Below are 144179 nucleotides of genomic sequence, written 5' to 3' on the forward strand. Positions count from 1 at the left end.
GCAGCTTGAACTTGTTTGGATGTTAATCGAGGTTCTTTATCCACCATCAGCACAATCTTGCGTTGAAATCTCTCATCCATTTTTCTTTTCCTTCCACATCTAGGGAGGTTAGCCACAGTGCCATGGGCTTTAAACTTCTTGATGACACTTCGCACCGTAAACAGGAACTTTCAGGTCTTTGGAGATGGACTTGTAGCCTTGAGATTGCTCATGTTTCCTCACAATTTGGATTCTCAAGTCCTCAGACAGTTCTTTGGTCTTCTTTCTTTTCTCCATGCTCAATGTGGTACACACAAGGACACAGGACAGAGGTTGAGTCAACTTTAATCCATGTCAACTGGCTGCAAGTGTGATTTAGTTATTGCCAACACCTGTTAGGTGCCACAGGTAAGTTACAGGTGCTGTTAATTACACAAATTAGAGAAGCACCACATGATTTTTCAAACAGTGCCAATACTTTTGTCCACCCCTTTTTTTATGTTTGGTGGGGAATTATATCCAATTTGGCTTTATGACAATTTTTTTTATTTTTTTGCATTGACAAATTAAATGAAGATAATAATACCAAATAGTTTGTGATTGCAATCATTTTCAGGAAGAAACTGAGTATTATCTGACAGAATTGCAGGGGTGCCAATACTTTTGGCCAGCACTGTGTGCGTGTGTGTGTGTGTGTGTGTGTGTATGTGTATATATATATATATATATATAATATATATATATATATATATAAAAAATTATATTATATAATGGACCAGAGACGTGAGCAGTAAGGTGAGAATAAGCATATATCATATGTATTTATTTCATATTTTATTTTATTTTTTTTTACATCTTGTGTATTATGATCTGGGTGCAGAGAGACCCCCAAAGCAACATAAGGGACATTAAGTTTGTGGAAAATAACCAGGAAAGTAAAAAATCCACACAGACGGATACATTTTATTTTTGCCTGATTTGCTCATCTCTAATTCCAAATCAAAACGTTGCAGGCCATGACTGAAACATTGTAGACCGGTATCGCATACGGCATATGAGATTACCCACTTTTCAGTCTTCTGCGCAGCGAATTTAGGCCTTATTGAGACAATGGTTATCTGGTTGTACTTTAGCATCTGTCTTACCCGCTCTAACGGTATTGTAGGATCCTATCAGGTTAGTCTGGATCAGACTCTCAATCTGGCCAAATAACACCTTCTCATTTTTAGATCCAATGTTAGGTGCTAATATAAATAATATATGTTATTTAGACTTTCAACGATAAGTTTTCTGTTACAACTTCTTCACCTTCATGCACTTTTCTGCCTGTATCTAATAGAAAATGTATATTTAGACAGGTATACCTTATGAACATGTTTAATAATAGTATGGTCCACAACATTGAGGTGTTTTCTGCTATCATTTATGAGAGGGTCATAATTAGTGTTGAGCGGATCCGAACTGTAAAAATCCGGATCCGCGCGGTTTCAGCGTCCGATCCGGGTCCGACCTAGATCCAGGAATCCGGCTGCACGATCCGGGTTCGGATTTTCTCTCTCTGTCTCTCTGTCTATGTCTCTCTCCCTCCTCCCCCATTGACTTACATTGAGCCGCTCAACTCTAGTCATAATAGTTTGGGGTAATGAGAAGTGGATCCATGCTGGGGACCAATTTAGTTGTGTTGGACCCTTCTTGTTTTAGTCTGCTCGGTAAGTAAATGGCCCAACTGTAACACCATATTCACACACACACACACACACACACACACACACACACACACACACACACACACACACACACACACACACACACACACCCAAAAAAAAAAAAAAAAAATTCCTAAAATTTTTTCATTTTCAGCCCTGGAGAACACCTTTCAGGTGGATGTGGAAATCTGGAAGCATCAAAGAGGTCGCCGCATGTTGGGCTTCAGTAGTCGGGTGTTGGTAGTGTGATCTTCCTTACAAAGTCTTCATACCGCACCATTCCATCAGGCCCAACATTAGCATCTCGAAAGAGGTCATCCACTGAAGTGGGAGAAAAAAACAAATGTTTTGTAATGTGTGAGCTCCATTCAGGTGAATACTACACTGCCTTCTTTTAGGCTGTGTGGAAATATTTTGGTGTGGATATGATAATGGTTTTGCACTCCAGAAATGCTGTGGTACAAGAGGTTCATGCTGATATTCACTCAGAGATGCAGTGTTTCAGAGAAGACCTACTTTGAAAGCCGTCCGGGGACTAGGATGACAAGTTCAAAGCGGCTTTTCTCCCACTACCCTGAATTGACAGATGTCTCCATATGTCTATGTATAAAGAGAGACCTGTCAGTCTATGGGTGTGTGGCAGTGACCTGACTCTTGGACTAGTCATTCAAAACACATCATCCCCGAAAAGCATTTCAAAGCGTTTTTTTTCTATAAAACGCAGCGGTGTTTGGGCTCATGCAGATATCTGTGTAAATTGGACCAATCTCAGACTGCAATGGCTCTCCCAACCCAAGCATCACAGCCTTAGGGCTCATGCGCATGTTGCGTACTTGTATGCATTTACGCTGCATATTGCACTGCAGCGTAAATGCATGCGTCCTGCGTCACCAGCACAATCTATGTAGATACGTGATATGTGCGCACGTTGCTTTTATAAATGCAGCCATTTGGGTGCTAAAATTTTGACCCAAATCCGTGCGTTCAGAAAAGCAGCATGTCAATTATTCCGTGTGCTTTGGCTGCAGGTCCCGCTCTGTCTATGGGAGAGGCAGCAGCCAGAGCGCTTGAAATCAGCTTTTTTTCTACAAAAAAAACTGCATCCATTATGCAGTGTTTCTGCAGTGATTTGAAGCGCACATGTGCTGTCAAATTGCTGCAGAATATTCAGCAGTTACGTGCGTATGAGCCCTTAGGCCCCCTTCACACGTCCATGATTCCGGTACATATGACGTCCATTTTCATATGTAACTGAGACACGGGCATATGCAGACCCATTAAAATCAATGGGTCTGTGCAGTCATCCTTGCTTTGTCACCCATGTGTGACTCACACGCATGTCTTTGTGTTCCCCATGGAGACAAGTCTGTTTTTCTCCGACCGCACTGATATCACACGGACCACACACATGTACCGGAGGAAACGTGTCTTTGAAATAAAATTATTTTCTATGCTCACCTGTCTCCAGTACTGCTGTCACTTGCTTCCAGGCTCGCTCATTGTGCTCATGAATATTCACTGCACCACGGATCCGGAAGCAGCAGAGCCGTGGACAGTTGAGTAAAAAGTATCTGCTCTCCGTGTGCTATCACGGACAGCACACTGTGAACACACGTATGTCAAAATCACAGCACACGGATGGGCCATAGGCACCTTCAACATGGACGTGTGAAGGCGGCTTTATAGTAATACTTGAAGCTGTCATACTCCATTTGCCAGACCCGTAACCAGTCTTCTATTGCAGGCTGATTTGCACGGGTATCTACATCTGCCCTTTCAGAGTGAAATCTGCAATAATGTAGTCAATGTAGATTCATGCTGCATGTGTTTCAGATAGCAGCATTCATATGACCGGTTCCCTTTAAAATAAAAAAAAATTAAAAAAAAAAAAGAAATGGCAATTTTACATGTCTTACTTTCCAAGCCCCCTATAGAAGTTAGCAAAAAAGTAAAAGGCAGCGTGGATGAGAGTTTCCATGAAATCACATCCACTTTCACCAAATTTTTCATATTGAGCTGGGGAGAGACTAATAGTGGTTGCAGTGCAGAAGTACACGTTGTTGGTTTGTTTGTTTTTTTTATTTTGCCTGTTGCAGAGATAAAGTATTTGGTAGCTAATGAGTTAATTTTTGCTAAGTCTAAGTGAGTGTTATCAGTGATTGTTATTGGGGGCATGTCCTTTTTTTCCCACTTCTATTATGTTGACCACTTGGGCACAAACTCAAAGGAAAGAAGAACATGCCCCCACCATAACTCAGAACAGGCTGTGCCTGCATGAGGCATATAATGACAGACAGTATGATGTACACAAATTGTAATCGCTCTGTAGTGATAACAGACATGTAGTTTCCGACACCTTTGTCTAATCTGATAGCATGGGGGAGGGGAAATGCAGTACAGCAGAGCTAACAGTGCTATGAGGGGAAGAGACCTGATAATAGGATTTGTAATGTGTGGCACAGCTCAACTCAGAGGTGTTGCTCCTGATCCCACATTTGCTACCAGGAGATGAAAGCGCAAAGTTGTCAGTAATCACTTATGTTTGTTGTGCTAACAGCCACTGGTAATCCCTCTGCAGTCAGATCAGGCTGTCTGTCATTATACTGTGTGTCTCGCACAGGAGTAGCCTGTTCTAAGCAATGGTTGGGGTGTGTTCTTCTTTCCCTTGTTGCTGCCTGCTTATGATTGGTCAACATCATACAAGGGCGATCTTTGCTAATATCTTGGCAAATGGGGTTAAAAAAAACCCAAAAAAACCCGTTTTTTCTGCTCTGCATTCACTTACATTGTGTATCGCGTTCAACAGTGAAAAATTTGGTGAAAGGTCTGCCTGTGTACGTTTACAATTAAACAAAGGCTGATCGCTGTAAATATCGTTTAGTGCCGCCGGTCGGTCCGTGTAAATGGACCATTACTCGTACCTTCCTCAGGTGTTAACTTTTCTCCCATTCTGGTTAGTTTAGCCTTCAGCTCATCCAGAGGGATCATTCCCTTCTTCTGTCTGTCTGTCATCAGCATGGCTACAAGGATCTCATTCTCAGGGTCTTCCTGCTTCTGTTGACGATACATAATGGTCAAGAAGGTTGAGAAATCCACTTCTCCATCCGTTCCTGAAGAATAGAGACAAATGTCATTAATAATGGATAGATACAACATGTATCAAATTTATTTTGCATGTAGCTGCGTCTATTTTTATTTGTAACTGTTAGAAATCCCTGTTTAGGGGGAATACAAATATGGGAAGGATAGGAATCCATTGCTCATTTGCATACATGAGGACGCTGCCCAGTGCTCCCGAGGTCTAGCTCATGCCCAGTGGCACTATCATGGCACAGCACTGTGTAAAGCGTGACCGCTGGTGAGGTGATTGCGCAGGCGCGAGATTATGGGCAGCGCTGTGATTATCATCAACAAAGTCATCCAAATACCCGCCCATAATCTCTTGCCCGCGCTTTTCCCTCTGCCTCCACCTTTATGCGCAAGCGCTGGCCATATGAACCCACGTCACCTATTACCGCAGGCGCGAGATTATGGGCGGGTACTTGGATGACGCTGCTAATGACAATCACAGCGCCGCCCATAATCTCGCGCCTGCACAATCACCTCACTAGCGGTCACGCTTTACACAGTGCTGTCCCGCGATAGTGCCACTGGGCATGCGCAAGACCTCGGGAGCACTGGGCGGCGTCCTCATGTATGGAAATGAGCAATGGGGGACAGCGTAAAGCGGCCGGTTGCGAATAACGTATGCAAGAAAGCCCGCCCCCGTGACCATAAAAAAACATTTGCATACAAAAAGGTAAGACTTTATAAAGTATTTATTTAGGTCTCAAAGGGCGCACAATAACAACAGGAACCTTGCTAGAATGCAGCCCAGGAGATGCAGAGGGGGAATCTTTTAGGTTTATTGCGAAATTTCTGCTGACAGGTTCCCTTTAACTTTAAGGCTGGAAACACATCTATGCGAGTAAAATCGGTCCGACTGGGCTGAAAAAAACTCGGCTGATTTTAGTTCACGTTAGGTCCGAGTGCAACTCAAGTGCGATGCTTTTTCTAAATAAATTAATGATTTTACTAGCGTGTGTAATGCGTGTGTAATGCGTATTTTTTACTATGTCATCTGCCATTCAGCTCTGCTACATGGCCGCTGACAGCAGACACAGACAGCCATGTAACAGAGCTGAATGGCAGATGACAGCAGACACAGACAGAGCCGCACGATCAGAATGAACTCGGGTGAACTTCACCCGACTTCATTGTCATGCTGCGGCTCTATCTGTGCCGCGTCCTGATTAGCGGTCACCTGTGAAGGGCTCACCGGTGACCGCTAATCTCCTGAGTGACTGAAGTTAGCAGCCCTCTCTCATACTCACCGATCCCCGGCGCAGCGCTGCACGGCGTTCACACTGCTCCGGCGGCTTTTACTATTTTGAAAAAGCCGGACGCTCATTAAACAATCTCGTATCCCCTGCTTTCCCTGCCCACAGGCACCTATGATTGGTTGCAGTGAGACACGCCCCCACGCTGAGTGACACTGCACCCAATCACAGCAGCCGGTGGGCGTGTCTATACTGTGCAATGAAATAAATAATTAAATAATTAAAAAAATCGGCGTGCGGTCCCCCCCAATTTTAATACCAGCCAGATAAAGCCATACGGCTGAAGGCTGGTATTCTCAGGATGGGGAGCTCCACATTATGGGGAGCCCCCCAGCCTAACAATATCAGTCAGCAGCCGCCCAGAATTGCCGCATACATTAGATGCGACAGTTCTGGGACTGTACCCAGCTCTTCCCGATTTGCCCTGGTGCGTTGGCAAATCGGGGTAATAAGGAGTTAATGGCAGCCCATAGCTGCCACTAAATCCTAGATTAACCATGTCAGGCGTCTCCCTGAGATACCTTCCATGATTAATCTGTAAGTTACAGTAAACAAACACACACACACCTGAAAAAATCATTTATTAGAAATAAAAAACACTAACAAATTCCCTGGTTCACCAATTTAATAAGCCCCAAAAAGCCCTACATGTCCGGCGTAACCCAGGATGGTCCAGCGTCGCTTCCAGCTCTGCTGCATGAAGGTGACAGGAGCTGCAGAAGACACCGCCGCTCCTGTCAACTCCACGCAGCAACTGAGGTGAGTAGCGCGATCAGCTGAGCTGTCACTGAGGTTACCCGCTGTCACTGTTGGAGGATCCAGTGGTGGCCGCGGGTAACCTCAGTGACAGCTCAGCTGATCGCGATACTCACCTCAGTTGCTGCGTGAAGCTGACAGGAGCGGCGGTGTCTTCTGCAGCTCCTGTCACCTTCATGCAGCAGAGCTGGAAGCGACGCTGGACCATCCTGGATTACGCCGGATATGGAGGGCTTATTGGGGCTTATTAAATTGGTAAACCAGGGAATTTGTTAGTGTTTTTTATTTCTAATAAATGATTTTTTCAGGTGTGTGTGTGTTTATTTACTGTAACTTACAGATTAATCATGGAAGGTATCTCAGGGAGACGCCTGACATGATTAATCTAGGATTTAGTGGCAGCTATGGGCTGCCATTAACTCTTTATTACCCCGATTTGCCAACGCACCAGGGCAAATCGGGAAGAGCCGGGTACAGTCCCAGAACTGTCGCATCTAATGGATGCGGCAATTCTGGGCGGCTGCTGACTGATATTGTTAGGCTGGGGGGCTCCCCATAATGTGGAGCTCCCCATCCTGAGAATACCAGCCTTCAGCCGTATGGCTTTATCTGGCTGGTATTAAAATTGGGGGGGACCGCACGCCGATTTTTTTAATTATTTATTTATTTCATTGCACAGTATAGACACGCCCACCGGCTGCTGTGATTGGGTGCAGTAAGACACCTGTCACTCAGCGTCGGGGCGTGTCTCACTGCAACCAATCATAGGCGCCTGTGGGCGGGGAAAGCAGGGAATACGAGATTGTTTAATGAGCGGCCGGCTTTTTCAAAATAGTAAAAGCCGCCGGAGCAGTGTGAATGCCGTGCAGCACTGCGCCGGGGAGCGGGGAACGGTGAGTATGAGAGAGGAGGGGAAAATGACCGACAGACTGTGAGAGAGGGACAGAGATAGTGACGGACCAACAGAGAGAGAATAGAGACCGAGAGGGAAAGACCGACTGACAGAGAATAGTGATTGACAGACATTGTGAGACATCGCTCGTTTCCAGTGTTTTAGGAAACATGCGAGAAATGTATTTAGAAAATCGGATGTCACTAGGATGGTGTGAGTGCCGTCCCGTGACATCCGATTATTTACACGCTCCCATAGACTTGCATTGGAGAGACTCGCAGTAGAAACTCGCAAAAAAGCAGCATGCTGCGATTTTTTTCTCAGTCCGATTTGGACTGAGAAAAAAATCGCAAATGCGAGTTGAATCATTCACTAACATGTGTCCGATTCCAATGCGAGTTTTTCTCGCATTGCTCTACTGCGAGAAACTCGCAAGTGAGAAGCAGCCCTAACAATTAATGTTGCGCAGACCTTAGTGGTTTGGCTAATTTGCTATTTTGCAATATTGGAGACCTATATTACAAACTATTCAAATTATAAAAAATATGTTGCATACATAGATCTAAATTAAATTATTTTACACGATTCGAAAATTACAGCTGATTGTGGTGAAAAATCCAGTGAGTGGAATAAGTTTTGAATACATCACCAATTTTCTAAGTAAATATATTTATAAAGGTGCTACTGGCATGAATTTCTCACCAGATGTCAGAAACAACCCATCCAATCTACACAGATAAAGAAATCAAACAATAGATATCCATATAATTAGTGATGTGTAATAATAAGAAATGACACAAGGAAAAAGTATTCAACACGCTTACTGAAATTTATTTAATACTTGTACAAAAGCGTTTGTTGGTGATGACCGCATCAAGCCACCTCCTGTTTGGAGAAACTAGTCACATGCATTGCTCAGGTGTGATTTTGGGCCATTCTACACAAATACTCTTCAAATCCTGAAGGTCCCATGTGCACCTTCTATGAACTCAGTTTCTCTGAAACTTATTGAGAGTTTTCTTGGCTGTGTGTTTGGGATCATTTTCTTGCTGAAATGTTCATCATCATTTCATCTTCATTATTCTGATAGATGGCAGCACATTTTTATCAAGAATGTCTTCATACATTTGCTTATTCATCCTTTCTGCAGTTATATGAAGTTTGCCAGTTCGGTACGCTGAAAAACAGCCCCACACTATTATGTATGTCCCCCCTTCCAAACGTCACTGTTGGTATGGTGTATTTTGGTGCAGTGCCTTTTGGCCTCAAAACATGGTGCGTATTATGGCATCTAAAGAGTTAAATTTTGATCTCATCTGAGCAGAGTATATTCTCCCAGTATTTCACAGACTTGTCTAAATGTTGTTTCACAAACTTTAAACCTCCTTGAATATGCTTTTCGTTCAGCAATGGAGTCTTATATGGTGAGCCATACAGGCCATGGAGGTCACGTGAGTGCATTACTTATGGTTTTCTTTGAAATAATTGTTCATTTCTTATTACTTTTTCCCTGTATCATTTCTCATTATTACACAAATTAAATTTATGGGCATCTATGGTTTGATTTCTTTGCCTGTGTAGATTGGATGGGTTGTTGGTGAGAAAATAATCTCAATAGCACCTTTAAAAATATATTTACTTAGAAAATTAATGACGTGTTCAATACTTTTTTTTCCACCTACTGTATGTCAATAGCTTGTTTTTGGTATATATTAGCTTAGTTTATTCACATAAATGGTTATTACCAAAAACCAAGTTCATTGTCTATGGGACTAGCCAAGCTCTGCACTCAACAGTTCCATAGGCAATAAATAGCGTGAAGGCCGAGTGTGTGCAACTCCACTTGATTTAGGATTTGGCTCTAATGGCCAATCTCAGACTCACTGGGTGTCCCGGCAGTTAAGGGGGCTTTACACGGTAGCGATATCGCTAGTAATTTGTAGCGATAGCGAGCGTGTAAGTACCCGCCCCCGTCGCGCATGTGATTGTTTGTGATCGCTGCCGTAGCGAACATTATCGCTACGGCAGCGTCACACATACTTACCTGGTCGGCTGCGTCGCTGTGACTGCCGAACAATCCCTCCTTCAAGGGGGAGGGACGTTCGGCATCACAGCGACGTCACTAAGCGGCAGGCCAATCAAAGCGGAGGGGCGGAGATGAGCAGGACGTAACATCCTGCCCACCTCCTTCCTTCCGCATTGCGGCCAGCGGCAGGTAAGGAGACGTTCCTCGCTCCTGCGGTGTCACACATAGCGATGTGTGCTGCCGCATGAGCGATGAACCACCTGGATAAACAACCCTTACCGATTTTTGAGTTTGGGACGACCTCTCCATGGTGAACGATTTTCACGATTTTTGAGGTCGCTTAGGGTCGCTGGTCAGTGTCACACGCTGCGATATCGTTAATGACGCCGGATGTGCGTCACTAACAACTTGACACCGACGACAAAACATTAACGATATCGTAGCGTGTAAAGCCCCCTTTAGACCTCCAGTGATCAGGAAGTTTAATCCTACCACAAGGATAATGAACAACTATTTTTTTTTTTAATAACCTTTTAACTGTTTCATGACTGGGCAATTTTCCGTAATTACACCTTCATCTCTCCCACCCTCCTCATCCCAGGAGCCATAACTTTTTATTGTTCCATACACATAGTTATATGAGGACTTGTTTCTTTGTGGTATGAGTTGTACTTTTAATCACACCATGGCAGTATGAATCTCCAGGTCAGTATGATTACGCAGATATTAAACATAAAGCCTGCTTAACACCTTAGAATTTCGCATACGATATTGTATGCGATGTGACCCGCCCCCATCGTATGTGCGGCACGTTCAATTTGTTGACCGTGTCGCACAAATGATTATTTCCCGTCACACGTACTTACCTGCCATACGACCTCGATGTGGGCGGTGAACGTCCACTTCCTGGAGTGGGAGGGACATTCGGCGTCACAGTGACGTCACGCGGCAGCCGGCCAATAGAAGCGGAGGGGCGGAGATGAGCGGGACGTAAACATCCCGCCCACCTCCTTCCTTCCGCATTGCCGGCGGGAGCCGCAGGATGCAGGTAAGATCTGTTCATCATTCCTGGGGTGTCACACACTGCGATGTGTGCTGCCTCAGGAACATTGAACAACCCAACGTGCAATTTTTAGTAATTGAACGACGTGCATGCGATCAACGTTTTAACGTTCAATCGCAATCACACGGAGGTTTCCCGTGCTACAATGTAACTAACGATGGTGGATGTGCGTCACTTACGACGTGACCCCGCCGACACATCGTTAGATAAATTGTAGGGTGTAAAGCGGGATTAAGTCTTTTTCTTATCTAAATGATGACTTTTTTTTTTTTTGAAATTCCTAAAAAAGAAAAAAAAATCACTTGTGTCACCATTTTCCATGACCCGTGACCTTTGCAACTTTTGCATCGTTAGCTCATGGTTTTATTGATACCATTTTGAGGTGCATATCTGATTGGTGCATTTTATTGGCGTATTGTGGCAGCCAAAAACCCATAGTTCTGGCATTGCGATTTTTCTCTCATTACACCATTTACCGTTGATTTATTTGATATTTTTATAGATCTGACTTTGATGAACACAGCCATACTAGATGTGTAGTTTTGTTTTAATTTCTTTATTTTTAATGGGGAAAAAGGTGGGTGATTTGAAATTGTTCCAGAAAATGAAGTATTTATCCTAGAAAACTATTGCAACTACACGTTTTGTTATAGATGTTTATTTCCTTTTTTTTTTGTATATTCAAACAACACAAAAAAAAACTGAGAAAAAAGGCAATTTGGACATAATTTAACGCAAAATCCCAAAAATGGTCCAGAAAAAATTGTTGGCACCCTCCATTTAATATGTGGTTGCACACCCCTTTGGAATGAATAACTGCAATCAATCACTTCCTATAACCATCAACAAGCTTATTCCACTTCTCAACTGGAATTTTCGTCTCTTCTTTTGCATTCTGCTCCAGGTCTCATAATTGAAGGCGCCTTCTCCCAACAGAAATTTTAAGATCTCTCTACAGATGTTCAATGTGATTTAGTTTTGGACTCACTGCTGCCACTTCAGAACTTTTCAGAGGTTTGTTTTCATCCAATTTTCGGGGCATCTTGAAGTATATTTGGGACATTGTCCTGCTAGAAATCCCATGACCTAGGACACTTACCCAGCTTTCTGACACTGGGAATTACATTGCGATCCAATATCCTTTGGTAAGCTTCAGATTTCATGGTGTTTTGCACTCAGTCAAGGCACCCAGTGCCAGAGGCAGCAAAACAACCCCAAAACATGGAACCTTCACTATATTTGTAGGTACTGTGTTCTTTTCTTTGTAGACCTCATTCCATTTTCGGTCTTATCTATCTACAAGATGCTTTCACATAAGGATTTTGGCTTACTAACATACATTTTGGCAAACTACAATCTAGCTTTTTTATGTTTGTGTTCTGGTGCTGGGCCCAGCTCTTCCCATTGCCCTGGTATGGTGGCAATCGGAGTAATAAGGACATAAATACATCCCACAGCTGCTACTAAGCCCTAGCTTAGTGATGGCAGGCGTCTGAGAGACCCTCCATCACTAATTTGTAAGTGAAAGTAAATAAACACAAACACCCAAAAAATCCTGTATTTGAAATAAAAGACAAAAAGAACCCTCTTTCACCACTTTATTAACCCCCAAACACCCCTGCAGGTCAGACGTAATCCACACGAGTTCCCAGTGATGCTTCCAACACTGCTAAATATCTGAAGCTCACAGCGAGCGCCATAGAACAAGACTGCCCGCTCTGAGCTCCATGCAGAAACTGAAGTGAACCGCACGGTAACGTCAGTCAGTTTACTTGCGGCCACAGCTGGGAGACCTCCACCTGTGACTGAAAATCACCCAAGTGACTGAAGTGAGCCGCACGATCAGCAGAACGTCACTCAGGTGATTCGATGTCACAGATGGAGGCCGTGGCTGCGGCTAACCTGAGTGACGTCACTGCTGAGCGCGTGGCTCACTTCAATTGCGGCCTGAACTTCACAGCGGGCAATCTTGTTTTATGGCGCTCACTGTCCGCTTCAGCTACGTAGCAGAGCTGGAAGCATCGTGGGACCTCATGTAGATTACGTTGGACCTGGAGGGTTGTGTTGGGGTTAATAAAGTGGTGAAAGAGGGTACTTTTTGCCTTTTATTCGAAGTAAAGCATTATTTTGATGCTTGTGTTTATTTCATTTCACTTACAGATTAGTGATGGCGGGTGTCTCGGGTAGATGCCTACCATTACTAATCTAGGACTTAGTGCCAGCTATGGGCTGCCATCAACTCTTTGTTACCCCAATTGCCACAGCAATAAAAGTCCCGGGACTGGCGCATCTAATGGATGTGGCAATTCCGGGTGGCTGCTGGCTGATATTTTTGGTCTGGGGTGCTCCCAATAATGTGGGTCTCCCCAGCCTGAGATTACCAGCCCTCAGCTGTGAGACATTATCTTGGCTGGGTATCAAAATTGGGGGGAAACCATACACCTTTTTTTTTTTAGATTGATTTATTTATTGTACTGTACGATTTAGACCCGCCCACTGGCTGCTGTGATTGGTTGCAGTCAGACAGCTGTCACTCAACATGGGGATGCATCTGACTGCAACAAATCACAGCCACCGGTGGGTGGGGGAAGTAGTGCATATTCAATTCAGGTAATGAGCGGCCTGGGAAGTGAATGACCGGCTATGAATGCAATGCGACAGCCGCGCCGGTGATTCGGTAAGTGTGAAGCGCCTGCTCCTACCCCTTTGCGCCAAATTTTTGTCCCCATTGATTTTATGGGAATTGGCATCTAGCCAGATACCAGGGATCAATTCCCCGCAGATCCTGAGTCAGCAGGGGATTGATCTGCCAGTCCTCTGAAACGTAGGGACAAGACACAAAAAGAATTGACATGCTGCATCTTGTCTGCGTCTTCAAAAATGCAGCCAAGATGCAGCCAAAAAAACTGTATGGACAGCAAAACAGAAATCTCAGACTTTGCTGAGAGAAGGAAATGCATGCATTTACGTGCATCTTTGTGAAGTAAAAAATGCACCAAAAACGCAGTGAAATATGCAGCGTGTGAACATAGCCATAGCGTTTTATTTTATTAACAGATAGATTATGCAGACACTGATGAACCCTGATCCCGCACGACAGCTTGAATTATTTTGGAACTTGATTGGGGCTGGTTATCCACCATCCAGACTATCCTGTGCTGCAACCTTTCATCAATTTTTCTCTGCCGTACTCATCCAGGGAGATTAGCTACAGTGGCACGGGTTGTAAACATCATGTTGTGCATCGTGGACAAAGAAACATCAAGATCTCTGGAAATGGATTTGTCACCTTGAGATTGTTGATACTTTTCAGCAATTTTTGGTTCTCAAGTCCTTAGACAGTTTTCTTCTCCTCTTTCTGTTCTCCATGCTTAGTGTGGCACATACAGACAGAAAATGTAATAATTAAGTCAACTTCTCCCCTTTTTGGTTTCAGTTGTGATGTTCATATTGCCCATACTTGTTACTTGACCAAGGTGAGTTTGAACCAGCATCACATGCTTGAAACCAAATTGTTTACCCACAATCTTCAAAAAGTGCCAGCAATTTTGTCCAGACCATTTTGGGGGTTTTGTGTGAAATTATGTTCAATATGCCTTTTTTTCCCTCTGTTGATTTTTATGTTGTTCCAATACACACAAAGGAAATAATCATATGTATCTGATCTGATCCATGAGTTAAACAATGAGGTTATGTTTCTCGCTAATACATACCGATTTTCTGCACCTGCAGGTGACGGTTGACTTCAACAGGAGTAGGACAAGTCCCCAAGCAACGCATTACAGTCAGGAGGTCTTGAGCGGGAATCTTGCCCTTTCCCTTTTTATCATACAGGTTAAAGCATTCCTTGAACTCTGCGAGATAGTGACATATGAAAATACAATACAACATGAGAACAAACATGGACAGCGCATAACTTATCATGCAAGGTCATATGAGAAGAAAACACCGCACAGCAAAGGAAATACAGGGCCCTGCTTAGTGCTTATTTTACCTCTATCCTATGATCTTTTAGGTTTTTTCAATCTAACCTTGTGCCGCTTTACCACACCAATGTAGAAGCTGAATGTGATCATTATGAGCTGGGGTCTCTCTTTTACAGGCCCCCATGGTAGATGTATGGCTTCACTCCAGGGAAGATATGCTCTTAAAGGGAACCAGCCACCAGGCTTTTGCCCTATAAACAAAAGTCAGTGCCATAATGGTGCTAGGATGCTGATTAAAATTATATTTTTATTTGAGAATTCCGAAGCTTTATTGCAGAGCAATCTTTGTCCAAACTTTCCAAAATGGTAAAATTTGTGCACAGGCTTGAACATCGTGGTGGGACTTTGTGGGATGTGTCCTTTGGTACCATTCCTCCTCCTGCCTCACCTCCTTTTCTTTATTTAAATTTCTCGGCACCGCCATAGTCATCTCCACATTGTCCTCAGTAAAATGGCGCCAGAGATTGTGGTATGTGTATGCGCTGATTCCGACGCCATTTTATTGAAGACAAGGTATAATTTTAATCAGCATCCTTGCTCCATTTTCTCACTGCCTCTAGTTTATAGGGCTACAACCTGGTGGTGGTTCCCTTTAAGCCACTTTCAGACAAGCATAAAAGCAAACGTATTATGGACACAACACCCAGACCACCCACAGTCCATCAGAAGCAGCGGGAAGTCTAGGTGTTACTTGCTTCTGGGTCACTTGCTTCTGGGTCCTGTTCATTATACTCATTGCATATTCACTGCACTGCAAACCCGGAAGTAGCAGCAGCGCCGGAGACAGGGGAGCATAGAAGTTCCTGCTGTCCGTGTGCTATCACAGATAGCACACGGAGAGCACACTGACAGCAGACACAGGCACACACATACGCACCCACACCATGGACTGCGAAAAATGTGCATTTTTATTACGCTGTTTGGAAGGTCCCCACCATTCCTTGACTATTTTTGACATTTGTTATTTTAGATCATGACTCCATTAAAATTAATGTGTCTTTTTACATCTCCTTTGTTGTTGTTGTTTTGTTTTTTTGCATACGAATTGTCCACAGAGTAGAAATGGGGACATGTCATACTTAAACATAAATTCTAGTTTGGTGTTTTAAATCTAAGTCACCTGCCCCTGTGTCATGCTTACCTTCTGACAGCTTCACCTTCTATCACCACCACTGCGGTCAGTCTCTGGCGATTTGTGACCTGCCGGCAGCTCCAGTGTTTCATGGAGCCGGAGGTCACAACTCAATACAACTGTATGAGAGCCTTGTTCTGGCTCTCATAGACTTGTATTGGGAGCTTGGGACGTAACTTCTGACTTTCCGACAGTCATGAGTTACTGGCACAAGATGCCACTGTGGGACCAGAGTGTTGTCAAAAAAGGTGAAGTGGTGAAGATGCTGGAGGATGAGTATAAGAATGGCAGCAGGAGACGTAGATTTAATGCACCACTCCAGCTCTAAAAAAAACCCAAACAAACAAAAAACCACTGGAGTGGTGCCTAAAGTAGTCTTATGTGCAGTACATCAACCAGGTGTTGCATCCACACATCATTGCTGTAGTAGTAACAAGTAGATACAACAACTGAGTCCAGTATTTGTCGGGAGCAATCAAGTGCATGTACCACATATAATCACTGCACTTAAGTAAACAACCATCAACGGGGACCATCATGGTATTGACAGTGACCACTGAATCATTTATGGGGACCACCGTGGTATTGACAGTGACCACTGAATCATTTATGGGGACCACCGTGGTATTGACAGTGACCACTGAATCATTTATGGGGACCACCGTATCATTGATAGTGACTACTGGAGCATTTGTGGGGATTGATAGTGACCACTGGAGCATTTGTGGGGACCACCACAGCATTAGCGGGGATCAATGGAGCATTTGCGGAGACCATCGGAGCATTGGTACTGGTGTCACAGGGGATCTAACACATAGGCACATGGTTTGCCGATGGCAAGCAAGTTCTCGCAAGCGACCAGGAGATATCCCACTAACAATATCCAATCAGTTAAATAAAAAAAAGAAAACGCTAGTGAAATTTGTCACAGAACAATAACTAAGCTAAATTTACGTTGGTGAGATAACCTGACAGGGTCGTATCATTGCGTAGTCTTTTCTTTAACTTCATGAATGTCTCTACAAAACTAAGAACCCTGGAGATGGACGCTGTGATCAACCAGAACAGCGCCAAATAAGAGAGATAAAAGAGTGGCCATATTAGTTACTTTCTGTGCCAATCACTGTCCAAACTTATACAAAAATAAACAACACAAATAGGAGAAACAGAAAAGCAGGCCTGATAGAAATGATGGCAAAGTCACAAAATACACTTTGTCAATCGCTGCCCAATCTTATACCATAATGGACAGTGTTTAATAACAAAGCATGAAATACTTTTTCCAGAATTGTCCTTCATCTCCCCAAAACTTACTCTGTATTTCATCCTGAGACAGAAACTTGGTCTGCAGAAAACAGAAAGTCAGTTACCTAAACATCAGATCACCAATGTATGAGAACACGAAGAGTCTGAAAATGATGAAGAGGAGAACAACACAGAGATGTCATCATCTGACGCACACCAGGGCTCGTGGAGACCTATGCGCCATGGGGAAGGTTGGGCACAGGTATAGTCGGATCATAACCTACCATCTCTCGTCTCTGCTGTTCCTGCTTCCTGCTCTATGAAATGTTAAAGTCCACACAGGAAGAAGATCATCCCGCCACACTCCTATCATGGAGACCAGGGGTCAGATTCCACCATTATCCAGCAGGTAACCGCTCCTATTACCCTCATAAAGCAGCTGTCGCACAGGACTCCTGTTCCAATAAAGTATTTATGAAGTGTACACAGAATACAACCTATTAGATAATTCCCATACCGTACTTACAGACAATAAAATAAAAAAAACCCTCAAGTACATTAACCCTTTATTTTCAGCATGTGCATATATAAATGCAACACTGCATATCCTCATATTAATTATGCTGGATTGGTCTCACAAAAACTGTTGGATGGAGAATTTAATAATCTAACAAAAGAAAAATCCACCCTAATAAAATATAAATACTTTATTAATTATACGTAAAAAAAGACATAAAAAGACATGTATATATATATATAAAAAATTAATGATTAAAAACCACAACATATAAAAGGTGTCCAATCGCATAGCTAAATAACCACTAAGCCCAAGAGGAGACTTTACCTGACCACGGAGGTTGGATCCATTGTACGGTATGACTTTTCAGCATCAAAAGTTGGAAATCTGATATATGAACAAAATGTCTTTTGTTCATATATCAGGTCCAGTCCAGGTTTAATATAGCTAGGTTTCACTTCTTTAGATATTTGCAGCTGAAAACGGTGGTCCAGCATCACATGAGACAAACTCACGGGACTGCTCTAATAAATGCTTTTCTTTATTAGGGATATTTCGCTCTCAGGGCCCGATCTCCTCTTTGTATACATACAGTATCTGTTGTTCATGGGGAACGAGTCCCAACCTTTGGCAGCTAAAAAAAGTGGGGGCTGCTGATTCCGAATCTGCAGAAGGACTGGGAGAAGGTTTTGGAATCACCTACCTAGGTACCCCTGTAATAAAATAATCCAAATCTATATAATACACCAGTTGTATCTTACCTCACTGAGATTATTCAATATGCGACACTGGGAGATATCAGAGTACGTGCAGTGTTATGGGGAAGACGCGGACTTTGTTCACATGATTTGGAGCTGCTCGGTAATCGCAGCCTTTTGGCATGAGGTTGTTGCGCTCCTATCCTCCCTGGCCTCCTTGCCTATACCTCTCAATCCACTACTCTGTTTATTTGGAGTCTTGGATGAGGGAACTTGGTCTCATCACCACCAAATATTTCTGCAGGAGTCCCTCTTCATGACCAGGAAGCTTATTGCCCTGCGGTGGATGGGCAGCTCCCCCCCAACCATACGGGCATTGATTGAATTAGTCAACGCAATACTTCCCTATGAGCGGATGGTGTATCAGAATAGAGGTTGCCCTGAGAAATATAACAAAGTTTGGAAAGTGTGGAATCCTTCTCCCTTGACATTATCAACGTCCGGATGATCGCTATATGAGCTATTTACTCTTGGTTGTATTATGTTAAATATATTAAGAACTGGTGCTTTACTGAGTTAATATCTTGGAGGTTGGTGCCTAAATTAGAAATGGTCACAGTGATACGTATGTTATGTTTGTTCCTCTAGTTCAGGTGTCTTGACACCCCAGGTATCTGGATTATGCGCTTCATTAGCATTGAACTCTGCTACAACTCTGTAAATATATTTTATATTCACCTTTTATTCTATACCTGGTGTATTTCTGATATTCAATACGCAAATTTAAAAACAAAAAAAGTTGGAAATCTGCTGAAAAGTTGCAAAAATGCACCAGGTGCTAACTGAAGTGAGATGTGCGAAAAATCAAATGCGACATTTGGTAAAAGTTGCATTTTATAAATCTGTCGAAAACATTCGGGAAAGCAAACTTGTGGAAGAGAAAGCAAAAAAAAAAAAAAAAAGATTTAAAAATGAAAAACAACTTAAAAAGGTAACAAAATGTAAAGACGTGAGGCACAAATACCGAAAGTCACTGAAAAAGATGAAAATTACTCTAGAAAAGTAGGCTAACAGCAATGATGAACTGGGGCTGAGGTGTTTTATGCCTGCCACCACAATGGCTGGTTCAGGGATTTGGGTCCATTTGTAGAACTAGGAAAAAGACTGATGGCACATCCTATCTTTCTAATGTGAACATGTGCAAACTGAATATGAAAAAATAGTAACAAAAAGGAGTCGGCTGCACTCTTCAGTGCTAAGATATGTGTAACAATGAGTATGGGAATATAAACATCCACTACTCTTATGATAAAAACAAACATAAAAATTGAGATACTTAGCACACAAAATTGGCCAGATTTTATGGGAGCCCAACAGTCAGCGGCAAGGCAACCTCATTTTATGTTTGGCCCCTATCAAACTAATGCCTCTCTTTAGGTTAAAAAACCTAACATTTTATGGGCGGACAGGAACCTGCAAATGGAGGATTAAAATTGCCTGAGACTGAAGAGCAAGAGTGCTCAATCCTTTTTTTTTTTTTTTACTATGTTTCATATTCAGTTTGCACCTGTTCACATTAGAAAGGTAGGATGCGCCATCAGTCTTTTTCTTATGCCTTCTCATTGAGTACTCCTGCTCCTCAGTCTCAGGCAATTTTAATTCTCCATATGCAGGTTCCTGTCCACGCATAAATTGTAGGGGTTTTTTTTAACCTAAAAAGAGGCATTAGTTTGGTAGATACCCAACAAAAATGAGGTCGCCTTGCCACTGGCTGTTGGGCTCACATTAAACTGGCCAAATTTGCATGCCAAGTATCTCAATCTTCACATGTTTTTTCATAGCAGTAATGCATCTCTATATTCCCATATTCATTGTTTCACATATCTTAGCACTATAGAGGGCAACTGTCTCCTTTTTGTTACATTTGTAGAACTAGAGCAGTCTACAGGCCATTTTCATTCTCTGTTACTGTGACGCCCTGGACTAGTCAGGTCGTCCCAGGTAGTCCCACACAAACACACCCTCCCCTAAAAAGGTGATAGCAGCCAAACTAACAAACTCTTGTCACCACCCTCCGGGTTTGATGTTCACACCAGGGGGCGGAGCCAGGCGGTTGGCTCCGCCCACCGAGGAGTTCACAGTCCCGGAGGCGGGAAACACAGTAGTCTAGTCAAGTTGGAGACGAGTTGGAGTCAAGTTCAAGAGCAGACCTGTGCCCAGGCCTGCCAACAAGTCTACAGCAGGTGTCTGGGTTGGAGCCCAGTCACCTCTGGCAAGGAGGCAGACGGTGTTGGCCGCCTGCAGGAGCTGGGATTACAGCCGGTGGAACCGTAAGGACCGGGGACGTGCGGTGACCCGCCGGTACCGAACCGGGGAACCGATTGGAAACCGGAGCACCAGGAGGGGTACTCAGACCCAGTACGAGGCCCAGAAACAACTAGGCTAAGTCAAATTAACTGATTGAGGACTGGACTTTAGGACCTTTCCCACACAAGACCCGAATGAAGACAACAGCCCAACCATTCGGGTAAAGCCACCGCCAAGGCATAGAGACCCAAGGGGCCAGCGTCTGCGGGCACACAGGGCTCTCCCGATACACAGCAAGCCGAGGAGTGGACTACCATTGCTTAGGCATAAGAGTCATAACTTTCACACAAGAGAGGTGCAGGAGAAAGGCGGAAACCACCAACCTGTTAAGGGGAAACTGCAGCCGGCTGCGGGCACCGTTCACCATCTTGTTTGGTTTACCAGAGACTCCAGCGTGTTTTCTCATAGTGAGTGCAACAGTGCCTTCGGGCCGCGCACCGCGCCGCACCGACACCCAGCACGCCGCACCGACACCCAGCACGCATCCGTCCCCTCGCCTCAGCACCTCCCTCGGGCCCCCGGGACCATCATCCCCCTACCCACGAAGGGGGTCAACACCAAGCTGCGCAACACCGTCCCCGGGAGCCTAGTCAATGGCAGCGGTGGTGTCCATCCATTCACCACAACCCGTGGGTGGCATTACGAACTTAAATCCCCTACAAACAGCCGCGGCTCCGGCCGTGGACCTCCCCACCGAAGTCCCTATGTGCAGCGCCAACCTCCCTTTCAGAGCGACGTGACCCCCGGGTCCGTGGAGAGCTCGAGCCACCCACCGACGAGCACGGATCTGAGCGGCTCGGCAGCCGGCCCCGGGGCGGTACACATCGACTCTTCTGGCGTGACGAACAGGATTGAACCCATCCACTTACCTGTGGAAGTGCGCCTTGAAGTTATTGTCAGCGGAGTCCCCGTTGAAAAATTGCAGAATCCGCCATCTTGTCACTATCCAGTGGCGCGAAGTTTCCCGCCCAAGCCGTCTTCTCCAAGCAAAAGGGCGCGAAAGTGAAGCCCCGCCCCCTGAGAGCGGAGCGGTGCAGAAGTCAAGCGGAGTGCCCCGAAAAGACCAAGGGGGGACGGAGAGAAGATGTCCGTACCTACCGGAGATGGTGACGGGGCGTCAGCTACGGGAGTGGCGGCACCCGAAGACGGGAACGTGGCGGCTCTCGCTCCGGTCGCAAGAGCGGCGGAGGCCGCGGGTCCAGTGGTCACTCAGGTAATGCCGATCTCCTTGCCCTACGTGCCCGGTGCTACCTGGCTACCCCAGTACGATGGGAAACCCGATGCCTTGCAGGTGTTCTGGAAAAAGATAAACACGATCCTTGACTTGTATGCCATGACTGGCAGACAGCGTGCGACGGTAGTGCTAGAGCAGCTGACCTGCGCGGCCGAGCAGGAGACGGAGACCTGGGAGGATGCGGACCGGGCCTCAGTGACCACCATCTTCGAGAAACTCCAGACCGCCTTTGAAACCCGCACCGAGGCTGAGTTGCTGATGCAGTTCTACCAATGTCGGCAACGGCCCGCGGACAGTATGGGACTATGCCTTGCGCCTGCAGACAGCCCTATGGACGCTGAGGCCTGTGGATACCATCAGTGAGGCCGACAGCAACAAGATGCTAGTGGAACAATTCTTGCAGGGACTGGGGTCTGCCGAAGATCGTAAACAGCTGCGGTTATGGACTTTGGAGCACGCCGATCTAGACTTTACAGTACTAAAGGAGCGGGCCATTAAGGCCCTGCAAGCAACAACCATTGGCACCCCTGATGCGACCCCTTGGCCGGTCTAAACCACTCCCGTCTCGGTAGCGCCCCCTCCCTTGGCTCTACCGGCCCCTGCCGCACCCGTCGGGACGATGGAAGCGCTGGCCTCGCAGGTCCAACGCATGAACGAAGACCTGATCCTCGCCGCACTCCAGCTACCGACGAGAGACAAGCCCCAGGAGAAGATCAAGCTCGCCGACAGTCCGGAGGATGTCCCTTGGATGCAGCGGAGGAAGAACAATGACCCGCGGTATGGGCCACCTGTTTGCTACAAGTGCAACAAGCATGGCCATTACTCTAGGCGATGCCTGTTAAACGAGCAACCCCTGAGGCCAAGGGCCAATCCTCAGGAGTAGACCCTCACGCCCCGACTGATTGGCGAGACCGGTACGTTGGAGGTCGCCCCATCATCTCCCTGGCAGTGGATGGCGTCCCGACCATGGCCCTGTTGGACACCGGATCGCAGGTAACGACTATGCCTTATTCATTGTACCAGCGATACTGGGCCGATAGTGAACTTTCCCCTCCCGATGATAGCATGACCAGTATTGTGGCCAATGGGCGCCCTATGACCCAGATGGGGTTCAAACAGGTGACCCTGACTGTGGGACGGACCCAGCTGAAGTGCCAAGGGATGATTGTGGTGCTGAGTGAGCCCAGTGACCGTAAGTGGTCCTAGGGACCAACGTGATTGAGCACTGTATGGGAGAAGTGTTGAGCCTGTTGCAGCAGCTGTCTGCCCCTGCAGGAGGAGGTCGGCAGAGGGCACTACAGCGTGAGATCCGGGCCCTCAGGCATCGGCAGCAAGTGAACCTGACGGGTGGAGAGATTGGTGGAGTGCGGGTGATGGACGCAGCCCCTTTAGTGGTCCCACCATGGAGTGAGATGATGATTTGGTGTAGGGCAGGGACGAGATTACCCAGCCTGGGTGGAACCCTCGCCTTCAGAGCACTGGCCAACAGTAATGGCAGCCAGGGTGATTGACGTCAAGAAGGGGAGAGTGCCAGTGAGAGTGCTGAATTGCGGGGAGGAAGAGGTTAGGCTCCCCCGCTACGCCACCATAGCTAAGCTGTTCACCATAGACGCCCACTCCATCCATGACACCACCCCCACTACCCTTGCACCCAACATGAGCAGTGACACCCCATCCATGCAGATAGAGGAGTGGTGCCGGGAGTTACATGTCGGCACGGAGTCTACCCCTTATCTGGCCACGACCGACCACGGTGAGGGAGGTGATGCAGTTCCTGGGCCTGGTGGGCTACTACCGCCGTTTCCTCAAGGGGTACACGAAGATGGCCGCGCCCATGCAAGACCTCCTCGTGGGACAGACCAAGAACAGGAGAGCCCCTAGGCCCCCGTTTGTCTGGGGCGAGAAGCACGAGGAGTCTTTTCACCAGATGAAGTCAGCCCTGACAGGGGAAGAGATCTTGGCCTACCCCGATTACGGCCTCCCGTTCGTCCTCTACACCGATGCCAGCAATGTGGGCCTGGGTGCGGTTCTGTCCCAGGTACAGGACGGGAAGGAGAAAGTGATCGCCTACGCTAGCAGAAACCTCCGGCCAACGGAAAGAAACCCCGAAAATTACAGCTCCTTCAAGCTTGAGTTCTTAGCCCTCGTGTGGGCAATAACCGAAAGGTTCAAGCACTACCCCGCGGTGGCGAAGTTTACTGCCTACACGGACAACAATCCGTTGACACATCTGGATACAGCTAAGCTGGGCGCCCTAGAGCAGCGGTGGATGGCTCGACTGTCCAACTACGATTTCACCATCAAGTACAGGGCTGGTCGCAAAAACACCAACGTGGATGCGCTGTCGCGGATGCCACACCTACCCGATGAAGGGGTGGAGGGCGACGACCTTGAGGAAATTGAGTTACCTGCGTTCCATCACCCACGGGATGAGAAGCCCTGTGTTAACCAACAGCAGGTGAACCTTGATCCGCTGCCCAGCCAAGGGTGGCAAGAAGCTCAGGACCAAGAACCTGCAGTCCAACTGGTCAAAACCATGATTGCGCAGGGCTCTTCAAGGATGGACCCCACAGCCCCCTCAGAAGCTCAGCGGTTGTGGAAGGAGAGAGACCGGCTGTACTTACATCAAGGGAAGCTGTATAGGGAGCTGATCAACCGAAAACCCATGAGAAGGTTCGCCAGCTGGTGGTCCCCCAAGCCAGTGTGCCCAGGGTCCTGCAGGCCTACCATGATGGCGCAGGGCACTTCGGTTGGAAAAAGCTGGAAATGTTGCTGAGGGAGCGGTTTTACTGGAGTGGAATGCGGGAGTCTGTGGAGGCCTGGTGTCGAGAATGTGGCCCCTGTACACTGAGAAGGCGGGCCTAGGCCAGCCAGAAGGCCCCTCTGCAGCAGATCATCACTCACCAGCCGCTGGAGTTGGTCGCCTTGGACCACGTCAAGCTCATGCCCAGCCGAAGCGGGTATACCTATGCCCTGACCATTGTGGACCACTACTCAAGGTTCATGGTGGTTGTCCCCATTAAAGACTTGATGGGCCGTACCGCACCTAGAGCCTTCCAGGCCTGCCAACCGCATGGCTATCCAGAGAAGGTGCTCACGGACCAGGGCCCAGCCTTTGAAGCGGAGGTGTTCTAGGAGTTTTGACACTTGTACTGGTGCAAGAAGATCCGGACCACGCTATACCATACCCAAACTAATGGGATGTGTGAGAAGATGAACCACCTGGTCCTGAACCTCCTCAAGACACTACCGTTGGAGGAAATGAACCTATGGCCGGAAAAGCTGCCTGACCTGGTGGACATGTACAATAACATACCCTGCAGTTCCATCAAGTGCACGCCTGCGTACCTGATGAGAGCCCGACCTGGACGGCTGCCAGTGGACCTAGAAATGGACAAAGAAACACCCGAAGCCCTTCCCTCCACTAACAACTGGGATGCCAAGCGACAGACGCAGTACCGACGGAGTATGTGGAGAGGAATCTGCACCAGAGCCGAGAAAAGCAAGAGCAGCGCTTCAACAAGCGGGCTCCGGCTACCCCCTTTGAATCCGGGGATGTGGTACTGAAACGTAAGAAAAGGACGCATAAGCTCGACGACCAGTGGGAAAGGACCCCATACGTCATACAGCCTACTGAATGGGAAAACGAGAAGACCTACTTGATCAGTCGTGACCAGGGGAAGACCACAACTACTGTTTCCAGGGACCACCTGAAGAGGTGCCCGGACCCCTTGAGACTGGTAGATGAGGCTCCGGTTCCCGTGCCGAGCGGGGAACAGAAGAAAGAGGTGATTCATACCGTGATGGGCGACTTCCCAGCAGACTGGCCTGTGCAGAATGGTGTGGTAATTGTTGCCGCGATAATGTTTCCACAACCCGTGGAAGAAATAGAAACGGAGACGCCCGCCAACGAGCCACCTGAACAAGCGCCCAGGGATGCACCAATACCACGCCCCCGCAGGTCTCTACCAGCTATACCTGATGTATGGGAAGAGGGACCGGTTGTCCCCTCTATCCCATTGCCTCCCCCTGACAGCACTGGCCCCAGGAGGTCCACACGAACCAACCTAGGTAGGCCCTCTAAAACACCCTCTTTCATCACTTTACTAACCCCCCAAAACACCCCTGCAGGTCCGATGTAATCCAGACGAGGTCCCATGACGATTCAGCTCTGCTACATCTGAACTTCACAACGCGTGATCATAAAACATGATTGCCCGCTGTGAGCTCCAGAGAATGAATGAGCTGCAACATCAGCGGTGGTATCCCTCGGTGTTTGCCGGGGGTCGGCACTGTCAGTATTAAATGGCTGGCAGGGTGCAGGGCACAGCGCAGCGCATTAACAGTGACCGTGCCGACTGGGGGCAAGGGGGTGCAGTGCTGCCTCGCATTCCCTAACCAGCACCATCAGTGTTAAAAGGCACGGGGTGTGGGGCACGCCTCGCAATTTAAGCCAGAGTGCTTCAGATCACCAGAGGTCATACTGTGGGAATTCGGGTATGACCTCCATTGAACTGAGTGACATCACTGCTGCCAGCCAGGTCCCCCTTGTTAGTGTTTCCTGGAGCCAGAAGAGATCAGACATGTTTTCGGTCTCTCCAGGACCCGATGTAGCAGAGCAGGACCGTTGTGGGATGTCGTGTGGATTACGGCGGAACCTCAAGGGTCTTTTTGGGGTTAATAAAGAGGGGAAAGATGGTGCTGTATTTTATTTCAAATAAAAGGATTTTTCTTTATGATTTTTCTTTTTACTTATAGGATTAGCAATGGTAGGAGTCTCATACCCTACCCATCACTAATTTTGAGCTTGATGACAGCTGTGCACTGTCATTAACCCCTATTACCCTGACTTCCCAATTGCTTTAGTGCGGTGGCAGAGCCGGGTAAACCCGGCATTGTTGCATCTAAAGGATGAGACAATTCCGGGGTGGTTGTAGGCTGCTATATGTAGCCTGGGGGGTCCCAATAGCTATGGATGGGACTCCCCAGGCTGAGAATAACAGTCCCTTGGGAGAGGGGGGGGGGGGAACTGCATGCCTTTTTTTTTTCCCCCAAATATCATTTCAGTAATTTAAAAGACAAACAAAAAAACCAACATGCTGTTCCTTTTATTTTAATACACAGCCAGGGTGGGGGCTGGAGCCTGTAGCCATAGGTTTTATCTGTGCTGGGTATCATAATATGGGCAGGCCCTACGCCAATTGGTTTTATTTCTTTTTATACCACGATACTGACCTGCAGACAGTTGCACTGCTTTCCTCAACAACTGGCTGCCTATGATTGATTACAGTCAGACACTGTCACACAGGCTTGGGGGAGCGTCTGACTGCAACCAATCATAGAGGCCATGATGGCTGGTTGGTGGGGAAAGCAGTGAATATGGATGAGCAGTGGAAAGCGGCCCAGGAAGTGAAGGAGAGGCTGCGGGAGCAGTATACAGGCGCGACAGAAACTCGGTAAGTATGCTCTCGCTTTATTCTTATTTTTTTTTTTAATTTCCTGAGTGCTGGGTCTGGATCATTATCTGAAATCTCATGCCCGACACTAGGGCACCTTTGAAACCGCACAGATCTGGACTTTTACAGTCCAGGTCTGCCCATCACTATTTACAAGCTTTTCATACTCTCAGTCACGTGATACTGGATTATTTTCCTCAATAAAAAATGCCAGTCTTAGGCTGCTTTCACACATCCGGTTTTTCCGGTGCGGCACAATCCTGCGCTTTGCAGAAAAAACGCAACTGTTTTTTTTTGCCGCCGGTTGCGGGGTTTTTTTTGCATAGACTTACATTAGTGCCGTATGGGCTTGCTTTCCGTCCGGTTTTTGACGCATGCGGCAGATTTAGCCGATGTGGCGGCCGGATGAAACGTTGCCTGGCACGTTTTTTTGTCCGGCAAAAAAAAAAAACGCATCGCGCCGCATCCTGCCGATGCGGCGCGATTTGCAATGCATGCCTATGGACGCCGCATGCAGCGTCCTGCGGCAAAAACCGCATTTGGCCGCCGCATGCGTGTTTTTTTTTCTACTGCGCATACTCAGTAGCCTGCCGCAAGCGGCAAAAACCGGACGGGCCGCATGTAAAAAACTTATGCAAAGGATGCGGTATTGTCGACGCATCCGTTGCATAGGTTTTAGAGTTGGATTGGCCGACTCTGCTAAAACCGGAGGTGTGAAAGCAGCCTAAGATTTGTGACTAATTTCTTTTTTGATTTACTTTTAAGTAAAAAACAGATGTGGTTTTATGTCAAATTTAGACACAAATATGTAAAATTCTTACATGTTCAAAAGTTCAAGCAGTTCTGTATTTATCAATCAAAATCATGTAGTGATACGCAAGGCTAACGCTTTATTACCAACTGTTTTTTGCAGTTCTTCTTGAGAGCTAGTTCCCAAAAAAACATAAAATAGCGCATACCCTTCAAGTATGAAATAGAATCTCCTGTTTTCATACAACAGGATCCTCTCCGATATTTGTCACTGAAAACCTGTAGGTAATATGTTGATAAAATAAAGACATAAAAAAGGGGGTTTCCATAAATTTGAAATTAATATATTTAAATGGGAAAACCAAACATTTCAGGCTATGGTCCCGCGATGAGCTTTGGATGTTGCCGAATTTCTGCACCTATTATGTCAATTAGGTTGCTTAGGTTTTTTCCTTTTTTTTTTTAAACATGCTATTTTGTCATGTTTTGAGGCAAAGCTTTGTGTTTTTTTTTTTTTTATAGGTCATGCTTTAAATAAAGCCGCTTTGTTTTTGATACTTCCTGGTATTTCTATTTGGCAAAACGTTTATTGATACACCTAGGTGCAGATTACATGCGTTTTTGATTATTCTCTGCTGTGTAAATGCACTAAAAACTTGTGTTTTTTTACTTTTGTATTTTCCGCATCGGATGAAAGTTTATAGGGAAAATCCACACCGAAAACTCACCAGACCCGCAAGAGAAATTTACATGCTGCTGATTTGAATCACGCATCGCAGGTCACATTACACGGAGTCACAAAGAAGCACAGAGGGCAGGAAATTTCTATAACTGCCCTTCACTGGAACTGTAAGATGTGTGTTTGATTCAGCAAAATTATTCAACGTAAAAAAAAAAAACCCAACAAACAAACAACAAAAAAACTCCGGTGGGGAACTTGGCTTAATGTGATTGCATGAAGTATAAAAATATGGCTGCTTTCTTCTACCAAACAGTGCCACTCTTTTCCATAGGTTTAGTCAGGTATTGCAGCTCTGTCCCATTTAAAATGATCACGGTCATTTTAAACACATTTTGCATAAATCACTAATACAAGAAAATATAAGTAGAAGTAAGGGTATGTGCGCACGTTGCTTTTTACCTGCTTTTTTGCTGCTTTTTCTTCTGCGCTGTTTAATGCCAAAATGGATGTGTTCTTCTATTCAAGCAAAGTCTATGGGAATTTGGGTTTCTTGTTCACACTATGTTGTTCAAAATGCTGCCTTTTTGTGGCAGAACTTTGGTCAAAAACTCAGCTTTGCAGTGCAAAACCCAAATGGCAAAAACAATTGACATGTTGCTTCTTTGAAAAGCTGAGTTTTTGACCAAAGTTCTGCCACAAAAAGGCAGCATTTTGAACAACATAGTGTGAACAAGAAACCCAAATTCCCATAGACTTTGCTTGAATAGAAGAACACATCCATTTTGGCATTAAACAGCGCAGAAGAAAAAGCAGCAAAAAAGCAGGTAAAAAGCAGGTAAAAAGCAACGTGCGCACATACCCTCACTGTTATACATCAGAGGAAAATGGCTCTTTCCCCATTTTTGAGTCACTTCTCCCTTTGCCTTCTGAACTCCTCATTCACTCTGAAAACAGTAGAAATCTGATTACAGCTGCCTATAAAAGTCTATGGTGATGTAATGAGGAGAAGGTAGAGTGATGATGGGTGCTAGATCAATTTAAGCTCATCAGAGATCTCTTCCACTTCCAGGATGCTCCTTTCTCACATATTGCAGACTGGCCCACAAGAAATTTCCTGGTGTAAAACATGTCTGTAGGACTGACCTGGACTTACAGGATGCAGCGCACAGGTCTAATGCCACCATTTATATTATTATGTTGCCAACTTACATTACTTACCAGTTGAAAATCTCAAAATTAATGAGTAGCCATGGTTTTCAGGTTTATTTTAGAAAACAATACTACACCTGAAAATAAGCAACTTTGTAATGTATCTTATCAGAAACATCTGCTTCATCCTCCTCCTTGATTGATCATTTTTTCTCAGAATTATCAGGGAAAATTTTTCTTCAGTGAAGACAGACTTTCCCCTTACTGAAATAGATGACAGTTGGTGCTTATAAAGTGCTCTGGAGAAATGTAACGGTCACTTCAGGAGCAGTTTAGCTCGTGCTTCATGTCCATAGATTTTTAAAACAACCAAGTGTTAACGCTTATCTTAGTAATGGTAAAATCTATATACATGGCTTATTTTACCCCTAAATTAAAAGGAATCTGCCAGTAGGTTTTTGCTACCTTATCTGAGAGCAGCATGATGTAAGCAAAGAGATCCTGAATCCAACAATGTATCACTTAGATTACTGGCTGCAGCCGTTCTGACACAAACAAATTTTTCTAGATTTAGCAACACAGCAGAGCTGAGAGAACAGTCTGCGCCCACACCAGGCTCTCAATAGAGAGGTGTCAATCACAGCAAGGGTGTGCCGGAAAAATGGCACCAGCCAGCAAGCCACAGCAATGATAATCACTAAGTGATAAAGCCTTTAGTTTAAGTAAACAACAGCACACAGCCTGATGAGAGGCATAGTTGACTTTTTTTTAACTCTTACACGATGCTGGCTTAACCCCTTAACGATCGTGGGCAGTAAAGTTACGTCCCAGCGGTCATAGTGTTAATCCCCCTCCTGCTGCTGTGGGCTCCATGTGGGTATCCGCGCACATTTATACAGCTGACATGTGCTAGGAGGTTCGACTCGAATCGCTATCCACCTGTACCTGTTAACCCCTTAAATGGCGCTGTCAAGATGTGACAGTGCCATAGGCAATCGCTGTAGATCTCTACTTACAGGCCGATACCGGAAGTCATGTGATGTAATCACATGGATCTGGTGGTTATTATGGTAGCACAGGGTCATGTGATGACTCCTGTAGCTCACATGACTAAGGCCTGTAAGAAACAGCAGAGTACTGCAGCTTACAAGAGATTATCGTTTCTCCCAGTCTGAGTGGTGCTGCTCTGATCGGGAGACATGAATGAGCAATCAGACTGCTGATCCATATAGTCTCCCAGAGGTACTAGTAAAATAAAAATTAAAAAAAAAGTTTTGAAAAAAAAAAAAAAAAAAAAAAGCCAAAACCCTAAAAAGTTCAGATCACCGTCCATTCGCCCCATTGAAAATTAAAGGGTTAAAAAAAAAAAAAAAAAAAAAACCACACACACACACACACACACACACACACACACACACACACACCATTTATCAAAATATAAAATCAATTAATCTGATCGGTAAACAGCGTAGCGGCAAAAAAAATTCAACCGCAAAAATTACGTTTTTTGGTTGACGCATATTTTGCGCAAAATGCAATAACAGGAGATCAAAACGTAGCATCTGCGCAAAAATGGTGTCGTTAAAACAGCCCGAAACAGAAAAAAAAATATAAGTTGTCACTGAGCCATAGATCCTGAAAAATGAGAACGCTACGGGTTGCGGAATATGGCGCAAAACATACACCACCTTTTTTTCGGACAAACTTCAGATTTTTTTTACGCCCTTAGATAAAAGTATACCTACACATGTTTGGAGTCTACGAACTCGCACCGACTTCAGGAATCCCAACAACACATCAGGTTTTACCATATAGTGAACGCAGTGATTAAAATATCTCAAAAACAATCGTGCAATCACACTTTTTTTGCATTTGGAATTTCTTTGCTGTTTTTCAGTAAACTATAAGGTAAAACTCATGGTTTCATTTAAAAGTACAGCTCGTTCCGCAAAAAACGAGCCCTCATATGGCAAGATTGACTGAAAAATAAACAAAGTTACGGCTCTGAGAAGAAAAATGGAAACCCCCCCCAAAAAAAAACCAAAAAACGGAACACGCAAAATCGGCCGGTCGTGAAGGGATTAAGCTTACTTAGCAAAAACCTGCTGACAGATTCCCTTTGAGAGTGAAAGATCAATCCAGGAGGAGAAAGAAGCAGATTTCTCTGATAAGATATTACAAAGTTGTTTATATCTGCTCCCATCTCCTCCTGGATTGATCTTTTACTCATTATTCTACAGATTTTACACATGAATTAACAAAGTAAAAAAAAAAAAAAACTTTACCAATGAGGGTCAATCAATCACAATCCAAGTCTGCAAAAACGAGAAGACTTCACAATAAATAGAAAATAGAGCTTTTATTCTGAAAGAACCATCCACAGGTAATTGCAGAGATTTCGGAGATGACTTATTGCCCAATCTGCCCTCATGTTTGACAGATAACAATTCTTTGAAGATGCATTTCCACAACTGATTGTCTGAACAGGTCCTTAGATCATAAATCCCCTGTGCCAGTGCCGCGGGCAGCCAGCAATCCGTAGTAGAGGCAGTACACTGCCCTGTAAAGCGTACCTTGCCCTTTCTGCCTTCCTTGTAAAAGTCTGGTAATGTAACAGAGAACACAGTGCTGGAATAAAGCAAGTGCCATATACTAAAATATAATTATTCTGCATTAAAAATGGCAAAAAATCTACTACAGTAAGAAGAAAATCAGGCTCTCTCCTCTTACTTCCCTCTACTCAGGTCATACAGGGAAAATAATGGAAGTCTATAGTAAGTCCCACTCCTACAAGTGACTACAAAAGGGAAGAACCGGTCCGGGCTTCGGCCATGCTCCATGCTCAGTGCAAGCTGTTGATGTGCAGAGTATAAAACGCCCAGGGCTCGGGGATATATATTACTCCAGGGTATTTCTTCCGCAGGATTTTGTCATTCCATAACCACACGATCCAGACCGCTATGAGGAGCAAAGTGACAGAAAATGAGAAAAGCAGGAAAAGGCCATTGCTGTCCAGGCGCAGGCCTTTACGCTTCTGGTGCAAGATGAGAGCAAGCATAGCAAAGAATGTGAAGATGAAGATGATGAATATTTGCCCCTCAGTCACCAGATACCTGGAAGAAATAGTACAGGAAAACTAAGACAAATGCACCATACTCAGATTTATTTCACTATTCAGTAGTAGAAAATATGGGCCCAATTTTATTATGTACAGTGAAGGAAATAATTATTTCATCCCTTGCTGATTTTGTAAGTTTGCCACTGACAAGACATGAACAGCCTATAATTTTAAGGGCAGGTTAATTTTAAATAGTGAGAGATAGAATATCCAAAATAAAATCCAGAAAATCACATTGTATAAATTATATAAAATTATTTGTATTTTGCAGAGAGAAATAAGTATTTAATCCCCTACCAACATTAAGAGTTCTTGCTCCTACAGACCACTTAGACGCTCCTAATCTACTCATTACCTCCATTAAAGACAGCTGTGTTACATGGTCACCTGTATAAAAGACTTGTCCACAGACTGAATAAATCCGTCAGACTCTAACCTCTATAACATGGGCAAGACCAAAGAGCTTTCTAAGGATGTTAGGGACAAGATCATAGACCCGCACAAGGCTGGAATGGGCTACAAAACCATAAGTAAGACGCTGGGTGAGAAGGAGACAACTGATGGTGCAATAGAAAGAAAATGGAAAAAATACAAAATGAGTGTCAAATCGACATCGATCTGGGGCTCCATGAAAAATCTCACCTTGTGGGGTATGTATGATCATGAGGAAGGGGAGAGATCAGCCTAAAACTACACGGGGGGAACTTGTTAATGATCTCAAAGCAGCTGGGACCACTGTCACCAAGAAAACCATTGGTAACACATTACGCCGAAATGGATTAAAATTCTGCAGTGCCCGCAAAGTTACACTGCTCAAGAAGGCATATATGCAGGCCCGTCTGAACTTTGCCAACGAGACCTGGATGATTCTGAGAGTGACTGGGAGAAGGTGCTGTGGTCAGATGAGACAAACGTTGAGCGCTTTCGCCTTAACTCAACTTGCCGTGTTTGGAGGAAAAGAAATGCTGCCTATGACACAAAGAACACAGTCTCCACTGTCAAGCATGGAGGTGGAAACATTGTTTTGGGGTGTTTCTCTGCTAAGGGCACAGGACTACTTCCCCACATCAATGGGACAATGGATGGAGCCATGTACCGTAAATCCTGAGTGACAAACTCCTTCCCTGCGCCAGGACATGATGATGCTGGATGACCCAGCCACAACATTTTCAATGACCCCAAACATACAGTCCAGGTAACAAAGGAGTGGCTCAAAAAGAAGCACATTAAAAGGTCAAGGAGTGGCCTAGCCAGTCTCCAGATCTTAATCAATCCCATAGAAAACTTATGGAGGGAGCTGAAGCTCGAAGTTGCCAAGCGACAGCCTCAAAATCTTAATGATTTAGAGATGATCTGCAAAGAGAAGTGGAGCAAAATTCCTCCTGACATGTGCGCAAACCTCATCAACTACAAAAAACATCTGACTGCTGGGCTTTCCAACAAGGGTTTTGCCATCAAGTATTAAGTCTTGATTGCCAGAGGGATCAAATAATTATTTCTCACTGCAAAATGCAAATAAATTTATACAGCGATTTTCTGGAATTTATTTTGGGTATTCTACCTCTCACTGTTAAAATTAACCTACCCTTAAAATTATAGACTGTTCATGTCTTTGTCAGTGGGCAAACTTACAAAATCAGCAAGGATTCAAATAATAATTTCCTTCACTGTATACTGGATCTGTTTGTCAAGTATCACTTGGTAGACAGACCCTTACATCAAGGCATAAATCTGGTACAACCATGTAGAATATTTATAGGATAACTGTTTTATTAGGAGGAGAGCTATAAAGATACTTGCCAGTAATACAGGCTGCTAGGGAGCAGCAATGACCAGGCGGATAAAGGCATCTCACTTTCCCGTTTCACAGTCGTAAAGCAGCCAGAGAAGTAAATGAATAGGATGAGAAAAAATGGAATATACCTAAGAAAAAACAAACAAAACTTAATGACATTTTATACAGGTTCACAATGTGAAGGTTCTGAGCACCACTGAATTCTAAAAGGCTAAAGCGGGCTTTACACGCTACAATATATCTAACGAGATGTCGGCGAGGTCACGTCGTAAGTGACGCACATTAGGCATAGTTAGTGACATCGTAGCGCGTGACAGCTATGAACGAGCAGAAATACTCACCTTCTCGTTCATTGTTGACATGTCGCTCATTTTCTAAAAATCGAACGTCCAGTTGCTCAATGTTCCCGAGGCAGCACACATCTCTCCGTGTGACACCCCGGGAACGATGAACTGCAGCTTACCTGCGGCCGCCGCCAATGCGGAAGGAAGGAGGTGGGCGGGATGTTACGTCCCGCTCATCTCCGCCCCTCCGCTTCTAGGGGCCACTGTGTGACGTCGCTGTGACACAGATTGTCCCTCCCCCTTCAGGAAGTTGATGTTCGCCGCTCACAGCGAGGTCATATGGAAGGCAAGTACGTGTGACGGGGATTACAGCATTGTGCGCCACAGGCAAGAAATTGCCCGTGCCGCACAAACGATGGGGGCGGGTGCGATCGCACATGCGATCGCACGATTAATTGTAATGTGTAAAGCAGGCTTATGTGCGCACTTGGTTTTTTTTCTGCGTTTTGGCTGCATTTAAAACTGCACTGTCATTGATAAAATGCATGCGTTGTGCTTCCCCAGCAAAGTCTATGAGAAGTCAGAAATTTCCACGCGCAAGTTCCTCTTTTCTTAGACAGCATTTTGTTTATCAAATATTTGTCAGAATCATTGCCAAAAAAAAAAAAAAAGCAGCATGTCACTTTCTGTGCGTTTTGGTTGTATTTTCCACCCATGAAATGAATGAGGTGTCAAAACATAACCAAAATGTTTAGCTGTGCATTTTGGTTGCATCTTGTATGCATTCTTGTCAATAAAAATGCAGGTCTCTCTCTCTGTGTCGGTCGGTCTCTCTCTCTCCCCCGCTCTCATACTCACCGATCACCGGCGCTGCACAGCTGTCAAACTGCTCCTGCGGCTTCTCCTGCTTCTGAAAGTGCCATCCGCTCACTAGGCAATCTCATATTCACTGCTTCCCCCGCCCACTGCTGCCTATGATTGGTTGCAGTCTGACAGGCGTCGCTCAGCGTGGGGGCTCGTCTGACTGCAACCAATCACAGCAGTCGGTGGGCAGGTCTATATCGCGCAGTAAAATAAAAAAAAAAAACAAACAAAAAAAAAAACCACGACGTGTGGTCCCCCCCCAATTGATACCCAGCCAAGATAAAGCCACACAGCTGGGGGCTGGTATTCTCAGACTGGGGAGGCCTATTTTTAGGCTGCCCCCCAGTCTCAAAATATCAGCCAAGGATGGTTGACCTTAGGGAGATCAACATCCAACACCGCGGTGACACCATCACGTGTTTCTCAACGCAGTGATTCTAGAGCAATGCCCCCTGGGAAATATTAAAAACAATATTTCCCAGGGGGCATTGCTCTAGAATCCCTGCGTTGAGAAACACGTGATGGTGTCTCCGCGGTGTTAGATGTTGATCTCCCTAAGGTCAACCATCCTTGCTTATGTAGTCTTCTACTAGGCATTGCTCCCACTAGCCAGTTTCCTACTCCACACTGATAAGGGGCAAATACCCCGAAACAGCTGACTTTGGATGGATACCATGTTTTGGCATAGGTGGTTTCCTTGACTGGAGACTGCCCTTCCCATGGTTGTTCCTTCCCGGTGAAAGACCTGGCTATTTTCCTGCCAGCGTTGAGAAACAGGTTATGGTGTCTCCGCAGGCTTTCTTGTTTCAAAATATCAGCCAGCAGCCGCCCGGAATTGCTGTATCCATTAGATGCGACAGCCCTGGGACTCAACCGGCTCTTACCGAATTGCCCTGGTGCGTTGGCAATCAGGGTAATAAGGAGTTAATGGCAGCCCATACCTGGCATGAAGTCCTAGGTTAATCATGGCAGGCATCTATGAGACACCCCCCCATGATTAATCTGTAAGTGAAAGTAAATAAACGCATGCACCCAAAAAATCCTTTATTTGGAAAAAAAAAAAAAAAAAAACAAAAAAAAAAAACAACACCCTCTTTCACCACTTTATTAATCCCCAAACATCCCTCCAAATCAGACGTAATCCACAAGAGGTCCCACGCCGCTTTCAGCTCTGCTACATCAGAAGCTGACAGTGAGCGGCCATAGAACACGACCGCTCCCTGTGAGCTCCACGGAGCAATTGAAGTGAGTCGTGCCATCAGTGGTGACGTCACTTAGGTTACCCGCGGCCACAGGTGGAGTCCTCCACCTGTGACAGCAAGTCGCCCGAGTGACTGAAGTGAGCTGTGAGATCAGCGGTGCCCTCACTCAGGAGATTTGCGGTCACAGGTGGAGGACTCCGGCTGTGGCTGCGGTTAACCTGAGTGACAGCACCGCTGATCGCGCTGCTCACTTCAGTCACTCAGGTGATCTGCGGTCACAGGCGAGTCCTTCACCTGTGACCGCAAATTGGGCCACGACACAGAGACAGAGCCAATGACAGTGAACTCAGGTGAAGCTTTGACATCACTGCTGCGGACCCCACACTACTGTGTCCTGGCACTGACCTCAGAGGTTCAATCGAGGTCAGTGTCAGTCAAAAATGCATCCAAAACGCATGCGTTTTGGATGCATTTTTTTGTCAAACGCAGTGTTTACAGTCTGCCAGAGGGTGCATTTATTTGTCAAATCAAGAACGCAGCGTGCAGACATAGCCTAAAGGGTACTTTACACGCTGCGACCTCGCTAGTGATCTCATTAGCGATGTGAAATTCTAGATCGCAAGTGCGATCTTTTGAGATCGCACATAGGTTATTTTATGCATGTGCGATCTCGAAAGATCGCACTTGCGATGTAGAATTTCACATCGCTAACAAGATCGCTAGCGATGTCGCAGCGTGTAAAGTACCCTTAAGGCTACGTTCCCACGATGAGTTTTTGATGTAATTGGAAGATTTTTTTTTCCCCCAGAAACAAAGTCACACTTAACCAGGAGTTGGGTATGCTATAACAGTTCTTCCCTACTGAGAGTGAAATGCAAAAAATATAAATGATGGCGCAGTGTGTAACATATATAGATCAAAAACCGAAGAAGATATCAAGGTAATTATATTAAACCATAAACCAAAAAGACTCAATTACCTAAAAAAACATTTTTTATTTACATATATGCCACAAACAAGGTACACATATTAAAATAAGTGATGAGAAGAAAGGTGGGAATCAATACACTCTACTCCTCACCCTTCCTGCCATACAGGGGTCGGCGTCCTAAAGTTTACGGACGCCCCCGTTCCTCGTCGGCTTGAGTCCTATAACAGCCCTCCACTCACACTAGGAGAATACCGTGTGTCCTAATTTAAAAGTGGGTAAGGTGAAACACCCAAAAACAGACCCGTAAGGACAGTGTGTGACATTAGTTTAGTCAAGATAATAAATTTCTGTCAATAGATGTCATAAATTATATATGGGGGAGGTTCTGACTCAGTCGACTATCAGTCAAGAGGAAATAAGGATCATAAAAAACTGTTGTTGCATTTGTCCAGTTTTCCCCATATATAATTTATGACATCCATCGACAGAAATTTATTATGTCACACACTGTCCTTATGGGTCTGTTTTTGGGTGTTTCACCTTACCCACTTTTAAATTAGGACACACGGTATTCTCCTAGTGTGAGTGGAGGGCTGTTATAGGACTCAAGCCGACGAGGAACGGGGGCGTCCGTAAACTTTAGGACGCCGACCCCTGTATGGCAGGAAGGGTGAGGAGTAGAGTGTTGATTCCCACCTTTCTTCTCATCACTTATTTTAATATGTGTACCTTGTTTGTGGCATATATGTAAATAACATATATAGATATCATTGAATTCCTTATGGTACAATATCTGGTCACATCAGTTATTCCTGAATCCATTATTGACCATCTGGGGCGACTAATCACATTGGGCATAATCGAGAGTCTGAGGATTGCAATGAGATCCTTGGAAGAGTCATACGGCCGTGTGACTGCGCCCTATAGTGATACTTGGTTGTCATTGTCTCGATACCCACTGAGGGGACAGAATGGTTGCAATACTTCTATACTTTGATATATGCTGTTCATGACTAGGTTATAAGACACTTGGCTATACACTATTTGCACATGCAATGTGCTCATCCTTTGTCAAACCAGGGGGACAAAAAGACCCACAGATGGGTGTCTGTCAATTTGATATTATTAACCCCTTTACGACATCTGTCGTATATGAACGGTGCATGTTGGAAGCAGGTGTATGGAGTGGCTTCACGAGGTGAGGTCATACTATACCAGACAGTTAATGGCTGTGGGTTACAGCCAGGACCTGCCACTATCAATCATAGGTGGATTGTAGCGCCTTTTGCGATAGTTAACCTGTTCAAGTTCGACAGTGATATTTAACACGTGCCGCCATAGGGGTACGCCCATCAGCGCACTCGTGACGTGATCGCGGGTCACCAATGGGCGGCTATGACAGAAGGGGGTCTGCTGAAGACCTCTGTGCTCTTCATAGCCGTGCTCCTTGGAAGCCTGGCTTCAACAGGAGACTGCAATATTTACTATATACAGCATTGCTGTGGCCTTGCAGTATATAGCACAAGCAGTTAGATGATCACAGGTTATAGATCCCTAAAAGGGACTCAAAGCAGTAAAGGAAAAAACAAAAACCAAAAAAAAAAGTCAATATGAAAAAAAAAACACAAAAACAAAAACTAAAGTTCAAATCACGCTGTTTTGTCCCATAAAAAAACAAAAACAAATGTGGTATCGCTTGCACTTAGAAAAGTTTGATATATCCCTTTCAAAATATAAAATAATGAACAAGATTGGTAAACACTCTGAACAAAAAAATAAAAAAAAATTCAAGAACGCCAAAATTAAGTTTTTTTTAATTTTAGCAATGCCATAAAAAATGCAACACACAATCAAAACGTCATATTTATCCCAATATGGGATCAATAAAAACAGTGTAAAAAAAAAAAAAAAAAAAAAAACACCCCCAAAAAACAACAACAACCCATCACAGAGCTCCATCGACAGAAAAATGTAAATGTTAGGGCCTTGGCGACCTTAACATTCTGTTTTGTTTTTTAATACCACTAAAATAATAAAACTGGTCATATTTGGCATCAATTGAATTGCACTGATGAGGAGAGTCATATTGCAAGGTCACTTTCACCACAAAAAGTTCAATGAAAAACAAATTCCCAAAAAGCCCAGTTGAAATTGTGTCTGTTTTTTCTTCACAAATTTCTTCAAGTTTGGATTTATTCTTTTCCCCCGTTTTACAGCATGTGAAGTGGTAAGATGAATAGTATAACTCAAAGGGTGCACATACACCGCACCCAGAACTGCTCGTGGTTCTGGGTGCACATTGGACCTGACAGGTTCTCTTTAATAATGATTTTATAGCAGATTCGGCAGCACTTTGGAGACAATATCAGACATTACAGTGTAACAATATTCAACAGATACCGTATTTTCCGGACCATAAGACGCACTCCCCCCCCCCCCCCAAATGTTGGGGGAAAGTGGGGGGTGCGTCTTATGGTCTGAATGTGGCTGCGGGGAATGAGGTGCTGCGGTAGAGCGGGTCATCGGGGGCACGAGCAAGCTGTAGCAGCTTGCCGTGACCACGTGAGCCCGCTCATTTAATATGCATGCCCATCCTCCTGCCCATCATCTCTCAGTGCTGAAGTCAGCGCTGACAGGTGGGTGGGGTGATGGGTGGTGAATGCGCGCATATTAAACAGCCTGCCCGCATGATCACCCCTGGCAACTACAGCCTGGAGTGATCATGTGCGGCTGTATTCACTGCCACCGTGCATCATTATCAGCGCGGGGTGCGGTGAATCAGTGTACTCATCAGTCACCGTGTGTGGAGCCGTCCCCCTGCAGCATCGCGATGTCTTCCTGTCTGTCCCGGTCAGCTGATCTGTGTAGAAAGCGGTGAGCACAGCGATGACGTCATCGCTGTGCTCACAGTTAGCGTCCACACAGATCAGCTGACCGGGACAGACAGGAAGACATCGCGATGCTGCAGGGGGACGGCTCCACACACGGTGATGGCTCCACTCAGCGGCGCTGCAGCTGAGACAGAAAAGAAGATGATCCATGCTGCATGGAGTGAGGAAAGGGGAGTATAAACGTTTATATTTTTTTTCTGTGCCACAGGATACAGGCCATATACCAGGATGGGGGTATTTTATGAGCAGGATGGGGGTATATTATGAGCAGGATGGGGGTATATTATGAGCAGGATGGAGTAGTCAAACTACGCAATTTCTCAAGGCCCCCATTCTGTTATGCATCCCAGAGTTTGTATTCTGAGGTTAAGATTGTTTAAGGTCCTCTGGTGACTTCACAGTCATGTGACCAAGATGTAACCAAATCTTAATTGCAGGAGTCTAAATGAACCAAACAGAAGACATGGTGGTATGCAGGACTGGCATTAGGGGGAAGGGAGAGCAAAACTGGGCAATTTCCCAGGGTCCCCATAATTTCCATCATAATATGGTAAGTCTTCTTAAAGGACCTTTGTGACTTCACAGTCATGTGGCCATGATGTTAGCAGCAAGGGTTACTTAATTGCAGAAGTCTAAAGCTGAAGAGGAGACACAGGCTGGTATGTATGTGTAAAGCATACATACATACATACATACACACATATACATGCTCTATAAACACACAAATATGTGTAATAGACATAAGAAACTCAAGGGCTAATTAACTTAACAAATTTTTTTTTTTAAATCTACTTTGCATATGTTTGCCTGCATTTTTTTATGTTTGCCATTGTGGGCAGAGTTGGGGATTCCAGATGCCTTCAGCTGACTCATTGACTGCAACTTTTTAAAGAGTGATAATTGTTTTTACGCAAATACCTGCACCCCGCCACGGAGTGATTTTATGAACTTCAGAAACTTGTGTAACATTTTAGCAGAACATATGAATTTTTACACTAAAAAAACCAAAAGAAAAATGCTGAAAAAGAAGGATAAATGACAAAAAAAAAAAAATAAAAGAATTTTTCATTTTGTCCAAAATTCACTAACTATGCGTGCCATAGTGAAGAATTTGGCGCAAAATAGTTGTCGAGTATCACAAGACAGAAAAGTGTCTAATACCACCCCCCCCCTCCGGAAATGACAAATCGCACACGACCCGGTACCCCTGTGACACATAGCAGTCGTCGATCAGATGATAGCAGTAATACAGGAGTGCTTAGTTGTGGAGTTACACAGCACAGATCAGTAAACTGCTTTGTGGCTGCGTCAGGTACTGCAAATCTCCCTCCTGTTCAAATCAAGGCACCCAAAACTTTCCAAACACTTCCAGCAAAAGAGGAAAAGAAAGTCACGTCAATAATTAGTTTTCAAAGTGAAAGAAAAAGTAACAGTTTGGGGAATAAGGAGAATCTAACACAGGAATACAAGCCCGCCACCAAGCTGCACACCCGTATGAAAAGGACATTAGCTCAAATATTGCAGGTGACACAAACACCGGGTAATACTTACCACATGGAGTGACCCAAGTACTCATCATAGTAGTACAACAACTCAAAAGAGTCCACCTGGAATGTAAAGAAGGATGAAAATAAGAGGTACGGAGCAGTACATGACAATGGAATAACGCACATACGGAATGAAAGCGATGATCTCCCTACAATATATAATACATATTGAACCTTTTGGGTTAATAGAGATCCTTCATCCTCCTACTGCAGACTCATACAGTGTGTAAATATATTATAATATATATATATATATATATATATATATATATATAATATTATAATAATATATATATATATAATATTATAATAATATATATATATATATAATATTATAATAATATATATATATATATAATATTATAATAATATATATATATAATATTATAATAATATATATATATAATATTATAATATTATAATAATATATATATATATATAATATTATAATAATATATATATATATATAATATTATAATAATATATATATATATATATAATATTATAATAATATATATATATATATATAATATTATAATAATATATATATATATATATAATATTATAATAATATATATATATAATATTATAATAATATATATATATAATATTATAATAATATATATATATATAATATTATAATAATATATATATATATAATATTATAATAATATATATATATATAATATTATAATAATATATATATATATATATATATATATATGTCAAAAGTGAAGTAGATCCAGGTAATTAGATGTAATTAGTATTTACTGGTGCTGTGGTGTTCATGCAACTGATAGCTTGGTGACACAAATGTTAGTCCTGTTTCTTAACCTATATACAGTACAGACCAAAGGTTTGGACACATCTTCTCATTCAAAGAATTTTCTTTATTTTCATGACTCTGAAAATTGTATATTCATATTGAAGGCATCAAAACTATAAATTAACACGTGTGGGATGAAATGCTTAACAAAAAAGTGTGAAACTAAAAATATGTCTTATATTCTAGGTTCTTCAAAGTAGCCACCTTTTGCTTTCATTACTGCCTTGCACAGCCTTGGAATTCTCTTGATGAGCTTCAAGAGGTAGTCACCGGAAATTGTCTTCCAACAGTCTTGAAGGAGTTCCCAGAGATGCTTAGCACTTGTTGGTCCTTTTGCCTTCACTCTGCGGTCCAGCTCACCCCAAACCATCTCGATTGGGTTCAGGTCTGATGACTGGAGGCCAGGTCATCTGGCGTAGCACCCCATCACTCTCCTTCTAGTCAAATAGCCCTTACACAGCCTGGAGGTGTGTTTGGGTCATTGTCCTGTTGAAAAATAAATGGTCCAACTAAACGCAAACCGGATGGAAGAGCATGCCACTGCAAGATGCTGTGGTAGGCATGCTGGTTCAGTATGCCTTCAATTTTGAATAAATCCCCAACAGTGTCACCAGCAAAGAACCCCCACAGCATCACACCTCCTCCTCCATGCTTCACGATGGGAACCAGGCATGTAGAGTCCATCCACTCACTTTTTCTGCGTCGCACAAAGACACGGTGGTTGGATCCAAAGATCTCAAATTTGGACTCATCAGACCAAAGAAGGGAATTTTGTTTACTTACCGTAAATTCCTTTTCTTCTAGCTCCTATTGGGAGACCCAGACAATTGGGTGTATAGCTTCTGCCTCCAGAGGCCACACAAAGTATTACACTTAAAAGTGTAAACCCCTCCCCTCTGCCTATACACCCCCCCGTGCATCACGGGCTCCTCAGTTTTGGTGCAAAAGCAGGAAGGAGGAAACTTATAAATTGGTCTAAGGTAAATTCAATCCGAAGGATGTTCGGAGAACTGAAAACCATGAACCAAGAACAATTCAACATGAACAACATGTGTACACAAAAGAACAACAGCCCGAAGGGAACAGGGGCGGGTGCTGGGTCTCCCAATAGGAGCTAGAAGAAAAGAAATTTACGGTAAGTAAACAAAATTCCCTTCTTCTTTGTCGCTCCATTGGGAGACCCAGACAATTGGGACGTCCAAAAGCAGTCCCTGGGTGGGTAAAAGAATACCTCGGTAAAAGAGCCGTAAAACGGCCCCTTCCTACAGGTGGGCAACCGCCGCCTGAAGGACTCACCTACCTAGGCTGGCATCTGCCGAAGCGTAGGTATGCACCTGATAGTGTTTCGTGAAAGTGTGCAGACTCGACCAGGTAGCCGCCTGACACACCTGCTGAGCCGTAGCCTGGTGCCGCAATGCCCAGGACGCACCCACGGCTCTGGTAGAATGGGCTTTCAGCCCTGAAGGAACCGGAAGCCCAGAAGAACGGTAGGCTTCAAGAATTGGTTCCTTGATCCACCGAGCCAAGGTTGACTTGGAAGCCTGCGACCCTTTACGCTGGCCAGCGACAAGGACAAAGAGCGCATCCGAGCGGCGCAGGGGCGCCGTACGAGAAATGTAGAGTCTGAGTGCTCTCACAAGATCTAACAAGTGCAAATCCTTTTCACATTGGTGAACTGGATGAGGGCAAAAAGAAGGTAAGGAGATATCCTGATTGAGATGAAAAGGGGATACCACCTTAGGGAGAAATTCCGGAACCGGACGCAGAACCACCTTGTCCTGGTGAAACACCAGGAAGGGGGCTTTGCATGACAGTGCAGCTAGCTCAGACACTCTCCGAAGTGATGTGACTGCCACTAGGAAGACCACCTTCTGCGAAAGGCGTGAAAGAGAAATATCCCTCATTGGCTCGAATGGTGGTTTCTGAAGAGCAGTTAGCACCCTGTTCAGATCCCAGGGTTCTAGCGGACGCTTGTAAGGAGGGACTATGTGGCAAACCCCCTGCAGGAACGTGCGTACCTGCGGAAGCCTGGCTAGACGCTTTTGAAAAAACACAGAGAGCGCCGAGACTTGTCCCTTAAGAGAGCCGAGAGACAAACCCTTTTCCATTCCGGATTGAAGGAAGGACAGAAAAGTGGGCAAGGCAAATGGCCAGGGAGTAAAACCCTGATCAGAGCACCAGGATAAGAAGATCCTCCACGTCCTGTGGTAGATCTTGGCGGACGTTGGTTTCCTGGCCTGTCTCATAGTGGCAATGACCTCTTGAGATAACCCTGAAGACACTAGGATCCAGGACTCAATGGCCACACAGTCAGGTTGAGGGCCGGAGAATTCAGATGGAAAAATGGCCCTTGAGACAGCAAGTCTGGGTCGGTCTGGTAGTGCCCACGGTTGACCCACCGTGAGATGCCACAGATCCGGGTACCACGACCTCCTCGGCCAGTCTGGGGCGATGAGGATGGCGCGGCGGCAGTCGGACCTGATCTTGCGTAACACTCTGGGCAGCAGTGCCAGAGGAGGAAATACATAAGGCAGTCGAAACTGCGACCAATCCTGAACTAATGCGTCTGCCGCCAGAGCTCTGTGATCTTGAGACCGTGCCATGAATGCCGGGACTTTGTTGTTGTGCCGGGACGCCATTAGGTCGACATCCGGCTTCCCCCAGCGGCAACAGATCTCTTGAAACACGTCCGGGTGAAGAGACCATTCCCCTGCGTCCATGCCCTGGCGACTGAGAAAGTCTGCTTCCCAGTTTTCTACGCCCGGGATGTGAACTGCGGAGATGGTGGAGGCTGTGGCTTCCACCCACAGCAGAATCCGCCGAACTTCCTGGAAGGCTTGCCGACTGCGTGTGCCGCCTTGGTGGTTGATGTATGCCACCGCCGTGGCGTTGTCAGACTGAATTCGGATCTGCCTGCCTTCCAGCCACGGCTGGAACGCCTTTAGGGCTAGATACACTGCCCTTATCTCCAGAACATTGATCTGAAGGGAGGACTCTGGCTGAGTCCAGGTACCCTGATCCCTGTGGTGGAGGAAGACCGCTCCCCACCCTGACAGACTCGCGTCCGTCGTGACCACAGCCCAGGATGGGGGCAGGAAGGATTTCCCCTTCGACAAAGAAGTGGGAAGAAGCCACCACTGAAGGGAGGCCTTGGCTGCCCGAGAAAGGGAGACGTTCCTGTCGAGGGACGTCGACTTCCTGTCCCATTTGCGGAGAATGTCCCATTGAAGTGGACGCAGATGAAACTGCGCAAATGGAACTGCCTCCATTGCTGCCACCATCTTCCCTAGGAAGTGCATGAGGCGCCTCAAGGGGTGCGACTGGGCTCGAAGGAGAGATTGCACCCCTGTCTGTAGTGAACGCTGTTTGTCCAGCGGAAGTTTCACTATCGCTGAGAGAGTATGAAACTCCATCCCGAGATATGTCAGCGACTGGGTCGGTGTCAATTTTGACTTTGGGAAATTGATGATCCACCCGAATCTCTGGAGAGTCTCCAGAGCAATGTTCAGGCTGTGTTGGCATGCCACCCGAGAGGGGGCCTTGACAAGAAGATCGTCTAAGTAAGGGATCACCGAGTGTCCCTGAGAGTGTAGGACTGCTACCACTGTTGCCATGACCTTGGTGAAGACCCGTGGGGCTGTCGCCAGGCCAAAAGGCAGTGCCACGAACTGAAGGTGTTCGTCCCCGATGGCGAAACGCAGGAAGCGCTGATGCTCTGGTGCAATCGGCACGTGGAGATAAGCATCCCTGATGTCGATTGATGCTAGGAAGTCTCCTTGGGACATCGAGGCGATGACGGAGCGGAGAGATTCCAGCCGGAACCGCCTGGTTTTCACGTGTCTGTTGAGCAGTTTGAGGTCCAGAACGGGATGGAAAGATCCGTCCTTTTTTGGCACCACAAACAAGTTGGAGTAAAAACCGTGACCCCATTCTTGAAGGGGAACAGGGATCACCACTCCTTCTGCCTTCAGAGTGCTCACCGCCTGAAGAAGAGCATCGGCTCGCTCGGGGGGCGGAGATATTCTGAAGAAACGAGTCGGAGGACGAGAGCTGAACTCTATCCTGTAACCGTGAGACACAATGTCTCTCACCCATCGGTCTTGGACATGTGGCAACCAGGCGTCGCAAAAGCGGGAGAGCCTGCCACCGACCGAGGATGCGGTTTGGGGAGGCCGAAAGACATGAGGAGGCCGCTTTGGGAGCGGTTCCTCCGGCGGTCTTTTTAGGACGTGACTTAGACCGCCATGAATCAGAGTTCCTCTGACCCTTCTGTGGCCTGTTGGACGAGGAGAATTGAGACCTGGCTGAGGGCCGAAAGGACCGAAACCTCGATTGTACCTTCCGTTGTTGAGGTCTGTTTGGTTTGGACTGGGGTAAGGACGAGTCCTTTCCCTTGGATTGTTTAATAATTTCATCCAATTGCTCGCCAAACAGGCGGTCGCCAGAAAATGGCAAACCGGTTAAGAACTTTTTGGAAGCAGAGTCTGCCTTCCATTCACGTAGCCACATGGCCCTGCGGACTGCCACTGAATTGGCGGATGCTACCGCCGTACGGCTCGCAGAGTCCAGGACAGCATTCATGGTGTAGGACGCAAAAGCAGACGCCTGAGAGGTTAAAGACACAACCTGCGGAGTAGAGGCACGTGTGACTGCATTAATCTCAGACTGACAAGCTGAGATAGCTTGGAGTGCCCATACGGCTGCGAATGCCGGAGCAAAAGACGCGCCTATAGCTTCATAGATGGATTTCATCAGGAGCTCTATCTGCCTGTCAGTGGCATCCTTGAGTGATGAACCATCTGCCACTGCAACTATGGATCTAGCCGCCAGTCTAGAGACTGGAGGATCCACCTTGGGACACTGAGCCCAACCCTTGACTACGTCAGGGGGGAAGGGATAACGTGTGTCATTAAGGCGCTTAGTAAAGCGCTTATCCGGAAAAGCTCGGTGTTTCTGGACTGTATCTCTGAAGTTGGAGTGATCAAGAAACGCACTCCGTGTACGTTTGGGAAACCTAAATTGGAATTTCTCCTGCTGAGAAGCTGACTCCTCAATCGGAGGAGTTGGAGGAGAAAGTTCTAATACCTGATTGATATATAAGGTCGTTTACTATGGCGTCCCCTTCAGGTGTATCAAGGTTGAGAGCGGCGTCAGGATCAGAGCCCTGATCTGCCACCTCCGCTTCATCCTCCAGAGAGTCCTCATGCTGAGACCCTGAGCAGTGTGATGAAGTCGAGGGAAGCTCCCAGCGAGCCCGCTTAGCCGGTCTGGGACTGCGGTCCGTGTCGGAGTCCTCACCGTGGGACCTATGAGTCGCCCCAGGAGCACTTTGCTGCGCCGACCGAGGGGGGTCTGAGAGCAATGATTCAACAGTGCCCGGGGCCTGTGTTACCGGTCTGGACTGCAAAGCTTCTAGTATCTTAGCAGACCATCTATCCATAGACTCAGAAAGTTTGTCAGCGAATACTGCAAACTCTGTCCCTGTCACCTGGACAGTGGCAGCAGGTGGTTCCACCTGGGCCGAGGGTCCCACCAGTGGCTGAGGCTCCGGCTGAGTGAGTGTCACAGGGGCCAAGCATTGCACACAATGAGGGTAGGTGGAACCTGCAGGTAGCATAGCCGCACATGAGGTACAGGTTGCAAAATAAGCCTGTGCCTTGGCACCCTTGCTTTTTGCGGACGACATGCTGTTGTCTCCCCTTAGAGCAATCAGTGAGGGTATATAGCCAAAAGCAAATAGTGCGGCCGTACAGAGTAAATGTATACAATATAAGCATATAAATATACACTTCGGCACCCAGGGGGGCCAGCACCTAGTAACAGGTGCGGCTTACCGACCGCCCTCAGCGGTTGTGTGACCACCAGATTCCCTGCCTGGGCCTCCCAGAGCTGTGGAGCTCGGTGTTGTCTCCCCTCTGAAGTTCTCCAGCGTCAGAAGTGCTGATAGGAATGGCTGCCAGCGTTCTGAGAGGAGGAGGGAGCCGTGGGCGTGCCTCAGAAAGTGCGGGAATCTGGTGCCCCGCAGTGCTCAGTGAGGGGGGGAGGAGGATACCTCAGTATGCTCCAGCCCTCACCGCTGACATGCAGTCTAGCGTCCCGCCCTCACCCCTGACTGGCAGGCCCGGGGGCGGGAGTTTGCGGTACTAGGCCGCAAAAGCCGGGGACTAAATTTATTAGCGCGGCCGGCAAACAAGCGCGGTCGGCGCGGTAGTCCCGGCGACGCAAAACACCCGGCAGGTGCTGCAGCGTCCGTTACACAGGCGCTCTATGCGCCGTCCCCAAGGGGACACAGAGTACCTCAGAGGAGCAGGGCCTGTCCCTGACGATACCGGGTCTCCTGTCCAGCAGATTCCCCCAGGGGCTGCGGAGGGAGCACGGTCCCAGTGCATGGTGACCGGTTAGGATCCCACTTCACCCAGAGCCCCTAAGGGATGGGGAAGGAAAACAGCATGTGGCTCCAGCCTTTGTACCCGCAATGGGTACCTCAACCTTAACAGCACCGCCGACCAGAGTGGGGTGAGAAGGGAGCATGCCGGGGGCCCTGTTATGGGCCCTCTTTTCTTCCATCCGATATAGTCAGCAGCTGCTGCTGACTAAATTGTGGAGCTTGCGTGCATGTGTGCCTCCTTCAACACAAAGCATAAAAACTGAGGAGCCCGTGATGCACAGGGGGGTGTATAGGCAGAGGGGAGGGGTTTACACTTTTAAGTGTAATACTTTGTGTGGCCTCCGGAGGCAGAAGCTATACACCCAATTGTCTGGGTCTCCCAATGGAGCGACAAAGAAGCACAGATTTCCACTGGTCTAATGTCCATTTTACCTTGAAGGCCTGCTGCACAAAGTCTCCTCTTAACAGTTGTTCTAGAGATGTGTCTGCTTGTAGAACTCTGTGTGGCATTGACCTGGTCTCTAATCTGAGCTGCTGTTAACCTGAGATTTCTGAGGCTAGTGACTCGGATAAACTTATACTCCGCCGCAGAGGTGAGTCTTGGTCTTCCTTTCCTGGGGCTGTCCTCATGTTTGCCAGTTTCTTTGTAGCGTTTGATGGTTTTTGCCACTGCACTTAGACACTTTCAAAGTTTTCCCAGTTTTTCGGACTGACTGACCTTCATTTCTTAAAGTAAAGATGGCCACTCATTTTTCTTGCCTTAATACAAATTCTAACAGTCTATTCAGTAGGACTATCAGCTGTGTGTTCACCAAACTTCTTCACAACACAACTAATGGTCCCAACCCCATTCATAAGGCAAGAAATCCCACTTATTAAACCTGACAGAGCACACTTGTGAAATGAAAACCATTTACGGTGACTACCTCTTGAAGCTCATCAAGACAATGCCAAGAGTGTGCAAAGCAGTAATCAAAGCAAACGGTGGCTAGTTTGAAGAACCTAGAATATAAGACATACTTTCAGTTGTTTCACACTTTTTTGTTAAGCATTTCATTCCACATGTGTTAATTCATAGCTTTGATGCCTTCAATGTGAATCTTCAATTTTCAGTCATGAAAATAAAGAAAAAAAGTCTTTGAATGAGAAGGTGTGTCCAAACTTTTGTTCTGTACTAAAATATATATATATATATATATATATATATATATATATATATATATATATATATATATATATATATATATATATATATATACACACATATATATACACAGTGCCTACAAGTAGTATTCAACCCCCTGCAGATTTAGCAGGTTTGATAAGATGCAAATAAGTTAGAGCCTGCAAACTTCAAACAAGAGCAGGATTTATTAACAGATGCACAAATCTTACAAAACAACCAAAAAGTTATGTTGCTCAGTTAAATTTTAATAAATTTTCAACATAAAAGTGTGGGTCAATTATTATTCAACCCCTAGGTTTAATATTTTGTGGAATAGCCCTTGTTTGCAATTACAGCTAATAATCGTCTTTTATAAGACCTGATCAGGCCGGCACAGGTCTCTGGAGTTATCTTGGCCCACTCCTCCATGCAGATCTTCTCCAAGTTATCTAGGTTCTTTGGGTGTCTCATGTGGACTTTAATCTTGAGCTCCTTCCACAAATTTTCAATTGGGTTAAGGTCAGGAGACTGACTAGGCCACTGCAACACCTTGATTTTTTCCCTCTTGAACCAGGCCTTGGTTTTCTTGGCTGTGTGCTTTGGGTCGTTGTCTTGTTGGAAGATGAAATAACGACCCATCTTAAGATCCTTGATGGAGGAGCGGAGGTTCTTGGCCAGAATCTCCAGGTAGGCCGTGCTATCCATCTTCCCATGGATGCGGAACAGATGGCCAGGCCCCTTGGCTGAGAAACAGCCCCACATCATGATGCTGCCACCACCATGCTTGACTGTAGGGATGGTATTCTTGGGGTCGTATGCAGTGCCATCCAGTCTCCAAACGTCACGTGTGTGGTTGGCACCAAAGATCTCGATCTTGGTCTCATCAGACCAGAGAACCTTGAACCAGTCTGTCTCAGAGTCCTACAAGTGATCATGAGCAAACTGTAGACGAGCCTTGACATAATGCTTTGAAAGTAAAGGTACCTTACGGGCTCGTCTGGAACGGAGACCATTGCGGTGGAGTACGTTACTTATGGTATTGACTGAAACCAATGTCCCCACTGCCATGAGATCTTCCCGGAGCGCCTTCCTTGTTGTTCCTTCCTTGGGTTAGCCTTGACTCTTCGGACAAGCCTGGCCTTGGCACGGGAGGAAACTTTCAAAGGCTGTCCAGGCCGTGGAAGGCTAACAGTAGTTCCATAAGCCTTCCACTTCCGGATGATGCTCCCAACAGTGGAGACAGGTAGGCCCAACTCCTTGGAAAGGGTTTTGTACCCCTTGCCAGCCTTGTGACCCTCCACGATCTTGTCTCTGATGGCCTTGGAATGCTCCTTTGTCTTTCCCATGTTGACCAAGTATGAGTGCTGTTCACAAGTTTGGGGAGGGTCTTAATTAGTCAGAAAAGGCTGGAAAAAGAGATAATTAATCCAAACATGTGAAGCTCATTGTTCTTTGTGACTGAAATACTTCTTAATACTTTAGGGGAAGCAAACAGAATTCTTGTGGTTTGAAGGGTTGAATAATAAATGACCCTCTGAATAAACTTTTCACAATTTAAAAAAAACAAAAAGAAAAAAACAACATTCTTTTTTGCTGCAGTGCATTTCACACTTCCAGGCTGATCTACAGTATATATATTGCAGAACCCTATTCCCAGTGTACCCCTTTGCTTTCTCACCAAGGTGGTGGGCTGTAGATTTTGCATTATTGGATTGTCCCGCACAGACAGATGAAGCTGGTATCCGCTGAAGATCAACCTATGATTGACTGAATCTCCCACCAGGTGAATACTGGCCCCCATTACAAAGGTCATAATGCTGATGTAGATCACAGAGTTAGGGAGGGTCTTTGGAGACCTTTCTATCAACTGCAAAAGACAGAAGAAAAGTTGATAGATTAGAATTTTTAGAAACACAAAAGTTAAATAGCATATATTTAATCTTATCTACAATTGAACACCCCAGAAATTTACACGGCCTCTCAAGCTGCATAAGAAGTCATACAAGACAAGGTATAAAACTCCTGATCTACTGAATACAAGTAATCATAAAATACTCCTATGATGGTGATTTGCTATTAAAGGCTTTAAGGGATTGTCCACCTAGAAATCATGTACAGTTTGCAAGCCAGCAACCAAAAGGTTATGTGATATTCTCTTGAGTAAAAAAAAAAAAAGTAGAATCTGGACAGAACGCATTGCACAGTGTCAGGATTCAGAAATCTGCAGTCATGTACAATAACTGCAGAAAATCATCTGTAGCCTGGAAAAACTTAACTCACATGCACATCAGACGTTACATTTTACAAATATTACCATGTAATGTACAAATTATTGTGAACAGTTTTTTGTTTAGCTGCTGTAAAAAAATTAATTACACAAAGAAGTGACCCTCTATAAAAAGGGGTGGGGAACCTCCGGCCCACCAGCCATGTTCAGTGTTTCTTATGTGATTTATGTACAGCAGAGTCTAAAGCGGGCTTTACACACAGCGACATCGCTAGCGATGTCGCTGGTGAAAGCACCCGCCCCCCTCGGTTGTGAGTCACGGGCAAATTGCTGCCTGTGGCGCACAACATCGCTTACACCAGTCACACATACTTACCTACCTAGCGACATCGCTGTGGCCGGCGAACCGCCTCCTTTCTAAGGGGGCAGTTCAAAGCGGCCGTCCAAAAGAAGCGGAAGGGCGGAGATAAGCGGGCCGAACATCCTGCCCACCTCCTTCATTTCAGATTGCCGGCGGCCGCAGGTACGGTGATGTTCCTCGTTCCTGTGGTGTCAAACATACCGATGTGTGCTGCCGCAGGAACGACGAACAGCCTGTGTCCTCCAACAGCAACGATATTCGGGAAAGGAACTACGTGTCAACGATCAACGATTAGGCAAGTAATTTTGATCGTTAACGGTCGTTCCTGCGTTTCACACGCAACGATGACGCTAACGAGGTCGGATGTGTGTCACGAATTCCGTGACCCCAATGACATCTCGTTAGCAAGGTCGTTGCGTGTAAAGCGGGCTTTAGTGTTTCCTATGCTATGTATGCAGTAGTCTGTATCCTATGTTATCTGTATGCAGCAGTCTCATTTTATCCTATGTCATGTGTACAGCAGTCTCAGTGTGTCTTATTTAATGTATATACAGCAGCCTCAGTGTCTCCTATGCAATGTATATACAGCAATCTCAATGTCGCCAATGTGATTTATGTACAGCAGTATTGGCATCTCCTATGTGATGTATACAGCAGCCTGAGGGTCCCACATGTGATGTATGGACATCAGTCAGTGTGAACAGCAGTCTCAGTGTATCTAATGTGATGTATGCAGCAGATTCAGCATCATCTATGTGCTGTATTTATAGCATTCTCGGTGTCTCCTATGTGAGTATATATATTATATATATATATATATATTAGTGATCCCATGGTCTAATGGTCTACTATTTGATGTATACAACAGTTTTGCTGTCTTCTGTGTAATGCATGTAAAGCAGTCTCAGTGTCTCCTGCATGACATACATACAGCAGTCTCATTACCTCATATATGATGTATATAGCAGAGTTCGTGTAGCCTATGTGATTTATATACAGCAGTCTAATAGCCTGTGATGTATACAGCAGACCACACACTGCTTTAGTTGTTTAAATGTGAGAAGTGATACATTTCCCACTTTGATAAGCTAGACATTGAAATATGCATTTGTGTTAGAGACAACATACTGCTGCAATGAGTAATTTTGTAAACATACTGCAAAAAGACCGACATAAACCTAGAAAAGCTGCTGCAATTAGCAATATCAATACCACACGCCTCACCAAAAAGAGAATAATGTAAAAACAATTGCCCCCCCAAATATATTAGAATTCTATTTGCTTTTTAGGGTACGTGCCCACGATCAGGACCCCCTGCATCCTGGACGTGGTGGGCCTTGACCTGCAGGGCCAAGTGTCTACTCCGCAGAGGACAGCAGCTGCCCATGCCCACGATTCAGGCTTGGGCAGCTGTTGTCTGTCTTAGGATTTCCCTGCTGAAACATGCTGCGTCCAAATCGCTGTGATCCACGATAGTGGGCACATACCCTTGTGGCTCTGGGAAGAAGGGGATTAAAAATTTAAAATTCAAGAACGGAAATTGGCCCCGTCATGAAGGGGATACATTTCTATATGGCCACTAAAGAAGAAAAAAAAATATGCTCCCCATCTCTGCTTTATAAGGATTATTTTAGGGACTTTCAGAAATTGCAACTTCCCAAAAACATTTTTTTTTTAAATATCATTGCAATGCAATAACAGAATGTCAGAATTAGACACTGCAAAAATAGACGCTTATAATCTAATCTGATGATCACCAAATTGCCAGCAGCTCTTTGCTTCATTTAGTATATACATAATATACAGATTTAGATCACAATTTCTATTTCAAGTATTTCTATGGCAGTAAGGATGAAGTATCTCTCGGACGGTCCCCAGTTCCCTCGAGCCCTGAGTACTATTAATCCCATTTCACCTTCAGCAGTAACAGCGGAGTTATAATGTTATAAGCCATATGGAAGTAGTCGCCGGCACTGGGTTTATTCAATGGGAACCAATCCAAGGGAAGGATAATCTGCAGAGAGAACAGAAAACATGACTTCACTAATAAATCACTTGAGCTCTGGTTGCAAAAAAAAAAAAAGGATACATCTGGAGCATAGTGAGGCATTGTACATTCAGTCTAATATGTGGAACTGCAGACATTTCCTATCATTTGTTAACACCAAGCTGAAAATGCATAAAAAAAAAAACAACAACAAAAACACAAAAAACGAACAAGTAACATGTTACCAAGTGTTAAAAAAAGCAACAAAAAGAGGAATAAATACCATTACTTACAGCAAAGATGGGGCTGCAGTTGTACAATGCCCAGGCCAAAAATGACTACTCTGGCAGGCTACAGCTAAACGCCACACACACACTTCCAACTTTTTATATTATATATGGTGTAGGGACCTACAAGCATGAGGTTCCCGTGATGAGGGTTGTAGGCTTCAGTTTTATGGCCATAATACCAACTAAAAACCTTTTTTTTTTGTACAGGATACAGCCAGATCCCTTTCTGCTAGGCCTTGCATATTAGAGTTCTGTCCCCGTATGGTGCACAGATGGGGTACAGTTTGGCAGTCCGCCTGATCTAATAGTATGGGCGTCACCTAATAGGCTGCAGGCTTGTGACTGTGCATCTCCATGTGTGAACAGCGCTCTATGCAAGCCATCAGTGTGCAGTTTTACCATCCAGTAATCGCCTCCTCCAATTTTTTTTTTTTTGGAAGTGTGTGTACTTTGCTCCTCCTGAACCTGTGATGCCTCCACTTAGTGGGGGCTTAGCTGTATCTTGCTAGTAGTAGTTTTTGGCCTGGACTTTGTACAACTGCAGCCCCAAGTCTTAAAAAAAGAGCAAATCAAGACATAAAATGTTACACTAAATTATAAGGAATATATCAATAGTAAATAAATATTGAGAGGATAAGGCCCTGTGCGCACTTGCCGGTTTTTGCCGCGGATTTCCTGCAGTTTTGCTGCATGTTATGTTCATAACATCTCTTCAGTGATTCACCAGCAAAACCTATGGGGAAAAAAAATGCTGTGCGCACTATGCAGATTTTGACAGCTGCATGTTTTGCTGCGGGATTCCCGCAGCAAAAACAATTGCATGTCACTTCTTTTCCGCACGTCGCTGCGAGATTTCACTCCATTGACTGCAATGTAATCGTGAAATCCCGCAGGGAATAACGAAGGCAGCGAATTCTGTGTGGTTCACTGCGTTTTCCTGCGTTATTCCCTCCGGTATTTCGCGGTTTACCTGCGGTAATGTTCATCGCTGCCTGCGGTTTGCAGGGAAGTGATGTCATTATGACAGGAAGAGGAAGCGGAGCAGAGAGTAAACACACACATCACAGACATAGATTACACACACAGATCACATACACACAGACATATAGAATACACATAGAAAGCAAACAGACATATAGAGGAAAAAGAAAAAAAAAAAAAACACGTGGGCTCCGCCGTATTTTTACCTTTCAGCCGAGGTAAGCACACAGCGGCGGCCCGGTATTCTCAGGCTGGGGAGGGCGAGGGCCAGGGTTAATGCCCCCCTCGCTCCCGCAGCCGAGAATATCAGCCCACAGCTGCCCCGGGACTGTCGCATCCATTATGCGACAGTACCGGAGTGTCCCAGGCTCTTCCAGATGCCGTGATGCGGTGGCAATCCAGGTAATAACGAGTTAAATGGCAGCGGATCGCTGCCATTTAAGTCCAGGCTTGGTCATGGCAGCGTCTATGAGACAGCTGACATGATCAACTCGTAAGTAAAGTGAATAAGCACACACCGAAAAATCCTTTATTTTAAATAAAACACAAAAAGCCCCTGGTTCACCCCTGTATTAACCCCCCCGAAACACACAGCTCTGGCGTAATCCACGTCCTCCGATGCTGGCATCCAGACGCGACTGACACTGCTGAATGCAGCCTCGCAACGAGCCTGCAGAGGTAACCACAGGGCATTTCCCACGGCCGGTAATGTGAACACACTACCGCCGGGACAAATGCAGCGTGTGCTCACAGGGACTCCATCTATCCTTCTATCTATTCTTCTGTCTATTTATCTGTCTGCTATCTATCTCAGAAGGAAATTACTTTTTTTTTTTTCTTCTTCAATGTGCTTTATTGCATTGAATGCATTAAAGCACATGTACCAACCCGCATGCGGCAAAACCGCAGAGAACTGCGGCAAACCGCATGTGGGTTTTGGGTGCGGTTTGCCACGGTTTTTTACCGCGGGTGCGGTAATCTTTCAGACCCTGCAGAATTTTCTTAAGAACATTCCGTTTTCCAGTGCGCACAGGGCCTAAAAGTGATCTTTAGATAGTAAGCGTTAAATTACAGATATTGTGCAAAGTCTGTATGAGGACAATATCTAAGGATAAGTCAGACCAACAGAAAAAGTGCACCAATACATAATTCGGTTGCCAACATAGTCTCTCTTTAGCATGGTGGACAGATATTTCTTCTAGGACAACAAATGGGGGTCCTTTATCGTGAAGTGATTGTCAGTACTGACCACAATGATCCCCAAAATCAACAGTGGAGCTCAAGGTGTCTTGAATCTCTAATTTTGAACAGAAGGTGCAGCATGAGGGACACAGGTAATGCTCCTAATCAGCCCTCTCAGTATTAATAAGGTTCAAAGGCAGAAAACAGGTAGGTAGCTGGCTGCCATCCATTGGAGGACTCTTTTAAAGGGAATGTGTCATCTGAAAATTACCTCAAGTTTATTCAGGCTGTTGGGTTAAATGTACTATACTTATATTTTCCCCATCACCCATGATAGCACCACGAGAGAGAAGATCTGCCCATCAAGGACAGGGGACAGGAAACCTACAGAAAAGGTCGGAACTTCTCCCTCACATCAGTTGGTTTTCTGTCCTTGATGGGAAACCTATACACTTCGTGCCTGGTGCGGAATAAAGATAGAAGATCCTTGCCCGATCGCCTGGGGGGAGCGTTGAGTACACGTGCTGTGCCAGTGTGCAGGTCCTGGAAGCACTGTGTTGGTCTAAAAGGCCTTAACTGTTGTGCGCGGTGGAAGTGTTTGTGTGTTGCCAGCCACCACGTTGCCCAGGGCCTGCGCATGAGTAGGGATGCCGGAAGTGGTGCGCCCCGATGATGCATGGGGACATTCTAATCCCAAAAGTGATGATACACCTGCGGGACAGATCTGGAGGGGAAGGCCAATTGCAGAGAGGCACTGTCCTTGTTGGTCCCGCATTTAAATGCAGTTTAAGGGAGCAGCAGGAGCTGCATTAGTGTTTGTCCTGGTATTGGAAGAAATATCAGGATGAAGAGCAAGACTAGCCAGCAGAATAGCAAAAAGGTTTACCAGCTCACCTGCAGCCCGGACTGCTGTTCCTTGCGGGTGCCTGGGATCCACCGGTAGGTCCAACCGGTAAAGGCAGAAATGTGAGGAAAGGAGGAAAGGATCCGGCACCAATTTCTTCTTAGAATAAAACCATTCAAAATTTTATTAGATCATTAAAAATTTCTGTGGAGACCGAGGGGAAAGGGGGTAGCATACATGGGAACTTTACGCGTTTCGGACTCACATTAAAAACACAAAAAGTCCTTATTCATAAGTGGACCATGCTCACCGCAAGGCTCCTAAAATAGACTGAAATGAAGCAGTTAGGTAGCCTAGGGGAAGGGGGGGGGGGGGGGAAGAGGGAGAGAAACCTAATTGCATCAAGAAACAGGTGAGGATCACCATTCAAGTCAGAAAGCATAACATTTAAGGGCAAACCCCAGCTAAAACATACAATAGCCTCCAGGATATGGGGATGCTTGAGCGCAGTAGTCAGGGGGTACAGATGGTCCTGGTGGAGGGTGGCAGAAAATGCTCAATCTACCATAAAAAATGGTAATAAACATCATGCATATATATTATTATTAATATTATATATATATATTATATATATATATATATATATATATATATATATATATATATATATATATATATATATATATATATATAACACTATATAAAAACAGCAACAATAAAGCTGGTGACGGCTCATAGCTGGATATGCCGCTGTAAATGAACAGTAAAGTCCAATAAAGACTTACTATCAGCTGGTTAGGACAAAAATCATCAGTTATTTATATTACTAGCTGCATGTAAAAGCATTGAAAAATGTATCGAAAAACATAAAAGGCAGAGTTGTTTCACGTGGAATGCATAGGAACCAAAAAAAAAAAGTAATTTTTTTTATGATATTGTTAATGAACAAAAATTCGGCCAAAAATAAAAACGTAGGTCAGAGCGATAATTGAAACTGCTGGGATATCTGGAATTTAATCTCAAAATCCATTTAGCCTCCGCCAAAAGTAAGGCCTGAAACCAGTCTCCCCCTCGAGGTGGTTTAGGGACAGATTCAATGCCTGTTATGACCAAGGAAGAGAAAAGTCTGCTGCGTGGCGTTCCATGTAATGCCTAGTAAGGCCAGAGAGGGATCGTTTTTTAACGCATGTGACATAACTCAACGAAGTTCTGTCATGTGCCCCTGAGGGTATACGGACATGTTCGGAGATGCTAGTTCTGAGTGCTCATGAAGTACAGCCGACATAGGCCTTGCAGCACACTGTACATATAGCTACATAAACCACATGGGTGGAGGAGCAATTAATGAATGATTGGATGTTGAATTTTTCGCCATTCTTATCCAGTAAAATTTTGATGTTTTGCATGTATCTGCAAAGGCCACATCGGCTGGATCCGCACTTATAGGAGCCAAGGACGCTAAGCCAGGATTTGTATGTTTTCTTGGAGACATACATACTAGGTGCTACAGTATTACCTATAGTGTGGGCTCTTTTTTTTACATTCAGACAAATCGGAGCGGTCTCTCAGAAGGTCTGTTCTAGTTCTCCGGCCACAATAGCTGTAGCCCTATTTAAGGTATGCGTGGTGTAACCTCTTCTTGAGTCTTGTTTTAATATGGGCAGCCTCCTGCTGATAGCTGGTCTCAGAAGAACATAGGCGTTTAGCCCGCAAAAATTCGCCCACTGGGAGATTCTGAAGAGTGTGGGGCATGTGGCAGCTGTCCGCATGGAGGGATGTGTTTCCGCTAATCGGTTTTCTATAAAGAGCCGAGTGAATGGATCCAGAAGGAAGGTCTCCACACAACCAAACATCCAGAAAGGGGGCCAAGCTATCATGCAGACTCATTGTAAATTTCAAATTCAAAGGGTTATTATTGAAATACATGTTGATAGCTTCCATGGCCTCCTGGGGGGTAACAAACCGGCCTTTGTTGCATATTAATACCTTATCATTCACATATTTAATATGCAACAAAGGCCGGTTTTTCGATACATTTTGTCAATGCAGCTAGTAATATAAATAACTGATGATTTTTGTCCTAACCAGCTGATATTAAGTCTTTATTGGACTTTACTGTTCATTTACAGAGGCATATCCAGCTATGAGCCATCAGCAGCTTTATTGTTGCTGTTATACAGTTAGGTCCAGAAATATTTGGACAGTGACACAATTTTCGCGAGTTGGGCTCTGCATGCCACCACATTGGATTTGAAATGAAACCTCTACAACAGAATTCAAGTGCAGATTGTTACGTTTAATTTGAAGGTTTGAACAAAAATATCTGATAGAAATTGTAGGAATTGTACACATTTCTTTACAAACACTCCACATTTTAGGAGGTCAAAAGTAATTGGACAAATAAACCTAACCCAAACAAAATATTTTTATTTTCAATATTTTGTTGCAAATCCTTTGGAGGCAATCACTGCCTTAAGTCTGGAACCCATGGACATCACCAAACGCTGGGTTTCCTCCTTCTTAATGCTTTGCCAGGCCTTTACAGCCGCAGCCTTCAGGTCTTGCTTGTTTGTGGGTCTTTCCGTCTTAAGACTGGATTTGAGCAAGTGAAATGCATGCTCAATTGAGTTAAGATCTGGTGATTGACTTGGCCATTGCAGAATGTTCCACTTTTTTGCACTCATGAACTCCTGGGTAGCTTTGGCTGTATGCTTGGAGTCATTGTCCATCTGTACTATGAAGCGCCGTCCAATCAACTTTGCGGCATTTGGCTGAATCTGGGCTGAATGTATATCCCGGTACACTTCAGAATTCATCCGGCTACTCTTGTCTGCTGTTATGTCATCAATAAACACAAGTGACCCAGTGCCATTGAAAGCCATGCATGCCCATGCCATCACGTTGCCTCCACCATGTTTTACAGAGGATGTGGTGTGCCTTGGATCATGTGCCGTTCCCTTTCTTTTCCAAACTTTTTTCTTCCCATCATTCTGGTACAGGTTGATCTTTGTCTCATCTGTCCATAGAATACTTTTCCAGAACTGAGCTGGCTTCATGAGGTGTTTTTCAGCAAATTTAACTCTGGCCTGTCTATTTTTGGAATTGATGAATGGTTTGCATCTAGATGTGAACCCTTTGTATTTACTTTCATGGAGTCTTCTCTTTACTGTTGACTTAGAGACAGATACACCTACTTCACTGAGAGTGTTCTGGACTTCAGTTGATGTTGTGAACGGGTTCTTCTTCACCAAAGAAAGTATGCGGCGATCATCCACCACTGTTGTCATCCGTGGACGCCCAGGCCTTTTTGAGTTCCCAAGCTCACCAGTCAATTCCTTTTTTCTCAGAATGTACCCGACTGTTGATTTTGCTACTCCAAGCATGTCTGCTATCTCTCTGATGGATTTTTCTTTTTTTTTCAGCCTCAGGATGTTCTGCTTCACCTCAATTGAGAGTTCCTTAGACCGCATGTTGTCTGGTCACAGCAACAACTTCCAAATGCAAAACCACACACCTGTAATCAACCCCAGACCTTTTAACTACTTCATTGATTACAGGTTAACGAGGGAGACGCCTTCAGAGGTAATTGCAGCCCTTAGAGTCCCTTGTCCAATTACTTTTGGTCCCTTGAAAAAGAGGAGGCTATGCATTACAGAGCTATGATTCCTAAACCCTTTCTCCGATTTGGATGTGAAAACTCTCATATTGCAGCTGGGAGTGTGCACTTTCAGCCCATATTATATATATATATATATATATATAATTGTATTTCTGAACATGTTTTTGTAAACAGCTAAAACAACAAAACTTGTGTCACTGTCCAAATATTTCTGGACCTAACTGTAATATATATATATATATATATATATATATATATATATATATATATATATATATATATATATATATATATATATATATATTTATTGCGGGACAATCCAATAATGCAAAATCTACAGCCCACCACCTTGGTGAGAAAGCAAAGGGGTACACTGGGAATAGGGTTCTGATATATATATATATATATATATATATAATAGCCCCCAGGATATGGGGATGCTTGAGCGCAGTAGTCAGGGGGTACAGATGGTCCTGGTGGATGGTGGCAGGTAATGCTCAATCTACCATAAAAAAAATGGTAATAAACATCATGCATAAACTATATATATATATATATATATATATAGTTTATATATATAATGCGGGACAATCCAATAATGCAAAATCTACAGCCCACCACCTTGGTGAGAAAGCAAAGGGGTACACTGGGAATAGGGTTCTGATATATATATATATATATCAGAACCCTATTCCCAGTGTACCCCTTTGCTTTCTCACCAAGGTGGTGGGCTGTAGATTTTGCATTATTGGATTGTCCCGCATTATATATATAAACTATATATATATAAACTATATATATATATATATATATATATAGTTTATGCATGATGTTTATTACCATTTTTTTTATGGTAGATTGAGCATTACCTGCCACCATCCACCAGGACCATCTGTACCCCCTGACTACTGCGCTCAAGCATCCCCATATCCTGGGGGCTATTATATATGTTTTAGCTGGGGTTTGCCCTTAAATGTTATGCTTTCTGACTTGAATGGTGATCCTCACCTGTTTCTTGATGCAATTAGGTAGCCTAGGGGAAGAGGGTGGGGGGAGAAACCTAACTGCTTCATTTCAGTCTATTTTAGGAGCCTTGCGGTGAGCATGGGCCACTTATGAATAAGGACGTTTTGTGTTTTCAATGTGAGTCCGAAACGCGTAAAGTTCCCATGTATGCTACCCCCTTTCCCCTCGGTCTCCACAGAATTTTTTAATGATCTAATAAAATTTTGAATGGTTTTATTCTAAGAAGAAATTGGTGCCGGATCCTTTCCTCCTTTCCTCACATTACTAGCCAGCAGAGCCTTCAGAGGGCATGATACCGATTATTTAATCCCGCCTCCCAATTCCGGTACCCTTCATTGTGGCTGAATGATGAGTGAACTTAGAGAAAGTTCACCCTCATAATAGGTTGTGCTTCGGTTTGCTAGTCTGCTAGGAGAGGCCTAAGAAGTATGCAGTGAAGCTGAAGCATAAAGGCCATGTGCCCACGGGAGCTCATACCTGCGGATATATTCGCAGGTACGGCCGCATGTTTCCCGCAGCTGCCCGCCGGCATCTGCAGCTATTTTTAGTTGCGAGTTTCCAGCGGAATAGCTGCGGGAAACATGCGGACTTTCACGCAATTTACCTGCGGACGTCCCGGCCTCCATCTCGATAGTGGAGGGCCGGGATCTCCGCAAGTAAATCCGCATGAATAATTGACATGCAGTTAGGTGCGGTTGAGGGATTTCCGCAGGAGATTCCGCAGCCACACTTTCCGCAGCGTGGACACAGACACTCCCCATGTCCCATAGGGTAACATGGGGAGTGCCTGTACATGCTAGAACCTGCGGATTTATCTCGAAAATCCAGAAAAATCCCCAGGTTTTCCGCGGCAAACTCCGCAGCAAAAAGCTCCCGTGGGCACATATCCTAAGTGTGCCTTTTGTAGGGAAGAATTATCCCACTCATGGCAAAAAATTCTCTGCCGCACTTGTATTGAGAAGACACTATGCGAAGAGTCCCCTAACTTTGCTATGGAATTAAGATCAGTGATAAAGGGAGAAATCAAGAATTCCATTGAGTCTCTGATCCATGAAGATGGCGACAGGAGTAAAAAGGAGAAGAAATCAACAATTGTGTCATCTGAATCTGAAGATTCGAAGTCAGAAGGAAAGTATTTCCTTGGATTTCTCTTCATCTTCAGATGATGGGCGGGGGTGTCACCCGTGCTTCCCTCTGGAGGATACCAATCAGCTAGTCAAGGCAGTAAGGTCTACCTTGGGCATAAATTATATGAAGACCAACAGAGATAAGTGCAAGTCATCATGTCTGGGAGGGCCCAGAACAGGGGCAACCCCAAAAAACACCAAAAAGACATTGGTCCTTTCCGTTAATGAAAAAAATACAAAAGTCTCAAAAAAAAAAAAAAAAAAAAAAAAAAGATTATGCAGAAGACCGGACAAGAGGGGTTCACTACCTTCATCATTAAAGAGGAAATATCCTTTTTAGGTGCAGGAGTGTGCACTATGGGACAGGCCACAGAAAATAGATGTAGCAGTAGCAAAGTTGGCGAAAAAAAAATAAAATAAAAAAATTCCTTACCCTTTGAAGATCTGGGATGCATAAAGGTGATGTCACACATAGCGACGGAGCAGCGATCACAACTTATCAGGATCGCTGCTGCGTCGTTACATGGTCGCTGGTGAGCTGTCAAACAGGCAGATCTCACCAGCGACCAGTGACCAGCCCCCAGCCAGCAGCGACGCGTGGAAGCTTAACTAAGGTAAATATCGGGTAGCCAAGGAAAGCACTTCTCTTGGTTACCCGATATTTACCTTAGTTACTAGCGTCCGCCGCTCTCACGCTGCCAGTGCCGGCTCCCTGTTCCCTGCACTCCTAGCCAGAGTACACATCGGGTTAATTACCCGATGTGTACTCAAGCTACGTGTGCAGAGAGCAGGGACTGTCAGCGTGAGAGCGGCGGACGCTAGTAACTAAGGTAAATATCGGGTAACCAAGGAAAGGGCTTCTTGGTTACCTGATGTTTACCTTGGTTACAGCTTACCGCAGGCTGTCAGACACCGGCTCCTGCTCGCTTCAGTTCGTCGCTCTCTCGCTGTCACACACAGCGATGTGTGCTTCACAGCGGGAGAGCAACGTCCAAAAAATGAAGCAGGACATTCAGCAATGACCGGCGACCTCACAGCAGAGGCCAGGTCGCTGCTGGATGTCACACACAGCGACAGCGACGTCGCTGCTACGTCACAGATAATGGTGACTTAGTAGTGACGTCGCTGTCGTTATGTGTGACACCACCTTTAGGATCCCTTGGATAAGAAAGCAGATGGCTAAAGAATGCCTGAGAATCCTTGGAAAGAACGTAAAAAGACTAAATTACTTACGGTAATGGGATTTTCCAGAGTCCACGACAGCACCCACGAGAGAGGGATCCGCCCCCTTCAGGACAGGAAACCTACAGATAAAAAGGGGGCGGTCCCCCTCCCTCATCAGTTGGTTACAGAGAAAATGGAGAGGAACCGCCAAAAATTAGTATCAATACAAGACAAAAAGTAGAACCATCAAACCCAAAGGGTGAAGAAACAAAAAGGGTAGGGGTGTAAAGGGTGCTGTCGTGGACTCTGGAAAATCCCATTACCGTAAGTAATTTAGTCTTTTCCTTTCGCCACGACAGCACCCACGAGAGACTTAGAGAGATAACACGCTTAGGGAGGGACCATCCTCTGAAGAACCGATCTCCCAAACGAAAGGTCAGATGAGGAAGAAAGGTCCAACCGGTAGTGCTTGTAAAAGGTAGAAGGAGAGGACCAGGTCGCAGCCTTACAAATACTGTCAATGGAGATATTCGCCATGGCAGCCCAAGATGAAGCCATCGCCCTGGTAGAGTGAGCCTGTACAGGAGACGGAAGGGGCTCCTGCTTCGAGTCATATGCAACAGAAATAGCATCCCGCATCCATCGGGCCAAGGATTGTTTTGTCACCTGATGACCACGTCTGGAACCCTGAAAGGCAATAAAACAAAGCCCTATCCTGTCTCCAAGGGGCTGTCCTAGAAATATATGTGAGAATAACGTCCTTGACGTCTAGTGTATGAAACCTGCATTCCTCCGGTGTGGAAGGGTCAGGAAAGAAGGAAGGATGAATGATTTCCGCATTACGGTGAAACTGTGAGGCTACTTTCGGCAAATAGGCCGGGTCAGTTCTAAGAACAATATGATCTGGGAAGACCCTAAGGAAAGGAGGATCTACGGAAAGAGCCTGAAGATCACTAACACGCCGAGCCGAAGTGAGTGCAACTAAGAGGCAAGTTTTAAAAGAGAGCAATTTGTCAGAAGCCGATGTGAGTGGTTCAAAGGGTGGACAGGTAAGGGAATCCAGAACCAGAGTGAGATCCCAGGGTGGTGTACATGGGAGACGAATTGGCTGACCCCGGTCACAGGCCTTGATGAAACGCATGACCCATTTATCCCCCGCTATATTAGAATTATAAAGGGCGCCTAGAGCTGACACATGACCTTTAAGGGTACTGACTGACAGACCCAGATCTCGCCCAGACTGGAGAAATTCCAGAATAGAAGAAATCGGGACCACCGAAGGTGCGGCATCAGGGAAGGAGACAAGGAACCGGTGCCATACCCGACCATACTGACGGGTAGTTACCGGTTTCCGACTCTGCAGCAAGGTATCCACCAGGCGACCGGAAAACCCCCGTGAGTCTAGTAACGCCCTTTCAAATTCCATGCCGTCAAGTGGAGTCCCTTGACGCGTGGATGCCGGAAAGGACCCTGTGATAGGAGATCCGGTCGGGATGGGAGAACGCAGGGGTCTGTCACTGACATCTGTCTCAGGAGGGAGAACCAGGGACGTCTGGGCCAGAAGGGAGCTATAAGGATAATGCGAGCCTGATCTTCCCTGATTTTCCGAATGACTGTTGGTAGAAGAATTATGGGAGGAAAGGCATAAGCAAGACTGTACCGCCAGGGAACCTGAAGGGCATCTAACACTGTCGGCTGATCTGCCCTGCTCAGGGATCCAAACAGTTTCAACTGCCTGTTGGCTCTGGTAGCAAACAAATCTATAACCGGGAGGCCCCAGTACTGTATGATTTGAGCAAACACTTCCTGATGTAAGACCCATTCTCCCTGATAGAGAGTGTGCCGGCTGAGAAAATCCGCCCTGACATTGTCCACCCCTCGGATGTGCACTGCAGAGAGGGATAACAGATGAGTCTCGGCAAGTTCCAACAGTTGAACCGCCGTGGACATGAGGGAAGACGATCTCGTTCCCCCTTGGTGGTTGATGTATGCCACCACCGTCCGATTGTCCGTACAAAGTCGTACATGGGTTCCCCTGAGGAGGTGAAGAAACGACATCAGTGCCTGAGAGACCGCCATGAGTTCTTTCCAGTTGGAGGACTCGGTTGATTCTTGCTGGGACCAAAGACCTTGGGTCATGGAATCCCCCAGGTGAGCCCCCCACCCCCAGGGACTGGCGTCCGTCGTGAGGACATTGGTGGGGTGAACATGCCATTCTTTCCCCTTGGTTAAGTTCTCCTCCTGAAGCCACCAAGTCAGGGATGCACGTGTAGCGTCTGTCAATCTCAGAGGACGATCGAGTGACCCTGGATGGGATCGTGCCGCTGCCAGAACCTCCCACTGAAGCTGCCTGGAGTGAAGTTGGGCCCATTGGACAGCGGGGATACAGGAGGTCAGGGACCCCAACAGGGACATTGCAGAACGGAGAGATAGAGAACTGTGAGTCTGTGTGTGTCGTACAATCCTCTGGATTTTTGCTATTTTGTCCACAGGGAGAAAACAACGCTGTTGCCGAGAATCCAGAAGCATGCCTAGGAAAGACTGAAAAGTTGAGGGCGTGAGTCTAGATTTTTGGAGATTCAAAAGCCACCCCAGACGACCCAGAGTTGACATAGTATTATGGAGACGGAGAGAACACTGTGCCGCCGTGCTACCCACAACCAGTAGGTCATCTAGATAGGGAATCACGAAGGTCTGTTGCTCGCGAAGGTGAGCGGTGACTTCTGCCATTATTTTAGTGAAAATCCGAGGGGCGAGTGAAACACCGAAGGGCATGGCCGTGAACTGGAAATGGTGAACAGAGTTGTGCATAAAGAGTGCTACCCGGAAGTATTGCTGATAAAGTGCGTGAACCGGGACGTGGTAATATGCATCTTTTAGATCAAGGACCGCCATGTAGCAATTGGGATAGAGCAACTTTATGGTGGTCAGGAGTGATTCCATTTTAAACCGTCGGTATGTTAGAAAGAGATTCAGTTTTCTTAAATTAATGATGGTCCGAAACGACCCATCAGGCTTTGGAACTAAGAAAAGAGGGGAGTAAAACCCCCGTCCCCTCTCACTTAACGGGACAGGCGTAAGAACCCTTTTTTCCACCAGAGTGAGAACTTCCGTCACCAGTGCATTATGTTGAGTCTCCGACTTCCTAGTGGGCGTAAGACAATACCATTGTGGAGGTAGAGAAGTGAATTCTAGCCGGAGACCGTGAGAAATCAAATCTAGTATAAAGGAGCTGGAAGTGATGGTATTCCAAAGGGTTGCAAAAAACCTTAGTCTGCCTCCCACCGGAACCCCCCCATCATTGTTTAGGGAACTTCCTACGAGAGGAAGGGTTTCCAAACAGGGTCCCCTTGGACCCAGAGGCGGGGTTGTCCGATCTATCCCTGCGATCAGGTCGTGTGGGCTGGAAACGACGTTTGCGATACGGGAGCCTAGAAGGAGGAGCAAATGCATTAGGGAACCCCTTTTTACTATCACCTGCCTTGGTGAGTATGTCATCCAGTTGTGGACCAAAAAGGAACTCACCCTCACATGGAAGTGCACATAGTCTCGATTTTGAGGATGTGTCCCCTTTCCATGATTTCAACCAGAGTGCCCTCCGGGCTGCATTAGAAGACCCTGCCGCTCGGGCCGCTAGGCGGACAGAGTCAGCAGAAGCATCTGCCAGGTAATTAGCTGCGTCTTTGAGTAAGGGTAGCGAGGAAACAATCTTATCCCTGGAGGTACCTGACTTAAGCTGCTTGTCTAGGGTATCAAGCCAGACTGAAAGTGACCTGGCTGTACATGTTGCAGAAATGGCCGGTTTCAGTGCCCCCGCAGAGGCTTCCCAGGTTTTACGCAGGAAGGCATCCGCTTTACGGTCTAGAGGGTCTCGTAGAAATCCCATATCCTCGAAAGGCAAGGCTGATTTTTTAGAGGATTTTGCTACTGCCACATCTACCTTTGGTACCTTACACCATTGGGATAAGTCTGCATCATCAAAGGGATATCTCCGTTTTGAAGAAGACGGGAGAAAACCACGATGATCCTGTTTCTGCCACTCCTTGCGAACAAGGGTTTTTAGGGCCTCATTCACAGGAAAGGATTTCCTTTTCTTCTGAGTGAGACCAGCAAACAGGGAATGATCAGCAGTCTTGGTGATTTTTTCTTCTGCAATCCCCATAGTTGACCGAACGGCCTTTACTAATGTGTCCATCCCATCCAATGAGAAACATGCCTTTCCAGCCTCGTCAGAAGAGGATGAGGTAGAGGCCGAAGAAGCATCACTCTGGCTGTCAGCTGAGTCAGATGGGGGGGAATCACACTGACGGTGAGACTTCTTAGATTTCTTGGAGCCGTGCAGGGACTGAAGAGAAGCCTGTATTTCAGTACGTATCAGTTCCCTGAGATCCGGAGGGGGGTTGGTAGAAGCTGAAGCCTCCCCCCGAATAGCTTGGATACAGGACCTACAAAGCTTCTGTATATAGTCCTTGGGGAGGGGACAGGCACACAGTGGGCACTCCTAATTATTAGTTTTAGCGGTGCTTTTCTTAGGGCCCTGGAACAGAACCGGAAGGGATCATCAGTATAGGGTAACATTCACGAAGGTCACTCACCCATACCAGTAAAGGAACGGATACCGGCTTTGGAGGCGGGGACGAACGATTTGTCCGGTCCTTGGAGGATGCAGAGTCCTCGGTCCTCTTACGACCCGTGGAACTCCTGGTGTCACTTGAGTCCTTACGTCCAGCATCCCTGGACGGAGAGGTGTCCCGGGCAGGGGAGTCGCGGGGACTTCCCATCTCTGTAGAAGCGGCCTGTTTCTGCCTGTAGTTCTGTAACGTTGAGGCAACGAGTGCTGACGCAGCAAGTCCCGGACACGCCGCCCCCCCTCGCGCGTACACGTTACTGCACGCACGTGGTGCAGGGGAAGCGCCAGACTCGCCGCACACAGCAACTCACCGGCCCGTTGATTACTTCAGACACGTCATCAGGAGGAGTCCACGAGTCTCCCAGCCATCCGTTCTCCCGGAAGTGTCCTTTCACTTCCGGGTCCCTGCAGGAAGTCGCGCGTGAGCTGCGTGGCAGTACCGGACACGCCCCCCCGGCACATGCTCCACAGTCCCGAAGGAACTGGAATCATGCAGCACAGGGAGAGCACCGTTCCACAAACAGCCTACTTACCGGCGCGATCCTGCAGGCGCCATTTCCCCGGAGGATCAGGCCAAGCCGAGGGAAAGAGGACGGGATGCAGCGGAGGATGGAGTCCACGAGGGGAGCTCCACCGACCGTGCTTCTGGAATCCTGAGCTCCGCCGTTCCCTTAGACACCGCACGGACTCCTAGACCCAGGTATGGTAGGTTCCGATCCTTCCAGGACAGGAAACCAACTGATGAGGGAGGGGGACCGCCCCCTTTTTATCTGTAGGTTTCCTGTCCTGAAGGGGGCGGATCCCTCTCTCGTGGGTGCTGTCGTGGCGAAAGGAAAACTAGCTATATTTGCCGCCTCTACAGCTAGGTCCCTGATGGTCTGGCAAGATCAATCGGAAACTCAGATAAGGGATAAAGCTACAAGAGAACCTGTTGACCACTATCCCATTAATGCAAAGTGCAGCAGTGTTTCTAGCAGATGCTTTAGCAAATTCGGTAAGGTTGGCTGTTGGTTTCGCAGTTCTCTCCAAAGCAGTCTGAAGAGCCTTGCGGCTTAAGGCTATGTTCACACTAGAAAAATGATTTTTCTTAAAAAATTTCTTAAGAAATTTCTTAAGAGTGAAGGATTAGTGCACCTGCGTTAAAAAACGCACCAAAAACGCACCTGCGTTTTTGCCACGTTTTCGGTGCGTTTTTGGTGCGTTTTCGGTGCGTTTTTACCGCTGGTTGCTCCCTGCGTTATTGTGCCAATTATCTATGGCAAAAAACGCAGTTAGCTGCAGAAAAGAAGTGACATGCTCATTCTTTTTAAGAAAATCTACTGAAAGAATTTTCTTAAGAAAAAAACGCAGTGTGTGCACAGCTAATTTTTTTTGCCATAGGTTTTGCTGGGGAATGTCTGCAGAAAGGTTACAAGAATTTCTCAAGAAATTTCTGCAGCAAAAACGGACCCAAAACGCAGGTAAAAAAAGCAGTGTGTGAACATAGCCTAAAAGTTGGCCCAGGTATATACAATTGAAATTTAGACTGTGTTCCATCAGGTGTGAAGGAGCATATGTTATGTCCTGCGCTGGATGATATTCTAGATAAAGTGAGGGCTATCAAGAAACGACTTGCTAATTGGTCCTTCCCTTAGTACAAGAGAATTTTTTCGAAGGAGAAGATATGGTTGAAAGAGACAGTCAAGAGATCAAGGGGAGTGGGAAGACATACAGTGCCTTGTGAAAGTATTCGCCCCCCTTGAATTTTTCAACCTTTTCCCACATTTCAGGCTTCAAACATAAAGATAAAAATTTTAATGTTATGGTGAAGAATCAACAGCAAGTGGGACATAATTGTGAAGGTGAACGATATTTATTGCTCATTTTAAACTTTTTAAAAAATTAAATAATTGAAAATTGGGGTGTGCAATATTATTCGTCACCTTTACTTTCAGTGCAGCAAACTCACTCCAGACGTTCATTGAGGATCTCTGAATGATCCAATGTGGTCCTAAATGACTGATGATGATAAATATAAGCCACCTGTGTGTAATCAAGTCTCTGTATAAATGCACCTGCTCTGTGATAGTCTCAGTGTCCTGTTTAAAGCACAGAGAGCATCATGAAGACCAAGGAAAACAACAGGCAGGTCCGTGATACTGTTGTGGAAACGTTTAAAGCCGGATTTGGTAACAAAAAGATTTCCAAAACTTTAAACATCCCAAGAAGCACTGTGCAAGCGATCATATTGAAATGGAAGGAGTATCATACCACTGCAAATCTACCAAAACCTGGCCATCCATCCAAACTTCATCTCAAACAAGGAGAAGACTGATCAGAGATGCAGCCAAGAGGCCCATGATCATTCTGGATGAACTGCAGAGATCTACAGCTGAGGTGGGAGAGTCTGTCCATAGGACAACAATCAGTCGTACACTGCACAAATCTGGCCTTTATGGAAGAGTGGCAAGGAGAAATCCAAATTTCTCAAAGATATCCATAAAAAGTATTGTTTAAATTTTGCCACAAGCCCCCTGTGAGAAACAAACATGTGGAAGAAGGTGCTCTGGTCAGATGAAACCAAAATCAAACTATTTGGGCACAATGCCAAATGATATGTTTGTTGTAAAGCAACACAGCTCATCACCCCGAACACACCATCCCCATTGTCAAACATGGTGGTGGCAGCATCATGGTTTGGGCCTGCTTTTCTTCAACAGGGACAGGAAAGATGGTTAAAATTGATGGGAAGATGGATGGAGCCAAATACAGGACCATTCTTGAAGAAAACCTGTTGGAGTCTGCAAAAGACCTGAGACTGGGACGGAGATTTGTCTTCCAACAAGACAATGATCCCAAACAAAGCAAAATCTACAATGGAATGGTTCACAAATAAACGTATCCAGGTGTTAATATGGTCAAGTCAAAGTCCAGACCTGAATCCAATCGAGAATCTGTGGAAAGAGCTGTAAACTGCTGTTCACAAACGCTCTCCACCAACCTCACTCAACTCGAGCTGTTTGCAAAGGAAGAATGGGCAAGTCTCAGTCTCTTGATGTGCAAAACTGATAGAGACATACCCCAAGCGACTTGCAGCTGTAATCGCAGCAAAAGGTGGTGCTACAAAGTATTAACTTAAAGTGGCTGCATAATATTGCACGCCCCACTTTTCAGTAATTTATTTATTTTTATTTTTAAAAAAAAAAAAAAAAAAAAAAAAAAAAGTTTAAAATAAGCAGTAAATATCGTTCACCTTCACAATTTTGTCCCACTTGTTGTTGATTCTTCACCATAACATTAACATTTTTATCTTTATGTTTGAAGCCTGAGATGTGGGAAAAGGTTGAAAAATTCAAGGGGGCCAAATACTTTTCACAAGGCACTGTACATAGAAGGATAGAGTATTCATGTTTGGCGATTCCTCCTTGGGGGAAAAAAAAAACAAAAAACGTCCCAGTGACCACATTCTCCAAAAAAAATAAAATAAATAAATCAGTCTTTATAGAGATTCCAGTAAAAGAGGAAGGAGAGTGATTCTATTCAACTCTTTTCTTGATAAAGTAAGAACTGGAGGACAAGGAGTACAGTACAAGAATATTTTATTGTGGAGCAACTGGCACATAAGAATCAGCGGCAAATCAGGCCGGTATTGTATAAAAAATACAAATACACATATAAAAGTAGTATAAAGCACAAATATCACTGGCATCCACCCATTATTATTTGGGTTAACCTCATAACGACGGCCGTACGACTTAAAGCGGCGGCAAAACAGGGTACTTATTCTGTTCCGCCGCTTTAAAGCGGCGGCCCAAAAAAACCCTGTAGCGCCCCCCAGCGACCGAAAATCTCGGGGGTTTCAGCTACCGGGGGTAGCCGAGACCCCCCAGATTATGAATCGGGGTGTTTTTTCTGGACCCCGTTAATGCGATCGCCGGTATACACCGTATACCGGCGACATTAAAAAAAAAATAAATGGCCGGTAAAATTGATTGATCACGTCAGATGAGAAATAAAACATGTCAGATGAGAAATAAATATGAGCCCTTAGTGCCCCCAAAGCCCCCGGTACCGGAGAAATCTATCCAACACCCCCCCCTCTCCGGAAAATACAAGATGGCGCCGACGCGCGCTGAAAACTCCCGCCGCCTCTGCATTCATTTCCCTCCGATCTGAAATTATCAAACATTTCAGATCGGAGGGAAATGTCCTCCCCCTGACCCCTCCTCCGGTACACCGGAGATCTCTGGTCCCCGGAGCCCCCTCCGGTTCTCCAGAGCCCCCTCCCCCCTCCGGAGCGTGGAAGATGGCGGCCGCATTCATCTTGCTCTTTCTGCCGCATGTGACACGTCACATGCGGCAGAAAGGTGTCCCCAGGTCCCGCCGTCACCCCCCGTCACCCCCCCCAGCCCCCGGTTTTACGTTACCTGGCTGCTGGTGCTCCGGCCGCGCGATCACGCCGCCTCCTTCTTGAAAGCTGGCGGCGCATGCGCAGACAGCGGCTATCAGCTGGATCCCTGCAAGCAGGGACGCCAACGTCGCTACTGCACAGGCTGCTCCACTGTGGACCGGGGGAGGGTGAGTGCGGTAATCTGCAGTCACACTCCTCACATGGAGAGACTGCTGTTCTAGAAAATGGGGGGGTACGTTCTGTGAGCGTGCCCCTCATATTCTAGAATGAGGTTACTGCAGGTCACTCTGCCCTAGGTTGGACCGGGGCAGTGTGAGTGCAGTATTCTCAGATTACTGCACCCACACTGCTCATGGAGAGCTTGCTCTTCCAGAAAATGGGGGATACGTTCCCTGAACGTGCCCCCCATATTCTAGAAGATCCAGAGTCGGCGTGGGACCTCCAAAATGGATTACAGCGACCGAAATTTATTTATTTTCAATAAATTGGTAAAAGAGGAATGTTTCGGGGAGTTTTTTTTTTCAAATAAATTTTTTTTTTGTCTTTTTTTTCTATTACTTGACTGGGTTAGTAATGTCGGGTATCTGTTTAGATGCCGTGACATCACTAACCCCAGGGCTTGATGCCAGGTGATATTACAGCTGGTATCAACCCCGTATATTACCCCGTTTGCCACCGCACCAGGGCGCGGGATGAGCTGGAGCGAAGCGCCAGGATTAGCGCATCTAATGGATGCGCCACTTCTGGGGCGGCTGCGGCCTGCTATTTTTAGGCTGGGAAGAGTCCAATAACCATGGCTCTTCCCACCCTGAGAATACCAGACCCCAGCTGTCCGCTTCACCTTGGCTGGTGATCTAATTTGGGGGGGGTCCCCACGTTTTTTTTTTTGTTTTTTTTAAAAACGCCTGGGGAGCCCCCCAAATTGATCACCAGCCAAGGTGAAGCTGTCAGCTGTGGTTTGCAGGCTACAGCTGTCTGCTTTACCCTAGCTGGCTATCAAAAATAGGGGGGACCCCACGTCGTTTATTTTAATTATTAATTTTTTGGGGGGCTAAATACAAGGCTAGGCACCCTTTAGTGCCACATGAAAGGCACTAAAGGGCGCCAGCTTAGAATATGCAGGGGGAGGGACGTTATAATTGTTTGACATCTATCCATTCATCCATTGTAGCATTTTAGGCTGTGTGCCCACAATCGGGGTTTGCAGCGTTTTGGGCGCAGAGTGTGTCCCTAGTGTTTTCCCTGCGTCCATAGCGCTGCGTTGTGCAGTAGAAGCACAGTGGAAGGATTTTTAGAAATCCCATGCCCACTGTGCTTCTTTTCTCCGCAGCATACACTGACGCGTGGCGCAGCTTCCCGAGCCTCCGCATGTCAATTTATGATGCGGAGATGAGTGTTCTCTGCAGGTAGCATAGAGCTCCACAGCGGCCTGAACCCAAATCGTGGGCATGGGCAGCTGCGTTCTCCCGTGGACAACCCTCACATCTCTGCAGGAAGGCTGACACTGTATACTAGACGCCGTGTTGCTGGATCATGACCACATAGCCTAAAAGTGAGAAATTTGTTGCTACAGCGACATTTTTGTGAAGTACCTGTGGATTCAAAATGCTTACTATACTCCTGAATAAAATCCAGTTTCCAAAATGGAGTCACTTGTGGGGGGTTTCTAATGTATAGGTACCCAAGGGGCCCTGCAAATGTGACATGGTGCCCGCAATTTATCTCAACTTTTCCAGAATTGAAATGGTGCTCCTTCCATTCCAAGCCCTCCCATTTATCCAAACAGAGGTTTTTGGCCACATGTGGGGTATCCCTGTGCTCATAAGACATTGGATAAACTGTTGGGTCCACGGTTTGTTGTTGCCTCTTGAAAAAGTGAGAAATTTGATGCTGAAGCAACATTTTTGTGAAAAAAATGAAAATTTTCAATATGGCAACCTAAGCTTATCAAATTCTGTGAAGTATTCGTGGATTCAAACTGCTCACTATACACCTAGATAAAAGCCTTGAGGTGTCTTGTTTCCAGAATGGGGTCACTTGTGGGGGACCTCCACTGTTTAGGCACCTCAGGGGCTCTCCAAATGCAACCTGGCGTCCGCTATTGATTCCAGCCAATTTTGCAGTCAAATGGCACTCCTTCCCTTCCGAGCCCTGCCATGCGCCCAAACAGTTGATTTCCACCACATATAAAAGGTATCGCCAAACTCAGGAGAAATTGCACAATAAATGTTATGCTGAATTTTTTCCTTTTACTCTTGTAAAAAAAAAAAAAGCTACCTGGTTGAAATAACAATTGTGGTAAAATTTTATTTTTTTATTTTCATGGCTCAACGTTATAAAATTCTGTGAAGCACCTGGGGGTTCAGGGTACTCACCAAACATCTAGATAAATTCCTTGAGGGGCCTAGTTTCCAAAATGGGGTCACTTGTGCGGGGTTTCTGCTGTTTAGGTACCTTAGGGGTCCTCCAAATGTGACATGGTGCCCGCAATCTTTTTCAGCCAAATTTCCTTTCCAAAATTCAAATATTGCTCCTTTCGTTCCAAGCCCTCCCATTTGTCCAAACAAAGGTTTCAGACCACATGTGAGGTATCACCGCGCTCATAAAAAAGTGGGTAACAAACCTTGAGGTCAAATTTTTGTAATTACCTCTTGAAAAAGTGAGAAAATTGATGCTAAAGCAACATTTTTGAGAAAATTATTAAAATTTTCAATATGACAACGTAACGTTAACAAAATCTGTGAAGTACCTGTGGATCTAAAAATGCTCACTATACCCCTAGATAGAAGTCTTGAGGGGTCTAGTTTCCAAAATGGTGTCACTTGTGAGGGATTTCTTCTGTTTAGGTACCTTAGCGGACCTGTAAATGCAACATTGTGCCCGGAATCTATTTCAGCCAAATTTGCTTTCCAAAATTCAAATATTGCTCCTTCTGTTCCGAGCCCTCCCATTTGTCCAAACAGAGGTTTCTGACCATATGTGGGGTATCAGCGCACTCATAAGAAAGTGGGGAACAAGTTTTGGGGTCCATTTTGTTGTGTTATTTCTTCTAAAAGTGAATAAATTTGGGTTAGAGCAACATTTTTAGGTAAAATTTAATTTTTGCTTTTTTTCATTCCACATTGCTTTTGTTCATGTGAAGCACCTGAAGGGTTAATAAACTTCTTGAATGTGGTTTTGAGTACTTTGGGGGTGCAGTTTTTATAATGGTGTCACTTTTGGGTATTTTCTGTCATCTAGGCCTATTGAAGTCACTTCAAATGTGATGTGGTCCCTAAAAAAATGGTTTTGTAAATTTTGATGTAAAAATGAGAAATCGCTGATAAACTTTGAACCCCTCTAACTTCCTAACAAAAAAAAAAAAATTTGTTTCCAAAATTGTGCTGATGTAAAGTAGACAAGTGGGAAATGTTATTTATTAACTATTTTGTGTCACAGAAATCTCTGGTTTAACGGTATAAAAATTCAAAAGTTGAAAATTGCTAAATTTTCAAAATTTTTGCCAATATTCAATTTTTTTCATAAACGCAAAAAATATTGTCCTAAATTTGGTACTAACATGAAGTCCAATATGTGACGAAAAAACAATCTCAGAATCACCAGGATCCGTTGAAGCGTTCCAGAGTTATAACCTCATGAAGTGACACTGGTCAGAATTGCAAAATTTGGTCTGGTCATTAAGGTGAAAATTAGCTCCGTCACTAAAGGGTTAAATCTTTATGTAGCATTGATCCTGCTTGTTTCATGTGTATCTGCTACTGTAAAGTCTATTTTACCAGCACTTCTGTATAAGTAATGTTTACCAGACTCTCTGCTACTTCAGAGTATACACAATTTTTTTCACTTTACGTAGTGATTTATCCATGTGTAACAATTAGTGCTGGTTTTTTATGACTCATCCATGTGTAACAATTGTCCAAATCCTATCATGCTATATTTATATAGGGTGCCCGTGCCTATTCTTATGCTGCGATTCCTGACCCAGCCTGTCAGTTTCTTTATTTGTGCTTTATACTACTTTTATATGTGTATTTGTATTTTTTATACAATACCGGCCTGATTTGCCGCTGATTCTTATGTGCCAGTTGCTCCACAATAAAATATCCTTGCACTGTACTCCTTGTCCTCCAGTTCTTACTCTATGTTTTGAGTGTGCTTTCACAGGTGCCATGTTTTGGTCTTCCTGTGTTTTTTTCACAATTTGGTCATCTTGTATACTCTTTTCTTGATAAAGAAGCCAACCGCTTCCTTCATTACTATCATCAACCTGAAGAATCTAAACAAGTTCTTAAGGGCCCATCCTTTCAAGATTGAGTCCATAAAGTTGACAAAGCTTTTGTTTCTGGGTTGTTTTATGACTATTCAAAATTTAGACTTAAAAGGACGCATACTATCATGTCCCAATTCGCAAAGAACATCAAAAAGTTTCTGAAGTTGGCTTAGCCATGGACAGGGAGATCAGACATTTCCAGTTCAGGGCCCTTCTCTTCGGGTTATCGATGGCCCCTTTACATAGGTGATTGCGGAAATAACCGCTCATCTCCAGCAACAGAACATCGTCTAAGAAGTAACATTCTTGGATGAACATAGGCGAAACAAGAAAACACTGCCATTCTCAGTTGGAATGTGTCAGAACAGCCTTATCAAATCAAGGTTGGCTTCTGAACCTAAAGATGTCGAGGCTAGTTCTCCTGAGAGTCCAGAGGAGACTCACTGAGCAAGGAATGTTACATTCGAGGGGGGGAAAAAAAAAAAAAAAAATTACAGAAAGATGTCAGAGCAAGTTCGACGAGTGATAGAAAAGCCTTCCCTGTCTCTCAGAAACGCCATGTTTCTACTGGGATCTCTGATATCTTGTAACCCTGCAGTCCGCTGGGCTCAGTTGAACACCAGAAAGCTACAGCAAGATATTGTGATGAATGAAATAGCGCAAAAAGGGCATTTAGAAGGGAGAGTAACCCTTTCCTTGATAATGCTAGAGTCTCTGCAATGGTGGTTAAGCATAGAAGAGAGATTAAGGGACAGTCCTGCAAGACCAAGGGGATGGGGTGCTCATTTGGAGAATGCCCTAGTACAAGGCAGTTGGTCAAAAGGTGCCATAGAGGAGCTACTCTCATCAATACATGGTCGGCATGTTCGTATTCTATCAGACAACAGAGTGACGGTAGCATACATCCATCGTCAAGCAGGAACGCGATCTGATTTGCTAATGATTGTGACGGAGCAGATCTTTCAGAAAGCAGAGGACCATCTCTCCTCATTGACAGCTCTGCACATGAAAGCAAAAACAGCAAGGCAGATTTTTTTTAAGCTGCAAATCGATTTAAGAGGAGAGAAAGAAGCCTGAATCCTGCACTTTTCCAGCAAAATAGTAGAACACTGAGGTTTCCCCGACAGAGTATTTTTGCGAGCAAGCAAAAAAAAAAAAAAAAAAAAAAAAAAAAACCCCCACAAAAACAGAAAAGTAAAACAAAATTTTGCTATTTGGATCTCAGGGAGCATCCATATATGGTCGATGCCTTTCATTTCACATGGGACTTCAGTTTGGCCTACAGGTTTCCACTGTTGATGTCAATTCCGGAAATCCTGAGAAAGCTCAAGCAAGGGTTATTCTGATAGCTCTTATCTGGCCTAAAAGACCGTGGTTCTCATGAATGAGGTTCAGGTCAGTCAGACCCCTGAGTACTGCTCGACATTAAAAGTTACTGATTCAGGGTTCAGTCTGCCACACCCAAGCAACTGGTCGTCTTCTAACTGCCTGGAACTTTAAAGGTCACTTTTAGTACAGCGAGGCTTTTCACCTAAGTTAGTCTCCACTTTACTCCAGAAAAGGAAACTGGTAACTAGAAATCTATGGTAGAACCTGGAAGAAATACCTAAGCAGCTCAGGTGTTAGGCTTGAGGGCAAAGTCTCAGTAGGACTGGTCTTGATATTTCTAAAGATGTGGCTAGACAAGATTATCTACCAATACACTTAAAGTACAAATTTCAGACTTAGGTGAATTGTATAATTTTGACCTACCAAGTAAAGGATGGTGATCCAGAGTTAAAAGCGTGTGAGAGATAAACGCCATTCCCTAATCCAAAAATCCCTCCTTGGGACTTGAATTTGGTGCTAGAAGCATTATCTAGTGCACTGTTTGAACAGTTAAATTCGTAGTTGGTCAAAATACTCACACTCAAAACAGTCCTTCTCTTGGCCCTGACATCCACATGTAGGAGAAGTCACATTCAGAAATAGCAACAAAAAGAGGAGCTAAAAACTCCCCCAAAAATGTATTATAAAATGTACTCACAGCAAAAAAGGGCAACCAGTCCAGTTAGCCCAGGCCAACACATCTAATGCACAAACAGGATGCAGACAAGCCTCTCAACATGATGGACACTTCACAGGTGCAAGATAAATTGCACACCAGTGGCGCGCATAGGGCACTGTTCACACTTGTATGCGCATGGTGTCCAGCCAGCAACCTATTACCACGCCCTTACTATTAGATTAGGCGGGTTACCCGGACACTACACACTGCAGCACGCAAGGGACAGAAATTCCACTATGCACGGCCGTATTAAGAGGCCCGGCTGTACCCCGCATAGTCAAAGTGCAAAAAATACACATAAAATATATGTGAGGTATTAGTTTGTAAATTGGCCAATGTACGTAAGCCCACAATCCTCATCACGGATCCTCACGCTTGCGGGTCCCTACACTGATAAATATCAAAAATAGCAACAAAAAGAGGAGCTAAAAACTCCCCCAAAAATGTATTATAAAATGTACTCACAGCAAAAAAGGGCAACCAGTCCAGTTAGCCCAGGCCAACACATCTAATGCACAAACAGGATGCAGACAAGCCTCTCAACATGATGGACACTTCACAGGTGCAAGATAAATTGCACACCAGTGGCGCGCATAGGGCACTGTTCACACTTGTATGCGCGCCACTGCGTACACTTGTAATACCTCACATATATTTTATGTGTATTTTTTGCACTTTGACTATGCGGGGTGCAGCCGGGCCTCTTAATACGGCCGTGCATAGTGGAATTTCTGTCCCTTGCGTGCTGCAGTGTGTAGTGTCCGGGTAACCCGCCTAATCTAATAGTAAGGGCGTGGTAATAGGTTGCTGGCTGGACACCATGCGCATACAAGTGTGAACAGTGCCCTATGCGCGCCACTGGTGTGCAATTTATCTTGCACCTGTGAAGTGTCCATCATGTTGAGAGGCTTGTCTGCATCCTGTTTGTGCATTAGATGTGTTGGCCTGGGCTAACTGGACTGGTTGCCCTTTTTTGCTGAAGTCACATTCAGGCATTATTGGTCAGCTCTCCTTTATGCAAATTCTGGATGACCATGTTAAGCAGATCCTGCTAACCGATCTAAAATTGCCATTAGGTTCCAAAGAACATAAGAGATCCTGCTCCCTTCTTTTTGGGCTAAACCCAAGAATTCTAGGGAACAGACATTTCACACCTTAGATGTTAACACTAGAAGTCCCAGAAATGTCGAGCTCCCCCATTCCAAAAAAGGTAGAAATGTTAAATGACCCCTCTCTGGGACTTCTAGTGTTAAAAGATGTCTGATGAAATGTATATCAGTCACAAAGACATGGAGGAATAGTCAGTCATTTATTGTCTCCTTTGAGGGCCATAGGAGAGGAATAAAGGTTTCAATGAGTACTTTAGCTAGGTGTATTAGGGAGGCTATTAAATTAGCCTACTCCTCAGGTGATAAAACAGCTTCTGAAAAACAGAGCCCACTCGTCTCGAGCAATGGCAGCCTCCTGGGCGGAAAGAGCGGATGTGTATCAATGAGACATGTCTGGCTGCTACATAGTCCTCTCTTTCCACTTTTTACAAGCATTGCAGGCTAAGTAAGGGAATTTGGATATACAAATATAAATGCTGACTTGAAGGGCATAAAAAGGACATGACAGATGCCCTTTAATTGTCTATAGAATTCTCGTGGTGCTGTTGTGACGCCCTGGCCTATCAGGTCGTCACAGGGTATTGTGGAATCTTCCCTTCAGCACAGTATCCACCCTCCTTGGTTATGGGTCCTGGTCCTTTGGTGTTGCCAACAGCTGAGCCAATCAAAACCCTAGGAACAGTGTGCACTGTACCCACCAGACACACCATTGGGGGGCCTGAAGGGAATAGGGCCGCCCACATGGGGAATTGGTAGGGGAGAGTGAGAAAGTAAGAGGAGAAGTGAAGTGGCAGTGGAAGGAGAAGGTAGTGACTCTCGAGAGGAGAGGTCACAGGTGGAGCAGGGCTCCTGAGTACTAGGTGGCAAACGTTGGTCTGGGCCTGGTAGGAGCTGGAACCCCGGTCGCAGGGGATAGTGTCAGGGGGCACGGACTGCCGAGAAGGGCGGCCGGCGACCTTGAGCGATCCCCGGGCAGGGGCCAGGGCACGACTGGGTACGTGGGCCCTAGCCGACGGGGGTGAAGACTTCAAGTAAAATCGGGGTACTAGCGCACCAATGGGATTGGACTTTCCAAATACAGTCCAAAGAAATCGTACGTGTGAACCCTGAGAGCAAGCACACTCAGTTAGCCACATGGGTGAGCGGGACCCGAAAAGTTTCAGACTTGAGGGTCCAAAGAAGAAAACAGAGGTGCCAAGTAAGGGGTCACAGACTAACTGCAACACCAAGGACATGGACCCAAGCGTGCTCCCTCCCAGCTGCAGTGGTGCTCAGAACGCTGGTTTACAAACTGTTGGTGTGATTATTTCTGGACTGCGTGAGTACACTGAAAAACCCTTCTCCTACCCCAACGGCACACCCCTACGTCACCATCACCGGGCTCCGGGGGCAAAAAACCCCTACCCACAAAAGGGGTTAAAACACCTTTCTGCCATACCACCACCACCGGGCGTCCCCAACAGCAGCGGTGGTACCCTAACTTACGTCACGAACTTTCCTAATCCAGTGTATAGAGTCCCCCTTTCATCGAGTGGCTGCACGACCCCTGGGTCCGGAGATCCCTCAAACCACCGTGGATCCGGATCAGAGCAGCCCGGCTGCTGGCACAGGGGTGGCACACTGTCATGGGTAATAGGAAAAGACTATTACTTACTGGTCATGGGATTTTCAAGAACCCATGACAGCACCCTATTATTCTCCCCCTCCCCAGTCACGGATTATAGATATACACTAGTTAGAGTGCTGTGCAATTCATATGGTTGGAAGGTGTTATGGTGGTGATGGTGTTTACGCTGCTTATAATAAATGGTGGAGGTCCTCCCATGCTCTGTAACCCAACTGATGTAGGGGAGAGGTTCAGCCTTTTTATTCTGTAGGTTTCCTGTACTTGATGTGCAGATCCCTTTGCTCATGGTGCTGTCATGAGTTCTAGAAAATCCTATTACCGGTAAGTAATATAGTCTTTCCTGTTCTGTACGGAAAATAGGATTACAATGACACTTAAGGTCACAGCTCAGCTCCTCCTTTTCCCCCACAATGATCTTGCTCAGATTAGAGCATCATCAGATAACACTACTGTAGAGCTATGAGGGTCAGCAGGTGCGCTTGTCAACTGGCCTGGCCATCTAGAGAAAGATCACACGGACCAGGGCTCATCCCACTTAACACTCGCACTCCTTCCATGTGGGCAGAACATTAATCAGACAAGACAGAATGAGGAAAAAACATGTTGGTAAGATTTTATTGGTTCACCAACAGGCAAAAACATTGTAGGTTACCAGCAAGAACACAAGATGGTACAAGCGACAGTCTCTCCCTTCCGCTGGCCCACCAGAGATTAGAATATTTTCTATTTTGGGGCTTCCAGAGCCAACCATCCCAGCCAGTAGCACTCAGATTTTGGCGAGTACCCACTGCGAGGAGATAGCGGCAAGCTTAGGAAGCAAACTGAGCACAGCATGATATGTAGCCAGGTGACAGTTGTCCCAACTTGGGTTCTCCAAGCAAATTCATGGGCTCAGCTTTGAAAAGTGAAGCAGTACTGTGATCCTTCAGCTGGAACCGTAGATCCTAAGCTAAAGTCCTGTATAATTTGAACCTGGAGACAGGAGCAAGGCCCCTTTTATACCCCTCAGTTCTCATTTCAGAGTAGTATTAAGAACAGTTCCCCATCCACACACAAGTGCCCAGAAGTCGAGTCGTCATTTTACTCCCCCATCCTTAATTAGTCCTGGAAAACTGGCAGATCCTGGCGAGGGTCACTGTTGACAGGGCTGCAAGACGCGATAAGCCTCATATTCATCCCTGCCCTCTTGTCGGGAAGGTCCACCGGCATTTCCATAATCTTTGCCCTTTTGGTGAGGAGGTCAGCAACAGTGGCTCCCAGATATACATCCTGCCCCCCCCACCCGATTTCCTCTCAGGCTGGGCAAACAAGCTGTAAAGGTGGGGGTCTATGAGTTGGGCTTCCCTAAACTCCTTACGATCTATCTCCCGCCAGTCAATGGACACAGTCTGGTAGGTGTACTCCCCATTGTTGACTTAGAGAAGGATAATGGAGGCTGGGAATGTGGGTTCTCGAAAGAGGTGGCAGAAGGATCTGTACCAGTGTGCTGCTTTGTTTGGTTGCGAGTGATGGCTGTCACAAACTGTCTGAATAGTCCTTGTCCTAGGTCATTCCACAAAATAACAGGTGTGGAGAACCCCACTTCAACCTCTCCCTGGTCGATCCAAAGTTCAACTGTACACATGCAAGAGGGATATCTGAGCACTGAACCCCAGCCAGGAAGATCGTCACTTAGCGACCTGGTAAATGGTGTTCTGGGGTAATAATATCTGGGTTGACAATAGTGATGGAAGACCCAGTGACTCGAAGTCCCTGGACCTGTATATCACCAACATGGATGGGCTGGGCGTGGCAATGGAGGTTGACTGGGGTAGGGTGTCTGAGTATATCCCGGATTCGAGCGGCTTTGGACTAGGTTGTTGATTGCAGACTGCCCCGAGTTCCTTGATTTGGAATGCAGTTTAATTCCTCTGTGTCAACCTTGTCAGGGTCTTAATAGTCTTCCACGACATTCTGGGCATCCCAACGAACGAATTGCTGGATCAAATCCGATCTGGTGTCAGTGGTCCTTTATTTCATCTCTTGAATCTGATACAGCTACTGTAGTTGCCATTTTCTGTTGAGGCTATATGTCCACTCCAGTGCTCTTCCCAAACCCAAGTTGGTGGGGTTGGACATGGTGGGTATGCCTCACTGGTTGTTGGGCCCTTGGACAGTGTCTATAAACATCAGTCCACTGCATCTCCCCCGGATCAGCCGGGCTGAGTAGTATCCCACCATTGCCACCAGTTGAAGAGACATGAAGGTCAGTGGGTGCTCTTGTCCACTAGCCTGGCTGTCTTCAGAAAGACTGCATGGACCAGGGCTCATACCACTGAACACTCACACTCCTTCCCCATAGGCAAAACACTACTCACACAACAAAGTGTGAGGGAGCCACACTTTGGTAAGACTTTATTGGTACAAAAGGCAAACGCATATTGTAGATTACCAGCAAGAACACAAGAGGTTACAAGCGACAGAGTCTCACCGTTCTGCTGGCCCACCAGTGATTAGAATCTTTTTGACTTCCAGGGCCAACTATCGCAGCCAGTGGCACCCGAATTGGGCACCCACCAAGAGGAAATAGTGGCAGTTCTGGGAAGCTGACTGAGCACAGCAAAATATGTAGCCAGGTGACTGAATTGTCCCAACCTGGGTTCTCCAAGCAAATTTGTGGTCTCAGTGTTGAACAGTGAAGCAGTTATGTGATCCTTCAACTAGAACCATGAATCCTAGGCTGAAGTCCTGTGGAATATGGTGACAGGAGCAAGGCCTATTTTATACCCCTCAGGTCCCATTGCAGGGTAGCATGTCTAAAAGAATTTGTGGGAGATGGCTGTTCTCTCATTGGTTGCTAGTTCAACCTGACTGCATAATTTTCCTCTGAATTATATAGTCAAAAGGGCAATTCACATTTAGCAGGCATCCTGTATCCGCACTTATCAGACAATAGGGCTGCAATCAGTCTGACATGAGACAATGGCTAACTTCTCTTGATTTACCAAACAAAAGGAACTATACATCTGGCCTAATTAAGAACAGTTCACCCTCTCTCCCCAAAACATACACAAAAATGGCAAGATTTTTTTCACAATTTAATATAGATGGATAGTGATTTGGAATAAAAACAAAAAAATAAACAAAAGTAATTTTAAAATAAAAAAATTTATTTAAAAGGATAGGTTATTTTTTGATGATCCCTTCAAATGGATTCACTTGCTTTTTCTCCTTTAGGGACATGTTTGAGGAAAAAAAAAAAAAAGTTTCAAAGAGCATATGGCTGATGGCAGGTGTGCTTTAAATTAATTAGCATCATTGAGGTAACATGCACCAAGTCACCCCATACCGAGAGCCTCATGTTACCGTACAGGATAATGTGACATAACAGCAAACCTTTCACAGCTCATGCTTACTAGTTCTTCCACCTTTCTGTAAGGGTAACTTAGTTGTAACACTGGTAACGGCATACTGTAACCATTGTCACCTATTTCCTTATATCAGTTCATCATTGGCCACCGACCTATTGCACAAATAGGCACTTAATGTATGTCACTGGGGGAAGAAGACCATAAAAATAAACCTTTGTTGGACATGCATTAAAGAATAAAGCAAAGAATTCATACATATTAAGTTTCACTGTTCTGTTGGACAGAAACAAGGTGAGCAGTAAGGAGTTTTGTTCCTTGTGCTGAAAGGTTTCCCCACATGTACTAAAGAAAAGGTATTCCCCAATACTGGATCCTCACAGTGTGTCTCCCCATAAATGTGTGTCACATGGCAGAAAGCGTTGTCCTCACTGGTGACAGTGTACCCTCCCCATTTCTGCATACATTTCACCTACAATTAAAATCAGATTTTCACACAAGTCCTAAAGATAGATAAAAGAACCGAATTAAATAGAGTCATTAATATTAAAAACTTTAGAGAATTTATTGTGAGAAACAGAATCCAATATCCTAAGTCTGTAAGTGGCAAAAGTAAGTGAACCTTTACTTTCAGTATTTGGTGTGATACCTTTGGGCAAAATTAACTGCATCTAAACTGTTGAAGTAATTGTTGATTAGTCCTGCACAGCGACTTCGAGAAAATTTAGCCTATTACTCCCTCAAAAAAAAACAACTTGAACTCTCTTATGTTGGTGGGATTTCATCCACGAACTGCTCTGTTCAGGTCCTTCAACATTTCTGTAGTATTAAGGACAGGACTTTGACATTTTAAAACTACACTTTAGGCTTGGTTCACATTTCCGTTGTTTATGATGAGTCACAATCCGCCGCTCTGATAAACAACGCAATCCGTTTGGCGGATTCCGTTGTTTCCCATAGACTTGTATGAACGGCGGATTGCGACTGATGCCCTTGCGTTGCATCCGCCGCCCAACTGATCAGTCGTGGAACGCATGTGACTGATGCAAAACAACGGAAATGTGAACCTAGCCTTATTCTACAAAAGGAAGGTTAAATAAGAACAACTTGTGCGTTTTGGGCCCTTTTCTTGTTCCATGACCCACATTCATTTGAGATTAAGCTCATACATGGTCCTGACATTTTTCCTTTAGATTTCACTGGTACAGTTCACAATTTATTTTTCCATGATGTCACGCCGTCCTGGCCCAGATGCAGCAAAACAAGTTCAAACCATGATACTACGACCATCGTATGAGTGCTTAATGCTGTAATCACCGTCTTTCCTTTCTCCAAACTGTACTCTCTTCCTTTAAGCCAAAAAGCTGTATTTTGGTCTTATCTGTGCACATATTTCTCTTCTAGCCTTCCGGATTGTCCGTGTGATCTTTAGATGCGCAGCAATGTTCTTTTTGAAGCTTTATGGCTTTTTCCTTGCATCATTACCATCCACGCTATTCTTGTTCAGAGTCCTCCTGATAGTGGACTTATGAACATTAACTAATGTGAGAGGCCTTTATTTGCTTAGAAGTTCCTGTATGTTTCTTTGTGACCTCATATGCCTTGCTCTTACAGTGATCTTTGTTGATCAAGGTCACGAACAATGCTGCACGTGTTACTGTAAATGTGTAGCTTTGTACACTTACCTGTCCACTACAGCTTTTGCACAATAGACTAAAAGCATGAGGTAAAAGGGAACCTGTCACCAAATTTGTACCTTATAAGCTGTGGCCGCCATCACCACTGAGCTCTTATATACAGCATTCCAGAACACTGTACATAAGAGCCCAGGCCACACTGTATAACGTAACAAAAACCAAAACACTTCTAATATTCACCTACGAGGCGTTCCGATGAGTGTCACTGCTCTCTGGGCTGACACCTCCTCTCTGCAGCAATCTCAGTCCTCCTACTCAGTCCAGTATGGATGACGTATCTACGTCATCCACACAGGCAGACATCGCGGATCAGCCCTGCTAAGGGCTGATCAAAATACTGTAATGCGCAGGCGCACTACAATACTTTGATCTGCCCTGAGTAGAACAGATCAAAGTGCGCCTGTGCAGGACCTCAATGCCGGGTAGTGTGCATGACGAGTCATTCACACGGACATCTGAAGAAGGAGGATGGCAATCGCCACAGAGAGGAGGCGCCGAACCGGAGAGAAGCGATACCCATTGGACCGGATCGCCCCCTAGGTGAAGTCTTTTTTTTTTTTTACATTCTGCAGAGAGGCCTGGGCTCTTATATACAGCATTCCAGAATACTGTATATAAGGGCTCACTGGTGGCGGCCGCAGCTTAGTCACCAAATCTGGTGACAGGCTCCCTTTAAGTGTACCCAACAGCCACACCAAAGCTCTTGTCTCCTTTCACCGTTTAACTACACCAGCAAGAGGCTTAGCTTTGTTAACACACTAGTACATAAACAGACCAAGGTTTCTAGCTCGTAACAAGTACACTTCTGGCGCACACAGAATTACACAACTCAGCTATACTTTCCCTGTTTTATGTTGTTCGTACATTTATTATTACATTAACAAGGAACACCCTTTGAAAATCTTAGATCCACATGCAAAAAGATGAAATAACGAAAACGGACAGCCAAACAAAAAAAACAAAAAAGCTACAAAAATAAAAATGTGATAAATACAGATAGCTCTTACTAATTGGATCAGTAAGCCATTCTTGGGAAGGAGAACCGCTAAAATTTGGCCAGTGGTACATCCCTCATTGTTTTTTCCTGGGTCTGACACCAGGTAACTGTATAAAATATTTTATGGGTTCCCACCAAGACCGCTCGCCCCTCCTCCTGGTCAGGTGAGAGGAGGATGACGACAGTAGGTATAATAAAAAAAAAAAAAAAAAAACACAGACTGTTTTGTTTCACAATACCTCTTTTCTGTCATACTTTACCATAAGAACCTGCTAATGGAATAATACAACTGCCATGTTTCCAAGCAAATATTTATCATCCTAAACATCCCAAACATGACCGATATCCATAATTCAATCGAATACCATATTTGTGGTTTCCCCAAGGCGGACAATCCTTGAGATGGACTCAACATAAGCAATTACAGTCATGGCAGAAAGTGTTGGCACCCTTCAAATTGTTCAAGCCGAAGTATTCCTTTCAGAAAGTATAACTACACATTTAATTCACTTTGCATGTATTGGAACATCACAAAAAGAAAAAGAAAATTAATATTATATAAAACATTTGTTGGTACCCTCAAATTAATAATTGGTTGCACATACTTTGGAATAACTAACTACACTCAATTGTTTACTATAACCATCAAACAACTTCTTAAACCTCCCAATTGGAATTTTGGACCACCTTTTAGGAAATTGTTCCAGGTCTCATTGAAGGCGCCTTCTCCCAACAGCAATTTTGTGATCTCTCCACAGGTGTTCAATGGGATTTAGATCCGCACTCATTGCTGCCACTTCACAACTCTCCAGCACTTAGTTTCCATCCATTTCTGGGGGTTTCCTGAAGCATGTTTGGGGTCATTGTCCTGCTGGAAGACCCATGATATAGGACGCAAACTCAGCTTTCTGACATTGGGCCCTACATTGCCATCCAAAATCCTTTGGTAATCTTCAGATTTCATGATGCCTTGTACACAGTCAAGGCACCAAATGCAAGAGGCAGCAAAATAACCCCAAACCATCTTTGAACTTCCACCATATTTCACTGTAGGCCCGGTGTTCCTTTCTTTGTAGGCATTTCATGCAAAGGTCGACGGATAGTTTGCACTGAAACTGATGCACCCTGAACCTGCAGGACAGCTTGAATTTCTTTGGCATTTGATTGGGACTGCTTATCCGCCATCTAGACTATCCTTTGTTACAAGCTTCCATCAATTTTTCTCTGCTGTCCATGCCCAGAGAGATTAGCTACAATGACATGGGTTGTAAAATTTTTGATTATGTTGCGTAAAGAGACATCAAGATCTCTGGAGATAGACTTACAACCTTGATATTGCTGATATTTGTCAAAAATTTTGGTTGAAGTCTTCACACTGTTCACTTTTTTTTTTGTTGTCCATGCTTAGTTTGTCACACACAGTGCAAAGATTGAGTCAACATCTCCCCTTTTTACCTGCTTTCAGGTGTGATCTTCATATTGCCCACACCTGTTACTTGCCACAGGCGAGTTTGAATGAGCATCACATGCTTGAAAAGATGTTTACAGCAAAGATTGGCTCCAGTTGTACATCGCCCAGGCCAAAAACTAGTACTCTAGCAGGATGCAGCTAAGCACCCACTAGTGGAGGCATCACAGGTGCAGGAGGAGCAAATCACACACACTGCCAAGAAATGGAGGGCGCAATTGCTGGATGATAAAACTGCACACTGATTGCTTGCATAGAGCGCTGTTCATACATTGCTATTTTTATATTTAGTGTAGGGACCTACAAGCATGAGGTCCCGTGACGAGGGTTGTAGGCTTCTGTATTCTGGCCATAATACCAACTAAAACCTCATTTATTTTTTTTGTGTACTGGATGCACCCAGGCCCCTTCAGTTAGGCCTTGCATATTAGAATTCCTGTCCCTGTATTGTACACAGGTTGGGTACGGCTTGGCAGCCCGCCTGATCTAATAGTATGGGCATCACCTAATAGGTTGAGGGCTTGTGACTGTGCATTTGCAGGTGTGAACAGCGTTCTATACAAATCATCAGTGTGCAGTTTTATCATCCAGCAATCGCCCCCTCCATTTATTAGAAGCGTGTATGTGATTTGCTCCATCTGCACCTGTGATGCCTCCACTTTAGTGGGGTTTTAGCTGTATCCTGCTAGATTACTAGTTTTTGCCCTGGGCGATGTACAACTGCAGCCCATCTTTGCTGTAAGTAATGCTTAATTTTTGGAGTATATTTATTCCTCTTTTTGTTGCCATTTTTATATTTTGAAAAGATGTTTACTCACAATTTTGGAAAGGTGCCAACAATTTTATACGTACCACTTTTGGGGTTTTATGTGAAATTATGTCCAATTTGCATTTTTGTGTGTTACTCCAATACACACAAAAGGAAATAAACATGTGTACGAGAGGCTGCTGATAAGTCTTTGGCTTTACCCAGAAAGAAACGAGATAGGATGATGAAACTATACATTTAGTCCACATACTCTCCACTGATGTCAACATAATTCTTACATCGGTATTCCAAGTTCTGTAAGCCTAGCAAAAAGGATTTCAGTTGTGCCTCAAACCAGGCATCCGTAGCAGCCATGGCATCAGAAATGGTGTTTCTCCAGGTTTGGAAACAAATAAATAATATTATTATTAATAATATTTATTCATTTATATATCTCTTTTAATTTCATAGTGCTTTACATACATTGGCAACACTGTCCCCATTGTGGCTGACAATTCCCTATCAGTATGTTTTTGGAGTGTGGGAGGAAACTGGAGTACCCGGAGGAAACCCACGCAAGCACAGGGAGAACATACAAACTCCTTGCAGATGTTGTCCTTAGTAGGACTAGAACCCAGGACCCCAGCGCTGCAAGGCTGCAGTGCTAACCACTGAGCCACCGCGCCAATGATAGTCACAGGGAGCTAGATCTGGTAAATAAGGTGGGTGGTCAACCAGATGGAAGCCCAGCTCTGCCAGTTTTGCCGTGGTCACTTTTGCAATGTGAGCGGAGGTGTTGTCTTGCAGGAACAAGATTCCTTTGGACAGCTTGCCGCACCTTTTGGCCTTCAGAGCTGCCTTCAATTGGTCTAAAAGTTCAATGTAATACCTTGCATTCATGATAGAACCCTTTTGAAGGTAGTCCACTAGGAGCACATCCTCCTTATCCCAGAACACAGACGCCATCACCTTAGTGGCTGATTTTGCTCCCTGAACTTCCTTGGATGAGGAGAACCACTGTGCCTCCACTCTTGACTCCTTGTTTTCAGGGTCATACAAATAAATTCAGGTCTCATCCATAGTGACCAGTCGATCCAGGAAGTTCTTATCAGTCCGAAAACGCTATAAAATGGTCTGGGACGTTTTCACTCGCATGCTTCTCTGAACTGTTGTCAAACATTTGGGGACCCACTTTGCAGATAGCATCCTCATGTCCAAATGTTCATGGATAATGGCATATACACATTCACGGGAAATCCCCACAATGTCTGCTATTGCTTTAGCTGAAATTCATTGATTCTCCAGTATGAGGTTGTGCACAGCATCAACGATCTCCGGAACAACCACTCTCTACCATTCACGACGTTCCTCATCATTGGTGCTGAAGTGGCCAGTTTTAAATTTGGCAACCCAGTTCTTAACTGTGGATCATGAAGAGCATTGATCTCCCAATGTCTGTGACATATCACCATGAATATCCTTTGCAGACTTTCCTAGCAAAACAAGAATATTATCACTCCTCTGCTATCTGAATATCACATTAGACTCCACCATTTTGTTTTCCCGTGTGTGTACAACACTGTTGCCATAAGCAACAAACAAAATTTTGAAAACATATATTAGACAAGGCTTTCATGTGATGTAACATTCGTTACCATAAAAGCCAAAGACTTAGCAGCCCCTCGTATAACAAAACATGTGCAATAGTGATACTTTTCTAGGAGAATTACCGTATTTTTCGCTTTATAAGACGCACCTGATTATAAGACGCACCCCCAAATTTGGTGAAGGAATAGAGAATTTTTTAATAAATGGGGTCCGTCTTATAATGCCAGTGTCCGTCTAACAAATAATATAGGGTATATGTCCCTCATAGCCCCCTCATCCTAAAATTAGCCACCTTAATCTGGATATGGCCACCTTATATTGAACACGTCCCCCAGTAAGGCCCACAGGCCCACTGTTTGCAGGCCCACTGTTTGCAGGCCCACAGGCCCACTGTTAGATATCGCCCCTATGTTGCTGCTTTTAGTAAAATAAACTCCTTACCTTCTGCAGCAGTGTCCTGTCTGGTGTCACCCTCCTCGGGGTTTAGCTCCTCCAGTGTCTCCTGTACTTCCTACTTCTAGTGCCAGTCATGTGATCGGGACAGCAGAGAGATATCTCTGCGTGCCTAATCACAGCAGCAGGAGGGAGACCGGGCAGACACGCTGGAGGAGGCGAGTAAAGAGTTTATTATTTTACTATGGGCAGCAGCATGGGGGCCATAGCTAACACAGGGGGAGGGGGCATGTGCGATCAAAGGTAAGCACAGGCAGATAATATGCGCAGGTCCCCCAGCCCATCGCCGCGGTGCAGTTTCAGCACCATGGTGGTGGACAGCGGCTGTGCATATTATATGAGCGGGTGCAGGAGATCAAAGGCTGCCGCCCCCAGCTTCACAAGCCTCTACCAACCCCCCCAGCCCCCCAGCACCGCTCCAGAGCGGCCTCCACCTCCCCTGGACCCTGCAGTATATAATCTGTATATTCGGTTTATAAGACGCACCCCCTACTTTCCCCCAAAATTTGGGGGAACAAAAGTGAGTCTTATAAAGCGAAAAATACGGTAGCTATATTCTCTGGAACAATTTCAAAGATGCCAACACTTTTGGTCATAACCGGGTTTATTTATTTAACTTGATTATTTAGCACTACTAATTCCACAGCTCTTTCCAGTCGTCATCATCATCGTTCCCATTGGGGCTTACAATCTAAATTTCCTATCTGTATGTCTTTGGAGTCGGAGGAAACCAATGCAAACACAGGGAGAACATGCAAACTCATTACAGACGTTTTCCTTAGACCTGTTTCACACGTCAGTGAAAAACACAGACGTTTATCACTGACGAGTAAAACACGCATATGTCCCTTCGTGTGCCCTGAATCACGGCACACGTGGTTGTCCACGTGCAATCCGTGATTGAACATGGACACACTCACCTGTCCTGTTCCTGCTGTCCGTGTTGCTGAAGAGTCCTGCGGTACTGCATCCAGCCGCAGCTGTGTCGTGCATAATGAATATGCACAACAATAATGAGCCGGCCAGGAAGCTGCAGAGAGCAGAGGCCGAACACAGCGTCGCTGGAGAGTTAAAAAGGTTTTATTTATTTTCAATGTCCGCATTTTTCTGGAACGGGTTTCATGGATCACACCATAGTGGGACATCAGTGATGCCAGAAAAACAACGGATATGTCTTTGTGCGGCAATCACGGACACGCGTGTACTTTGCACGGAGACACGGTCAGTGAAAAATCACTGATGTGTGCACAGACCCATTGATTATAAATGGAATTATGGATTATAAATGGAAACGACAAAAACCCTCACCATGGCCCTGATCCACTCTCGCCTTGACTACTGTAACTCTCTATTAATTGGTCTCCCAGTAACTAGACTCTCCCCTCTACAGTCCATCCTTAATGCAGCAGCCAGGTCACCTATCTGGCTAACCGCTACTCGGATGCCTCTGCTCTGTGCCAGTCATTGCACTGGCTGCCCATATATCACAGGATCCAATTCAAACTGCTTGTTCTCACCCACAAAGCTCTCCACAGTGCGGCACCCCCCTACATCTCCACTCTCCTCTCTGTCTATCACCCCACCCGTTCTCTACGCTCTGCAAATGACGTTCGACTAACATCCACACTAATTCGAACCTCCCACTCCCTGATCCAAGACTTCTCCCGAGCTGCACCAATCCTGTGGAACTCTCTACCCCAAGAAGTTAGGACAAATCACAATTTACTCAGCTTCAGACGCTCCCTAAAAACGCATCTTTTTAGGGCGGCCTATCACACTCCCTAGCCTAACTAATTTCACCTAATCCCTCTACAACTTCTCACAACATAACCCCACATCAAACTCCATGGCACCCAAATGCATCTCAAGGCTCTGGCCAACTAGTCCAGGAAGCCATTGTCTATCCACCATGAGATGGCTGGATTGTCATTGTAAATAAGCACTTGTACCTTGCCCCTTCCCCCACCTCATTGTAGATTGTAAGGTCTCACGAGCAGGGTTGCCATTTTTCCCTTTAAATATTGTATCTTCTATAATTGTTACTTGTTTGTATATGTATATGTATATGAGCCTCCTGAATTGTAAAGCGCTGTGGAATATGTTGGTGCTATAGAAATAAAGATTATTATTATTATTATTATAATGGGTCTGCGTATGTCTGCGATTCTGGTACGTATAAAAACTAGCACATACATACCAGAATCACTGACATCTGAAACAGGCCTTAGGGGTACTTTGCACGCTGCGACATCGCAAGCCGATGCTGCGATGCCGAGAGCGGTAGTCCCCGCCCCCGTTGCAGCTGCGATATCATTGTGATAGCTGCCGTAGCGAATATTATCGCTACAGCTGTTTCACATGCACTCACCTGCCCTGCGACGTCGCTCTGGCAGGCGGCCAATAGGAGCTGAGGGGCAAAGATGAGCGGGATGTAAACATCCCACCCACCTCCTTCCTTCCGCATAGCAGACGGGAGCCGCGGTGACGCAGGTAGGAGATGTTCCTCGCTCCAACGGCTTCACACACAGCAATGTGTGCTGCCACAGAAGCGAGGAACAACATCGGACCGTCGCGTCAGCGCAATTATGGAATTCACCGACGCTACACCGATGATACGATTACGACGATTTTGCGCTTGTTAATCGTATCATCTAGGATTTACACACTACGATGTCGAGAGCGACGCAGGAAGTGCGTCACTTTCGACATGACCCCACCGACATCAAAGCTGCGATGTCGTAGTGTGCAAAGCCCGCCTTAGTGGGATTTGGATCCCAGGACTGTACAGCAACAGTGCTAACCACTGAGCCACCGTGCTGCCCCCATTATGATATCTGATCAGTTATCTGTGGATGGTTTTGAAATCAGAATATTGTAAAGATAAAACTTCATAATAGAGGACCCAATCATCCAGGGTTACTTTTACAGGAGGGAAGGAGCGTTCTGGGTTTCCACAACAAGTGTTCATTGACAACAGCTGAAAGGGTGGACTTTTCGGATATTGCCTTTCTGAATTTCGTTTCTATTATTAATTAATGCCATATAGTTTGTAAATTAGAACTTGTCTGGATTGATGGAGCCTGACTAATGAGAGCGCAGGGCAGTGAGTGAGTGTTGCAAACACTTTAGGTGGGCTCTCCTCCCGTATCTGTGATAATTCTACCATGGAGGTTTGATATTCCCGCTGTTTATTTCACCACAGATCTCTCTTTCTAACCTCAACATAGGACACGTAACAATATAATATGCACTCACCATAACAATCGGACGGCCAAAGTCCAGAAGCCAGTTCTGCAAGGTGAAATAGAACCACAGGTCCAGGTGGAAGCGGTTATTTCTTGAATCATCATTGGAATGAACGGCACCAAATCTGAAAAATCATCAAAAATACATTTTATTAATTTAAAGATCTAGCTACCAAAGCACCATTACAGTTCAGTGAGCGCTACGCAGTACACCTCCAACTATGGTCACACACCCACTAGGACATTGGGTATGTAGAGTCTAGTGCAGTCGTTAAAAAGGTAGTCAGTCCATCAATACAAAAAGACTGTTCAAACCTAGCACAGGCGATCAGTGCTGAGCAGTTCAGGGCACCTTCCCACCTACTTATTTCGCCATCTATCCCACCATATTGCAACTTGATTGACAGCTCTGGCTTTACAGAACCCAGATGAAGGCAGAGATCCATGGAAAACAAGTGGGTGGGAAGGTACGCTAAAGTGCTCAGCAACACAGAGGGTGCTCAGAGCGCCTGTGCTTGATCTGAACAGTCATTCTGTGCTGACATAGAAACAAAGCAGGAATAGAATTACAGCTGCGGAGCCCTTTGTACCATAGCATTGTAGGCAATTAGTCTGCCAGGATCTGCCGTTTGATCAACTATATACGATAAAGGCTGTCAGTGGTGGGAGAGTCGGGCATGCAGCAACACCGTATACAGCGGAGGCAGAGCCGGGCACGCGGCAGCACAGTATACAGCAGAGCCAGACATGCGGCAGCACAGTATACAGCAGAGCCAGACATGCGGCAGCACAGTATACAGCAGAGCCAGACATGCGGCAGCACAGTATACAGCAGAGCCCGGCATGCGGCAGCACAGTATACAGCAGAGCCCGGCATGCGGCAGCACAGTATACAGCAGAGCCCGGCATGCGGCAGGACAGTATACAGCAGAGCCCGGCATGCGGCAGGACAGTATACAGCAGAGCCCGGCATGCGGCAGGACAGTATACAGCAGAGCCGGGCATGCGGCAGGACAGTATACAGCAGAGCCCGGCATGCAGCAGCACAGTATACAGCAGAGCCAGACATGCAGCAGCACAGTATACAGCAGAGCCCGGCATGCAGCAGCACAGTATACAGCAGAGCCCGGCATGCAGCAGCGCAGTATACAGCAGAGCCCGGCATGCAGCAGCACAGTATACAGCAGAGCCCGGCATGCAGCAGCACAGTATACAGCAGAGCCCGGCATGCAGCAGCACAGTATACAGCAGAGCCGGGCATGCAGCAGCACAGTATACAGCAGAGCCCGGCATGCAGCAGCACAGTATACAGCAGAGCCGGGCATGCAGCAGCACAGTATACAGCAGAGCCCGGCATGCAGCAGCACAGTATACAGCAGAGCCCGGCATGCAGCACAGTATACAGCAGAGCCCGGCATGCAGCAGCGCAGTATACAGCAGAGCCCGGCATGCAGCACAGTATACAGCAGAGCCCGGCATGCAGCAGCACAGTATACAGCAGAGCCCGGCATGCAGCACAGTATACAGCAGAGCCTGGCATGCGGCAGGACAGTATACAGCAGAGCCCGGCATGCAGCAGGACAGTATACAGCAGAGCCCGGCATGCGGCAGGACAGTATACAGCAGAGCCCGGCATGCGGCAGGACAGTATACAGCAGAGCCCGGCATGCAGCAGGACAGTATACAGCAGAGCCCGGCATGCGGCAGCACAGTATACAGCAGAGCCCGGCATGCAGCAGCACAGTATACAGCAGAGCCCGGCATGCAGCAGCACAGTATACAGCAGAGCCCGGCATGCAGCAGCACAGTATACAGCAGAGCCCGGCATGCAGCACAGTATACAGCAGAGCCTGGCACGCAGCAGCACAGTATACAGCAGAGCCCGGCATGCAGCAGCACAGTATACAGCAGAGCCTGGCATGCAGCAGCACAGTATACAGCAGAGCCTGGCATGCAGCAGCACAGTATACAGCAGAGCCCAGCATGCAGCAGCACAGTATACAGCAGAGCCCGGCATGCAGCACAGTATACAGCAGAGCCCGGCATGCAGCAGCACAGTATACAGCAGAGCCCGGCATGCAGCACAGTATACAGCAGAGCCCGGCATGCAGCAGCGCAGTATACAGCAGAGCCCGGCATGCAGCACAGTATACAGCAGAGCCCGGCATGCAGCAGCACAGTATACAGCAGAGCCCGGCATGCAGCACAGTATACAGCAGAGCCTGGCACGCAGCAGCACAGTATACAGCAGAGCCCGGCATGCAGCAGCACAGTATACAGCAGAGCCCGGCATGCAGCAGCACAGTATACAGCAGAGCCCGGCATGCAGCAGCACAGTATACAGCAGAGCCCGGCATGCAGCACAGTATACAGCAGAGCCGGGCATGCGGCAGCACAGTATACAGCAGAGCCCGGCATGCAGCACAGTATACAGCAGAGCCCGGCATGCAGCAGCACAGTATACAGCAGAGCCCGGCATGCAGCAGCACAGTATACAGCAGAGCCCGGCATGCAGCACAGTATACAGCAGAGCCTGGCACGCAGCAGCACAGTATACAGCAGAGCCCGGCATGCGGCAGCACAGTATACAGCAGAGCCCGGCATGCAGCACAGTATACAGCAGAGCCCGGCATGCAGCAGCACAGTATACAGCAGAGCCCGGCATGCAGCAGCACAGTATACAGCAGAGCCCGGCATGCAGCAGCACAGTATACAGCAGAGCCCGGCATGCAGCAGCACAGTATACAGCAGAGCCCGGCATGCAGCACAGTATACAGCAGAGCCTGGCACGCAGCAGCACAGTATACAGCAGAGCCCGGCATGCAGCAGCACAGTATACAGCAGAGCCCGGCATGCAGCAGCACAGTATACAGCAGAGCCCGGCATGCAGCAGCACAGTATACAGCAGAGCCCGGCATGCAGCAGCACAGTATACAGCAGAGCCCGGCATGCAGCACAGTATACAGCAGAGCCTGGCACGCAGCAGCACAGTATACAGCAGAGCCCGGCATGCAGCAGCACAGTATACAGCAGAGCCCGGCATGCAGCAGCACAGTATACAGCAGAGCCGGGCATGCGGCAGCACAGTATACAGCAGAGCCCGGCATGCAGCACAGTATACAGCAGAGCCCGGCATGCAGCAGCACAGTATACAGCAGAGCCCGGCATGCAGCAGCACAGTATACAGCAAAGTAATAAGTGCGGGTAAAAGTTGTGGAAATGTTCTGCTCCACGGAAAATAAATTCCTATAATTTGCAGAACTCCTGAGCCGAGCAGGCAGAGCGCTGCGTGTGACTCCTCGGGGCGCCCTGCAGATGGTGAGCTGGAGAGGCCGGCAGTCTGCGCACACAGGGGCAGCCTTCATCAGGCCGGCTCGGGGCAGTGAGGACGGCGGTACCTGGCCGGGGACCCCGGGGGCTGCTGTCGCCGGCGCAGTGTGTTCTGCATCCCGATGCTGCGCGGGTCTCAGTGTGTGATCAGCTACGGACCGGGCAGAGATACAAGATTCCACAGCAGCCAATCAGCGTGCAAGGGGCGGTGCCAGGCAGGGGCGGGGCATTAGCTAGACCTAATCATGTGACAGGGGGACCGGTTACCTTGGTTACGGCGGAGTGTGCCAGTGCCACCGTCGCAGGTGATTACACTAATGCCAGAGTCTATAACATGGCGCCCGGGGCACACCGGGAGGCAGAACTCGTCGGTTGCGGTGTCCTGTCCGCTCTCCCGGGTCCTGTAATCACATCCTTCTCAGGTTTCAATGTTTGTACCCGGAACTCGAGTGACGTGCGCATCTTCTGCAGGACAGAGCGGAAGTGAGCACTCGCGGACTTCCTGTTGCTGCCCCGGGATGGCCCTGGAGGGGCTGTCAGTGTATGTGTATAAGGCGGCGGCTGAGGGTCGTGTGCTGACTCTGGCGGCTCTGCTGCTCAACCGGACAGAGGCGGAGGTCCGGAGCCTGCTCGGCTCGGTCACCCAGCATGGCGGGCAGCGCTCGACCCCACTCATTATCGCTGCCCGCAACGGGCACAGCAAGGTGGTGCGGCTCCTGCTCGAGCACTACGGGGTGGACACCCAGCAGACGGGCACCGTGCGCTTCGATGGGTGAGGACCGGCAGCGAGGGGAGGGCGCGGGCTGTGCAGGAGAGGAGCTGTCAGCGGTGCACAGGGCCAGAGCAGGGGGCACTTATGTGTGAGGCCAGATGGCAGCGTGTCTGTTTATTGTGCAGGAAAACTGCAGATTGGAGAATATGAGTGTAAAATTCCACGCACGACTGTCTCCTCACAAAACATTTGTTCTCGTAGTGCTGTCAGCTCTGCTATTCTGCCCCCACTATGTCTCACTGATAATGCCTCCTGCCCCAGCTCTGCTATTCTGCCCCCACTATGTCTCACTGATAATGCCTCCTGCCCCAGCTCTGCTATTCTGCCCCCACTATGTCTCACTGATAATGCCTCCTGCACCAGCTCTGCTATTCTGCCCCCACTATGTCTCACTGATAATGCCTCCTGCACCAGCTCTGCTATTCTGCCCCCACTATGTCTCACTGATAATGCCTCCTGCCCCAGCTCTGCTATTCTGCCCCCACTATGTCTCACTGATAATGCCTCCTGCCCCAGCTCTGCTATTCTGCCCCCACTATGTCTCACTGATAATGCCTCCTGCACCAGCTCTGCTATTCTGCCCCCACTATGTCTCACTGATAATGCCTCCTGCCCCAGCTCTGCTATTCTGCCCCCACTATGTCTCACTGATAATGCCTCCTGCCCCAGCTCTGCTATTCTGCCCCCACTATGTCTCACTGATAATGCCTCCTGCCCCAGCTCTGCTATTCTGCCCCCACTATGTCTCACTGATAATGCCTCCTGCCCCAGCTCTGCTATTCTGCCCCCACTATGTCTCACTGATAATGCCTCCTGCCCCAGCTCTGCTATTCTGCCCCCACTATGTCTCACTGATAATGCCTCCTGCCCCAGCTCTGCTATTCTGCCCCCACTATGTCTCACTGATAATGCCTCCTGCCCCAGCTCTGCTATTCTGCCCCCACTATGTCTCACTGATAATGCCTCCTGCCCCAGCTCTGCTATTCTGCCCCCACTATGTCTCACTGATAATGCCTCCTGCCCCAGCTCTGCTATTCTGCCCCCACTATGTCTCACTGATAATGCCTCCTGCCCCAGCTCTGCTATTCTGCCCCCACTATGTCTCACTGATAATGCCTCCTGCCCCAGCTCTGCTATTCTGCCCCCATTATGTCACACTGATAATGCCTCCTGCCCCAGCTCTGCTATTCTGCCCCCACTATGTCTCACTGATAATGCCTCCTGCCCCAGCTCTGCTATTCTGCCCCCACTATGTCTCACTGATAATGCCTCCTGCCCCAGCTCTGCTATTCTGCCCCCACTATGTCTCACTGATAATGCCTCCTGCCCCAGCTCTGCTATTCTGCCCCCACTATGTCTCACTGATAATGCCTCCTGCCCCAGCTCTGCTATTCTGCCTCCACTATGTCTCACTGATAATGCCTCCTGCCCCAGCTCTGCTATTCTGCCCCCACTATGTCTCACTGATAATGCCTCCTGCACCAGCTCTGCTATTCTGCCCCCACTATGTCTCACTGATAATGCCTCCTTCCCCAGCTCTGCTATTCTGCCCCCACTATGTCTCACTGATAATGCCTCCTGCCCCAGCTCTGCTATTCTGCCCCCACTATGTCTCACTGATAATGCCTCCTGCCCCAGCTCTGCTATTCTGCCCCCACTATGTCTCACTGATAATGTCTCCTGCCCCAGCTCTGCTATTCTGCCCCCACTATGTCTCACTGATAATGTCTCCTGCCCCAGCTCTGCTATTCTGCCCCCACTATGTCTCACTGATAATTCCTCCTGCCCCAGCTCTGCTATTCTGCCCCCACTATGTCTCACTGATAATGCCTCCTGCCCCAGCTCTGCTATTCCGCCCCCACTATGTCTCACTGATAATGCCTCCTGCCCCAGCTCTGCTATTCTGCCCCCACTATGTCTCACTGATAATGCCTCCTGCCCCAGCTCTGCTATTCCGCCCCCACTATGTCTCACTGATAATGCCTCCTGCCCCAGCTCTGCTATTCTGCCTCCACTATGTCTCACTGATAATGCCTCCTGCCCCAGCTCTGCTATTCTGCCTCCACTATGTCTCACTGATAATGCCTCCTGCCCCAGCTCTGCTATTCCGCCCCCACTATGTCTCACTGATAATGCCTCCTGCCCCAGCTCTGCTATTCTGCCCCCACTATGTCTCACTGATAATGCCTCCTGCCCCAGCTCTGCTATTCTGCCCCAGCTCTGCTATTCTGCCCCAGCTCTGCTATTCTGCCCCAGCTCTGCTATTCTGCCCCAGCTCTGCTATTCTGCCCCCACTATGTCACACTGATAATGCCTCCTGCCCCAGCTCTGCTATTCTGCCCCCACTATGTCACACTGATAATGCCTCCTGCCCCAGCTCTGCTATTCTGCCCCCACTATGTCACACTGGTAGTGCCCTGTACCCCAGCTCTGCTATTCTGCCTTCACTAGGTCGCACTGGTAGTGCCCTGTACCCCACCTCTGCCATTCTGCCCCCACTATGTCGCACTGGTATCGCCCTCTGCCCCAGCTCTGCTATTCTGCCCCCTCCTGTATGTCTCACTAGTAGAGCTCCTGTCAGCTTTGCTTTTCTGCCCCCAGTTTCAGTGGTAGCACAAACTGTCAGCTCTACTATACTGCTCCATTCCCCCCCCCTCCCCGCACCTATGTTTCACTGGTAACATCTCCTGTCAACTCTACTATTTTGGCCCCCCCCACATGTCCTACTGGTAACACCCTTGTTTCAGGTCTACTGTTCTGCCCCTCCCACATGTCTTGCTGGTAAGGCCCCCTGCCACAGTTCTGCTATTTTGACCCTGCCTGCTCTTTGCTCACTGAGCCATGATGGTCTTCAGTGATCGTGGGGGTTTCATGACCTAGATTCCCAACAATCAGCTTGTAATTATAAAGGGAAAAAAAATGGGGGTATATCACATGTGAAGTATTTTGTGCAGAAAATTCTGCATTTCCTGGCAGGAAAAATGCTGTGTAAAATAAGCACTTTTTTCCATTTTGTTTATTTTTGGTTTAGATTTTTCCCCACTCATTGGTATGTGTGCAATCTACTACAAAAATACTGCACATTTTATTCTGCAAGCAGCGTGTGCATGAGACTTCAGGATTCCTTTTCACTTTGCTGGAAATCCTTCAGGTTTTGTGGCAAATCTGATAAGAAAAAAAACCCTCAACAAATCTGAAACATCTGCACAGGCCCTTACAATGGTTTAGGTACTCTTTAACAAATGTCTCCTGCCTTTGAATGGCATTACACAATGTTATTGAACGGGATATCACACATTTCCAGTTGTCCTTGGCCTTATTGTTGTGATTATTTCCGTTCCCTGAACTGTATGGTAAGGGCTTCCAGGTTATTTGTAATTTACAGATATTAAAAATCATGCTCTGTTAAAAAAATAACAACCTTTCATCTCCTAGAATAGGCCCCCCCTGATTTTTATCGCTGGGGTTACACCTATGCAATTCATTTCATCTTATAAAGCAGGGGTCTCTATACATCTTTGCATCACTTTTTTGAACATATTTTGCTTATTTGAACAAACCTACACTTATTTGTTTAGTTTAAGTGTGTATATATATATATATATATATATATATATATATATATATATATATATATATATATATATATATATATATATATATATATATATATATATATATATAATTTTTTTTTTTTTAATGGCCATGTAGTAATGTCGCCCATCCTTGTGGTATTGTGCCCATCCTTGTACCCTGCAGTATTGTGCCCATTTTTGTAGTATTGTGCCCTGCAGTACTGTGCCCATCCTTGTATTATTGTGCCCATCCTTTAGTAATACGCAAAAAAAATCTTACCTTTCCTCTGTTCCCTGCATGCCTACGGTCAATGTTTGCAGCGTTTTGAAGAATGCAGCACGTTTCAGCTGCATCCAAAACGCTGCGATGTACAATACAAGCAGAGGGGATGGGATTTCTAAAAATTCCATGCCCACTGTGCTTGTGCGGCCCGCAGTGAAAACTGACCTGCGGTGCGGCTTGCAGAGGCCGCAGCATTTGAATTTATGCTGCGGAGTCGCATGCCCTCACTAGGGAGAACACAGTGAGGAAACCGCAGCACCCCGAACCCTGATCACGGGCAGCTGCGGTCTCCTAAGGAGGAGACTTGCGGCCCTGCAGGTCAGGACCTGCCACTTCCAGGACACAGCGGGTTCTGATCGTGATCACGTACCTGCTTGTTGCGGCCCGTGACGATCTCAGCTCTATACCCGGAGGCCAGCGCCGACAGGACTTTACTACTATTTGAATAATTTGTGTTGCCGCGCAGAGGAGCTGTCTGCGTTATACCACTGACTACCGCCGGCCAATCAGATGCAAAGAGGTGACGTCCTACAGCGACGTCACTTCCTTGCATCTGATTGGCGGGCAGCAGCCATTGATATAGTGCAGACAGCTCCTCTGCACGGCACCGCAAATGATTCAATTGTAGTCAAGTCCTGCCAGTGGCGGCCCCCAGGCATAGAACTGCGATCGTCACAGGGTCTGCGGGCCGCAACAAGCAGCCTCGGGGGGCCGCATGTGGACCGTGTGTTTGAGACCTCTGTTATAAAGGATCCAGAATGCTGGGGAGCATGCGCAGCGTTTGCAGACACACTCCTCGCACTCACACAGCGCTGACAGCGCACAAAGGATCGAGAAAGCTGGGGAGCGTGCGCAGCGATTGCAGACATACTCTCTGCACACACAAGTCTGTCAGTGCGCAGGGGATCCAGAATGCGCAGGGAGTGTTTCACTTGTGCTTTGTACTCCAGGGGGATGATTATTTATTTTTTTTTTATTTGGGATGAAAGGAACTGCGCAATGCACAGCTTTTGTGATGTCAGGGAGTTGAAACTCACTGACCTAACACCAAGGGACCTATTCCAGGAGATGAAGCATTTTGTTTTTTTTGTTTGAATGGAGCATATATTTTATTAGCTGTAAGTTTCAAAAATATTTGTCATTTTCTGCTTAATTGAATGTATCTCTAATGGTGGGACAGCCCCTTTAACTCTTGCTGTATATTTGGAAATAACAATGTGATAAGCCGTTGAGCGTGTTCACCTTATGGTGGCACAGTCTGGATGCATACCCTGGCGTCTATCCACCATGAAGATCCATTACAGAAAAAAAATAAGCAAACAAACCTATAGCCTGTGGACATCTTTTATAGGAAGGTACAGTCTGCACTGTCCTATAAAGGTAGAGGATAAACATCTACCTGCCTGACTGAGGCGCAATTGGGGTCTGGTTATCGGAGGCTCGTGGGAACATTATCTTATACATCAGGATCTTTTTTTGTATATGTTTGATTTAAATGCACAAACCCAGAAATAGGAGATCAGCATAGTGTCAGGCAGCTACAGGTGGATGGATACTCATCTGTATTATTTCTTCTTTGTCCTCTAGATATGTCATCGATGGAGCTACTGCCCTTTGGTGTGCAGCCGGTGCCGGACATTACGAAGTGGTGAAGTTGCTAGTCGGTCATGGAGCCAATGTTAACCATACAACTGTAACCAATTCCACTCCGCTAAGGGCTGCCTGCTTTGATGGAAGACTTGACATTGTCCAATACCTTGTAGAAAATGATGCAAACATTAGCATTGCTAACAAGTATGACAACACGTGCCTGATGATTGCTGCTTATAAGGGCCATACTGATGTAGTGCGATACCTCCTGGAGCAGCTTGCTGATCCAAACTCCAGGGCTCATTGTGGCGCTACGGCTTTGCACTTTGCGGCTGAAGCTGGACACTTGGAAATTGTGCGTGAACTGGTTAAATGGAAAGCTGCAATGGTTGTTAATGGTCACGGCATGACGCCATTAAAAGTAGCAGCTGAGAGCTGTAAAGCGGAGGTGGTGGAACTGCTGCTCGCTCACTCTGATGTTGATATTCACAGTAGGGTAGAAGCATTAGAGTTATTAGGTGCCTCCTTTGCCAATGACAGGGAAAATTACAATATTACCAAGACTTATCAATACTTGTACCTGGCAATGCTGGAACGTTTCAGAGATCCCGAAAACATCCTGCACAAGGAAGTGCTTCCCCCAATTGCAGCCTATGATATGAGAACGGAGTGTCGCACACCGCGAGAGTTGGATGGTATTCGCAATGATACGGACGCATTACACATGGAGGGCTTGATTGTGCGGGAACGGATTCTCGGGTCTGATAATATTGATGTGTCCCATCCAATTATATACCGAGGTGCTGTGTACGCAGATAATATGGAATTTGAACAGTGCATTAAGCTTTGGTTACATGCACTGCAGCTACGTCAGAAGGGAAACCGAAACACGCACAAAGACCTGTTGAGGTTTGCTCAGGTATTCTCCCAAATGATCCATCTGAATGAGCCGGTTAAGGCACCTGACGTGGAGAATGTGTTGCGATGTAGTGTCTTGGAGATAGAGCGTGGCATGACTCGAGTTCAGAATCCACAAGAACCTGACGCTCATTCTACACTGGAAAATCATGAATGCAATCTGTACACTTTTCTCTACCTCGTCTGCATCTCTACCAAGACTCAGTGCTCAGAAGAGGAGCAGTCGCGCATCAATAAACAGATCTATCGGCTGGTGCACCTAGACCCCCGCACCCGGGAAGGCTGCAGCCTCTTGCATTTAGCAGTTGACTCCAGCACCCCTGTAGATGACTTCCACACTAATGATGTTTGCAGCTTTCCCAGTGCCCCTGTAGCCAAACTGCTTATAGACTGTGGTGCAAATGTCAACGCTACAGACCATATCGGCAACACCCCTCTTCACCTTATTGTCCAATACAACCGTCCCATAAGTGACTTTTTGACATTGCACTCTATTATTATCAGCTTGGTGGAGGCCGGTGCTCATACAGATATGACTAACAAGGAAAAGAAGACACCACTGGACAGGAGTACAACAGGCGTATCTGAGATCCTTCTAAAAACGCAGATGAAGCTGAGCCTGAAGTGCCTGGCTGCCCGGGCGGTGCGTCTACACAACATAAAGTACCAGAACCAGATCCCCCGAACACTTGAGGAGTTTGTAGAATTTCACTAAATGCCTGCATAGCCCAAGGCCATTCATGTGCATGCCAATATCTCCAGGGGAGGGGGTGTACACCATTTCTTGAATATCAATTTGCCTATTCTGACAGATTGAGGGGCTGATTCAATGCCAAGCCCCTCACTTTTCATGTGTGTTGGTCTTCCAGCTTTGTACAGAACATTTTGGGCAGACATGCCATAAGGCAGGGGACTGCTATCCTTACTATTGAGTAGATATCAGTGACACCCAAGAATAAGGTGCTTTAATTTAGAGATCCTGCCGGGACAGGGCATCTCTTGGGGAACCATATCCCCACCTTTTTTTGTTTTTTTTTAATTCCATGAAAGGAGGCTTTGCACAATTTTAAGTTTAATGAATATAGTAATTTGATATTTTCATGAACCAAGCAGCAGCTTTTTAGTTTTGCTTTGAGATGTTAATGCCTTATGGGAGGAAAATATGAATGATTCCACATCTTCTTGGGTCTTCACATCTTTTGTGACAGATTATGTGAGGCTTCTGAGAAATGTGACATTATTGAATGTGTGCCATTTACTAGTACTGGATGTAATCCAGTTAGCCATATGTATGAATACGTTTCTGCTGGCTTTTTATATGGTTGATGTCTGGATTCTCACCTTCTCTGTCTTAAATAAAATCTCAGGCTGGCTCCTAAATGCTTGTGTCTGATAATAATCATGTCCTCCGCCCCCAAGCGCTATATATATATATATATATATATATATATATATATATATATATATATATATATATATATATATATATATATATATATATATATATATATATATATATATATATATATATATATATATACACGTTAGGGTGCCAAGGAAAAATGAATTTTGCAAATTAAGTCTTACCCCTCAAATTTGTTCCTTTTGGCATAAGGGTTGACCACCTAAAATATGTTGACATTAAATTTAGATTTACCACTTGCTCAAGGCATGTGAATTATTCAATGTTTCTCATTTCCTACAATATTGTACAATAACCACTCAGTTTGTCATCATATCTTTAACTGGATATACTATTTATAATTCAAAAAACCTAGAATGGCTGTAAGCATTCTATGACAGTAAAATATGCATTACACAATTATGTGTATTGTACATGTATCAGTACTTGGTAGCAGTCAGTTCAGTTTTTTGCGGAACTTGCGGCAGCTGGACTGCATAGCATTGTTGACTTGTTCGGATCTGGAAACTCATGTCTGTTTTTCCAGTGACCAATAGCTCCTGCTTTCTGTGCTTTTTCTTTTAGTTTTCTTAACTCTTGCAGTGAGTCTCGCTGTCTGCGCCGTTCCTCCTTCTTTAGCCAGCTTTGTATCGACAGGACCCATACTTCCTCTTCTTCCTTTCTCCCTTTGCGCCTCCAGAAACATTCTATCTTCCTCAATGTTTATCATGCTCATGGCGTCAGCATGACCGATGTTAAACAGATCATCTAAAATATCTAAACTCTTCTTTGTGTTTTTGTGAGTTTGTTTTTGTTTTTCTTCCAGATTTTTTCTTTAATCCTTGCCACTTACCATGTAGGTCTTTAAGTTTTACAACTATGTTGTACTGCTGACGTGTAGGCATTTGTGCTTTCGCCCAAAATTGTATCACTTCTGTTGCTGTAGCGATGTCTTGAATAGTTTGACGTTCAACAGTGTGCATTTGAAAGAATCTGGATAATACTTGTCTGTTGAGGCCCTGTGCGCACTAGAAAATTGATTATTTTTTTTTAACCCCTTCACGGCCATGGACGGAAAGATCCGTCATGGTGCCCTGGGCCTTAAAGACCAAGGACGGATCTTTCCGTCATGGCGGAATTGCGGCACCGGAGCTACCGGTGACTGCGATCGGTTAGCACAAACCGCAGATTCGGGGAGGAGGGGACCTGTACCTGACCTCAGGAGGGGTGGTGCCTCCTCCCCGGACCTACGGAGGCTGTGATTGGCTGACGAACGCCACTCAACCAATCACAGCCTCTGTAATGTTCCAGCCATTTAAAATGACTGAAACATTGAAATCCAGCCCTGACCAGTGCAGCTATAGCACTGGCCATTGGCTGGAGCTGGGTGACCTCACTGGATCACCCTCCCCCAGCTCCAGTAGCTCTGATTGGAGAGATCGGTCACAAGGCCGATCTCTCCAATCACAGTGGACCTGTTGCCGGTGACTGCCCCCATCAGCTTCACTTGTCGGTCCCTGCTGCACGCCAGCACAGTGAGTGTATACAGTGCAATGGCAGGGCGACAAGCTCCGGTCCCATGCTGTTATGTGACCGGAGCATGGGACCCGGAAGTTGCCGCGCTGCCATTGCACTGTATGAAACCGGCGAAAAGCCTCCCGATCCGATTTTTATTGAAGCATCATTAAAAACAACGTGAAGACCAAGTATCCACTCAGATGGTAAACCTCTCGGCCTCTATTTTGAACTCTACCCAAATCAATGTCCTTCAAAAGGGGCTAAACTTTGCTCCATCTAATAGAGCGGATTTATTTCAAACTATCACCGATATTAATAAATTTATGAGAAATCTCACAGTCAAAAGGCATTTCTTCGATAATGAAGTTAGGGAAGTTACGGGACGTGAACCATCGGATCCAGTTGCTACTAATCTCACTAACATTCCCTTGCATTTGAGCCTCAAGGAACAAATTGCGATCACACAGTTGCAGGAATTGGGCAATTCTCATATTAAAACATCAGAACCCCCTAGTTTCTCTACCAAAAATCCTAGTTTTTACCCAATTGCATCTAGAATTCCTCTAATGGATACCTTCCAAGACCTTATGGAAACAGAGGTCAGGAGCATATTGTCCAAAAAATCTCAAACTTGTAGCAATCTTACATTTGGGGAGAGGAAAGCCCTTAAAGATCTGAAAGACAATGACAACATCGTAATACGCAGGGCCGACAAAGGAGGGGCAGTTGTAGTGCTCGACAGTGCCTTATATGTAAAAGGGATCAATGCGATTTTGAGGGATGAATCCACATACAAAAAGCTCTCATGTGACCCCACATCAGAAATTTCATCTCAGCTACAAGCCCTTTTATTAAGAGGCTTTGAATGGGGCATTTTTACTAAGAAGATTCAGGAGTACCTTTTTGTGGAATCCCCTATATGCCCCATATTTCAAGGCCTCCCTAAGGTCCACAAAAATCTTCCCCCCACACTCAGACCTATAGTGGCCAGTACAGGATCCCTATTGAGTAACCTGAGTAACTGGTTGGATCATCAGATCCAACCATTAATGAAACGCACCGTAGGCTACATTAGGGACACTAAAAGTCTACTACAGAATTTAGAGAAAATTCCTTGGACGGAGGACTCCTATTGGGTAATCAGTGATGTTGTTTCACTATATTTTTACTAGCAGTCCTACCTTCATTAAGTATTTAAAACATCAATATTTATTAAATTAATTTAAAAGTACAAAATAATCCCACACCGTGAGTGAATACACGCAACAAAACCAAAACAAAAAATCGGACACAATGAGGCCACAAGTGGGGACCCCCTTTTATATACGGAGTTTTTGTGGAAATCTCGGTACTGTTTATCTAGATTAGGGCAACAGGTTTAAATGCACCCTAAATCTGTCTGTCCGCTACCTGTCAATGGAGATATAACTTATGTTACACGCACCCTAAAGTTAAAGAGGTGCCCCCATTCCACGACGGCTAGCCCTTGGTAGCTGCCCCTAAGCTCCCTCACTAGTACAGATACAGGTAGCTTAGATGTTCAAATAATTAGTTCAATAGAGAGGTCACTTATCTTAAATACTCTCGCGGCAGCTTAATACATGAGCACAGTCCGAAAAAGACCTAATGAGGCCACAATTGGAGACCTCCACGTTTATAGAACTATCAGTACTGTCTATTCAGACTAAGGTAACGGAGTCTAAATGCCCCCTACCTCAAACTGTCCGCTACCTGTCAATGGAGATATAACTTTCGTTACACGCACCCTAAAGTTAAATAGGTGCCCCCATTCCACGGCGGCTAGCCCTTGGAAGCTGTCCCTAAACTCCCTCACCAATTCAGGTATAGGCAGTTTATAAATATAGATAATTATCCAAGATGGTCACTTATCTTATCTTATGTTCTCATGGCAGCCTTTCCACATAAAGATACAGTCCGCAATATGTCCAAAGAGAACTCGACGCGTTTCCCCCCACTAATATATATTGGGGTTCATCAGGAGTTTCAAGGCACAATCGCCTGTGGAATAAATAGTTCAGTTTAAAGTCTTGTCCAAAAGATACCACTGCACAGATAGAGGTTCCCCATGCTTTAGTACATACCATTCTGATGTCCAGCTGCATGTATGGCAGCAAATGTCCCTCAAAAGACGGTGCTTGTGGCAGAGCAAGCTGCATCACAGACCAGAGCTCTTAAATACATTCCCTAAAGGCAAGATATGATCCACCTGGGTCCGACCCACCCACTCACCATGGAAACCTGGTTTGTTTATCTGTCAGAAAACCCTGTTCCACCAAAGTTTCAAACTGGGCGCCGATCGGGTGGTGTCACATGATCAGACATGTAGACGCTCGGCCCCGCCCCCTTACGTCATCTGCCACAATGATGTTATGTCTGGGGTTTTATTATGTTGGCACTCAGCCTAAAAACTTGTAAAGGACCCCCTTTCCTAGCGCTCCATCCACACTTATATTTTATTTTGTCCTAGTGGAGCGCTCTGTATTTAGAAGGAGGCCGGCCGGGTGATGTCACACGGCCAAACACGTGACTACTCAGTCCCGCCTCCCCGTGTCATTCACCATAACCGTACTGTGTTATAAGATGTTTTATACTGGCGTTAAGGCATATGCTGAGTATTATTCACCTCCTCCATTAGCGCTATACTTTTAGTCATATTCTATAAAGCGCTATGTATTTTCACGGAGGGGGCCGGTCGGGTGCTGACATGTGACCAAACATGTGCCTGTCCGGTCACGCCCCACTATGTAATCCACCGTAGTTATAATGTGTGATACGTTATTTCACACTGGCGTTAAGCCTAAGCTGAATGCTGTTAAGATCCTCTATTGTCGCTATATCTAAGATCGTGTTTTTTGTTACCATATCATATTAAATACATTATAGCGCTATGAACCGGCCGAGTGATGTCACCTGCCCGGACACGTGACTCCCCCAGTCCCGCCCCATTATGTCATCCATCGTGGATATATTAAATTGTGAGTTGTTTTTTTATTGGCGTTAAGCTCAAACACTGTGCCATTAACCTCCTCCAACTGCACTATATATGTAGTCATCATTATACTATCATAGTGGTGTGCTGTGAGGTTTTATGGGGGAGGCCAGCAAATAATGTACCAGTCCCACCCCATGGGAGGAAGGGGGGGGAAAGAGAGGGGGAGGGGGGAAGGAGTTAGGGGAGGGTAGATATTCCAATTTTTTGGGGGGATAAAGGCATCTGGTATTAAAGTTGTTATATAATAGCTTCCCTATCACTTTTTTTGCCCACGTTGTCCCGATTGAAACAAAGAATTATACCACACCATAGTCAATCTCATCTCAAATATTTGATCCATCGGGGCATAAAAAATCGGCATGTCCAGAATAAGGTAAGGGGGAAGGGGGGGGGGGGGGAAACCGAATAGACAAAGAATCTCCATCTCAAAATTCATTTTACAGAGCAAAGGTATTCCCTGGAACAAGACTTAATCCAAAGAAAATAAGTAGTAAGAGAGTGAATGGATATATCACCCCTATATCATTACTGAGGCCTATCCCTTCACGGGACTATCCTGGCCAGGCGGGTATTATTTTAATGCTATAAGCAGAGAAGGCTATTTCTAAAAAAGGCTTCCTGTACCTACAAAAAGCAGCCAAATGTAAGCTGCTCATTCAGTCCCCTTGGTTGTACACATTCAAATCTATAGATCCATCTGCTTTCTCTTTGTAAGAGCAGCTGGTTCCAATTTCCTTTCCTTTCTGGTTCAGGAACAACCTCAAGGACCCTGAATGCAATAGACTTGTTGTCCCCCCCATGGATTTGTCGAATGTGCCTTGATACCGAGGTGTCTCTGTTGTTTCTTACATCTCCCAGATGTTCTCCCACGCGTTTTCGCAGCTCTCTTTTAGTTTTGCCGACATAATCCAGGGGGCATGTGCAAGTTGCAACATATATGATCCCTTCTGTGCCGCAGTTAGCAAAGTCACGGCTCTCATACCTCAGTCCTGTGGCAGAGCAGACGGTCTGTTTTCCTTGTGATATCCACTTACAAAACTTACAGTGGCCACACTTAAAGGTACCATCAATTTTTCTGTCCAACCAGGTACCTCCCTGGCTGGGTGCCTTATAGAAGCTGTGAACCAGTCTATCTTGCAAGGATCTCCCTTTTCTGTATGTGATTGTGGGGCGATTACCAATGAAATCCCTCAAATTGGGGTCTGCTCTTAGAATGCCCCAGTGTCTCTCCAAGATCTTATAGATCTCACGATTATGATTGTCAAAGGTTCCGATAATCCTCGTGATTCCATTTGGATTATCCTTTACTTTGGGTACCAGCAGTTCTTCTCTTTTGCACTGGACTGCATTTTTATATGCTAGTTTTAATGTACCAGGGGGGTAACCTCTGTTAGTAAATCTCTCGCAGAGATCTTCTGCTTGCTTATGAAAGATCTGATTGTTCGAGCAATTGCGTTTTAATCTTAAGTATTGTCCCCTTGGTATCCCTCTTTTAAGGGGTTCGGGATGATGGCTTGTCCAGTGCAAGAGGCTATTTGTTGCCGTGCTCTTTCTATAGACCTGAGTCTCAATCTGTCCCTCAGCTCCTCTTGTGAGCAGTACATCCAAAAAAGCCAAACTATCCATGCCGACTTCGCATGTGAAGGATAAACCGATACTGTTGGTATTAAGATGTTTAACAAATTCATGAAAAGAACTGACAGTCCCAGTCCATAGGACCAGGACGTCATCTATATATCGGCCCCAATATGTTATATGCTCCGCCCACTTTTGGCATAAAAAAACAACTCACAATTTAATATATCCACGATGGATGACATAATGGGGCGGGACTGGGGGAGTCACGTGTCCGGGCAGGTGACATCACTCGGCCGGTTCATAGCGCTATAATGTATTTAATATGATATGGTAACAAAAAACACGATCTTAGATATAGCGACAATAGAGGATCTTAACAGCATTCAGCTTAGGCTTAACGCCAGTGTGAAATAACGTATCACACATTATAACTACGGTGGATTACATAGTGGGGCGTGACCGGACAGGCACATGTTTGGTCACATGTCAGCACCCGACCGGCCCCCTCCGTGAAAATACATAGCGCTTTATAGAATATGACTAAAAGTATAGCGCTAATGGAGGAGGTGAATAATACTCAGCATATGCCTTAACGCCAGTATAAAACATCTTATAACACAGTACGGTTATGGTGAATGACACGGGGAGGCGGGACTGAGTAGTCACGTGTTTGGCCGTGTGACATCACCCGGCCGGCCTCCTCCTTCTAAATACAGAGCGCTCCACTAGGACAAAATAAAATATAAGTGTGGATGGAGCGCTAGGAAAGGGGGTCCTTTACAAGTTTTTAGGCTGAGTGCCAACATAATAAAACCCCAGACATAACATCATTGTGGCAGATGACGTAAGGGGGCGGGGCCGAGCGTCTACATGTCTGATCATGTGACACCACCCGATCGGCGCCCAGTTTGAAACTTTGGTGGAACAGGGTTTTCTGACAGATAAACAAACCAGGTTTCCATGGTGAGTGGGTGGGTCGGACCCAGGTGGATCATATCTTGCCTTTAGGGAATGTATTTAAGAGCTCTGGTCTGTGATGCAGCTTGCTCTGCCACAAGCACCGTCTTTTGAGGGACATTTGCTGCCATACATGCAGCTGGACATCAGAATGGTATGTACTAAAGCATGGGGAACCTCTATCTGTGCAGTGGTATCTTTTGGACAAGACTTTAAACTGAACTATTTATTCCACAGGCGATTGTGCCTTGAAACTCCTGATGAACCCCAATATATATTAGTGGGGGGAAACGCGTCGAGTTCTCTTTGGACATATTGCGGACTGTATCTTTATGTGGAAAGGCTGCCATGAGAACATAAGATAAGATAAGTGACCATCTTGGATAATTATCTATATTTATAAACTGCCTATACCTGAATTGGTGAGGGAGTTTAGGGACAGCTTCCAAGGGCTAGCCGCCGTGGAATGGGGGCACCTATTTAACTTTAGGGTGCGTGTAACGAAAGTTATATCTCCATTGACAGGTAGCGGACAGTTTGAGGTAGGGGGCATTTAGACTCCGTTACCTTAGTCTGAATAGACAGTACTGATAGTTCTATAAACGTGGAGGTCTCCAATTGTGGCCTCATTAGGTCTTTTTCGGACTGTGCTCATGTATTAAGCTGCCGCGAGAGTATTTAAGATAAGTGACCTCTCTATTGAACTAATTATTTGAACATCTAAGCTACCTGTATCTGTACTAGTGAGGGAGCTTAGGGGCAGCTACCAAGGGCTAGCCGTCGTGGAATGGGGGCACCTCTTTAACTTTAGGGTGCGTGTAACATAAGTTATATCTCCATTGACAGGTAGCGGACAGACAGATTTAGGGTGCATTTAAACCTGTTGCCCTAATCTAGATAAACAGTACCGAGATTTCCACAAAAACTCCGTATATAAAAGGGGGTCCCCACTTGTGGCCTCATTGTGTCCGATTTTTTGTTTTGGTTTTGTTGCGTGTATTCACTCACGGTGTGGGATTATTTTGTACTTTTAAATTAATTTAATAAATATTGATGTTTTAAATACTTAATGAAGGTAGGACTGCTAGTAAAAATTTGATATACTGCCTCCAAACAAAAAAATTTTTTCTAGTTTAAAAAAGTTGTTTCACTATACCCTAGTATTCCACACAGGGATGCCATCCAAGCCCTTTATTTACACCTTGAGAAATATAGCCCATTAGATGATGTAGTGAAGGAATTCATTCTCATGGTGACAGGCTTCTTACTAACCCACAATTTCTTTGAATTTAATGGCGATTTCTATCTCCAGATAGCGGGTTGCCCGATGGGAGCAAGTTTCTCCTGCGCCTTGGCGAACATTTACATGGCCTACTGGGAGGAGCAGTACATCTATACAGACAGCAATCCTTTTTTGGATACTCTTGTCTGGTATGCTAGGTATATAGATGATCAGATTTTAATCTGCAGAACTGGTCAATTTGATACCCCCCAGGAGGCTATGAATAATATTAAGACATATTTTGATAATAATTCCCTCAATCTAAAATTCGAAATGAATTTATATATGGAAACAGCTCCTTTCTTGGATGTCCTACTAGGCACCCGCAAGGCTGAGCAGTCTGGGCAGCAGGTGAGCTGAAGTTTCCATCTCATTTACCTCTCCATTTGAAAAAAAAAGCTACCTGGTTGAAGTAATTTTGAAGTGAAATTTTTTTTTTTTAGCTTTTGTGAAGCCCCCAGAGGTTCAAAGTGTTCAATAAACATCTAGATAAATTCCCTGAGGGGTCTAGTTTCCAAAATGGGGTCACATGTGGGGGAGCTCCACTGTTTCGGCACCTCAGGGGGTCTGCAAACGCAGCATGGTGCGGATAACAATTCCAGCTAATCTTCTGTTCAAAAAGTCAAATGACACTCCTTCCCTTCCGAGTCCTGCCGTGCGCCCAAACAGTGGTTTTTCGCCACATATGAGATCTGCGTGCTCAGAAGAAATTTCCCAACAAATTTTTGGGGTTCATTTAATCCTGCTACCCTTGTGAATATGCAATATTTAAGGCTAAATTAACATTTTTGTTGGAAAAAGTAAAATGTTCATTTTTTTTCCTTCCACATTGCTTTAGTTACTGTGAAGCACCTGAAGGGTTAATAACCTTCTTGAATGTGGTTTTGAGTAGCCTGAGGGGTGCCATTTTTGGAATGGTGTCACTTTTGGGTGTTTTGTGTCATGTAGACCTTTCAAAATCGCTTCCAATGTGATGTGTGTGGTCCCTAAAAAAAAAAAAAAAAAAAGTGGCTTTTGTAAATTTTGTTGTAAAAATGAGAAATTGCTCATAAACGTTGAACCCCTATAACTTCCTTAAATTTTTTTTTTTCCCCAAAATTGTTCTGATGTAAAGTAGACATGTGGGAAATGTTATTTATTAATTATTTTGTGTCATAGGTCTCGTTGGTTTTAGACCATAAAAATTAAGTTACAAAATTTTCGTGAAATTCCCGTTTTTTTCACAAAGAAGCACAAAAAATATCGGCCTAAATTTACCACTAACATGAAGCCCAATATGTCACGAAAAAACTGTCTCAGAATCACCGGGATCCGTTGAAGCGTTCCAGAGTTAGTTAGTTCCAGAAATATTTGGACAGTGACACAATTTTCGCGAGTTGGGCTCTGCATGCCACCACATTGGATTTGAAATGAAACCTCTACAACAGAATTCAAGTGCAGATTGTAACATTTAATTTGAAGGTTTGAACAAAAATATCTGATAGAAATTGTAGGAATTGTACACATTTCTTTACAAACATTCCACATTTTAGGAGGTCAAAAGTAATTGGACAAATAAACCAAACCCAAACAAAATATTTTTATTTTCAACATTTTGTTGCGAATCCTTTGGAGGCAATCACTGCCTTAAGTCTGGAACCCATGGACATCATCAAACGCTGGGTTTCCTCCTTCTTAATGCTTTGCCAGGCCTTTACAGCCACAGCCTTCAGGTCTTGCTTGTTTGTGGGTCTTTCCGTCTTAAGTCTGGATTTGAGCAAGTGAAATGCATGCTCAATTGAGTTAAGATCTGGTGATTGACTTGGCCATTGCAGAATCTTCTACTTTTTTGCACTCATGAACTCCTGGGTAGCTTTGGCTGTATGCTTGGGGTCATTGTCCATCTGTACTATGAAGCGCCGTCCGATCAACTTTGTGGCATTTGGCTGAATCTGGGCTGAAAGTATATCCCGGTACACTTTAGAATTCATCCGGCTACTCTTGTCTGCTGTTATGTCATCAATAAACACAAGTGACCCAGTGCCATTGAAAGCCATGCATGCCCATGCCATCACGTTGCCTCCACCATGTTTTACAGAGGATGTGGTGTGCCTTGGATCATGTGCCGTTCCCTTTCTTCTCCAAACTTTTTTCTTCCCATCATTCTAGTACAGGTTGATCTTGGTCTCATCTGTCTATAGCAGGGCTGTGGAGTCGGTAAGCCAAACCTTCGACTCCGACTCCGACTCCTCAAATTCTCTTGCACCGACTCCGACTCCGGCTCCGACTCCGACTCCGGCTCCGACTCCGACTCCTACATATATTGCTTATAGTTAGGTGAAAAATTTATTGTAGTACATGAATATGTGTATGTGAACATCAGACATTTAATAATTTTTATGATACAATAATCAAGATATTTGGATAGAACATAAAATATATTTATTGGAATACAACTTTAGAACACAAAAAACTGTAATAAATTGTAAATATGTAATACACTATGTAATATACAGTAGATTACATATATATCTTGTGTGTGTGTATATACACTGTATATATATATATATTATATATATTACATATTTACAATTTATTAGTTTTTTTGTGTTCTAAAGTTGTATTCCAATAAATATTTTATGTTCTATCCAAATATCTTGATTATTGTATCATAAAAACAATTAAATGTCTGATGTTCACATTGTACTACAATAAATTTTTCACTTAAATATAAGCATTATACTAAATGTTGTTATTTAGTAAAATATTCAGCACATTCTGCATTGCACTCCTGTCCCCAATTTATTATATATTTTAGGAGTCGGAGTCGGTGCATTTTATACCGACTCCGACTCCGACTCCACCAAAATGAGCTCCGACTCCACGACTCCGACTCCGACTCCACAGCCCTGGTCTATAGAATACTTTTCCAGAACTGAGCTGGCTTCATGAGGTGTTTTTCAGCAAATTTAACTCTGGCCTGTCTATTTTTGGAATTGATGAATGGTTTGCATCTAGATGTGAACCCTTTGTATTTACTTTCATGGAGTCTTCTCTTTACTGTTGACTTAGAGACAGATACACCTACTTCACTGAGAGTGTTCTGGACTTCAGTTGATGTTGTGAACGAGTTCTTCTTCACCAAAGAAAGTATGCGGCGATCATCCACCACTGTTGTCATCCGTGGACGCCCAGGCCTTTTTGAGTTCCCAAGCTCACCAGTCAATTCCTTTTTTCTCAGAATGTACCCGACTGTTGATTTTGCTACTCCAAGCATGTCTGCTATCGGATGGATTTTTTTCTTTTTTTTTCAGCCTCAGGATGTTCTGCTTCACCTCAATTGAGAGTTCCTTAGACCACATGTTGTCTGGTCACAGCAACAGCTTCCAAATGCAAAACCACACACCTGTAATCAACCCCAGACCTTTTAACTACTTCATTGATTACGGGTTAACGAGGGAGACGCCTTCAGAGTTAATTGCAGCCCTTAGAGTCCCTTGTCCAATTACTTTTGGTCCCTTGAAAAATAGGAGGCTATGCAATACAGAGCTATGATTCCTAAACCCTTTCTCCGATTTGGATGTGAAAACTCTCATATTGCAGCTGGGAGTGTGCACTTTCAGCCCATATTATATAAATAATTGTATTTCTGAACATGTTTTTGTAAACAGCTAAAATAACAAAACTTGTGTCACTGTCCAAATATTTCTGGACCTAACTGTATAACCTCAAAGTGACACTGGTCAAAATTGCAAAAAAATGTCCTGGTCTTTAGGGTCAAAATAGGCCCTCTGAAAAATTACTGCACTTGCGGTAAAAAAACTGCAGCAATTTGGTTGTTCCCTCTGGTTTTTGACCATTATCTATGGCAAAAACCACAGGTACCTGCGGAAAAGAAGTGACATGCAATTCTTTTTGCTGCAGAAAACATGCAGCAAAACCTGTTGGTAAAAAAAAACGCAGTGTGCCCACAGCCCTTTTTTTTTTTTTTTTTTTTTTTTTACCATTGGTTTTGCTAGGGAAGGACTGCAGCAAGGTTATGAACATTTTCTGCGGCAAAACCGCAGCGTGCGCACATGCCTGAAGGCAGTTTGCATCCTGTTATCGAACTTGCTGTCCCTCCAATTAGCCATATACCACAAACTTTGCCTTTGCTTACTTGTCACGTTACAGTAACAGTGGTCATAATCTACATGAAACAAAATGTAGTAGATGTGATTACATAGTGAATATTCAAAATACCTTTAATACAGGTCTAATAATTCCTTCATTATTTTTAATAGCAATGATAAGCCAGTAGTGGGGATATAGTCTACTGACTAAATCTAAGTAGCATTGCTGCATTTATAAATATCTACTTAATCATTCCAAATAGAAACAGAAACTGCTATATGATGTGCCAATGAGCAACCAGTAAATGATAACTAATCTTAAACAAAGAAAATTTATAAAATATCTATGACCAAAAAGGAACAAAATTAGGGATTAAGACCTTCAAAAACTTGTTACTTAATTTTTAACATTTATTTCCTTGGCACCCTAATCCACGTGATTCTGTTTGTATGGAGGCATCAGAAATCCTCAAAGGAATTTAAAGCCGCTTTACACGCTGCAATATCATGACCGATATCGCTAACGTGCGTAACCGCCCCCATCGGTTTTGCGACACGGGCAAATCGCTGCCCGTGGCGCTCAACATCGCGCGGACCCGTCACACTACTGCCTAGCGATGTCGCTGTGACCGGCGAACCACCTCCTTTCTAAGGGGGCAGTTCGTTCAGTGTCACAGCGACGTCACTGAACCGCCGCCCAATAGAAGCGAAGAGGCGGAGATGAGCGGGATCTAACATCCCGCCCACCTTCTTCCTCATTGCCGGCGGGCGCAAGTAAGGTGAGGTTCCTCGTTCCTGCGGTGTTACATATAGCGATGTGTGCTGCCGCAGCAACGAGGAACTACATCGCTAGCTGCAGCAGCAGCGATAATCGAGAATAGGGGGGCATGTCACCGATAAGTGATTTTGCACGTTTTTGCGACTATTCAAAATCGCTCATAGGTGTCACACGCAACGACATCGCTAAAGCAGCCGGATGTGCGTCACAAATTCCGTGACCCCAACGAGATCGCTTGAGCGATGTCGCAGCGTGTAAAGCGGCCTTAAGAGTTTTTGGTTTGTTTTTTTTTCTTCCAGTTTTATTAAAATCATAATAAACAAAAAATAACTGTAAAAAGCCTGGTTGATGGATCACTCTCCCAGTGGTATGGGCCCTTGGCATGCAAGTGCGTCTGACCCATACAAATTGATCAAAGCCGTAGTCTGATGTGCAGCATTCCGGTCCTGGCACCCGGTGGTCACAGCCCCCCCACTCCTTCTGTACATTGAGATAAGTGCTGTCATTTCAGATTCTGTGTCCTCTTGGTCCAGATATGATTGCACTGTGGAGACCACGGGAGCAGAGGGGGCATAGTGCTGCTGGAAGTCCCAGAGTGGTGAATACAATGAAATATCTTAACGTTGAAAAGTGTTTCTAAAATAATAATTCTTTGCTTTTTCCTGCTCGTGACCTGTAATTTTTAGCTTGATCAAAGTGGTAAAGGGATAATCTACCACTATTTTAACAAAAGAACCCAGTATTATGTGAAATGTGCGTAATGTAGAAATTACATACATATGTTGCACACGCACGTGTATATTTTATACCCATGCATCACTTTTTTTTTTTTTTTCTTTTCCCAGCACTGTTTAAGTCATCTACCTAGTTATTTTCCGCTGGAGACTTACAGGTGCATCTCAATAAATTAGAATGTCATCAAAAAGTTAGTTTTTCAGTAATTCAATACAAAAAGTGAAACTCATATATTATATAGTCATTACCCACAGTGATCTATTTCAGGTGTTTTTCTGTTAATGTTTATGATTAGGGCTTACAGTCAATGAAAACCCAAAAGTCGTTATCTCAGAAAATTAGAATTACCACACAACACCTGCAAAGGCTTCCTAAGCGGTTAACATGGTCCTGTAGTCTGGTTCAGTAAGCTATACAATCATGGGGAAGACTGCTGATTTGAAAGATGTCCAGATGGCAGTCATTGACACACCCCTCAAGGAGGGTAAGCCACAACATGTAATTTCTAAAGAAGCTAACTGTTCAGAGTGCTGTATCCAAGTATATTAGTGGAAAGTTGAGTGGAAGGAAAATGTGTGGTACAAAAAGGTGCACAAGCAACTGGGATAACCGAAGCCTTGCTAGGATTGTTAAGAAAAGGCCATTAAAAAATTTGGGGGAGATTTACAACGAGTGGACTGCTATCCACCACACACAGACGAATCCAGGACATGGGCTGCAACTGTTGCATTCCTTGAGTCAAGCGACTTATGACCAATAGACATCGCCAGAAGCGTCTTACCTGGGCCAAGGAGAAAAAGAACTGGACTGTTGCTCAGTGGTCCAAGTTGTTGTTTTGAGATGAAAGTAAATTTTGCATTTCAGTTGGAGATCAAGATCCCAGAGTCTGGAGGAAGAGGGGAAAGGCCAAAATCCAAGCTGCTTGAGGTCTAGTGGGAAGTCTCCACAATTAGTGATGGTTTGGGGAGCCATGTCATCTGCTGGTGTAGGTCCACTGTGTTTTATCAAGACTAGAGATGAGCGAACCGGTCGTAGTTCGGCTCGCCGAACGGAGGTCTTGTTCGAGTTCGGTTCGGCGAACCACTCGAGCCACATAGGAAATAATGGGAGGCAATCACAAACACACAAAAACACCTAGAAAACACCCTCAAAGGTGTCCAAAAGGTGACAAACAACTCAAAACACAAACACATGGGAAAGTGACAAGAACAAATTCTCATGCGAAAACAAAACAGCGTTACGAGGAAAAAGAGGACGAGACAGATATAGGCATGGCATGCCCTTCTAAAATCATGTATAACACCGCAAGGGGACTCCAAGCAGAGTCTCCCTTTTTTCCAAAAATTGGGCCCCACAGACTCCACTTCAATAGCAGCACTTGTGCCCCAGTTGTACACTTCACAGGTAGATTTGCATCAAGCACATTCAAAAATACGCCATCCTTAACCGTCCCCAGGATTGCACCGGGGTAGGTAGCAAAGTCTTTGCTGAACCATGACTTGTTCATCTTGGCTTTTTAAAAACACTGCAAGCAAGGGTTACTCCAAGCGGAGTCTCCCTTTTTTTCCAAAAATTGGGCCACACAGACACCCACCCCTTCAGTGGCAGCACTTGTGCCCCAGTTGTACACTTCACAGGTAGATTTGCATCAAGCGCATTCAAAATACACAAGCATTTACTCTCCCCAGGATGACACAGGGGTAGTAAATTCCTTGTGGATCCATGACTTGTTCATTTTGATGAACGTTAGTCTGTCCACATTGTCACTGAACAGACGCGTGCGCTTATCTGTCAGCACACACCCAGCAGCACTGAAGACACGTTCAGAGACAACGCTGGCAGCTAGACACGACAAGATCTCCAAGGCGTAAGTGGAGAGCTCTGGCCATTTTGCAAGATTTGAAGCCCAAAATAAGAAAGGCTCCAGTTGCAAAATCATGACATTGATGTTCATTTTGAGATACTCCTGTATCATCCTCTCCAGCCGTTGACTATGTGTCAGACTTGTTGTCTCTGGTGGCCTTGCAAAGGATGGTCTAAAAAAAATTATGAAAGGATTCAATAAAATTGCTGTTACCAGCACCAGATACGGTGCTGCTGGTACGGTTAGACTGTTGAAGATGACGAGACCGTCCCATGTTTGTTGAGTTACAACTGGGAGATTCACTCCCTGCTACCCGGGTGTTTTGTGGAAAAGCCGAGTTAAGATCGAGTAACAGCTTTTGCTGATACTCCTGCATATGTGCGTCCCTTTCTATGGCTGGAATTATGTCACAAAATTTGGACTTGTACCGGGGATCTAATCGTGTGGCAAGCCAGTACTCATCATCACTTCTAATTTTGACAATACGAGGGTCATGTTGGAGGTAGTGCAGCAAGAAGGCGCTCATGTGTCTGGCGCAGCCATGCGGACCAAGTCCACGCTGTGTTTGTGGTATAGAGGTGCTAACCGTTCTTTCTTCCTCTGACCTCTCCCCCAACCTCTTTCAACTGAAATTTGACCAAGGTCTCCCTCATCCGCTGAGTCTTCCATGTCCATGGACAGGTCGTCCTCCATTTCTTCATGTTCTCCTGCACCTTCCTCAACATTTCGCCTGCTATCATGCGCCCTTGTTGATCCCTGTCCCCCATGGTCCCATGCCTGCTGCCTTGGTGATGATGAACGTCTGGACCTTGGTGATGATGTTGTCTCTTGCGCATATGAATCCTCCTGTAGTTCCTCCCCTTCCTGTTGTCCCACCCCCTGACTCCGAATAGTGTTTAGCGTGTGCTCCAGCATGTAAATGACTGGAATTGTCATGCTGATAGCATTGTCAACGCTAAACATATTTGTCGCCATGTCGAAACTGTGCAGAAGGGTGCATAGGTCCTTGATCTGAGACCACTCCATCAGGGTGATCTTCCCCACCTCTGCATTTCGTTGGCCCAGGCTATACGTCATGACGTATTGCACCAGGGCTCGGCGGTACTGCCACAGTCGCTGTAACATGTGGAGAGTCGAATTCCAGCGTGTCGGCACATCGCATTTCAGGCGATGAACTGTCAGGCCGAAAGACTTCTGGAGCGATGCAAGTCGCTCAGCTGCGGCGGTTGAACGGCGGAAGTAAGCAGACTGTTTTCGTGCCCTGTTCAGAAGGCCATCTAGGCCGGGATAGTGTGTTAAAAATTGCTGGACAACAAGGTTCAACACGTGAGCCATACAAGGCACGTGTGTCACCTTGCCCAGGCGAAGGGCCGCACCCAGGTTTGCAGCATTGTCGCACACGGCCTTACCAGGCTGCAGGTTGAGTGGAGACAACCATTTACCAAACTCAGTCTCCAGAGCTGCCCACAACTCCTCAGCTGTGTGACTCTTAGTTCCAAGACATTTCAAGACAAAGACCGCCTGATGCCGTTGCGCTCTGCTGCCAGCATAGTAATGAGGGGTGCGTGATTCCTTCTGCGCAGTTAGAACGCTGGTGGCCTGACCAGGCAGGCTTGGGGCGGAGGTGGAGGACCCAGACGAGGTTGAGGAGGCAGAAGCAGTGGAGGAACTTGGACAGACAGAGGATTGACACACAAGTTGTGGGGACGGCAAGACTTGTGCAGCAGACCCTTCACCATCTATCACCATAGTTACCCAGTGCCCAGTCAGCGACATGTAACGTCCCTGTCCATGCTTACTGGTCCAAGTATCTGTGGTGAAATGCACCCGTTCACACACAGTTTGTCAAGGAAGTGGTGATGTTGTGTGCGATATGCTGGTGTAGCGCAGGCACACCTTTCTTAAAGAAGTAGTGGCGACTGGGCATCTGGTACTGGGGCACAGCAACAGACATAAGGTCTCTAAAATCTTGTGTCCACCAGGTGGAAAGGCAGCATTTCGGTAGCCAAGAGCTTACAGAGGGATAAAGTCAACCTCTTAGCTTTGTCATGGGTCGCAGGAAATGGCCTTTTATTTGTCCACATCTGAGGGACAGAGATCTGGCTGCTGTGTGTAGACGGTGTTGAGTAGGGTGTCCCTGGAAAAATGCAGGTTTGTGAGGAAAGTGCAGGCGTAGACATGATGTTGCCTTCATCCAACGTTGGTGCTATTGATGTCTGAGAGAGCTGTACACACGCACTTGTTTCCCCTTCCAAACCAACTGACGACCTACCAAGCAAACTGCCTGTTGCAGTTACAGTGGTGGAAGTTGTGCGTGGAAAACCAGGTGTGACAGCTGTCCCCACAGTCCTAGAAGATGAAGAGCGCGCGGATGCACTGGAAGGGGCAGGCGGTGGATGGTCCACTCCGCTAAGCCGCATTGCAGCACGGTGAGCTTCCCACTGGGACATATGATATTTATTCATGTGACGATTCATGGAAGAAGTTGTCAAAACTGCTGAGGTTTTGCCCTCTACTAACAGAATCACGACAAATTTTACATATCACATGATTTGGGCGATGATGATTTGCTATGTCAAAAAAGGACCAGGCTAGGCAAGGCTTAGAGGGCATGTGACCTGCTGAGCCACCCCGACTAGTGCTCAGAGGCAGAGTGGTGGCAGAGGATGCAGTTGTAGACGCGCTACCAGAACTCCTCCTCTGTCCAGGAAGGTGCAAGGTAACTTCGTTGTCAGTAGCATCCTCCTCCACCGCCTCTGTTGACCTCGAGTGCCTGACTGTGGGTTGACAGTAGGTGGGATCTAGAAGTTCCTCATCAAGCGTTGTGTTTGCACTCTCCTCACCCTCAGACCGAGCCTCTTCCTGCCCTGAACGAATATTTAAGTTGTCATCCCAATCTGGTATCTGCGTCTCATCGTCATCAGTATGTTCCTCATTGTCTATTACATTAGGTGTTTCAGTTTGTGAATAAGGGTCAACATTATGCTCAGAAACTTGGTCATCACGGCTTGAATCTGAGTCACAAAGGTTCTGGGCATCACTGCAGACCATTTCCTGGTCTGTACTCACTGTAGCTTGGGAGCAGACCTCTGATTCCCAGGCTATAGTGTGACTGAACAGCTCTGCAGACTCAGCCATCTCTGTTCCACCATACTGTGCAGGGCGGATGGAGACTTCAGAGCTGGGAGAAAGCAAGTATGATTGGGATGACAACTCAGAGGACTGGTGTTTTTTTTGATGCGGTAGTTGAGGTGGAGGAGAGGGCACTTGTTGGACCACTTGAGATCCACTCAAGCATTTTCTTTTTTGGGCAACATCTACCTTTTGATCCAGTTGTTCGTGTTCGTCAAAAAGGGAGCACATCCGATTTGTCCACGGAAAGCAGTAGACATCTTACTTTTGCTGGAAGATGGCCTATCTTCAGCAGATGTTAGGCTACATGCGCACGCTACTTTTTTTCCTGCTTTTTTGCTGCTTTTTTGGCTGCAGTTTTGTCAGCAGAACTTTCTGACATCTGACTTCCCAGCAAAGTCTATGAGAAGTCAGATTTGTCATGCGCACACTGCAGTTTATTTGTCAGCGTTTTTTTTGTCAAAAGTTTGTGACAAAAAAAATGCAGCATGTTCATTCTTCCTGCGTTTTTGACAACATTTGTCACCCATTGAAAACAATGAGGGCATCAAAAACGCAGGAAAAATGCATGCTAATCAAAAGTGGTGCATTTTACCTGCCTTTTACCTGCGTTTTTGCTAGCAAAAACGCAGGTGATTTGTCAGGAAGTGAGGTCAGGCAAGTGGTCCCGTCCCGTCCTCCATGTGTTCCCCGAAGTACCGCTGTCCCCAGGGGAGATGATGTGGAGGACGGGGACTATCAGCAGCGGCAGCGAGAGGGGGATGGACATTGGCAGCTGAAAACATTGATTTTTCCCTCTCGCCGCCGCCGCCGCTGAAAGTCCCGTCCTCCACGTGTTCCCCGAAGTACCACTGTCCCCAGCGTGCACGCACAGGGGAGATGATGTGGAGGACGGGACTATCAGCAGCGGCGGCAGCGAGAGGGAAAAATCAATGTTTTCAGCTGCCAATGTCCATCCCCCTCTCGCTGCCGCTGCTGATTAGTCCCGTCCTCCACGTGATCCCCGAAGTACCGCTGTCCCCAGCGTGCACGCACAGGGGAGATGATGGACCCCTCTCACTGCCACCGCCGCCGCCGCTAAAAGTCCCGGGCTCCACGCTCCTGCCGGCTCCACGCTCCTGCCGGCTCCACGCTCCTGCCGGCTCCACGCTCCTGCCGGCTCCACGCTCCTGCCGGCTCCACGCTGTAGCGCGATCAGCTGAGCTGTCACTGAGGTTACTCGCGGCCACCGCTGGATTCAGCGGTGGCCGCGGGTAACCTCGGTGACAGCTCAGCTGATCGCGCGGCTGTCTTCATTAGCTGCATGGAGGTGACCGGAGCGGCGGTGTCTGCTGCTTCTCCGGTCACCTCCATGCAGCAGAACTGGATGCGACGCTGGAGCATGCTGGATTACGCCGGACATGGAGGGTTTGTCGGGGTTAATAAATTGGTAATGAAGGAATGTGTTTGTGTTATTTATTTCTAATAAAGGATTTTTTCGGGTGTGTGTGTTTATTTACTGTCACTTACAGATTAATCATGGAAGGTATCTCGGGGAGACGCCTGACATGATTAATCTAGGACTTATTGGCAGCTATGGGCTGCCAATAACTCCTTATTACCCCGATTTGCCAACGCACCAGGGCAAATCGGGAAGAGCCGGGTACAGTCCCAGAACTGTCGCATCTAATGGATGCGGCCATTCTGGGCGGCTGCTGACTGATATTGTTAGGCTGGGGGGCTCCCCATAACGTGGAGCTCCCCATCCTGAGAATACCAGCCTTCAGCCGTATGGCTTTATCTGGCTGGCATTAAAATTGGGGGGGGGACCGCACGCCAGTTTTTTTTAATTATTTATTTCTAATTTTTTTTTTCTTCAATTCAACAAGCTTTATGGGCTTGTTGAACTGAAAAATACATGAAACAATTGTTGACAAAACTGCAGCCAAAAACGCACCAAAAAAGCAGCAAAAACGCACCAAAAAAGCACCTACATTTTTTGTGACATTTCCAGGCTCTCTCTGACAAGGTGCAGTTTTGGCTGCAGTTTTGGCTGCAGTTTGTGAACACGAAAAAGAAGCAGCGTGCGCATGTAGCCTTAATGGAGCTTTGCGACCTTCCCCACGGACACAAACTTTTTTTCCTTTTCCAACACGCCTGTTCCCCTTTCCACAGCATCTGTCATTTTGCCACTCATTTTGCTAGCGACAAGAATGTCCACTTAAAATAAGGTAGTAAAAATTGAGAGGTGGTTTAGATTGCAGCGGTGGTCTACCTTTATTGACAGCAGAATAAACAACAATAACTATCCTGGACAATTAAACTATGGCCCTTAAAATGGCAGCACAGTTTGCTAGTATTATAGCTTAGTAAAAATGAGTTTGAGTGTGCAATGCAGAGGTGCTGCAAATATCTTTGCACTAGTGGGACACTAATGAAGTCCAACAGTCACTTTTAGGATGCCACTAAGTTTCCTCAGTGTTTTCTATTATAATGGCTTAGTAACAATGAGCTTGAGTGTGCAAAGGGCAGGAGGGTACAGTGGCTGGGTTGTGGGTCAGTGTAGAGGAAAGGAAGCCTCACTTTCTATCCCTCCTAATGGTGAAATGCAGCAAGGAACTCCCTGACCTTAGCTACACAGACGCTCTTATCTGTAGCTGTTAAAACCTCTTTCCACGGACCTGACTGTCACATATGGCTCTGAGCCTGCTGTAATTAGCCCTTAGAAGGGCTGAAAGAAACTTATATCCCTATTCTGTATAGCGCTGTGTATAGAGTGTACACAGCAGTATCGGAGACAGGAGCTGCACCTGCGGTGACTGACACCCAGACGCAGAAGGCAGATAATGGCATCCAGACGGGCAGATGCCCGTATTTATAATGCAGGGACATGTGACATGGACATCCTATCACACATGCCGATGCTTCTCTGGCTAAAAGTCCACTTAGCTGTGTGTGTGTGTCTGGGATTGGCTGACATGCTGGCCCGCCCCACTACACGCGCGCTTAGGGAGGGAAGGAAGAACAGAAAAAAAAAAATGGCGATCGCCATTATCCCAGCATCAGTGATCTGAACGCGCTGTTCCCGCAGACTATACGCTGAAATTTCATAATAGTGTGAGTCACAGAGTGACTCACAGTATTACAGCGGAAAGCCAGCTAGTAATTAGCTTGGCTTTTTGCTGCTAGAACCGTTCTCGAACGTAACTAGAACTATCGAGCTTTAGCAAAAAGCTCGAGTTTTAGTTCGATCTAGAACAGCCCCCAAAATCACTCGAACCGCGAACTGGAGAACCACGAACCGCGCTCAACTCTAATCAAGACCAAAGTCAGCACAGCAGTGTACCAGGAAATTTTAGAGCACTTCATGCTTCCCTCTGCCGACAAGCTTTTTGGAGATGGAAATTTAATTTTTCCAGCAAGACTTGGCACCTGTCCACACCTGCCAATAGTACCAATACCTGGTTTAATAGAAAACAGTATTGCTTTGCTTGATTGGCCAGCAAACTCGCCTGACCTAAACCCCATAGAGATTCTATGCAGTATTGTCAAGAGGAAGATGAGTGACACCAGACCCAATAATGCAGAGGATCTGAAGACTGCTATCAAAGCAACCTGGGCTTCCATAACACCTCAGCAGTGCCACAGGCTGATTGCCTCCATGCCACGCCACAGACTTTTCAGTAGGCGCCAACATTTCTGAGTGTAAAATCATTTTTTCACATGGTCTCCTATAATATTCTAATTTTCTGAGATGACTTTTGGGTTTTCATTGTCTGTAAGCCATAATCATCAACATTAACAGAAATAAACGTGAAATAGATCACTCGGTAATTACTATATAATATGGTTCCCTTTTTTGTCTTGAATTTCTGAAATAAAATAACTTTTTGAACTAATTTATTGAGATGCACTTGTACATGTGACCTTTTGCAGACAATCACTAGCAGTTTCAGTCTCTGTATGACCAGGGCATATGTCTGCAGGAGTTGTGTACATACACCCAGAGCAGGATATACAGAGACCATAACAGCTGCAGCCAGTAATGGCCTGCAGAAGTCACATGCCTTTCCATGTCAAAAAGAAGAATGAAGACCACAACATTGTCGGCTATAAATGATTTAGTGACAAAATATATAATTGATGGAGGAAGGTTGAACTAGATGGACCTAGGTTTTTTGTTTGTTTTTTTTCCAGATTTCCAGACCACTGGGATACCTAGGTAGTGTGGGTGAGGAAAGGCAGTCATTGCTGCTGAAATGCATGCATGAGAATGTATATTTTTATCAATTACTGTATTTTCCGGTGTATAAGACAACCCCCAACTTTTACAGTTAAAATATAGTTTGGGATTTACCGTATCTACTCACATATAAGCCAACCCGAGTATAAGCCAAGGCCACTATTTTACCACAACGAACTGAGAAACCTTATTGATTCGAATTGTCCTCCCTTGTAGTAATGTGCCCATCCTTGTGCCCCTTTCTTGGGCCCTTTAGTAATGTGCCCATTGTTTAGTAGTGTCCGCCTACTTTCAGGGCTGTGGAGTCGGTAAGCCAAACCTGCGACTCCGATTCCTCAAGTTCCCTTGCACCGACTCAGGCTCCCACATATATTGCTTATATTTAAGTGAAAAATGTATTGTAGTACAATGTAAACATCAGACATTTAATCATTTTTATGATACAATAATCAAGATATTTAGATAGAACTTAAAATATATTTATTGGAATACAACTTTAGAACACAAACTGTAATAAATTGTAAATAAATAATACACTATGTAATATAGATTACATTAACAGTACCTTGCGAAAGTATTCGGCCTCCTTGAATTTTTCACCCTTATCCCACATTTCAGGCTTCAAACATAAAGATAAAAATTTTAGTGTTATGGTGAAGAATCAACAACAAGTGGGACACAATTGTGAAGTTGAACGATATTCATTTCTTTGTTTTTTAAATTTTTGTAAAAAATAAACTGATAATTGGGGCGTGCAATATTATTCGTCCCCTTTAAGATAATACTTTGTAGCGCCACCTTTTGCTGCGATTACAGCTGCAAGTCGCTTGGGATATGTGTCGCTTGGGGTATGTCTATCAGTTTTGCACATCGAGAGACTGAAATTCTTGCCCATTCTTCCTTTGCAAATAGCTGGAGCTCACTGAGGTTGGATGGAGAGCGTTTGTGAACAGCAGTTTTCAGCTCTTTCCACAGATTCTCGATTGGATTCAGGTCTGGACTGTGACTTGGCCATTCTAACACCTGGATACGTTTGTGAACCATTTCATTGTAGATTTTGCTTTGTTTGGGATCATGGTCTTGTTGAAAGACAAATTTTCGTCCCAGTCTCAGATCTTTTGCAGACTCCAACAGGTTTTCTTCAAGAATGGTCCTGTATTTGGCTCCATCCATCTTCCCATCAATTTTAACCATCTTCCTGAAGAAAAGCAGGCCCAAACCATGATGCTGCCACCACCATGTTTAACAGTGGGGACAGTGTGTTCAGGGTGATGAGCTGTGTTGCTTTTATGCCAAACATATCGTTTGGCATTGTGCCCAAAAAGTTTGATTTTGGTTTCATCTGACCAGAGCTACTTCTTCCACATGTTTGGTGTGTCTCCCATGTGGCTTGTGGTAAACTTTAAATTACACTTTTTATGGATATCTTTTGAGAAATGGCTTTCTCCTTGCCACTCTTCCATAAAGGCCAGATTTGTGCAGTGTACAAATGATTGTTGTCCTATGGACAGACTCTCCCACCTCAGCTGTAGATCTCTGCAGTTCATCCAGGGTGATCAAAGGCCTGTTGGCTGCATCTGATAAGTTTTCTTGTTTGAGATGAAATTTTTGAGGGACGGCCGGGTCTTGGTAGATTTGCAGTGGTATGATACTCCTTCCATTTCAATATGATCACTTGCACAGTGCTTCATGGTATGTTTTTAAAGTTTTGGAAATCTTTTTGCAACCAAATCCGGCTTTAAACTTCACAACAGTATCACAGACCTGCCTGTTGTGTTCCTTGGTCATCATGATGCTATCTGCTCTTTAAACAGAACACTGAGACTATCACAGAGCAGGTGCATTTATTCGGAGACTTGATTACACACAGGTGGATTATATTTATCATCATCAGTCATTTAGGATAACATTGGATCATTCAGAGATCCTCAATGAACTTCTGGAGTAAGTTTGCTGCACTGCAAGTAAAGGGGCTGAATAATATTGCACGCCACAATTCTCAGTTATTTATTACAAAAATTTAAAATAAGCAATATATATTGTTCACCTTCACAACTGTGTCCCACTTGTTGTTGATTCTTCACCATAACATTAAAATTTTAATCTTTGTTTGAAATACTTTTGCAAGGCACTTTGTGTGTGTGTGTGTGTGTGTGTGTGTGTGTGTGTATGTAATATATAATTATACACACTTGTTTTATTACATAGTGTTATATATTGGATATAAAACACACACACACACACACACACACACACACACTATAAATATAGTGTGGGTGTTTTTATATCTAATATATAACCCTATGTAATAAAAACTATGTAAGTGGCAAAAAAAAACAGTTTTCAACAAAAACATACTGAATAACATTTGTGCAGTCTATGAATTTGTTCTAAGAAATAGAATTGCCTCCATCAGATCCTCCTTCATAGATGACCTCAAATCTGACCTAATAATTTTAAGGCTGGAGAACAACCTCTCTACACTAACTTGGGTTGGAGGCAAAGCCGTAACCACATGGGCAACATCTCTATCAATTTCCGGGTATAAAGGAATTGCCTCATGCACAGTCAGTTTTGATGAACGGTTGTATTTTTCTATTTCTTTTGAGAGCAAGTGAAAAATTTTGCTGAAATATGGTCAATCTGCTGCTATAGGAGATGGAGTGAAATCTTTTTCCTTGCAGCAACGCTTTGCCTGCTCCGTGTCATCCAAAAACTTGTCAAAGTTAAACTCCTCATCTGGTGAGGATGAAGATTTGGCAGCAGTAGCACTGTCAGGCTCCAAGTCCTCTTGCGCCTGGCAGTCCTGTAGGCCAGTCATCCTAACTGCTACCTTAGTCAGAGCTTCTTTTCCTTTAGTAAGCTGTTGATCATTTGGGTCCACATAAACAGCTGCCAGAAGAATTCTATTTTCCAATGGCTGTGTCTCTCTCCGTGTCATTGAAGCAGAAATGCCATCTGTGATTAAACCTCCTCTTTGGGACAGGCAAAATAGCAAGTTCTTCCACTCTCTTATGAAAATGCCAGGAGTTAAATCCTCAGCTAGTAATTTTTTAGTCACGGTAAATGGGTGATTAAGCAATTCCATCAATTCAGCCACCTGTGTCAATTGACCTTCATTTTAGGTTACCTAAGGGTTCTCCATATCTATAGGAAACAGTTTTAGTTCAAGCAATTGCTCAATCATTAAATAAGTGCTTCCCCACCAAGTGGCTTGATCGACAATTGCCCCTTTCCCAGCATGTCTCTTCAAGATGGAATCAATTTTAGGGGTTCTGGCGGCAATAACAAATTTCATCACTTTTCCAATCAGATTTCTAGCATGTCCCTCTTGCAGACTATCTCTTATTGCCAGCTGCAGCGTGTGAACAACACAGCGCATGTGATGAATCTGAAAGTGTTTTGAAGCAGCTTCAACAAGATCATCTAATTCTAAAGTATCATTTTTCTGTTGTTCTGTTGTAATATCTGTTTGTTCCTCAGTTACATAAGCAGCACTGTGGCTCCATCTCACACATATACTAAATTCTACATTTTCTTCTAGCTGTTGTTCATTACTCTCATTCATCAGTTTAATTGTACTTCTGTTTGAAGCATTGTCCGTTACAATAGCAAGAACCTGTTCTTTTTTGAGTTCGTAATCTTGGAGACGTTTTTCCACTAAGGCCTGGAGAAACTGGCTGCTGTAATGAGCTTTAGTATCTTTTTACTGCCAGTGTCTTGGTAACAATTTCTTTGTCACAAACATATCAAACATTGATATCAAAATAGTTCACTCTGTGACATGTGCAGGCATCCATTTTAAGAAACATGAAGCGTCTTTTGAGTCTTTTGTTTAAAGGCTTCTTCAATCACTAATTTTCTAATACTTTCTATTTCCAGAGAAACACCAAATTTGCAGGCCATTTCTCCATTAAGAGCTGTAAAAGCTGGTCGTGCAAATAATAATGGTTCACCGTACTTCACAACAAGCTGTATGAGCTGTATTATAAACATATCTGCTGTCATTGTTACAGTAACTTTGTCACTTACAAAATATCTTGTTAATGATGTTTGAGATGCTCTTCCCTCCACCTTTGTCTGGCAGGAAGTGCTGGGCACTGGTTTCTTGGTGCTGCTGTTATCTTTCTCAGTCACAGCTTTGAAAACTTCTGGGTGGAAGCATTGTAAATGTCTTTTTAGATTGGAAGCTCTTGTAGGAGCATTTTTATCACTGCCTGAATATGCACTGATTTTGGCATCACAGCATTTGATTTCATCTGGGTCATTTAGCATACATTGACACAAAATATTTTTCATCTTGAGTCAATATGAAATGCTCAAATACAGCTGACTTCATAAGGAGCTTTTTAGACATTTTGTAATCATATAAATTCACTCTCAAAATAATTTTGTCCTATAAAAAAATAATGTATATTATAATTCCAGCAAGAACAGGGAACCATGTACACTGGGGAAAATAAGTATTTGATACACTGACAAGTTTTCCTACCTACAAAGAATGGAGAGGTTTGTAATTGTACACTTTACCTGTGAGCGACAGAATGTAAAAAAAAATCCAGAAAATCACATTGTATGATTTAAATAATTTGCATTTTATTGCATGAAAAAATACATATTTGATACAATAGAAAAACAGAACTTAATATTTGGTACAGAAACCTTTGCAATTACAGAGGTCAGACGTTTCCTGTAGATTCTGTTTCTCTCAGTTGAAGTGTACCTATGATAAAAATTTCAGACCTCTCGATTCTTTGTAGGTGGGAATCAACAGTGTATCCAATACTTATTTTCACCACTGTACAATTTTAGATAGAAATAATACAAACTTTGCATAAATTAATATAAGTCCTCATCAATCCTGTTGCTGTATTTTCCCTGTATGTATATTGTATAGAAGCTATCCGACCAAAAGTACATGAGCTCGAAGAAAAAACAAACAAGCATAAAGCATACAGAGAGCACATACAGTATACTGGACTATTGATTTATGCACAGTTTATTGAAAGCTTAAATATGCTTTAAGAAGTAATTACCTTAATCTTGTTATCCTGTTCACTCTAGCACTTCTGAGATGAGTGCAGGCTTTCCTTCTTTTTGAGTGTGGTTACTTTTTACCCTTGCCTGTAGAGGAGGAGCTTCACTGGTGCTCAAGTGCAGCACAGACTAATCTCAGCTCAGACAAAGCCTAGATCCTCAGGCTACATACATTCACACACAGTGTTTTTGCGGATCCGTTTTTTGCAGTGAAATGCAGTGACTCTGGGAATCCCAGCAAAGTCAATGGGTTTCAAGATATGACATTCAGACACATCGTTTTGTGAGAATCCATTTTTGGGCTCAAAAACAGATCCTCACAAAGAATGAGCAGTCAGTTTGTGTGGTATTTTTCTAATCTGCTTTTGCTATTGAAAACATTATCTATGAGCTCAAAAACCTTTCAGGTGATGCGTTTTTTTAAAAAGCTGATCTGCTTTTGCAGCTGAAAAACGTATCCTCAAAAAACGCTGTGTAGCCTTAGAACAGCCATTTATAGGACATTTCATAACTTTCCCAAATTCCTATGAAAAATTATTCAGCACATTCTGCATTGCACTACTGTCCCCAATTTATTATATACTAGCTGTAGTACCCGGCGTTGCCCGGGATAGTATCTGTCTCTCTGTCTCTCTCCCAGTCTGTCTGTGTGTTGCTGTCTGTCTGTCTGTTTCTTTCCTTGTCTGTCTGTGTCTGTCTCTCTTTGTATCAGTCTGTCTCTATCTCTGTGTCTGTCTCTATCTATTTCTGTCTGTGATTATGTCTGTGTCTCTCTTGCCCCATCTGTCTCTTTCCAGGTCAATCTCTTTCCCCGTTTGTCTCTCTGTCTCGGTGTCTCCCCACTAACATCATATTACCTCACACATAAGCTTCTTATACTAACTGTCCTTTGTTCCTATAGCAACCAATCACAGCTGCTATTAATAAACTGTATTTCCAGGCTCCATTCACTTTAATGGAGGCATGTTTTTAGGAGAGTAACTGTAAAACGCAGGGTTAAATTTTCCTGTCAAAACATAGTCTACAACGTTCCCTGGGTCACATGAGGCGTCTGTAAAATTTTGTGATTTTTTTTTTTTTTATTTTTTTTTTTTAAATGCGACAGTGCGGATTTCTTTAGCAAATACACATACATACATGGGCGGCACGGTGGCTCAGTGGTTAGCACTGCAGTCTTGCAGCGCTGGGGTCCTGGGTTCAAATCCCACAAAGGACAACATCTGCAAGGAGTTTGTGTGTTCTTCCCGTGTTTGCGTGGGTTTCCTCCGGGTTCTCCGATTTCCTCCCACACTCAAAAGACATACAGATAGGGACTCTAGATTGTGAGCCCCAATGGGGACAGTGTTGCCAATGTATGTAAAGCGCTGTGGAATTAATACCGCTATATAAATGAATAATATTGTTATTATTATACATACATACAGTACAGACCAAACGTTTGGACACACCTTCTCATCTCTAGAACAACGGTTAAGAGGATACTGTGCAGCAGGCCTTCATGGTAAAATAGCTGCTAGGAAACCACTGCTAAGGACAGGCAACATGCAGAAGAGACTTGTTTGGGCTAAAAAGCACAAAGAATAGACATTGGACCAGTGGAAATTTGTGCTTTGGTCTGATGAGTCCAAATTTTAGATCTTTGGATCCAAGCATCGTGTCTTTGTAGAGAAGGTGAACGGATGGACTCTACATGGCTGGTTTCCACCGTGAAGCATGGAGGAGGAGGTGTGATGGTGTGGGGGTGCTTTGCTGGTGACACTGTTGGGGATTTATTCAAAATTGAATGCATACAGAACCAGCATGGCTACCACAGCATCTTGCAGCGGTGTGCTATTCCATCTGATTTGCGTTTAGTTGGACCATCATTTATTTTTCAACAGGACAATGACCCCAAACACACCTCCAGGCTGTGTAAGGGCTATTTGACTAAGAAGGAGAGTGATGGGGTGCTACGCCAGATGACCTGGTCTCCACAGTCACCAGACCTGAACCCAATGGAAATGGTTTGGGGTGAGCTGGACCGCAGAGTGAAGGCAAAAGGGCCAACAAGTGCTAAGCATCTCTGGGAACTCCTTCAAGACTGTTGGAAGACCATTTCCGGTGACTACCTCTTGAAGCTCATCAAGAGAATGCCAAGAGTGTGCAAAGCAGTAATGAAAGCAATAGGTGGCTACTTTGAAGAACCTAGAATATAAGACATATTTTCAGTTGTTTCACACTTTTTTTTAAGTATTTCATTCCACATGTTTTAATTCATAGTTTTGATGCCTTCAATGTGAATCTACAATTTTCAGAGTCCTGAAAATAAAGAAAAATCTTTGAATGGGAAGGTGTGTCAAAACTTTTGGTCTGTACTGTACATATATACACTCAGCTTTATATATTAGATTTTAGGAGTCGGTCCATTTTATACCGACTCCGACTCCTCCAAAATGAACTCCGACTCCACAACTCCCGACTCCACAGCGCTGCCTACTGGTCCCCTTCTTGTCCCTTATTATGTCGTTCTCACCTCTCCTCCAATCCCGCAGTGTTCTCAGCTGCTTTTTGCAGACCGCGGGCACTTAGACCTCTCGGTGATCTTGTTCTGTGCACGGAGACGCTGCTGCAGGCTGCCATTATAACTTTAGTGCAGTTGAATGCTTTACGGCAGCAGTGCTGCAAAGCATTCAACTGCTGTAAAGCGCTGACAGCAGGGGCAGCTCCATGCATCGGACGTGATCATCAAGGGATGCTTCTTGTGGACCGCAGGCGCATAAAACCCTCCGTGATCATGTCCAATACACAGGGCCGCAGCTGCTGTCAGCGCTTTACTGCAGTAAAGCCATGATGGCAGCCTGTAGTGGTGGCTCCATACACTGGACGAGATCACCAAGAGGTCTAAGTGCCTGCGGTCTGCAAAAAGCAGCTGCGGACACCGCGGGAACGGAGGACCGATGAGAATGTTTGTTTGTTTTTTGTGGGAATCCCACCCGAGTATAAGCCGAGGGGAGGTGTTTTCAGCATAAAAATATGGACTGCAAAACTCTGCTTATACTTTAGTATATATGGTACTCTGCCTCTCAGATCTCGCACATGCTCGCCTGCGCCGCTTCACTGCACTTCTCAGGAGCGAGATCTGAGAGGCAGAGTCTTGAAGACAGGGAGGGCACCTAATTATGCGCCCCATAAGACAATACCCGGTGTATAACACGACCCTCCACTTTTGAAGATGTTTTCAGGGGTTAAAAAGTCATTTTATATGCTGGAAAACATGGTACTTCTAGGTTTACTAATACATCACACCTACCAGTGGCATTTTTTGTCACATTGTAGTCTGTGATTTCTTCTTAGCTCCTTCTTTTGGTCCACTATGAAATCTCATGAGATTAATCATTCACGAAACATGTGCTTCTTTACTGTATTTTGTGATTAATCTCCAGAGATTAAACCATGTAACCTAGTCCCCTCCTAAAAGAGATGGCATCTTCTGCTTAAACCAGGATTTACCGCTCAGAATGACCTGATTTGGTGATTTCAAGTAATTGTGGGAGAGCTTAATTGCCAGACGTTCTTAGAAGTGACAAATGCATTGGGATTTTGTTGTTACTTGTAAATTTCAACTTTTTAGCATTGCAGATTTATTTTGTGCAGTAAAAAAAATTGTGGATTTAAATGCCTTGTACTGTACTTTAACTTTTCATACGCAAGGCAGGTGTATGAGGGTGACCTTACAAAATGAGGTGCTGGTAAAGAGCAGTTTGTGCATCACCCTTTTTGGCATGGAGAATTGAACTTTGCTTTCTAGACGCCAAGTGGTGCAATTAAAGGGAACCTGCCAACTTTATTAGCACATGCCCATGTAAGCACTTTGGCTGTATAAGCCCTCTGCATATGCCCATGTACGCACCCTGGCTTCATTTGTGCACTGCACATGCCTATGTACACACCCTGTCTTCAATGGCACATGCCTATGTACACACCCTGGTTTCAATGGCACACTGCACGTGCCCATGTACGCACCCTGCCTTCATTTGTGCACTGCACATGCTCATGTACGCACCGTGTCTTCATTTGTGCTCTGCACATGCCTTTGTACACACCCTGTCTTCAATGGCACATGCCTATGTACACACCCTGTCTTTAATGGCACACTGCACATGCCTATGTACACACCCTGGCTTCAATGGCACACTGCACATGCCCCTGTATGCACCCTGGCTTCATCAGTGCACTGCTGCATATGTCCATGTGTGCACCCTGGCTTCATCAGTGCACTGCTGCATATGTCCATGTGTGCACCCTGGCTTCATCAGTGCACTGCATATGTCCATGTGTGTACCCTGGATTTTTCGGCACATGCCCATGTGCGCACCCTGCATTGTTTGGCCAGCTGCACATGCCATATGCACCCTCCCTTTCTCTTTGCACTGTGCACACCCAGGGACATAGGACACAGCCATGAGCGAGATTTGCAGAGCCGGTAGTAATGGTCGGCTGTGTTCTGAGTCACTGCTGCCCCTCTGGCCATGCATAGCGCACCAAAGAAGCTGGGGTGTGTACTCAAGGGTTATTTCACAAAGAGCCAGCGGTGTTTTCACTTCTGCAAATCTTGTTTTCGTATGCACAGGGGTGTGATAATATGATTGGTGGGATGACTAGTGTGGGGAAAATTAATGCCTCCTCAACTGGTCACCCAGAAATTGAGTATTTTGGAATATGCAGGAATCAATAAACCAAAAAGGCCCTGTTAGAAGGGTCTTCTAACAACAGATATAGTTTTGGGAGGCCTGGGGAAGCGGTCAGGTTCCCTTTAAACAGATATTCTTACTATTATCCTCTTTCTTTCCCTATGTTATGCCTACAAAAAAATGTATATCAGAACAGAGTAAACCTGATTAGCCCCCCTCTCCTGGCCAAAACACAATTCCAAACTTCACTTCAACGTTCAGAGAATAAACGATCTCCAGTCTTGAAAAAGTTAAGGCCTCAATTTGTCATTGCCATTTCTTCAGTTTCCCAGAGTCATTTGCCCCCTTTTTAGTCGCTGTAGTATTTGTGCTTCTTTTGGAAGGGGTGTGTGTGTGTGTGTGGTTTGTGGGTTTTTTTTGTTTTTTTTTCTTCTCTTCATAGTTTTCCTTTACAAATTTATCCAGATGTTTTAGACAGGTTCAAGAAATGTTTATCAATTGTTGTACTTTTTTGGAGCATTTCACTCCAGTCCCGATTTGGAGTTTATACTTTGATACATTTTTGCGCCTTTTTAAAGGATTTGTCACTTTTGGTCCAGAAAAGTTGGTCAACTTCATGGACTGTGCACCATTGTGACGAGTAAGGCTATGTGCGCACGTAGCGTTTGTCCCTGCAGAAATTTCTGCAGCGATTTGAACAGCACTCGTGCGCTTCAAATCGCTGCAGAAAGAGTCCCTAATGAAAAAAAAAAAAGCCGATTCCTTGCACTCTGACTGCAGCCCCTCCCATAGACAGAGCGGGCGCTGCATGCAGAGCGCAGGAAAGAAGTGACATGTCACTACTTAGAACTCGCGCTTCGGGCAGCAGCCGAAGTGCTGCGCTCTAATACGCCACGTGCGCACGTCTCCTGCATAATCTTCATAGATTATACTGAGGACGCATGCGGTGCAGATTGCAGCGTAACTGCATGCAAATACGCAACGTGCGCACATAGCCTAAGCACAAAAAATTAATACCACAAAATAAGAAAATGGATATCAATAAATCATGAATCTAGCCCGAAGTATTGTGCAGTGATAGGTTTCAGCTCAGTATTTAGCATTCTCGTATATTCTTCACTATGCAGGAAATCTTCCCCCTTTGTACAGAATGCTTCACTTGCTAGAGAATATCAGCAGCATCCTCACTATCTACTAAAATCCCCGGATTTACTAGTATTGCAGGGCGAGTGCAAGTGCTAAATATGTGATTAAAGGGAAGCTATCAGCAGAAAAAGACCTATTGTTTTAATCAGGTTGTTGTGTTATATACAGTGGGATTCAAAGGTTTGGTCACCCCTGGTCAGAATTACTGTTATTGTGAACAGTTAAGCAAGTTGAAGATGAAATGATCTCTAAAATGCATAAAGTGAAAGATGACACATTTCCTTTATAATTTAAGCAAAAAAAATGTCATCTTTTTTAGATTTTAAAAATTACAAAAACGAAAATGGGCCGATGCAAGTTTGGACACCCTTGAAGATTTGTGTGCTCAAATATTTTTGACCAAGCCTGCTATAGTTATGGCTATGCACTATCACCGTTGGGAAAGGACAGGTTATGCAAATTTCAAAGCTTTATGAAAACCCAGCCTCATCTAACCAAAAACCAGCAGCCATGGGTTCTTCTAACCAGTTGCCTAGCATTATGAGAATGGTGGAGGCCCATAAAGCAGGAGAAGGCTATAAGAAGATAGCAAAGTGTTTTGAAGTTGCCCTTTCCTCAGTTCAAAATGTAATTAATGAATGACAGTTAACAGGAACAGGGGAGGTCAAGATAATGTCTGGAAGACCAAACTAAATTTCTGGGAACTTCTCATAGGATTGCTACAAAAGCAAATCAGAACCCCCAGCTTGACTGTAAAAGACCATGAGGAAGTTTTAGCAGATTCTGGAGTTGTGGTACATTGTTCTACTGTTCA

At 45.2% G+C, this 144179-nt stretch overlaps 3 protein-coding genes across 5 annotated transcripts; 1 reads left to right on the plus strand and 2 right to left on the minus strand.

The window, feature by feature from the left end:
* Nucleotides 1-798: 798 nt before the first annotated feature.
* Nucleotides 799-17539, minus strand: CALML4 (calmodulin like 4). 2 transcript variants are annotated; one of them, XM_075342868.1, is made up of 5 exons: nt 17449-17539; nt 17234-17264; nt 14515-14655; nt 4607-4795; nt 799-2006 (listed from the first exon to the last, which is right to left on the minus strand). In XM_075342868.1, exons 1-5 carry the CDS (start codon nt 17449-17451, stop codon nt 1909-1911), a joined length of 462 nt encoding a protein of 153 aa, XP_075198983.1. In that variant the 5' UTR covers nt 17452-17539; the 3' UTR covers nt 799-1908. The 2 variants fall into 2 exon arrangements, with proteins under 2 accessions (XP_075198983.1, XP_075198984.1); XM_075342869.1 differs by lacking the exons at nt 17234-17264; nt 17449-17539 and adding an exon at nt 17290-17417.
* Nucleotides 17540-32357: 14818 nt separating this feature from the next.
* CLN6 (CLN6 transmembrane ER protein) lies at nt 32358-101256 on the minus strand. Of its 2 annotated transcripts, none has more exons than XM_075346075.1 (7): nt 101070-101256; nt 97483-97597; nt 55532-55630; nt 52707-52895; nt 42654-42709; nt 34936-35058; nt 32358-33130 (listed from the first exon to the last, which is right to left on the minus strand). In XM_075346075.1, exons 2-7 carry the CDS (start codon nt 97483-97485, stop codon nt 32860-32862), a joined length of 741 nt encoding a protein of 246 aa, XP_075202190.1. In that variant the 5' UTR covers nt 97486-97597; nt 101070-101256; the 3' UTR covers nt 32358-32859. The 2 variants fall into 2 exon arrangements, with proteins under 2 accessions (XP_075202190.1, XP_075202189.1); XM_075346074.1 differs by lacking the exon at nt 101070-101256 and adding an exon at nt 100871-100993.
* Nucleotides 101257-101263: 7 nt separating this feature from the next.
* FEM1B (fem-1 homolog B) lies at nt 101264-109320 on the plus strand. The gene is made up of 2 exons (XM_075346072.1): nt 101264-101574; nt 107020-109320. Exons 1-2 carry the CDS (start codon nt 101321-101323, stop codon nt 108653-108655), a joined length of 1890 nt encoding a protein of 629 aa, XP_075202187.1. The 5' UTR covers nt 101264-101320; the 3' UTR covers nt 108656-109320.
* The last annotated feature ends 34859 nt before the right edge of the window (nt 109321-144179 follow it).

Source organism: Anomaloglossus baeobatrachus, chromosome 4, assembly GCF_048569485.1.
Source record: "Anomaloglossus baeobatrachus isolate aAnoBae1 chromosome 4, aAnoBae1.hap1, whole genome shotgun sequence".
Lineage (NCBI taxonomy): Eukaryota > Metazoa > Chordata > Amphibia > Anura > Aromobatidae > Anomaloglossus > Anomaloglossus baeobatrachus.

What these genes read in the sequence shown, in the direction of transcription:
- CALML4 (XM_075342868.1), bottom strand. An exon ending in GTCTCAGGATGAAATACAGA is followed by an intron (nt 14,656 to 17,233) that starts GTAAGTTTTGGG and finishes ACTATCTCGCAG; the next exon opens with AGTTCAAGGAATGCTTTAAC. An exon ending in AAAGTTAACACCTGAGGAAG is followed by an intron (nt 2,007 to 4,606) that starts GTACGAGTAATG and finishes CTCCCACTTCAG; the next exon opens with TGGATGACCTCTTTCGAGAT.
- FEM1B (XM_075346072.1), top strand. Translation starts at nt 101,321, where the DNA reads ATGGCCCTGGAGGGGCTGTCAGTGTATGTGTATAAGGCGGCGGCTGAG. An exon ending in GGCACCGTGCGCTTCGATGG is followed by an intron (nt 101,575 to 107,019) that starts GTGAGGACCGGC and finishes TTTGTCCTCTAG; the next exon opens with ATATGTCATCGATGGAGCTA.
- CLN6 (XM_075346074.1), bottom strand. Translation starts at nt 100,920, where the DNA reads ATGCAGAACACACTGCGCCGGCGACAGCAGCCCCCGGGGTCCCCGGCC. An exon ending in TACTTGGGTCACTCCATGTG is followed by an intron (nt 35,059 to 42,653) that starts GTAAGTATTACC and finishes GTTTTTTCTTAG; the next exon opens with GTATATTCCATTTTTTCTCA. An exon ending in CCTAGCAGCCTGTATTACTG is followed by an intron (nt 33,131 to 34,935) that starts GCAAGTATCTTT and finishes TATTTCTTCCAG; the next exon opens with GTATCTGGTGACTGAGGGGC.